At 33.7% G+C, this 121,896-nt stretch overlaps 4 protein-coding genes across 11 annotated transcripts; 2 read left to right on the top strand and 2 right to left on the bottom strand.

The window, feature by feature from the left end:
- Positions 1-430: 430 nt before the first annotated feature.
- LOC124362754 (ceramide-1-phosphate transfer protein) lies at positions 431-25,083 on the bottom strand. Its single transcript, XM_046817516.1, has 4 exons — positions 24,796-25,083; positions 18,944-19,155; positions 6,237-6,412; positions 431-5,401 (listed from the first exon to the last, which is right to left on the bottom strand). Exons 1-4 carry the CDS (start codon positions 24,969-24,971, stop codon positions 5,279-5,281), a joined length of 687 nt encoding a protein of 228 aa, XP_046673472.1. The 5' UTR covers positions 24,972-25,083; the 3' UTR covers positions 431-5,278.
- Positions 25,084-32,171: 7,088 nt separating this feature from the next.
- Positions 32,172-54,950, top strand: LOC124362753 (UPF0415 protein C7orf25 homolog). Of its 6 annotated transcripts, XM_046817511.1 has the most exons (9): positions 32,917-33,204; positions 34,177-34,405; positions 36,151-36,339; positions 40,604-40,844; positions 44,972-45,066; positions 49,489-49,670; positions 52,768-52,931; positions 53,448-53,704; positions 54,810-54,950. In XM_046817511.1, the coding sequence occupies exons 3-9, from the start codon at positions 36,181-36,183 to the stop codon at positions 54,882-54,884; spliced, it is 1,173 nt and encodes a 390-aa protein (XP_046673467.1). In that variant the 5' UTR covers positions 32,917-33,204; positions 34,177-34,405; positions 36,151-36,180; the 3' UTR covers positions 54,885-54,950. The 6 variants fall into 6 exon arrangements, with proteins under 6 accessions (XP_046673468.1, XP_046673471.1, XP_046673467.1 ...); XM_046817512.1 differs by lacking the exons at positions 32,917-33,204; positions 34,177-34,405 and adding an exon at positions 32,172-32,326; XM_046817509.1 differs by lacking the exon at positions 34,177-34,405 and having other exon boundaries at positions 32,918-33,204.
- Positions 54,951-57,716: 2,766 nt separating this feature from the next.
- LOC124362752 lies at positions 57,717-77,783 on the bottom strand. 3 transcript variants are annotated; one of them, XM_046817506.1, is made up of 7 exons: positions 76,765-77,772; positions 69,993-70,016; positions 66,846-67,054; positions 64,230-64,375; positions 63,786-63,945; positions 62,528-62,725; positions 57,717-58,838 (listed from the first exon to the last, which is right to left on the bottom strand). In XM_046817506.1, the coding sequence occupies exons 1-7, from the start codon at positions 77,280-77,282 to the stop codon at positions 58,339-58,341; spliced, it is 1,755 nt and encodes a 584-aa protein (XP_046673462.1). In that variant the 5' UTR covers positions 77,283-77,772; the 3' UTR covers positions 57,717-58,338. The 3 variants fall into 3 exon arrangements, with proteins under 3 accessions (XP_046673462.1, XP_046673463.1, XP_046673464.1); XM_046817508.1 differs by having other exon boundaries at positions 58,590-58,838; positions 62,532-62,725; positions 76,765-77,783; XM_046817507.1 differs by lacking the exon at positions 69,993-70,016 and having other exon boundaries at positions 76,765-77,770.
- An 8,658-nt stretch (positions 77,784-86,441) lies between these two features.
- Positions 86,442-90,110, top strand: LOC124363588 (golgin subfamily A member 6-like protein 6). Its single transcript, XM_046818845.1, has 3 exons — positions 86,442-86,531; positions 88,478-88,846; positions 89,361-90,110. The coding sequence occupies exons 1-3, from the start codon at positions 86,442-86,444 to the stop codon at positions 90,108-90,110; spliced, it is 1,209 nt and encodes a 402-aa protein (XP_046674801.1).
- The last annotated feature ends 31,786 nt before the right edge of the window (positions 90,111-121,896 follow it).

Raw genomic sequence — 121,896 nt, 5'->3', positions numbered from 1 at the left:
AGACTTATTATATTTTCAAATAATTTATTGTCAACAATATACCACAATCATAAACCAATTAAACATGAAAAAATTTGTTAAAAATAGTGTAAAATTTCTGACTTTTGAGAACAAAGTATTGAGCAAAATTTCCTAATTGTCCAATTTATCTACTGTAAGATTGGACTCAATTTCATAACTTGTTCAATTGTGCTTTACCTAGGCATTGACAGTAGAAAGTGCTAAGAGTAAGGTACCTGTTTTCATTCCCATAAGCTCTAACAGATCTGAGCTTACTAATAATTGCTGTGGTGTACATCTCTGTTAGCTTGATGACCTGACAATATGTACACAGACAAGAATAGACAATAGACAAGTAAATATTTTGTTCAAAAAGTCCCTCCAAAGTCCAGAAGTACATAATTTAAGTAGGTAATAACACAAAATGCAATTTTAGGTCAATATTAAAATTTATTTCCAGCGGAATGTTAACCATTAAAAACACAATCATCACAGAATATAATTATAATATACAACGTTAATAATACTTTAACTGGTACCGAGTGACTAAACAATTACATGGTCCACTTTCTTTCAAAAACTAATCTAAATTAACTCTAATTTCACTATTGATAACTCTTATAGGAACACTGACAATGTCATGTGCTATGCAACAGGATTTCCCTGGGTTTTAACATCGTCAGTTGATCTCCAGAGGGTGAAACCAAATACTAAGCAGAGTGTATTAGTTATATAAAAGTTTTAGTTGAACACATTGATTCACAAATGGAAAAATGAGCTTACCAATTGAGCTAGATTTATTTCCACGTTCATTTTATATGATATTGTTTAAAACATTACTGTAACACAATAAATAAAATATAAGCAGTATGATAGGTTTTTTATTTAAAGATAATTTAATTTCAAACTCAATCTAGCCTTTCAAACAATTCCTTACAAGAAAAAATATAAAAATGTATTATTATATGTTTTTGAAAATTTTATACGCAATAAAAGCATTGGAAATTGGGAATGAACTGCATTGCAGGATAATGCCACAAAGAAACACTACATGGTTAAACTACATTTATATAGGTTATTTATAAAGAGTAAATTGTAAATAAAGTTTCTGCATCATCAGTACACAAAAATAAATAAGTTTGGTAACAATTTTCATAAATATTTACATTTAAAAATGTGAAATGTATACGATAGTCTATAAAGGAAAACTGAAATATTGCACTTATAAAACCTTATTTATTTAGAATAAATGAATTAGAGTTGTATAGTTGAACTCTTATAACATACAAAACACATATTCCACATAAAATACAGAAGAATACACTCAAACTATGCTGATCTTGGTAAAATTGTTTTATTTTGAATAAAACAGATCCATCATTAACATCCATGTCCTCATCACTTTCACTTAGATTATGAAGAATTATATTTTCGTCCTTTTTATTGTCTACAGTATCAAAATCAATCGCAGTTCAAAAAGAAGTTTTCATAATATTACTTGTAAATTCATCAAAATTTGGATCGTCTGGATTAGCCATTATAACAAACAACTACGCAGTAAAAAACAAACTGAAACACAATGAGAATAACAACAGTTTGCTTCAAAACTGATGAAAACTTTGTTTACCAACTAGTGATGGGCATTATTCAATGTAACAGAATAAAAAACAGTATTTCAGCGGCAACAGTAATCCCTGCAACATGTTGCAACAAACTCTCTCTGATTTTGGTACACAATAAATTCATTGGTTTCATAGCCGGCAATAGTAAATTTGACTCTTAAACTCTTCAGTTGTTATTTGAGCAATGGGGTTCAGCTGTTAATAAGCAGAGTTGTGGGGTGACCGTTATTATTTAATTGCCATAATGTTATCCACATCTGGACAACAGCAGCTTGTTTATGTTTTATAAAGCCCTAGAGTACACAAGCCCAAGTATATTTAATACACAAAATACATTGTGTGTTCCATAGCTGTGCTAAGTTATTATGTGTGCAATGTTTATACATATATAATTAAAAAACTTGTTTTTTTCTTACTAATTTAATTATTCTGATACAGACTGTGTTAAACCATATTATTAGTTTTTAATTGTATTATTAACTCTCATCAATGATAAAATTATATGATTAATTAATTGTTCATACAATAAACACCACAGTTAAAGTTTTGTAATATTTTGCAATGTTTTATTGGTTCAATAAAAATGCGTGTTCAAAATTATAATCACAAAAAATGTAATGAATAATGTTAGATTAATTCTTTAAAGGTTGTTCTTAATTATAACAAGGGATGTTTTGAATTGTCTAAAAATAAATTATAGTAAATACGCAGATGTAATGACAAAGTTTGAATACATTATGATGCTAACAAGATAGCTGAATAATAGTCCGATTTTTTTTATATTTCAATAATGTTCTATGTGCAGCAGCTACAGAAAAACATTGTTCAAAGAACATTATGCAACGGAAAGACGGATGACGGCTTAGCAACAGTCAATCGGCAATAGTTGCTGCAACTTGTTGGTTGGCACAATAACGTCGCAGCACGTTGCCGCTAAGCAGGGACAATTTTCATCTCTATTACCAAAACATTTGCAATTTAGCAGCTGAATAAAATGAATGTGCTTACTGTCACAGGCTATATGAGAAATGGCTTTCAAGACGACTGTCAATCATTACATGTATCAACACCGATGATAAAATACTTTGTCTAATCCTGACAGTCGAAAGGAACATCGACCTGCTCTCTTAGGGATGTTTTGAGAACCATTGGCCATTTCAAAAGTAATAAAATGTACAAATTTTTGTATTTATTTACACTATTTGCATTTAAAGCATCGGCAGTTCCGCATTTTTAGGCACTAGCTGCATTGGAAGGGTTACATTTCTATAGGTAAACCGCTTACAAAAAGACATTGAGCGATTTTAGTTCATGCAGAATCCCCACCTATCCGAGGATCCTTAGCACTGCTCGGCACTCGCCCACTTACTCTATCCCCTGACCTGGCCACTGCCACTTAGTGGCTAATCTCACACCAAAACGCAGCTTCCCTGAATACGTCTATGGCTACATTAGTCTGTTCAATTAATATTTTACGCTTGAATAGGCCTACACTCAAAAATACAATATACTAATAGAATAGGTAAGTTGCTGCAGTGTAAACAAAATGGTGCAAGCGAGACACAACCCACATAGCTGACAAATCAGATACAAGGAGATGCTTGTCCCACTCCCCACCAATGGAGGAGGCCCCCTCCTCAGTATGGCTGCTCAGATATTAGCTTGTGCACAGGTTTCTTTGTGAGTGGTTTATCTATAGCATTATTAACAGTAAAAGTTACTGACACAATTCAAGAATATTTGCATTAACTTTTAGTAACACTTTGGAGTCCAGAGCAGAGATATAACTATGATGGTGACAGTAAAATCAATAAAAATGCTAATGTTCTTTAACCTATTTAAATTTATAACTAAAAATTGAATCTGTAATTATTCATGAATGCATGAAAGCTTTTCACACCATGTCTATAACAAAAATTTTGTTAAGGAGATGGATAGCTATAACTCCGGTGTCCTGCAAGAGGATAATATTGTTAGAATTGTTATATACTTGTGCACACTAGTTAAAAGTGTAGTTCACTTAACAAAATTTATTTCTTACAATTCAACACTTTTAGTGCCTGTGTCCGTATATACTGACGTTCACGGTAAAAGTTCTACTGTGATAATTTGTTGTATGTATTATAAAATTTGTTGCTATATAAACAACCTACCTATGAAAGAACCAAATTGCAAGAAAAAGATTTTTATAGCAATTTTGTAAGATTAATTATACGTTTAGTTTAAAATTCAGTATCACAACACAATAAAGTGCAAATCTAGTTTTCTAAAAACAAAATAACTTTTAGAGTTTTTAGAATATTAGTCAAAACTTTATAAGTTTATGTTCTATTTCAATTGATATCATGTTTTATAGAAAAATAATTTTTCCAACATTTTATTTATCATGTAATTTTTTGAATTTTTAAAATTAAATTACATTTAAATATAAGATTTGTTAATTATTTTGCATTGTACTTAACATTTTCATTTCTAAATAATTTTTAAATTTTTAAGTGTTCACTTATTCAGAACTCAGTAATAGTGTGTGTATTTTATAAACTGTGTTTAGGAATCTCATGAGTTGAGATTGGGCCTATGAGAAAAAGTAGGTTTACATAAAAAAGTAGTATTATCTTTACAATTTTATGGATACTAAAATACTTTATGTTGCATGTTAACAATTTTAGTTGTTTAAAATAGTAGTATCAGTTATTCTGAGTAAATATTTGTTTATTATGCATGTACAAACACATTTTGTAAGTACTACTTGTGTGCTTTATATAATAAAAAAAACAGTGTATGCATATTTTATGTTTTTAATTAAACAATGTATCTGTAAAGAAAAAATTAAAGAGCTCATCTAAAATTGTTTTGATTTTATGGATGTTTTAGTCTAATGTCAGAAAATCATTGAAATAGGCTCAGCATTTTTCATCAGAACCTTGAGATAAAATCTGGCATTTTTTTGACAAACTTTTTATTGGCTCCGACATTAAAAAGGTTAAACCTTCAAAGTTTAGTTTACAATAAATAAGTGAATATATAACAAAACATCTTAGTGAAGTTGACAGGCAACTATGGTGACATATCAGAGGACAAATGATGGTAGGTGTTTCTACATATTTCTCCAATGCTTCAGACAATGGTCAATGGCTTTATTTTCAAAGAGAAACATGAATGATTGGACACTTACTTCAGAGCCCAGGCTTGACCAGTGCTGCATCTAGTCCTTTAATTTTAAACAAGATAAACTTGACTGGTTAATTAATCACTCTTATTAATCAATAAATGAGTATCTGTTTTTGAATTCTAATTAATTTATTCCAATTGTGTGATGCAGTCTTGTTAACTGTATTTGTTTAGTTTAGTCAATGTTTTAAGTAATGTAATGTTTAACTTTCAAATTACATAGTAGTATACAAACAAGACAACTTTAGATCCAGTATGAATACAAAACAAACTGATTTAAAATATAATTGTAATACTATTTGGCATTTCTTTATTTCAGTACAGTTTAAAAACCTGTAACTAACTTACAAAAACTTTGTGGTAAAATATAACAATAGAATTCATTGATCCAGTAAATATAGTAATAAACCAACTATAAAATTTAACACAATAGTATATCATTACCTAAATAAAACTATTTATCACAGCCACGTCCATGTGAGCAACTAAGGTAAATTAAGAAGATCCTTCTCCTTGAAGTAAAGTTCCGTTCGATTGTAGACCTCGTTTGTAGAAAGTAACATGTCAGGCAGAGCACTCAAAGCAGACTGTGTGTTTTTCCCACATACCTGGAATGTCACTTGTTTTAGACACACACATACAGACTGTACAATGACTAGAAGTAAATATGAAACTGGTAGCTGGGTGAAGACCTTTTATCCAACAATAATAACTTAATCTAGGTGAAGGGTTATATCAGTATAACAATTTTCGTTGTCAAAATCTCTACTCTGTCTACGTAATATTGATTTTTAAAAATACCCAACATTTTCAAAGAGTTCTAGATTGTACATATTGTGCATTAAACAACCAGTAGTGTCCATTAATGTGCTGTCGTAAACAGTTGGTAAAACCAAAGTAGATGTAATACTGTATTGAATATTGGAGTGTGTCGGATTTTAAAATGAGTATTTTGTAAACAAATATGTTATATGCTACTTTGGAAATAGAAACATGTTCACTTATGAAGATATATAGTTGAATATCTTTCTAAAAATAAACTTACTACTATAAAATAAAACTATCATTTTTTTAAGTACTCGAGCCAGAAGAGTTATTACAAGCCGGTGCACCCACAGATCTAAAAAGGAAAAATTGAAAACTTGAATATGCTAGCAATTGTGAGGAAACAGTGACACACTGGTGGGATCTACAAGAGTGCGGGGTGCCTGCGTAAATCTCTTGGTACATGCACATTGCACAGGTCACTGCAAGCATTTTTTACCTTTCTAACCTCTTACTAGTTGTTGTCTCTGTGGTCTAAAACACTAGCCATCCTGTATATCTCATGCACATGTGAAAGCTTTAACCAAGTCTTGCAGTGTTGGTAGTGAATGTGTTAAAATAATCAATGTACTAAAACTACTGTCTTACTTCAAAATAGATATAAATATATGGACTTACTCTTTCAAGCAAGACATCTCTTGTTGGCAAAACGAACATTGCCAGATGGGCTCCTTTCCTGATCAACCATGAATGGTATTTTCCTAATGTCTCATCGTAAACTTCTTGTCCTATAGTATTTGTCTTGTCCCCAGGCTGTAACTCTCCGATTCTTTTTAAGAACTGCCTTAGAAAGTCTGAAATCATACGTTTATTAATGATTATTTGGCAAAAAATCGTTTGGAAATTTATAAAACAAGTACTTGGATAAATATATGTAAAATGTATAACATTATATCAATATGCAGACAATATAGCTGTAACAAGTACAGCCTACTATGTTTTTATGCATAGAAATTGAGAAATACTTTTAAAGAGATAGGCTGATTTAAATACTAAATATGAATTAACTAGACGTTGCCCATGGCTTTGCACACAATTTCCTATTGAATAATTGGTATGTCATCAGGAAGATCCTTTTTAAATGGCATAATACGAGTAAACACTCCTGAAATAAGTGATGGTCACTGAAGATATTCCAATCTCGTGATCCATTTCAGAATAATAGGACTTTGTTTTGGGGTCCTGAAGTCGGATAGTGAAACATTTTCAGAATAGGTAAATACTCAAATTTCTCTGCAACACTCCATAATATTTCAATACTTTCCACAATTTCAGTAACAACTGAGTTATTTTAGGCCTGCATGATAATGATAATAATTTTCATTCTGTGTGAGATCTATTTGTATAAATATTACTAATTATATTAAATGGTCTATATTATTTTAATACTAACGGTCAAAAGATTCAAAAGTTAAACAAAATTGTGACTGACTCTTATTTCTGGATTTTTGGGTGTAAGAACAGTTCTGGTTCAAATAAATTATATTTCAGATGTCATAGTAGACTTTGTCTTGTTGTCACGATAAAAAAAATATACATGTAGATATGAAAAACCAATGTCATGTAGGTTGTCTTTGAAAAACATGATAAACATTTGTGTCAAATTTTACTTTTCTACAATATCAGAGAGTTGGAAAAACAAAATATAGTACTACTACAACTTCTAACCCCATTTCAATCCCTATGAGATCTGCATGAAAATCTTTTCTTTTTTTCTGTTAGGACACGAGACACATGTATGTCAAATTTCATAGTTGTAGGTCATTTAGAAGTTGTAAAACAAAATGTAGTTGTAGGGCTTGCAAACCCATATAGGCGTTTGATCTTCATGAAATATCTTTTATGTGTCTGGTGAGATCATAAGACGTGTATGTTAATCTTTCTAGGAGATTGAAAAGTTGAAAAAGGCTATCAGTAAAATCAATGCTGACCTACACCACGTGCCAACTTGGTCAATCCAAAATGGTCTCAGGCTCAATATAAGCAAATACATAGTCCTGTATATCACTCCACAAAATCTGTTACAGACCCTTAGTGAAAATGGGGTGGCAGTGATGCTCGAGAGAGGAAGTTGGCAGAATCCAAAAGCTGTAAACCTCAGCTATCACGTTCATTATCAACCTCTGAGACGGGTTGATCATATCTCTCCTTTCCGGGATGCTGTACAGTTACTTCCCGTGGAGACAGTGTGCAGGCTGCTGACGTGTTGCATGGTTCTCAAATTTAGAGAACCACATTATCTTAGCAAGAAACTTGTATCAGGGGGAGAGGGTCTCTCAACAAAGCACCTGCCAAGATGGAAGATTTCACTTCCTGAAAGTAGGTTTGAAGTTGGAAGAAGAGGCTTCTATTATTTTCGTCCTGCCATTTGCAATGGTCTACCCGAATATATTACAAGTGTTGTATCTTGTTTGTCTTTTAAAGATAAGATGAAGGAGTTTTTAATCAATACCAACTAGTTTGTGATTACTGAGCTGTGATTTGGTTAGAACAGGGTAGCGCAGAGAAACTGAGAAATTTTGAAATAATTATAATAAACCAATGAATTGTACAAACAGCTTTTTAATGCTTAAAATGTGTTAGGCAAGAGTGGAAACTACATGAAAAATGTTTGAAATAACAATAAAGCTAAAGTCACTTTTGAAAAATAACATCAGTTAAGTGCTGTCCATTGCGCCTAACACATTCATTCAATCGAAAACTTATCATTGTGTGACACTTATCAGTGCTGCCATTGACAGATTGGCAGTATGTGAGGTGGCTCTATCCTGTTGAAACCAGATTTTCTGAATGTCAATATCTGGAAAAGCATGAAGCCTTGGAGCAAAATATGTCTCTAGCATATGACTGAATGTAACGTTCAGATATGACAGTTACAGTGGAACCATTACCATCCTCAAAGGAGTAATTATCCCTCGACAAGACACTGCACACCATACAGTAACTTTAAGGTGTGTAACGGACATTGATGAAGTTCACCGGGATTTCTGCGAGCCCAGTAACGCATGTTCTGCTTATTGACATGCCCATTTAAATGAAAGTGGGCCTCATTAGACATCCAAAGATTTTCAAGGAAATTTGCGTCCTCATTGATTTTAGTCAGTAGCTGTTCACAAAATTGTAAGCTAATTCACCGTCACTTGGTTTTAAAGCTTGAACAATCTGAAGCTGGTAAGGATGAAACTGCAGGCCGTGCAATTTTCTTTGCACACTCCGATGTCAAGTCGCAATGATGAGGCGATTTTTTGTACAGAACGACACGGACTGCTTTGCACTGTGACTCGCACTGCATCAACATTTTATGGGGTTCGAACAGTCACTATACGCCCAGGAGGTTTTTTCTTTAAGGCCGAACCAGTCTCTTCAAAATTCCGAACCCATGATGATATGGCATGTGAAGAAGGAACTCGACCGCGGGGAGGAATATCATAATGGCGTCGGAACACTTGTTGTGCAGCTGTAACACTGTCGCTATTTTTGTAATACGCTCTCATAGCAACGGCACGCTCTGCACCACTCCATAGCTCCATCTGAACTAAATGGCCATTATTACTTGGCATCATAACTTCCGTCCCCCACTCCTACGAGACTTGTAGGTGTACCAACAACGACTTCAAAATTTCCCATTTCTCTGCGCCACCCTGTATTTAGTGTTGACCTGAGTTGATTTGAAAAACAGTTGTATGTTGAAATACAATCATGAATAACAGCATTTTTATTCATTATTTATTTAATCTACACTGGATACAGCAAAACCAATATGTCACTAATACTGAGGATCTGTTTTCTCAACTTCTTGTCCTAAGAGAAAAATTGTTTTAACTTTCTATAGGCGCCATCTTGAAAGCTTAAAAGTTGTTGGGATATCATACAATATGTAAAAATAATAATTAGAGTGAAAATTGGTTCTAATATTAGTCAAAAAGGTCTTAGTATAGTAGTTATTTAAAAACTTTTGAGATATAATAAATTGTGTAAGAACACACTATGATTAATCGAGGCAGAATCAATCCTTTTCCAAATTTTGTACGGCCTATAATATTGATAATTAGATTATTTAATATTAGTCAAAAAGGTCACTATGCATCTATGTTGGAAATAATTGAGTAAAAAGTGTTGGGTGTATATATAGCAAACATCTTGAAACCTTCAATTGTAAGTGGTTCACAAACATACTAGCTTAAGGCATGAAGATCATCTTTATTAAATTTTCTAGTGTTCAAATTAAAATATTTACAATAACAAAATACATAAATCATTTATCAAATAAAAATACATAAAACAAAGAAGATTAACACAACTACCAACTCTACAAACTTTAAGACTTAAAACATAATACAATTAAAAATATTATCCAGAAAATGTCAAATAAATAAATTTTACAGTTATGTTATAGTTATATAATAGTTCTATACAGTAGTTTTTATCTACATTAAATCTCATTGAGTTTGCCTTATCGTATTTTTATGGATTACAGTAAGAGCATCATTATTGTTAAGACAATTAGAGGAATCATAATAGAGCCATTCTATTTCAACATCATCTAAAATCACTTGAGACAAGTGACTATTGCCATGTCTTTGTTCATATGAGTTATTGTTGGCCAGAAAGAAAAGAAAATAAATAAATAAGACTTTTACTTCGAAGAGATTTAAAAAACATGATCGTTTACTAAACAAATCAGGTCAAACAATTTACCCAATAAAATTACACCTAATGTTTTTAAAAACTTCAGATTTATTTAAATCTTGAAAGCACATATAACTGCCATAACCTAGTACATCCGGTACTTATCTTATAATTGTGGAAAATGTTCATATAATCCTTTTAATCCTGTTTAGCCTATCCATTCATCAGGTTTACTATTGTTGTAAGTTAAGTTAGCTATAATAAAATGTTCATTCAATTTGTTATTTGTAAAATAAAGTAAATATAATTATTTAATTAGGTTTTTTCACCTACTTTATAATTACTTGACTATGGATGTATCCATAAGAAATGTTGATCTTGTTCGAAGTCAGTTGTGTCAAAACTATGTTCCACAGGTCAAATCTAGCCTGTGAGAGGATTTCCACTGGTCCACGGCCAGTCAGTAAAAATTAATTTTGGTCAATAGCAAAGTGAAGATGAATTTTAGTACTGTGAGTGAGATTATTGTACTAGGTAGTCCGAGAACTTTTACTTATCTTTTACATAATATTTCTGAAAGTATATCTTATTATATTATTAAACTATTAAATTATATTTTATTGAAATTCGGCTTTGGATAAATGCTCAAACCTTACAAATATAAGCCTTCTTGGGATTAATTTCTCACGCTATTTTTAACAAGCTTTCGAGTCACAACAATATGGTAAGAAATAACACCAAGCTTTACTGGCTCTCTCTCAATATAAGTTTCCATTTTGTGTTAATGTAAACTAAACACTTCTTCTACATCTTTTATCTACATCTTTATAGAAAAAATGTTGATGGTCAGAGCTGTGAATTTAATTATAATTGGAATGTGGTTATAAAAAAAAAATATCGCTTTGTAAAAAAAATTATGTCTGTTGAAATCTTATAAATAAAATTTAATTGCAAAATGTGTTGCTACATCCTAAAGAACGGATAGATAAATTTGGCTAATTTTTAGTGTAAATGTTTGTTTTAATTCGAGGAAGGTTTATTAGAAAAAAAGATAAGAAAATTTACCCGGAATATTTTGGCGTTCAGAAAAAAATTGTAATATTTATATTTTATAGTCCAATTTATTGACACTAAACAACTGTTAACACTTTCAGCTGAAGCTCGTCAAAGAGGCTGACACATTCGTTTACGTTTAAATTCTAGAACATTGCTGTATTAGTAATGTTTTGGAGAGCAAATATAAGGTTAATATCTAAATTTACTTCTGACTGTACCACTTATGAATTTAAAACAACTAATTCATCGAATATACTATTTTAACACTGTTATAAACAGCAACGTAATGAACAAAGATGTGAATGTTTTCATGACAATTTTACAGTGACTCAAGGAAAAACAGAGGAATGAACACAAACATGCCTCAATGAGCCATTCTTTCCCAGATTACAGTCCAAAAAAATCGAGAGTGAACATGAAGCCTTATCATTGTGATGTAAGTTACAAGTAGAGGAAAAGTGCTGCGAAGATTTTTTGTACTACATCAAGCTATTGAAAAATTCATGATTTAACAGGCCAGCCTGTAGAAGAGCATTCTGATGTCATTGGCTTTGGAAGCCTGCTATTTGCAGTACATCTTATCACTCATCTTATTTATTGAACTTGTAACTTCTAAGCAAAGAATCATTTGCAAACTATGTCTTCTAACATGTGAAGGTTTTTAGAACAAAACTTGCTTTTTTTTTAAAATCAGTCGGAAAAGACAATGAGACCATTTTTAAACTTTCAAGAAGTTTGCTAGTGAAATTCCTGTGATATTCCCATTGCATTATGCAGTGATACCAATGTGAAATTAAGATAGGATTTTCTAACTCACTTTGCTGATGTTGATCAGCAGCAGAAATGATAAAGCTGTTTCAAAATACTAAAAAGTTTAAATTGAAAACTCACCTTCAGAACTTTAAATTGAACTTTCTGCAAATAAAAACTTTAAAAAGTACTACAACGAATGCTACAAGAATCTTGTGAACCTACCTAGACATCTTCTAGTTTATAGGTAGCTTTGAAAATGTATTTTGTACCATAGTTTTAATAATTACTTGGATTTATAGTTAATGCGCAAATCGTGACACATCCATGTTTTTATATTTTTCATTACTGGCCTTTAAGTTAAAGAAAAGCAAATGGATAATATACTCTTCCTCTTATACCAGAACCATATATCCGTATATATATTTCTTGATCGATGAAAACATCAAAATTACTTCAGCACCAAAAATTAATCTAAGTTGGATTCCAAAACCAACATATGTGACCATTTTCTTGGTGAGCGTAATTCAATTGTAGAACTGTAAATAAATTATACCGGGAATGATTTTAAACAACTGGAACATACTCATATTGACCGTAGTAACTTTTAATTTGTACAATATACTTTCATCATTGGGACAAAAAGGCAAACTGTAATTATAATACTTGAAATGTATTAGACCGGAGATGGATTAAAAGTGCTGGTAGTAGACGCTTTTTGACCCATTGAGGTCAGGAATGAGGTCTTGAAAACCAAAATATGTATATATTTATAGATCAAGTATATAAATTAAATCACAAGTGAATTTAATCAGCTGATTCTTTTTCACCGCAGTCATTTTTAGGCCGTACACAAGTTATCCTATTTTCTTCATCGGAACAAAGAAGAAAACCAAACTATGTTATTAGAAAAATCTTAGATTGAAAGTAAATTTCAAGAGCCAAAAGAAGACGCTTTATGGTCGATGTTGGTTTTCGTTGGTATATATTTTCTTGAGCAAGACACAAGGCAAACTCTACAATGGTACTGGAAATATCTTAGACAGAAAGTGGATTTAATAATTAGACAGAATTTGATTCTTTATAACCAAATTAGTTCATCGAGACTTATCTAATAACCCTGCAGCGATCACACCTTATCAATTAGATACCAGGGAGTGAAATGCCACCATTTTTGTTTATCCCGACTATCAGCAATGTTAACCTGTATGTGAGTTCCCCTCATCACCACCTACATCTCAGTAATGAATATAGTTTTCATGAGTTAACCCACAATAAGATCCTTTGTATTTAACAGATACAGTGCGACCAACCCCATAGTTATTGTGTTTGTATCTTCTAGATACAGTGCGAATTTTAGTGTTAGGTTTATTTTAGTATTAATAGTGTAGTTTTTTACATTTTAATGTTGTGTTATGGCTAGTAACTGCTTTAATTTTTGATTTGGAGTGTGAAGAGGACATTACACATTAGAATGAGATATTGTTCAATGACAGTGAAGGTAATAGTGTAAATCTAAATGAATTTGGTATCAAATCTGACACTGACGGTGAAGATAATGTTGAAGAACGCTGTGAGGATTCTGAAAGTGAGCAGAGTGGTGATGAAGAAGACATTCAAAAAGAACACAATATTCCTGTTATTGAAGTAGAAGTTAGGCTGATGAACAACAGCCGCTACAGCCATTACCCCAGCCTCAACAGGTACATCCAAATGAACGTTTATATGTAGTTGCTAAGTGTGGAAGAGATAGATTCCTAAAATGGTACTTATTGCCTCGCCCACAAAATCAGAGAACATTGGCTCGAAGTATAATAAAGCATCTTCCAGGTGCTATTGGACCTGCGAAGCAAAGTAAAACTCCCCTAGAATGCTGAAGAAATCTTTTACAGAGGCAATGCTACAGTCAATTGTTAGGTTCACAAAACCAGTACATTTAGAGTATTCGGGATAGGTTTGCATGAGTCCATGATGCAAAGCCCACGGACATGATTGAATTGAAAGCATGTATTGCGGAGTTAACCATTTTAACAGGCAAAGTTTGGAGGAAATTTGGGCCACAGATGGCTCTTGTATAGAATAGTTTAGAATGAAATGAGTCTGAAGACGCTTTAAGTTCTTGATTTGGTGTGTTAGATTTGATGACCTGACTACAAGACCTGTCCGCAAAGAAAGTGATAACTTAGCAGCAATAAGGGAGATATTTTGAGATCTTGTAAGCAACTGCAAAAGATCATATTCATTAAGTGAAAATGTTACCCTTGATGAGAAGTTAACAATACACTCCATCAAAACCCATTAGTGTAGTATATGTATATGCCTTTTTTTTACTTCCCAGGGAGGTGTTAACCCAGTAGTCTGGTGGTTTGTGTGTTTAAATGAGCAGGCATTGGTCTCGGTAAGTTACCAAGAGCTTTTTTACGTAAATTTGTGTTAATAATTTATTGTTTTAAATAGCGGTTAATAAAATTATACGTCTAAGATAATGGTTTTACGAACTGCATTTGACATGATTAATGGCAACTTTTTTTAACTGCCCGGACAGTAACAAAAGTTAAGATGGTAAATTATTAACTTTTTTCACATACAGCAATTCTAAAATTGCATACTGAAACACAGAAAACTTGTACTTATTTTGTACATACATTTTGTCTTAATCGGATCTTAAGTTTCCGAGTCTTAATTTTGAAAGTTGCAGTTTGGTTGCGATTTCTAGTTTGCTTTATATGTTTAAATAAAGAAATATATAAGCTAACTTTTAATTTAACTCCTGTTATAGCTCTGCTATTTACAGTACTAAGAAGAATTTTTGGACCAGTTCAAGAAGGAGACATATGGCGGATCAGGAAGAACAGAGAACTAAGAGAAATATACCAAGATCCCGATGTGATTGCACTGATCAGGAGTAAAAGAATGAGATGGATGGGCCATGTTGCCCGTAGGGGAGAAAATAAAATGATAAAGAAGGTGTGGCGAGGGGAACCAGAGGGAGTGAGGCCATTGGGCAGACCTAGAATGCGATGGAGAGATCAGGTGGAGAAGGATTTAAGAACGATTGGCGCTACACTGGAAGTGGCTCAAGATAGAAGAAGTTGGAGAGACATTGTTGGCGAGGTCAAAAACCATCTGGGTTTCGAGTGGCCACAGGAGTAAGAGTAAGTATAGCTCTGCTATTTAGTCTGTGATTAATGTTTAAAGGTATCTATACTTTTTGATTCTCGAGTAATGTTATTCACGCAGAAACTGACAAAACTACGCAAAAACAGTTGTGATATGACACGACTCAACCTTCTATATTTTTGCCACCCGGGGTAAACGAACCTCCTTGTTCTCCTCCAGCTGCGGCTCTTTTTGTATCCTTAGTATTCACTACTTTTTAAAAGATATGAAATCTATCTGTACACCTGATAGAGTTCCAGTATATTCTCTTACTTCCCAATCCCTTTCACTAATCATCTTATTCCCTTGGTTCTGTCCAGAAATTGAATTAATTTTTATAGATCTAATCAGTATATTGTCCCTGACTAGTGTAAAACGAACGTAAAGGCCCTGGCATAAAAATTGCAATTACTATCTGGTGTATTGCATTGATTCCATTTTCAATGGTATAACTCACTGAGATCGCTTGTTTCCTTAAATTTTAGTCACGGAATAACTGGTTTCTTATTCATGTTAATACCTCGTCTCTCCAGTTTTGATCTTTTTTATACATATATAAAACTAAAAACCACAAAAAATGCTCAATAGAAGATTTTTTTCTACACCAATAGTGGTGCCAATAAGGCCTATGTAATAAAAAATATTTCCTTTATAATTTTGTAACATTCAATGATTTTTTGTAGATGACACAATTATTTGTCTTTCTGCTAACAAGTGACAAATAGAAAGAAAACTAATACATTTTCATGTTTGAAAATGAAAGTCATCTAGTTATTAATAAATATTTCTTTGAATGTAAATTATTTTACAATATCAATTCTAAAGCCAATAGTTATCGATAATACTAGTTGATAATATTCCTAAAAAAAGCATAGGATTTACAACCTATATTTAGTCAGTAACATAACAAATAGTATTAAATTTGTTGGAAACTGCAGAAACAGTGCCAGTCTTAAATTGTGGGTCAGAGATCTGTAGTGCACAAATTTTCTGTACAAGACCAAGATTTTGCCAGTACACAAGGTCGGTTCAAGGAAAAAAGTACGAAATAATGGTAAAATAATTGTCTGTTTACCACTCGGCAGCTGACATCCCCGACCATAAAACCAGCAGACATACTGGCATTAATTGATACAGACATAGAAAACACAAACTTGGAAATAAAATAATATTGAAAAATTACACTATTTTGTTGCTATACGTTTTTAAATAGTTTTTTATACACAAAAACTACAAAACATGTTTTAGTTAACAGTGATTTTCCTACTATCGATCAAATTATCTACAAATAGATGCAGTAGACTTGTGACGATGCACCAAAACAAATATAGAACATTTGAATAACTGTATAGCCAAAATATTATTCAGTTAATCTACAGTGAATAAAACTTTGCGTAACTCTTTTATATATCTAAATCTTTTATATAAGAAATACAACAAAATCACGTGTTAGCAATGGTAATTTGCACACTACTGATCAGCTGTCATCCACGAATAGACTTATTTAGATTCGACATCAAGGTATGACACATCACTAGTCATAATACTGCAAAATCTTTACTTTCCAACCATATTTTAAAGAATCCTGTTGGCATCGGAATCAAGTGAAAAGAGCCATAGTATTGAATATCACCTAGTAAAAATTCCAAAAGAGATATTTATACAAATTCACTCATAATCCATGCTTTTCCAAGTTTTCATGTCAGTGGCAGCCCTAGTTACAATCACGCAAAAGTATTGTGGCTCTGAATATATATCATATCTGACTAATATACGAAGAATGATCAGAAAGTTATCTGTTAAGAAACTTAACAAAGTGTGAATAATTCACGATCTGTAAAATAAGTATGAACCAGTAGCGGACAGTAACTTCCATAGTTAGCCCCAGAATGCAAGCATAATTAACGTAATCAATTACTTGCAAGAATAGAATCATGCCATCACGATAATAAAGCTACAAAGTAAATAAATACAAAAAATACTGTGGTTTAAGTCAAATGAGTTTTTTTAGATTGTAGTCATGGATTATGAAACGACATGGTGTAAGGTTCATCATACACATAATGATTTGTTTCCAACAGTTTGAATAGTCCAACCTATCATTCATGCAGGATACTCGTTCAGTTAATTAGTTGATCAGAGAAATGATGGGATTTCCACCAGCCGTTGTCCAAGCAATGCTGCTCTGACAATGAAAACTGACATATGTAAGGAATTCGACCGGAAGGCTATCTGGAGAATGGGGATAGTAGTTCAGTCAAGGTTTGGATATGACCATGATATCAGAATATAACTTCACTTTCTTCATTTTAACCAATGTAATCTGACAACCAATCTAATCACATATTAGGAGCAATCGTTTACAGGCCAAAATCGATCAGCCGACTTAAATTGTCTGAAGTATTGATGTGTGTATAGGGACTTAACGTGACATAGGGGTAGAACTAACCAAAATAAACTCCACCACACTAGAGGAAGCAAAATTCAATCAAAATTTTGTTCAAAATTGGTTGACTGCTAATGAATTGGTTGTAAATGAAGAAAAAACTTCCACAGTTCTTTTTGGAATTAAAGAAAAATCTGGCCCGGCTGATAGTCTTCCAAAATTTCTGGGATTCACTTTGGATCCCACACTTAATTGGTCACCGCATATAATTGGCCTCAAAAAGAAACTGAGCAGCAGTATTTATGCTCTGAAGCGTTTGTGTGGTGAGTTGGATCAGGATGGCCTCCGCCAAGCTTATTGTGGCCTGTTCCAGTGTCATATGATGTATGGGTTGATAGCATGGGGTAGCTCTGTCCATGCTCAAGATGTATTTCTTGTTCAAAAAAAAGCAATTCGTACTATAGCAGGAGTTGGCAGGTTTGAACACTGTAGAAATTTATTTAAAGATCTTGGATTACTAACCTTGTTCTCATTGTATATTCTCCAATGTCTGATTTATGTACGGAAAAATAGAGACAGGGTTCAACATAGAGGTAAGATCCATGCATATGAGACTAGATTTAAGCATTATGTCGACATGCCTCAAACTAGACTCCATAAGAGTGATAAGAGCCCATTGATTATGTCTAGTAATGCCTTAATAAAATTCCTCTAGAGATAAGACTGCTTAACAATGCTAGTTTTAAGATAAGAGTTGAGGAATTTTTGTTAAAAAATGCTTTTTACTCTATCCAGGAGTTCATGAATGGATAGTGGACAATCTTAGACTTTAAGATATAACTGTGAGTATAAGTATGATAAAATTTGTGACTTGCCTATGTATTTTTGTATGAAATATTTATGTGGCCAATAAATGATTTTGATTCTGATTCAACCTTGGATTAAATGGCATCAACTGGGGCTCGTGAACACATCGTTGATCACACATTGTAATAACTACGTACTGTCTACTAACTCTGTAAACAATTCGGTAATATCCCAGACCATTGGAGTCTTTACAGCTTGCACAGATCTTCATTCACAGTTTCACCAATCATGTTAAGTACCATACAATATTTGGATACATCAACTCCTGAAGCAGGATATATAAAATTATATCTTAATTTCATAAGTTCTTAGAGACAGAAAAACTACAGTACATTTTTCCAGGTTTTATTGGGAGATCATTCTTAACTTATCCGGTCAGGTGGCTATCCTGATCTTGCAATGTAATCATGAGAAAGCTGCTGTAAGAGGTAATAAAGCAACCACTAATTCACATGAATTAAATTCACAAAGTACTCACCCAAACCTCTATGAAGTCGTAACAGAGTTCGACTTCCAGAAATATAGGAACTGTCTTTCAACATTCCCTTGTCTATTTCAAACTGAACCATTCTTTTCATGGTTGAAAAGTTGTTTGATTTATTTGCAGTGCGTACTTGTTCTAAGGCTTCCATCTTACTGCTTATTTCTGAACCAACAAACCCAAATACTGAACCCATCAGCTGGCAAAATCTGAAACGTAAACAAAATTTCTTATAGCTTATCTAGAGTTTTTTATTGATTATAAAATTTTATATTGATTGTTAAAATACAATAAAGTATCAACAACAATAGATTACCATACAAAATTGGTATTCTATTAAAAAATAATATCCTCAGAGTCGCCAGAATCACTTACAGTTTCCAGATTCAGAAATATCAAGAGACAATTAGGTTAAATTAGCTAGTAACTGGGAAATTTAAGCAACTTCAATCTAATGTAAGCTTGGAAAAACTTATGACTGATTATTGCATTGAATAATTTCGTTTTCCCTCTTTAATTTGGCTGGTCTGACTGACACTTGCTCATCAGCCTAAATTCCTATGATAGTGCACGTCTTTTAATGGCATAACAGAAATCTTTTTAACATATTCGATGCTATGTGTCATGAAATCATGGCATCGGTGGCCTTCGTCACTGACCAGTATGATTTGATCTCACGGCATCTGGCAATATGAAACAATATTGCTTCAGTTTAGTGGTGCGTGATTGAAAGATGTTTAAGTTTTTGAATTGTCAATTTTTTCAGAGTACCTATACCATCCAGACAGATTGGAAGGCTCTTACAAAACATAAAGTATAAATAAATAAATTGACAATGCAGGTCAGCCTAAACAGAAAAAGCCATACCTATAAAGTGAAAACTGCCACACATCCATCTGTTCTAAGTAAGAAGATTAAGACTGGTGGTCACAAATTCCTCAAGAGAATAGAAAAACCTTACTTATAAGCCAGCGTGACAATTGAGCTGCACGTAGTTAAGTTCTGAACTCTTGTAGCGGTTTGCAAATATTTATGACTGGCTATTGTTTTCTATAACCTGGAAGAAGGTATAATAATATCCTGCGCCCTTCGAGTATTATAGTCATGGACCTCTTGATAAGCTAAATTGACCAAAATTCTCAACGCCTTTCTTTGCCATGTGCACACCTGGCTAGCACCCTTACCATGTACCAAGAACATTGCAGCATATTAGAAAGTGACCTGTGAAATTCGCTTAAGTAAGAAATAAGCATCATATCTTCACCGACACAAGATTTAAATTTTCTTTGTAGGAGGACCTACACCTTGTTTATCTCTTGGGTCAACACACGTATTCCTCCCCTAAATTAGTCTGTTTGTCTACAGTTTTGTTTTGTGATAATTATTGGTATTATATCATTCATAGCCCTATTAGAAGGGTAAAAAGTGATTCCGAAGAGTCAGAAGACAGCCAATCATCTTGCCAAGTGTACACCATAGACCTCTCACTTTTTGTGATTTGATTATTTTGTGTTTGGCCATTTTCGTCACATGTTATTAAATAACCAAACTAGCATGTGATCGGAGTACCAAATACATGTTATAATTTTAAATATTGTGGTAGCATGCTGGGCTGGTAAGTTCCGGCTTTGAATTCCGGGGCACTAAGCACTGTAGTATCAATCTTCATTTAAATTAAATTAGGCTAATGTCAATTATACAAATGTAATGAATCCAGGCTACAGTGAAAGTAACTGTAATTTTCAACCGCTTAGCTTAAATTAAAATAATGATTGCAATAATAGTTAATTACTAATTGTTAAACATTTAGGGTTAAAGAATAAATAGCTTGATTAATTAAAAAAAAAGGTCTGTTCAGCAGGAATTTTTCTCATAAAGAGGTTGAACAACGTGTCAGTTCTGAAAATTCTGACTCCTATCTTTTGAATAGTCACATGAGTTCATCTTTGAGCAGCTGACTAACCAATTAATTGTTAAATCTCAATTATTGAAATTTGATACTGCTTTGATTAGTAAGCCAATCAATTTAGTCAATCTTAACAAGATTTGCCTAGAAAAAAACAGCTTTCCTTTGTAGGCCGACTGTTACATGATTGACCATCTCAGATTGGATATAGGGGTGGAGAGGGAATCATCTACCAGACCGGCCCCAGCCATTCTCTATGCTCTGGCCAGTCAATGCTCTTTTTAATGTGTTATTATATGTGCCTGTGTTGCATTCCACTATAATCAATGAATGCCTTGAGCAAAGAGTCTGCATTAAGTTTTGTCAGATACTTGACTATTCTGCTTCAAAGACAATATTTGATGTATTGATTTGATATTTGATGAATGATGTTATTTTTATGATGTTTATTCTATGATGAGTATTTCTTATGATGTTTATTCCTTGTTCTCATTTCAAACTACGTTCGGTAATGTAATAAAAATTTAGAAGTTAGTTGTACAATTTGGATTGTAATATTGTACATATATTTGGGAAATAAAAAAATCATTTCATTCATTCATTTAAGCTGACTCACAAAGCTTTTAGTCAAGAGTCTATGAATGATTGTGTGTGTCTATAGTCTCAGATAAAAAGAGTGGCTGTAACAAATATTTCACACAAATAATCAAGTTCACACAAATAATCAAGTAAATACAACGCAATCTCACAAAACACTAACGGACAAAAACCTATTTGAGGAACCTTCTATTTTGTTGACCTGGGTCAACAACAAACAAACACTTGTTGACCAAGTACTAAAAGTTCAGTTATCTCAATGAAAATTGGAAAAAACAAATATTACTAAATTTTCTACACCAAACGTAAATTTGAAGTTGGTAGGACAAGGTATTATAATATAACTATATTATAATACCTTGGTTGAAAATTACAGTTACTTTCACTGTAGCCTGGATTCATTAAATTTGTATAATTGACATTAGCCTAATTTAATTTAAATGAAGATTGATACTACAGTGCTTAGTGCCCCGGAATTCAAAGCCGGAACTTACCAGCCCAGCATGCTACCACAATATTTAAAATTATGACATGTATTTGGTACTCCGTTCATTGAGATATCTCAATTCCTACTACCTAGTCCACATGTTTTCGTCAGTTGTTGACCAGGTGGTATAAGGTAACATAAGGTGATATGCATAATTAGAAACAACTATGTCTGATTGATTTCAAATTTTCAGACGGTCTAGAAAATCTTGTTCTAAGTTTCATTGAGATATCTAAATTTTTGTATCTAGTCAACAGGCTATCGCCGGTTGTTGACTAAGATCAACAAAATAGTCCGATCCCCTAGTAACCCATTGCCAGTATAGAAACATTGGATTGCAGCTGTCAGTAAAACATTTTGAAATATTAATATTATGCAATAACTTCAGTGATAAACCTTTCATGTTCGTAGACTTAAAATTCCCCCTTCCATCATGAGCTCAATTTCTACATGGCAGCCCATATAATGAAATAAAAATAATCTTTATTCATACGTTGCATATTCATATACAAAGAATGGTGTCAATGTTAGATATGCCTCTCTAATAAAAGTTAGTTTAGCATAGTAGTGCTCTTACAATTAAAATTTACAATTATATACAACAAATTTCACCTGGTTCACATAAATTTGCATAAATAGTAATAGCCTAACTTAATTTCAATAAACATTGAATCATAAATGTGTGTATGTGTATATATATATGTAAATGGGTCTTTCATAATTCAAAAGTTATACTTTAGCTCTGGAATGATCTGTAAAGTACTAATTTTCATGATTCAAGCAAATTTTAGAACAAGTAGATCAATTGTGCTATTCTTGATACGTACACATCTTGATACTCGATAAAATAGGTATTTTTTCAGATTTTATATTTTGAAGCACATTTGGTGAAAAATATAACATATATTATATATACTTATATATACATATACTATATATAGTATATTATAGTATATGTATATATAGGCTAAGTGTATATAATATATTTTATATTTTTCACCAAATGTGCTTCAAAATATAAAATCTGAAAAAATACCTATTTTATCGAGTATCAAGATGTGTACGTATCAAGAATAGCACAATTGATCTACTTGTTCTAAAATTTGCTTGAATCATGAAAATTAGTACTTTACAGATCATTCCAGAGCTAAAGTATAACTTTTGAATTATGAAAGACCCATTTACATAGCCACAAATGTATGTATAAAAATATGTTGTCTGTATAGATGTATAAAACAAACTATAGCCTAGTTTATAGCAAATGAAATAAAAATTGTAAATAAATATTGAAGAATATGTTTTAAACTTCAAATTATGTAGCACAATGAAAGAAAGTGGTATACTTCTGTTTTAGTACAACATCAACACCCACATCATTCATTAAACAACTCGAACTGACTAAAGTTGTTGCATCGAGTGATGCAACAATCTACTAAATACTTGCTTTTGAAACCTGTCATGATGACTGGTCACTGATAACGATTACAAAGGTAATCAATATTACATACAGACCATAGGCTTAAATAACATTACTGAAAAATGTTTTATATGTACAAATAAAATAAGATTTGTTTTCTGACATTTTTGTTTGTTTGTGGTTATCCACATAAAGTCATAATTTCAGAAATCTGCTATATTAAAATATAAATCCTCTTACATAAAAACACTCAATTCCCCACAGTTGCTCCAAAATTAGAACTTTTAAGTGATGGTACTTTAAGTTTTTACAATAAATAATAACTCATATATATTTTTATGTAAATTTACTGAATTTTGTCAATGCAACTGTCAACTGCTGTAAATCTTGACTTTTAAGACATCATTGAAGTTTTTCTTGTACAATTTATAGCCAAATAAGGACAGTTAGCTATGTACAATATCCAAACAAAAGTTTAAAAGGGTATGGTACAATAAGCGAACCCGGTTTTTTTATATCGAAGAATGTAATCACTGATGCCTAATATTTGCATCTCAAATCCTAGACTATCAATCGATATAAAAGTATCTATAGTCTTCAATAACAATCATATGTTTTAAATTAAAATATAAATTTAATTTAAACCACCATATTTGCTCGTCTCACAATTACAGTTGTTTCTTTCCACAAATTTCACATAATGGGTTTTTCGGTAAAAGTCCAACATGTTGAAGCCACGAAAAACATGTCTTATCATCTTTTAAAGCAATGCCGTGTAGTTTGTTTTAATTGACTGGCATTTTTAATAATCAAATGTTACTTATATAAAATTGAAATATTACCCTACGTGTATTATTTTAAAGTGTTTACAGCTGTTGATATAGCTTATTTTAAGTTAATTGTTCAAAATAATTAATCAGTATCGATTGCTTATATCGATGGTTATGACTAAGTGATATCGTTTGCCAATTTCGATATAAAAAACCGGGTCCGCTTACCATACCCTACCCGTTTAAAATCTAGCCTTTTCCTTCATATAAATGATATATTAGAGTATTATGTAGTCAAACATAAAAATCATGAGTTAAAATAAAATAGAACACGATTGTCATAAATGGTTACTGGTTCTATACTTAAAAGGGGTTTTATTATTTAGAATTATTGGGCTAAAGCATGTATTATCCACAAATTTACCCATTTTGTAAACATGTTTACAACTCAATCTTCCCAATTATAAAACGGATTACATGGGGCTATATAATTGGTTCTCTATTATTATCAAAGTATGTATTATGATGTATAGGCTAAATTTGAATAGAGTATATACTTTTAGATATATGACACAGCAAGCCTGGTTATGTATTTTAAAACAGTTTATGTTGCAAAATAGGGCTAATAACTGTCAGTTTAAGTGTTAAAAGTCGTATTTTAGAACAACTTACTTTTGTAATTCTCTGTAAGCATTTACATAGGTATCCAATTCTATGTCTCCATCATCAATAAGACAAGCAGCAAAATTGTCATGAACACTTCTGAAATCGAAGAAATGTTCACTGGTTTGTACAGAAGTAATTTCACCATTAATTTCAGATTGGTGTAATTCCTTTTTCTGAGCCATTATAATGGAAAAACACTTCAAACTCAATTAAAATATAAATTAAAGTACAACTAAAATGGGTCTTCAATGCCGTGTTGCTGCTGCCGTTGAGCTGCAGTATAATAAGTAGCCACTACGACAATCGAACCAACTATCGATTAGAAATATCTAAACTATCGAATATGAATACATTTGACCTAAAAATAGTCATAATATTTGACCACCGTGAAGTTAGCGTCACTTTATCATCCAGACAGTCTAGTGCATCAATGTTGCAGTCATCAATCTGAAGGCGTTAACAAAAATTCAAAAACTGAGATATATTGTATAATACTAATTATAAAAACGATCTTTCACAAAATCAACACAGTTTTTTGTATTTATTACTTTCCACAAAGGTTTCCCATTAAATGTGTCATAAATAAAGATCCCAAATATAATAAGTAAACCGTAGGAATGTATCGTAAAATGGACGTTCTCTAATAAAAGCCACTCCTGAGATTAAAACAAACAAGTGCCCGCAATGAAACTTTGTACACAGATGCTCTGTAAGCTGAACTTTAATATACCAACGTCAAAAATGTTGTGTCGGCCGTCAGAGGTCCTATCGTCTAATTTAAATGCACCGTTAGACGGACATTCTCGTATAAAAGTCACTCCTGAGACTAAGCCAAACAAGTGCCCGCAATGAAACTTTGTACACAAATGCTCTGTAAGCAGAAATTTAATATACCAGCGTCAAAAAGGTGTTGTCGGCCGTCAGAGGTCCTATCGTCTAAATTAAATGCACCGTTGGACGGGCGTTCTCAAATAAAAGTCACTCCTGAGACTTAACCAAACAAGTGCCCGCAATGAAACTTTGTACACAGGTGCTCAATAACCTGAATGTTAATATACCAACGTCAAAAATGTGGTGTCGGCCAGCTAGAGGTCTGGTACCAATTTTATTCAATTGTTCAGTTCAATTTGCATAATATACATTAAATTTTACATCCTGGGTAACGCCCAAAATAATTTAATAGGGCTCCCTTTTAACGGTGGCACTGAAGTCTGGGCGAAATCTTTCACCCTGTATAGCTCGCTAACTAAGCGTTTCTGGACCTATGTTTATATGAACTTTTTTCATTATTTTCACCGTAAGAACAAGTCCTGACAGTTTCTCCGTTTCTTCATGGGACACCCTGTATGTAAATCATTAGTTCTTTGACCTTACGAGTATAAAATTATTCATTGCATTACTGTAATAAATACATAAAATGTAGGAGAAATCTTATCAAATAAGTTATTTTTTGATGATTTTTTGCAGTTAACATAAAATACTATATTTATACTGCGTGCTGAATGCTTGCATGTGAATACTTATGTGATATACGAAGTTTATTTTTTCTAGTAGCGTTCTGTTAAGTAGTAAAATCAGGTTGGTAGGCCTCGACCTACATTAAAAGCTGATGGAGTTTTTGCTCCTTAAACTTTAAACTTTATTTCCTATTTAAGTGACTTCATTTATAAATTGGTCAAGCTAAAAATAATAACAACATAATCATTGACATAAAATAGGTACTAAAATATTCCATCAAAACTTAAGGGGCATAGGGAACAAATGTGCGGAGGTCGAGACTGTGTTGCATGCAGAAGAAGTCGACATTTTGTGTGCTAGCGAGCACTGGCTAACAAGTGACGGGGCATCAAACTTCTCACTACAAGAGTACAAACTCGTAACATCGTTCAGCAGATCTGAATCTTTTCGGGGAAGATCTGCAATATTTTTGCGTGATGACTTTCTCTGGAAAATAAAAACTCGCGACGATCTAATGCAGCACAGTACCGAGCTCATCTTAGAAATTTCAGCCATCACTTTACCAGAACTCAAAATCACAGTGGTCAGCATTTACAGGTCCCCAGCAAGCTCTCTTAGCTCTTTTTCGACCATCTTTCTGTTTTTTAGCAAAACTAAACAACGAAACAAATAGTGTTATCCTGGCTGGCGACTTCAATGTCGACATTCTCGTTCAGTCTCGCGACTCTGCACTTTTCTTGGATCTTCTTCACGGTCACAGTCTTCTTCCAACAGTTCGTGGTATAACCAGATTTTCTCCCAGTGGTGGGTCGTGTTTGGACAATATCTTCACAGACCTTCCTCCTAAAGATTTTTCTTCGGACATAACATCAACTTGTTTATAATTTCATTCAAATATCAAAAACGTTTCCAAATAAAAAGAAACATCAAAATAAAACCATTCTTACTCGCAACTCCAGTTTGAATAACAAGAATACATTTCATCAGTATCTTTGCAATAAAAACTGGAGCAGTATATACCAAGAAAATTCAGTTGATTCTATGTTTTCAAAATTTTCAGACACTGTCATCAAATTTTTCAATCTTTCTTTCCCTATTAAGAAGAAAACCGTGCCAGCTTCTAGAAGACCGAAGTGGATCACCGAAACAGTTCTGGAAAGCAGAAGAAGACTGCAAGATGCTTACTTCCTGCAGCTGAGAGGTCCACCAGAGCTGCGAGCCCATTATAATCGTCTGAAGCAAGAACATCAACACTTCTGAGGGAATCCAAATCTAGACACGCCCAAGAGTATATTTCCCAAAGCCGAAACCCAGGAAAGGCAACCTGGGACATCATCAACAGTTGTCGACCAGGAAAAAAACAATCAGCTAACAAGGAGTTTGAACTCGAGGCTGAAGGTAAACTTCTCAAAAATCCAGTTGAAATTGCAAATGTTCTTAATAATTCTTTTATTAATGTTTCAGAAAAACTCAAAGTCAATGTACCAGATAATTCTGGCCCTTATCCACCAACAGCACCATTAACCACTATCTTAGACACTTTCTTCTTTTTCGACATCACCATACCCGAAACATTAAAAGCTATCAAAGCCTTGAAAAACAGCACATCAAAAGATTTTTTCAACTTATCAGCCCCTTTTCTTAAAGACTTCGTGGTAGGTTTGGCTCCGATTTTAACCTATCTCTTTAACTCATCAATTTCAGAAGGAACATTCCCTACCGATCTAAAGATAACCAAAATTGTTCCTATACCCAAATCAAAAAATACCTGTGATGTATCTTCTTTCCGACCAATAGCCATCACCCTGGTTATCTCCAAAGTTGTTTTAAAAAAATTGTACACAATAGAATGTTCCACTTTCTAAAGAAACACAAAATTTTATCTCCTTTTCAATATGGCTTTCAACCACAGATAAACAGTGAAGTAGCCATTGCTGCAGTGATTAAAAGGATCCTTTCATCTCTCGACGTCTGTGAGAGGGCTCTAGGCTTGTTCTGTGACCTTAGTAAGGCCTTTGATGTAGTTGATCATCAAATGTTACTTTCCAAATTGCAAAAATACAATTTCCGAGGTGTTACTTTGGATTGGTTCAAAAGTTACTTGCAAGGTCGTATCCAATATGTCCAAATCCATGATAACGGCAATCAGTGTTCTTCCGAATTTTCTATCGTCAAGACAGGTGTACCTCAGGGCTCGATTCTTGGTCCCCTTCTATTTTCTTTTTCATTAATGATCTTCCAGATAAAATCCTTCTAAATGAAAATAACAATGTCTGTCTCACAATATCTCCTTTTGCAGATGATACTAGCCTGATTTTCAGCAACAAAAATTCAGATTTCCTTTCCAACCAGTTCTCTGAAGTCTGAAGTGTCATCCTCGCTCTCTCATGGGTTCACAGTAAATAAGCTTTTTCTTAACACGTCAAAAACACAGGTTATCGAGTTACAATCTCAAAAAAGCTTACATCTTCCGAACATATACTCAATAAACAATCAAAATGTCGGTAATTGTTTCAGTTATAAATTTCTAGGAGTTCATATAGATTTCTTCATGAAATGGCAAACTCATATAGAATCCTTGTCCAAACAGATCAACTCATCAATCTTTGCTCTGAGGTGTCTTTCAATATTATCCTCTCTGGAAGCTCTAACCACGGCTTACTTCGGCTTGGTCGAATAAAGGCTAAGATATGGTCTTATTTTCTGGGGGTTCTCGACCTTCCAAAATTTTAATAGAATTTTCATCTTACAAAAGAGAGCTTTGAGAGTTGTTTGGGGAGTGAGACCAGGCGAAGGCTGTAGAGAGCTGTTTCTTTCAAAGAAAATTTTCACGCTAACCAATCTTTTGATTTACCACTCATCAATTTTTGTTTTCAAAAACCGCAATCCTTTCCCTCTAGCTCGACATGAGCACTTTACCCGATACAAAGGTAAATTAATATCCGACAGATTCAAACTTAGTCTGTTCAAAAATTCCATTTTTTACTACGGTCCAAAGATTTTTAATTGGTTGCCTATAGAAAACCAGGTTAAAAACTCAGAAAATTTAAAATTCTTCAAATCGGAATTAAAACGAATTTTGAATGAGACAGCTTTCTACAGCCTTGGGGAGGCGATAGGCCCAATAGGGTTGTGAGGCCAGCAAGTCCATTTTAATTTTAATTTACTGTTACAGTTGTTCATTCACATTATCTGAATTCAAATTAGAGTATTTTGTAATCACACGTATGAATTTTTTGTAATCGACTTGTACAAAAAACATTATGTTCAATTGTAAGGATAAATTCTTTGTCTTTGTCTTTGTCAATGATATGAGCGAGTTAGCTCATTTGACATTCCTTTCAAAAAGTTGAATAATTTTATATTGTTTTGTCTGCATACTTTGAAACCGAAATGGAAAATGTTAGAAAATAGTCGCTATATTTTATTTTAAAGACAAATAAAGTTTAGGTAGACAGCGGTCAGTGTATATCTTATAAATTTGTATTTACAGTTTTTAATTTAGGGATGGCTGGAGACAGTGACATCACCTGTGGCCGCAAGTATGAATTGAAAACGGTGCAACACACTGAGAGTTCCTAAACAGAGAAATACTCTGATGTCGGTAGTACATGAATCTGTGTGAGAGTTTTGATTAAACAGAGACACACGTTAAAGCTTACACTATCCCTTAAAAGTTGGTAAGTCCCTTATATGTTTATAAGTCTCGATTTAGCGATCAGAAGTTCACAGGAAGTATTGGTAATGCCGAAATTATTAGATTACTTTAAAACGGTACTTTGCATTGAGATTTTGTTTAGTTAGAACTCTTAATGCTGTGAGTTTACAATTATACTGTTTCTGGCTATTTAATTTCGAGATGTAGGCATGACTCGGATCGTGTGCACGTGTATGGCTGGATTGGGCAGGTAGGAGACACAATTGGTTCTCAAGCATTTAGAAACGTAGATGAGTTTTCTGCCCATACATTGTACACAATCATATGAATTACTATAGCCTGTAGCACTAATTAAACAACAGTGTGTCTTTGGCAATTTTGCTGTACGTTTTTTAAGTTAAAATTAATAGTTGAATTGGTTGAGCCCCACAATTATATTTTTTGAGCAACCATGCCCTGCCTCAAAAATTAAGACATATTTTATTTTATTTTATATACACTTAGAATTCTCCATTAATTTCACAAACTTTGTAAAATGATCTACATACAAAAATTAACAAAACGGCTTCTCCAACTTATTATCAGTACATCTGAAGGTTTATTGTTAATATAATAAAATGTCAATTTGAGTGTTTTACACAATTTTAACTCGTCTCTTGAAATAATTGTGGAATTATTAAAAGTATTGTATTAGACGAACAAATCATCTGTAGAAGTTAGTGTAGTCCGATCAAGAACAACCTGTATAACAGTTCGGTATAAGCAAATTTGAAGCTAAAACAGGTTGAAGTTAAATTGAAAGGAATCTATTTTTATTGCAACCCCATGAAATTAAAAATCTAACAAATACTATAGATGTCGAAATACATTTGATAACATAATAAGAACAAAATAAAAAAAGATAATTTTATCTAACTACAATTGACGTGGCGGCCGGAACAAGAGCATTTGGTCACAAAGGTCACTTAAATAGTTTGAATTTAACCAATTTAATAACCATGAGCAAAAATTACAAAGTTAGAGCTGTTTAAACCAAGTGATGTTGAAGGTCCCTTATGCAGAGAGCGTTATTCCTCAATAAAATAAATTAATGGCGATTTCATACACAATTTCAAGCAAATATGTCCTTTTGTCTTTGAGATATCGTTGGACAGAGACGGAAAATGAAGTTTTTCAGCCTCTGAAGTGAACATCGGTAAAGCTCTGCCAATAATTAACATTCACATTCAAGACGTTACACACAAAAAACATGAGAAAACACGAATCCTAAAAAGCAGTACAGCGTACACCATATCCGATGGGTCGATATTGTGGTTGGAAAGGGGTAAGCTAATGGAGCGACAATGGCTAAGATAAACGACGCGAGGGAGCCCTTCTAGTCTTTTGTCCCGAACTTACAGCCCTGTCAGTGCTATACCATATTATTTATCCCAGCCAGAAATAATATCATGTTTCATTACGTGGTCTCGATTCGCGCCTCTTCTATAACAGTCCGCCCCATTAGGCTGTTATCGTCAACGTTATTATAAGGAAATTCCAATAGAGTGACACACTCCTACTAGTATTGAGCTTTTATATATCATACACAAGGTAGAAGTATGGCACACTACCTGCCGTAACGGGCTTAGCTGAGATTGCATGGAAATTTTCAAATCTATGGTTTGTTTCATTCTTGAATGACGCATCATAGAACTTATTCTTGTATAAATAAAGTTTCATGCAAAATTTAAAGACTACATATGAAATATTTCTCATTATATCTTGCCAAATTATACATTCAAATTTTGTACAATAAATTTGGCTTTATATCAGTGTTTAAATAATAAAAGTTTACACGCTAACATACTATAAAATGATGTTTTGTATGTTGGGATAGTTAGACTACATGTGTTAATAAGTAACATATTTAAATCTCTTATGAGTGCATTGCATTTGTCTACAAATTTATATTCTCTGCTACTTTATCATTGGCATTATAGGTATATATATTATTTTACTTTTTCCATGCAATCATAACTCAATTTACTGATAAGCACCTTTTTCTAATAACTTTTGCAATAACACTGAGACAATTAGGTAACTATTTGGAGGTGATAACAGTATTAAGAAAATTGCAGACGAATCAAAACAAATATGTGTATTCATTAAACACTGACTTATTTTCAAAATCACCCAAAAAGGTACTTTTAAGTTTTATGGATAAAATCTAAAGTCTGCTTTTAGCAATGCAGAAGAAAAAATAAGTAAAAAGAGCACAAGAACTAAACACAAAAAAGAACAATTAAATTATAATTGAAATGTACAACTTTTATATTTGGCAAGGCAACCACAAATAAAAAGGGAACCAAGCAACATCATGTTTTTATTTTTCGAGCCGGTCATAACGACAAACCAGAAAAAAAAACATTTAAATTGGCATAAGTAAGAGGAATTTTTTTTAAATGTTATTTTACACCATTATGTCTAAATTGCACAATGGGAGTGGATGAAACATTGGAGCATCTAATCTTTCAGTGTCCAAAATATACGCATGAAAGAAATAACTATCTCCAAAAAAACAAAAAATCATTAGTGAGACATTTTCCAAGAATCTAAACTATGTAATCAGCACAGAAAAGTATGAAATGTATAATGAAATCAACAATTTTTTAAAAGCAATCAAACGAAAACTTTAAATATAAAAACAAAGTCCATCTATACACAGACACAATACATAGATGTCATTCCAATCCTGGGCTCTTCTTTCCTGGGCCTACCTTTTTTCGGGATAGGACATTGCCTGATCGGCCCCTGGCAGAGAAGAGATTCCTACACCTTCCCTTCCTGATACCTATCTACTTACAAAATCCTTAGAATATCCTAGCTTTATTGTAACTAACATAAATACTACAAAACATATTACCACTGTACATTATTGTTGTAACTAACGAATCTAAATGTTTTTTTTTCAGATTACCAAACCGAAGACTGATGTAAAATTTTTAAATTTCATGTAAGAACTACCTACAAACGACGGACAACCACAAAAGTGAACATCGGGGCCTCATGGATTTTTAATCCAGGCCGCCACAAAAAGGTGGCAAAAGAAAAAGAAAAAAAAGAGGAATTTTTTAGGTTAACTTTATTATTATTTGACAAGTTTAGTTTATCTAGAATAACTTTAGAGTGCAAACAAATTTTATTAATATTGAGTTAAGCATAATTTATTGATAAAATAATATAAAAAGTAATAATGTATTGTCAGTAAAGGGTATTATATTAACTATCTCCACTATCCTCTGGATATTGCCATAGACTAAGTATGTCTATTTTGTTACATTTTTAGTCATTAGAGCTGGATTATATATTATACCTAAATGTAGTATCTAGATTAACTATGTTTAGTCCAGTATAGTAGAGTGTAAATATGACAGTTATGTTTGAATAATAACTAACCAATTTATCAATAGATAGAATTTCTAAATACTAGATTATGAGACACTGCCCCAAGTTATTAAAACAATTTTTCAAGTGTTATCTCATGGGAATTAATTTGTAATAAACCTAGTTTGTTATAAACCTCTCAGAGTTCCTTAGTTTAATAGTGTCTATAAGAAAACATATTACTGTTGATAAGCCATGTAACTAAGGGGTTTGAAGGAGATAGAATCCCTCAAAAGCCCAAAACAATGTATGGCTGCAGTGATGCAGTAGGGTAAGCGGCCACTATCATAATTGAATTATGGAATCAAATTATCGATTAGAAATACCTAAACTATTAAATACAAAAATATTGTATGATTAGAGAATTTACAATTATTTATTTCTACTTTCCATTCATGACAGTTATGGAAAGTAAAAAAATCAGTGTGGCACTTGGACAGTAAACATCTTATCGCTTGGGACCATCAACGATGATTTCCTGACACTTAATTTCCATGTTCCTTATTTTCTAAGGTTTGTCTGACTGTCATACTAAAACATGAAAGAAATTAAAGTTGACCCAAAATTGTTCAGAATTATGCACTTATGCAGACCTCATAAATTAGAACCTTTATACAAATTCTCAAACCTAGTTTAAACTTGTCTGTACATTTCCTCCCAAATTATGCCAATATCCGTCCTTAGATGAACTTCTGTTATTCTCAATAGTAATGTGCTTGACAAGAGCAATTTCATAATTTTTAAAAACTAAATGCAACCATTATTTCATATTTGTTGTAGTCCATACCAGTCATCCAATAATACATTAGTTAACACAAAGTAAGAGTACACCACACGTTGTGTTACAGGCCTTGCTGAGATCGCTTGCATGATTTCAAGTCTATAGCTAATTTCATTTTCAAGATGTCCTGTGAACAGATAGGCAGGCAGACAATCACCCAGACAAGAAATTTTATATCCCCCGGCAGATCAAAGAGAAATTGCTACAGCCAAACTCCATGGTTGGACAAGCATCATCATAGAAATCATTCTTCATTATGTAGGAGTGAAGTTTGATGCAAAATTTAAAGTTTACAGGTGAAATCTTGTATGAGATATCTTTCCATATATTATATTCACAGTCTTGTACAATGAGTTTGGTTTCCTAGCAGTGTTTTTAACCCTTAAGAGGTTGTGCCTAGAATTGTTATACACCAGGTCGCGTGGAGTACAAAAGACAGTAATGAATATTTTTGTCTGTTAACTTTTAATTCAATTTTCTGTACGATAATGTTGAGTAGACTTAGATTAGGTATATATATTCTAATCTAATAAAGTTTTAGTTAATGTTTTAAAACGTATTAAGCCTTGTTTTTTAAATTTTATAAATAAGTAGTTTTACATACAAAAATATGAATTATTGTGGAGATTGTACTCCATACGACCTATGAAGTGTTAAATAATAAAAGCTTGGTGAAGTAGGGAGTGTACTACAACACAAGAGTGTACCGAAATAAAATATTGTCACCAACTTTTACATTGACTTTCAACTCTATAATATTTTATTTTACTCTATGATTAAAAGGCTAAACTCAGTCACTTAAAGATGATGGTGTATGAGTTGGAGTAGTTCAGCTACATTGTTAACATGTCACATGTTAAAATCTCAGCTTGTTGCTGTTTGAAATCATTGTGACTTGCACCTGTAGGTGTACCTGTATGTGAGGTGCACAGTAATGTATGCCTCAAATGTTTAATTTATTTTAGTAGGTTATTCTTTTATTGAATTATTATGAAGTTTGTACATTGAATGGTGTGATTTAAATATGAAATAAAACTAATAATAAATTAAAATATAAAACTGACTAATTTATTTGAAAACACAGAATTAAACTAAAATCGATAGTAAAATGAAAACCACCAATACTCAAAATTTATTAAAACTTTAAAAAAAGCCTTATCCATGAGGAAATATTTTAGTTGTGCCTACTTTAATAGGCCTCTATTTTTGTTTCCTTGTGTAATATATTATAGAAAATCATTTCCATTTATTTGCCATAGAACTTAAGGTGGTGAAGGTTTTGGCCATCATTCTGATGTCTCATATTGTATATGGGAACTTCATAGAGTTAAAGTAAACTATCAATTCTAAATTTCATGGATGACTTAGTTTCATAAATACATATATGCCTTACATTGTCATCATACATAATTTTACAAAATGTTCTTTAACTGAGATGGTTGGTTTTAGTTTTTAAATGTTGCTCTTGTTTGTATTTTATGATTGAATCTAAATGTCCGTTTGTAGTGGTGTCGTATTCTGAAATGCCAAAAGACAATGCAATGAATGTAAGAAGAATATATAGTTTTCAGAATAAAAATACATATACTGTATTTGTACTGCAAATATTTTATAATCTACTTAAAGCATAAAAGCCATGAGCTGCTTTAGGAAGATTGTTCTTAGTTATATGATCTATCCTAAATAGGGACATATGCTCCCCAATATTGATGGGGAGCAGCATCTTGTGTTTCTCTAGCAGTTCAGTATGTCTGCCATTCTTTTTAGCCTTCTTGTTTACTGTTTGTCAATCGTTTGGCACACAGAGGCAAGGCAAATGGGGCAAATCACAAATTGCAAGCAACAAGATGAATACATCAGAGCATGCAATATTGCAGAGAATTGGAGAAATAGTGGAAAAATCCTCTAGGCAGAGTAAACATAAATTTCATGTCAAGAGCCAGATAAATTCAATAATTGTAATGAATACTTTACTGCCTAGTTCATATGTTAATATGTGTGCAGGACTTACATAATTTTAGTGTTTCATATTTTGTTAAAGGAGTCCAAGGAATATTCCAAAACAACAGTCATGGATGAGGATTTAAATGAAATGATATCAAGGTATAAGACACACATCTCTAATGGAGAAAGCTTATTGGAGAAATTAGCAGAAAACAATTACAGTAATGTCAGAGGAATCCATAAGATGAAGAGGAAAATAAAAAAAGATCTTGAGTTCTTATCAGAGGTAAAAATTACATAACTACATAGTCTGCCAAATGAAGTATATATTTGTTTATTAAAAATTAAAATTTTCAAATATTTACATTTACTTTTAAAGAAGTAATTACTGTAGTAGAAACATCAACAATATTTTGTTAACCGTAGGACTGCTCAGCAACTCTTTTTGAGTTCCTCTAGGTTCACTCTATAGTGCCCAGTGACTTATATATAGTTGTTGTGTCATCTTCGCTTCTTTGGTATATTAAACAGGTCTTTAACTCCAACGAATATTGTATCTACGTGTTCCCAATTAATTAAACTAACCCAAATAGGTACAATATTGAAATTTCCAATAAACCTCATTACGACTTTAGCAAATTATAAAGTTCATAATTAGGAAATAATTCTGTGATGTTTCAGCAAATCTCCAGATCCCTGATACAAAACAATCACATTAACTCTCGGATATCGGAAATTGTCTGCGAGGTGGGTCCCAAAATAGCTGACAGAACAGCACAAGTTGAATTGAGTGCAGAGCTCCAAAGAGTTTTTGGAACGCTACAAACTCGAAGGCGATTATTTTCTCTACTATATTGTTCTTCTTCTTCTATGGGGTGGCCTACTGCCATGCACTTAAGCCTCAAGGGCCTTTTGCGCATCCCGGAAGCACACCATGACACCTACCAGTCTATGATTTCAGCAGTTCCACAAACCTCTGAAAACAACCTATCAGGTCTTCCTGGGAAAATTCAAATTGTCCAAACTAACAAAGATGGAATACCGCTCCCTTACTATTGTAAGACAATCAAAGAGCAAGTGTTCGGCAGTTTCATCCTGCTCATCACACATTCTACCGAGCGGATCCTCCTGAAGGATGCCAACCAACTCTGTGAAGATGCTTCCTCAGATGACCATGTCCCGTGTTCAGACCTATAACCCGAGAAGACATTGATCTACTTAGTGTGAGAAGGTCAGAAGCCACTCTGGAGGAAGGCGACTGTAGTAGCATTCTACTCATTCTGGGATGTAACCTCCACCTTTTCTCATGTTCAGTGCGAACCCATTTCGAGACAGCCCCAAGGATTCACACCTTGGAATACCAAAGAATGGTGGAGGGCTTGTCATAATTGATGCTGAGCCCTGGTTGACTAGGGCTTCAGTTCTTTCATTCCCAGAGATCCCCTTATAACCAGGAACCCAACAAACAGTCACATTGTTGATTCTGGCAAGGGAAGAAACGACTTGATAGCAATCCCAGACAAGTTTGGATTTGAACACACAAGAGTCCAGCGCTACCAGTGCTGCCTGACTATCCATGAAAATATTGGTCGTCTTACTCATATAACATAGATAAAGATTCTCACGAGCACATTCCATAATGGCTGTGACTCTGCCTGAAAAACTGTAGGATAAGGATCCATAGAGACCACCAGCTCCCTGCATGGTCTCACCCCCACAATTCCAGTGCCTGTGCCGCTTTTTGTTTTATAGATGTCTGTAAACCATTCAAGTTCCGCTGGTGGAAGAGGTTTCCTTTCTTCCAACCAATCGTCCCTAGGAGGTATCTATCCTAGAGGGTTTGTCAGAGGAAAATTTTTGTGGCATCTGATCATGTGCAGAGCATCCTCCTGAATCAGGATGCTAATTCTACAGTGCCCACTGCTGCAGACCAACCAGATTCCCGCTTGCTGAAGACATTAGGCACTCCTCCTGGCCATAGCCTGAATGAAAATGTCCAGAGGGTGTGGTTGAGCCAACAGTCTAGAGCTGCACCCGGCGCACTAGGAAAAGCCCCAGTGATAGCAAGGCAAGTCATCCTTTGGATGCCAGCCAGACAAGCTACCGCCACCTTGGCCTCCATTTTTGGCCACCAGACAACAGCCCCATACATTAGTGCAGATCTGACTACGGAATCATTAAGCCAGTACAAAAGCCTCGGCTTAACTCTCCAAGACCCACTTATCATGCGTCTGCATTAAATTAAAGACCATTTCCCCCTGGAGATAACCCTTTCTAGATAAGGTCTCCAGTTTAGAACCCTATCTAGGATCACGCCCAGGTACTTCACCTTGGACTTCAACTCAATGGAAGAATCTCTGAGTAGAAATGGACCAATACCCTCCATCTGATGCCTCCTGGTAAAGGTAACCACAGCAGCCTTGGTGGGGTTGGGGTTGACAGTAAGGCCCACCCCATCACACCAGTTTCCCACCATGTTTATAGCAGCATTGGTTAGTTCCATGACTGTTGTGTTGAACTTGCCACTCAGAAGAATCACAATATCATCTGCGTAGCCCTGTGCAAAGACACCGCTACTGTTCAAAGACATTAACAAGTCGTCCACAACTAGGTTCCACAGGAGGGGAGAAAGGACGCCGCCCTGTGGACAGCCCCTCGTAGTCCTTGCACTGACACTTATTCAATCACATATCTGACCATCAATACCACGTCTGGAGAACACATTGATAATTGCCTGAGTGCCCGTATTGTGAAAGGCTCCTTCGATGTCCAAAAAGACACCTATGGCTACCTCTTTTGCTGCCAGTGTCTTCTTAATCCTGCATACCAATTGAAAAAGGGCCGAGTCACATGACCTTCATGGAGTGTAGGCATGCTGATTTGGATGTAGATATCGCTCCAAAAGAGATCCCTCCCAAACAAACCTAGCAACCATCTCCATGGTTTTTAGAAGAAAGGAGGACAGACATATTGGCCTGAAAGACTTGGGTCGTTCCAGGCTAGACCTCCCCTGCTTTGGTATAAACACTACATTGGACTCTCTCCAGGATAGTGGAATGTACCTGAGAGCCACGGAGGCTCTGAACACTCTGCACAGCTAGAGAAGGGAATATCCAGCCCCCGCTGCAAGCAAACCGATCTCACCACGTCTCCCCAGGAGCTTTATAGGGACTAAAAGAGTTAATCACCCACTCGATCCTTCTGAAGGTTATGACACAGTGCGCCAGACTCCATTGCAAATGAGTGGCACGCCCCGTAGGTCTCCCTTCAATGCCGAGTGGTTGATCATTGTTATGAACAATACAGTCCGGAAAGTGTGTTCCCATCATAACTTTTAAAACTCTCTCCGGTTCAGTAATGTATATACCCCACAGAGACCAGGTTTCAGAATACAAAATTCTAGACAGAGAAAAAAAGTCAATTTATTTTACAAGCTAATTTTAGACGAAAGAGCAAACTCAAAATATTACTTAATACTGGTTAACGTCACCACACATTGTTCTCACAAGTAGCAGTTAACTTTTATTCTGAAGTATTTGATTGAAAGTGATGATGGATTCACCATTAAAAAAATCAAACTATAATAAATGTATCTCTTTGACCTGATAAAGTATATTTTCCAAATTCACTAATACATCCTATTAGCGAAAATCACTCCTACAACACTACAAATAGTGACTGCAATAATTCCTCAGAGTAGGTTAAGTAAGACCTTTAACTGCCATTCTGTAACTGCACTGAAGGACGGTATACATCCACTTTTACCTATAGTACAGGTGTATCACTGGAAAAGGTTTCTTAATAAATATTATTCATGGCTGTTGGACAACCAATTTTACTCACTGGAGGAGTTTTTCCAGATGGAGCATATTTTATTTTGATGTTGTATTTTTGTTTATAAGTTTATTTATTGAATTTTTAATTTATGACATTAATTTATACTTAGACTTACATTTTAGTTAACCTAGAACTTGGCTGTCAATGAGAGCTGTAAAAACTGTGTCAATGACAGTAAAATGATTTTTTTTTATTAAATAGAGAATTGTAAGTTTTGTCGAATGCAGAAAAAGACCAGTCAGGATATTGCCAATGAAATAATTCATGAGCCAGAAAAATATTATATTCCTCTAAAATATTGCAGAGGTCAAGGTTTTGACAATGGAGCCAATGTGTTAGGTATTTATAAGGGAATTTCTGTTGTGTTTTGTTGTATTAACACTTATGTCACATATTAACTGTGCTGCTCACAGTTCAAATCTATGTGTAGTTAATGCAGCCAAGTGTAAAGATGCAATCACCTTTTTTGTATAATGCAACAACTTGTATTTTTTGTTAAACCATCTCAAAGATCAGAGATTCTTAAAAAGAAGATTCATTGTTCCCTTCATAAACTTTCTAACACGAGATTCTCAGCAAGCAAGGCTCTTTGCAGAAAACTTACCAGTTATAAAACTCTTACTCAGTTTACTGTCTTAAAATCTACCCAATTATAGTTGATAAAGTAGAAAGTGATTTGTCCTTAATAATTCTTTTGAATTTCCTTTTTTCAGACATTACAAAGCAACAATATGAAAAAAGAACATCTGTTGTGTTCAAATCTACATTTTTATAAAGCAGTATTACAAGAAGCTGTAAATTGGCCTGAATGTGAAGCAGTTTTTGAGACCTTTTTATACAAAACATCCGATAACTGTCAAAAGCGATTGACAGTTGATGTTGTGTCTCACAAAGGCCATCAATGGATCAAAGTCATCGCCCGAAATCCTATTGCACTACACCAAATTTATAAAGGTATTGGCATTATTATTTTTATATTAAATATAAAGTACATTTCTCATTTATTTTGTTATTGTTTGGAGGTAATGGTAACATAGATTAAAATATATATGTGCCCTTTTGCTTACATTCATATTATAAGGTTTAGGTCAGATTGAACAGTGCTTATGTTATGTTTTTATAAACAGAGTTTTATAAACAGACTATTAAAATTAGGATATTTTGAGACAGTCAATCAAACTGAACATGAATTTCTTTTAAAAACATTTGGGTTGAAAAAGTAATAATATTTTCACACGACCCCTCGTGTCCAGAAAGTGGGTGCAACCTCTCACTTAGTAATTATGTATTAATAAAAATAGTGGTTTCTGTTTTTGCGTAATTTAATCAGACAGAAACAACTAAACTGGTTGAGCTAAAAATGTTTGTATTGTCCAATTAATATATAGTTTTATATTGGTATTAATGTAAATTATTAAATAACAAAACTTTTGATATATGATAATTTATACAGGGTGTTTGAAAAGTATGGGTACGGCTTAATATTTTAAAAACCATAGGAGATAACATCTATAAACTTTGCACAGTGTCATATGGCTATGTAAACTATTTTTTTCTTGGTATTACCATGACATACCAACCATGGGGGGACGGCCCACAGAGGAAAACATGGAAATCTTAAATTGAAGCATGGGTCGAGTGATACCTCATTTGAAAGAGCTCACTTAGTAGAGTTGAATTCCGCAAACCGCATCTCAAAAGGTTTATCCAATCAGAAATGGCGGGTTGTTTTAGGTACACATTTCTGCGCTGCCATTTCTGACTGGATCGTCGTATTCTGATGCGGTTGGCGGCGTTTCACTACTACCAATGTGTTTTCACTGACTTTTTTTAATTAGCAAATTATGTCATAAATTTATAACACAATAAATAAAACTAAAAAAACACACGGTAAAAATACTATTTTTATTGTGTGTTTTTTAGTTTTATTTATTGTGTTATAAATTTATGACATAATTTGCTAATTAAAAAAAGTCAGTGAAAACACATTGGTTAGTAGAGTGAAACGCCGCCAACCGCATCAGAATACGACGATCCAGTCAGAAATGGCAGCGCATAATGTACTTCACAATGTGTACCTAAAACAACCCGCCATTTCTGATTGGATAAACCTTTTGAGATGCGGTTTGCGGAATTCAACTCTACTAAGTGAGCTCTTTCAAATGAGGTATCACTCGACCCATGCTTCAATTTAAGATTTCCATGTTTTCCTCTGTGGGCCGTCCCCCCATGGTTGGTATGTCATGGTAATACCAAGAAAAAATAGTTTACATAGCCATATGACACTGTGCAAAGTTTATAGATGTTATCTCCTATGGTTTTTAAAATATTAAGCCGTACCCATACTTTTCAAACACCTTGTATATATATTATTAGATATAAAAATGTTTTATGTTTTATATATATATATATATATATATATATATATATATATATATATATATATGACTTGCTTGGTTTTTTTCATCTGATGTTTATTCTATATTATAATCAAAATATTAGTTGTTAGTTTGAAGTTTGTTTTTGACAATGGAAGGATTGTGAAGGAAACAGAATTTTTCCTAACATTTTTCATCGTTCAGTGATACAAAAAATCAGTAACCACTACGTTTCGAGATCTGCAATCTGATCTCTTCTTCAGGTAAATAACTAACCTAACACATAATTACAAACTAGGTTAAAATAAACAAATCATACCAGAGCGTTGTGACACGTGTAAGTCAGGAATCACAACTACCATGCTGTGTGTCAACATCACTAACTCTAAAACATGCTAAACACAACAATAAAAAACTAAACACAACACTAATTATTAAACTGAACTACAGAATATACAATACAATAGGTCTGCATTTGTTAACCAACCACCATGTTGTGAACCCCTTGTAAATTCCTGTTTCCTTCATTAGTTGTTGGTTCCCAAGCAATGATGCTTTGCCTTTCCGCTTTCCATACCATCTAACGTGAGGTTCAAAGCATTAAGTGTAATTTGTTCTTGGTGGTATGATTACGGATGACTGGGGTTGCATGACAGGGATCTGGCTTACATTCAGAACACTTGCGTGCCTTCCAAAGATACTGAATTTATTTCAAAAGTAATAATAACTGGTGTACGTGATAGCCTAGGCGATACTGATAAATTTTTATTTTTCTAAAGAAAATTTTTATTTTGTATTTAATCAGAGGGATTGTGTTTTCTCTTATTGATAAAACACCCTGAGTTGGGGGAAAAAATTCAAAACTTTAGTCCATTATTAACTTTTAGGGCAATCCAGTACATGGATACATAGGAAATGCATAGCAGTTACAAATTATATGACTAACCTTTTAAAATATTTTCAATAAATTATCTTGTGAATTTCTGTTTACTATCGTGGTGTGGCACCTGGTGATCAGGTCGACGCTCACCACCTGGGTATTGTCAGAGGTGGTGAACAACAGGACCGTACTTCATCCTGTGTTCATCAGCTTATATGACAACTCATCCCTGTGGACAGGGATGTGGAGTCCTTGACCAGCACCAACACCAGCTCATAATGAATTTAGGAGTTCGCAAACCATGGGTAAAATGATCAAGAAATAGTCCTTAACAGTAGGGGAAATAGCATAAACACAGAGTAACGGCAAGAAACATGATAGCGGCATGGGAAACTGTGTAAACTGCTGGAAACGTACCAAGAGCATTAGCTTCATGTACTCAACTTTAAAATACTTAGAAATAAATTGCAATAACATAATGTAATGTTTACAATCTAGATATTACTTAAATTTAAGGGCACTTTTAATATCTATTTATGGGTACTGAGTTAAACTCTGTTGTAAATTGTATTGGATGGTTGATAAAACTTAATGTGTATAGTGGTTGACATTAAGTACAAGATGCTGTACCCATAGTAATAATTAGGTAAGAATGGTGACGAAACTTAAATTCTTATAATAGACCTTAAAGAAAACAGTGTGACTTACTATTCGAGGAAAACGAAATTCCAGCAAATACTATTACCGTAATATGAAAATGCTAAAACTCTTGGAACTATGAATGGGGAACCAGCTGAGGTTGAGGTAACCACAGACTATCTATATCAGACTAACTAACCCAGAGATCCTGCTTACTGACAGAACACTTTGTGTTCCTACCGTAAATAGCCACCTGGACTTTGCTGAAGTAGATTAATATTCCACCTGGTCGATTTTATTATGCCAGCAGGATGTTAGAATTGTTATATTTCTTAACAAAGAATTATTAGCATTTCTGAAGCAAGCACGATTTCAATTTAAATTTACATATAGGCTAAAAAGGATATTGCTTAACCTCATGTGTTCAACATATAACTATTTTCAGCCACATTTCAACTTCAAGGTTGAGTAGGAAATTTGGTTTGATCCACAAAGTCCTTGACAGCCAACAATATGAACCAATAGAAAACTTGGAAATCTAAGGTGGGGAGCTGAAACCATCGGGGGGGGGGGGGGCTTCAGGACCTGAGCGGATCTATCCGGAGTATAAAAGCCCCGGAGAGCCCAAAAACTCTCTCTCAGATTATCTCTAAGAGTCTCTTGCACATATCTTTTGCCTTCCTTTAATGATTTAATATCTTTAACTGTTTTACCACGAATTCGGACTTTGGAGACAATTGGTGTCAATCCCATCATATAGCTGTCATAGTACTTGGCTTGCTGAGTGGTAAGTCCTATCTGGTGACTGACTTTTAAACTCACTTGTCTCACTCCAAATTCCAAATTTTAGCCAAAATTGTAAACTAAATTAAAATAAAGAATATCTGTTTCCATGTTTATCAACTAATAACATAGTGTAAATGAAGTATCATCCATAATAAAGATTGCTTATTTTATTTGCCATCCTGACACTAGAAAGAGTACTTAAGATAAGATTCCTGGCTGCTCCACAGCTATATATTTTGTTCTAGGTTTTTTTTAAATAAAAGAATTATTAAGAATAATTAAAAAGAGTAGTATAAAGTAAATTTATTCTTGCTAATTCATTTCATATTTAACAATATAGTTGACAATATTTGGTATGTTTTTTATACAACATTATTTTAAGCACTCTGTTTCTGTAGAAGGAGATACTTTTGGTCGAAGGTCTATTATGGATCAAGCAACATCTTACATAGAAGCTGCAGGTCAAAATTTATATTTATACAACCCTCCGAAGGTAAATCAAATTTCATTTATATCTTTATATTTAATAAATTTATGAAACCAATCAATGAATTTAATTTATTTATGTTCAAGTGAATCTAGCCATTTTGCTTAGTTGATTTATTATGGTAGAGTTGTGTATACACACTATAGTGTGTTCCAAATTTTATGCACACCAAAGGGATCTTTGAAACTATAAGAGATTCTGCAAAGATTAAATGGCAAAGTTGTGCGTAATAACAAGATCAACATATCAATGTGGTTACATTAATTCATTCACTGCGCTCAAAATCTGTTTTAGGTCAAAATGTTCAAACTTCCACAGCACTCTCATTAGTACCGACAATAGAATGTTCATTATTTGAAATATGCTTAAAATTTCTTCTAGTTTTTTAATATTATAATGGTAAATTTTTCAAGACCAGCAAACAAAATTTATAGACTTCGTCATTTAAAAAATTCAACAATCCATTTTTAAAAAAGGAGTTTTTTTACTGATTTCCAAAATGTCTATATATATATATATATATATATATATATATTAGTTTAACACACACACACACACGTGCGCGTGCGCTTCCTTTCAAAATTAAAGCAAGCAATATGTAATTTAAACTTAAATTAAGAAATGCAGAAGACTCATTAGTGCCAAAGCCTTCAAATACGAGGGCCATCCGGAAAGTAGTACCCGTTTGTGAAATAAAGACACAGAAGTAAATATTAACAAATATAAACATTTTTATTGAAAAGAGCATACCTTAAACTACTTCTCCACATAATCTTCAAGCAAATTTAAGCATTTGTCATAACGTGTGACGAGTTTTTGTATTCCAGCGTCATATTCCTCCGCCGCCAGCCGATTGAAATACGTAATCACGCCTTCTTTAAGTTCTTCATCGCTGTCAAATCTTTTTCCCGCCAAAAAACTCTTTAAGTTTTGTAAAGAGATGAAAATCTGAAGGGGCCAAGTCCGGCCTATACGGTGGATGGTCGAAAATTTCCCAATTGAATTGCTGCAGAAGTTGTGTTATCCCCGCTGCATGAGGCCTGGCATTGTCATGGAGGAGAATGACGCCATCAGACAATAGACCTCTCCGTTGATTTTGTATTGCCCGCCGTAATTTCTTTAATGTTTCACAATACGCATTAGCGTTAATAGTGTCTCCACGGGCCATAAAATCAATAAGCAGTACACCACGTCGATCCCAGAAAATGGTTGCCATAAGTTTCCTGGTGGACAGAACAGTCTTGAATTTTTTTGGTTTCTTTGGTGAATGAGTATGATGCCACTCCATTGACTGTCGTTTACTCTCAGGTGAAGCATAACAAACCCACGTTTCATCACCAGTAACTATGCGATTCAAGAACGAGTCTGCTTCATCAGAATAACGTTCCAAAAATGTGAATGCAGCAGCCATACGCTTGGTTTTGTGCTCATCTGTAAGCATGCGAGGGACCCACCTTGCACAAATTTTTGAATAATGCAGATGGTCTTTGACAATTTCATGAACAATTGTTCGAGAAACATTAGGGAAATGTTCACAGATGTCATCAATTGTGACGCGCCGATCGTTCCTCACGAATTCGTCTACTGACCTCAGCAGTTGATCTGTAATGACAGATGGTCTCCCTGAACGCTCATCGTCGTGTGTGTTCCCCCTCCCCAAGTTGAAATTACGACACCAGCGCCGAACAGATGACTCTTCCATCACATTGTCTCCATACACTTCCTTTAATTGGCGATGAATATCACAAGGTCGAACGTTTCATGCGTTGAGAAATTTTATTACAGCCCTCACTTCACAACTGGCGGCATTTCAATTTTTTTAAACATTATGAACTGCCACAGAAACAACACAGGCAATGCTAGCGTCACAGAACTTGTAACAGAGAAGGCAGACAAGCCACTGAAGCGATCTGACCTTGACTGGCGGCTACTCGCGTCGTCAGCGCCTCACGCGGCGGAAACGGGTACTACTTTCCGGATGGCCCTCGTACTTTCTTCACAAAGACTTTTATTTTTTTAGCACCAAAACTTTTTAATCTGTTACCGCAGAATATAAAGAGTCAATATTCAATTAATATTTTTCTAAAACAGCTTAAAAAGTGGCTATTGTGTATGAAGGATATTGAAGAAGTACTTTTTAAAATTAATGTTTAAAATGAGATTGTTTCCTTTCCTTGTAATCTATTTCCAATAATGATAATAATGCATCATCTAATTTATGTTCTAGTTATGTTCATTATGTTCTCCATGTTTATTTGTTTCATTTTTTAAATTTAGGCTTAGTTGATTATTTTATGTATAGTTAAGATTTTTGTATTAATTTAGTAGTGTTTTTCACGAACTTCATTTAGAGTAAATATAAATAAGTTTTGCTAAAAATATTAGTGTACTGTTTGTAAAGCTGCTAGTTTTCTGTTAATTTTATGATATTATTACTCCAAACAGGCTTTGCCTTGGAGTTTTTTCTCTTTATTTCTCAGAGTGATGTATAATGTAATAGTAGTTGTAGTTGCATACGTATGTATTGTTTATGTGTGTAAGTAATTGTAATGTTTTTTTGGTTAGTCTGTACAATTTTATAAAATTCGTATATATATGGTGGGGTTATTTTACCTTTATCAACATTATTGTTGCAGATAAATGTTTTGAATTGTTCACTGTAAAAGTTTTAAACACCTAATAAAGGCTCACCAGAATAAGACCAGTTAGTGTGGTGATCTTAACCAGTCTAACCCTACCAACCTTCCACCTAAATCCCCATTCTGCTTTTCCTATCTAACATTAAGTGAATTTTCATTCATAAACAAACATTGCCAGTATGGGTAATGGGTACAAACGAAATATTGTGCCAGTATGGTTCATAGAAAGACAATTAGTTTGGAGAAATGTTATTTCTATAGTAATAATTTTTGTACAAAAGTACAACACAGTTTTAAATTTATACCAGTTAGTAAAATTGTGATCAATCAAATAATGAATAGTATCACAACAAAATCCTCAGGTATTGTGGACTTTCTTTCCAAATAGTGAAAATGATGTGTTAATGTCTTATAGGAGTTATAACTCATTTGGTCAACTTATTGTGTATGTCAGGTTTGCTTTCATACAGCTTGGAATCATTGCATTATCACACCCATACCCAAACTAAAAATATCCTCACTTGGTATCCCACTTAAGGGCTATGTAAGTATTAGCATCAGTTTCCAAAATTCTGGAGAAGTTGATCAATTAATGGTCTTTATTAAAGCTAAAATATTCTTCCTCAAAATCAACCTGGTTTTAGGAAGTTTTCAGCACTACATCGGCTTTATTGAACAATAGACGTTTTCAGTTTTGTATTATTTAATTCTCAATTTCAGTTCAACTATCTTGTTTCCCTTTACTTGGCCCCTTTAAAACAATGATTTTTTGATAGTAAAATATTCTATTTACTAATACTTTCTCTTTCATGCAGTTTTGATAGTTTTCTCCTCTTTATTGTCAACAACGTTGTCCTCATTACTAAGGTCAAAATATAAATCATTTCCGACAGTTGGTTAATAAGGTTTTTAAGTAAGACTATCAATATTCATTAGTGTTAATCCCGGACCTACAAGTATTTAAACTGCTTTCTTTACCCAGTGCTTCTTACCACTAAAAAACTTTAAAGGATTAAAAAATTTATTTAGTTGGAAACTTTGAATTACTTTGCCTCAATATTTTATTTGCTTTCCTGTTGGTTGAAGATGTCTGCTTGATAAATCAAATGTACTATTACAAAGATTGAACTTAGTCCTTCTTATCACACTTAGAAGTATTTAGAGACAATATCACATCACTAGTTGTAAAATTATGCAAATAAATATTAAGTCTGTCATTGTTTTGGCTCTATCTCACTTAGTATTTGAAGATCTGGTCTTAACAATTTGTCTACACAATATTCAGCCAACCAGAATATATCCAGATGATATGATGCGCATGCTCTACATTCAGTACTTTTGTTCGCACAGTATAAAAGGTTGAGTTACTTCAATTTAGTTTCTTTCTGCATGTGTCATTAAATTATATTATTAAAAAAAAGGATTCCACATGAGGGTGAACAGATGATCCTGACAGATCAATATCCATTTATATGTTCACTCTAAACACTTGTTACAACAAACTCAATAACCTGACCAAAAATCTGTTCCTTATCACTTTAATTAACAATCAAATCATGTTTGTAAATTCAGAACCAGTCTTAAAACTCTCCAAAGGTATGAACATTCTGCTTTGTTGATCATCATGGGTATGCAGTGTGAAAAACTAAACCTTATTACTGATTACATTATTTTGTTTATCATGTACTACTTTTTAACAACATATGAATTTCAATATTTAATTAAAATTAAAATCCTGTACTTACTAGTGACAGAAGTATACTTTTTTAATTGAAAATTTTGTTTTCAGGTAGTTTTTTCATTTGTTAATGGAGTTCCTGAAGAGATGAAGGCCTTTTTAGAAAGGTTTGGGATTTTAGTTGAAGGTAAAGTCATTTCAGTTGAAGATGTTTCAATAAGTGATTCATCCACAGGTTCAGATTGCAGTGGTGATGTTAATTTTACAAGCGTTCCTGTTCATGATCAACAAGAGTAAGTAATTATATATTAGTGTGAGCAAAATATACATTTATGACAGTAGGAAAGATAAACAGAGTGATAGTAAATCTCTCTTAGTACCAGAGGAATTGTATTTCATTTTGGTTTAACAAATCTATAATGTGATTGTTGAGTTTAGCTCCAGTTCATCTTCCTCTTAGTGCAGCATCTGAAATCTGACGCTGTCACAGACTTGTCTCCTGTAGTCTTAGAGTCATGTTCTTCTAAAGTGATCCAAAAAAAGTCAGTGGCAAAGAAGCTCAAAATTAAGTTTACATAATTTTGACATCAGATAAATCTAGACTACAAAATCATACTAGTCTCATAAGTTGCACAATTGAGTGCCCTACGATGTTTTAGACATGATCCCAGGCACGGTAGAACAACTGAGTTTTCTACACATAACATAGCGATGGTGGGAAGGGTTGATTCAATGTGAATGTCGTGTTTAGATCCAGTTCACCTTCTTAGTGCTTGGTCTAAAATATCGTAGTGCACCCAATTGTGCATCTGATAAGACAATGAGAATACATTTTCACCTAGATTACACTACATTTTGTAGATTTCAAAACAATGTAAAGCGTTCATTTTTAGTTTCTTTGCCATCGACTTTTTTTATCTTTTCAGGAAAACATGACTCTAGATTCCAGTAGTCAATTCTATGACAACGTTAGATTCCAGATGCTGCACCAAGAGGAAGGTGAACTGGAGTTAAACTCAACATTCACGTTGAATCAACCCTTCTCACCGTAGCTACATTATGAGTAGAAATTTATAATGTACAATACATTATTCTGGAACTAATACACTAGGGACATCATTGTCTCTATATGTGCTTATCTGAAGTACACTAGAAAAATGATGTATTTTTTATAATCCAGTTGTTATTGGTCATCTATTTTAAAACAGCAAGTTACTCAAATAAAAACTTGTATGAATTGTTTTATACATTACGGCAACAAGAAATTCATACTGTCAGACTGCAAATTGCTTCTAGTGAGTCTCTGTGACAGTGAGTAAGTCATAAGTGACTACTGCTAGAAGCCAGACTGTTGTCGGCCATAACTATATTTCTGTGCAGACACTGAGACCTTGACTGACAATGCATTCATTACACATGCAACCTTCCCCTCTTCCAATTACTTTCTAACATTGTATTTGAGTGTTGATTTTTTTTAAACATTGTTATAAAACAATTTGTAAATAAATTTAATTATATACTGTTACATTTTACGAATAAATATTTGTATGTTTTATTTTGTAAATATTTCTACATAACAAAGTTATACTTAGTCCCATGTATTCTATTATGCTATTAGCCTTGCTCGCTATTGGGAATTGATTACATTCCAAAGTTATAAATAGTGAATATTGATCCTTGCTGTAGCCGCATACATGTGTGTGATGCTGCAGTTTCTCTATACCAGAAGTAAGTTTTTAAAGATTATCTAAAATTTAGAGTACCTATCCAAAATATGCCTTACCCTATCAACTTTGGTTAGTTCCGTCTTAATATATAAAGTATTTTGAAATGAGATAAGCATACAAGGCTCACAATAGACAGTTAAGATTCCTTGACCCGAACCAGTCTTGACCACAATCATAATTGTGTCCATGGTGGTTGTAACCCCACTATTGTTACAAATATTAAAGTTGTATTTTAATTTGTGTTAAACTGAAAATATGCTTGTAGTTGAACCATGTTTCATCATTCAGTTTAATTTATATTTGTTATGATGTTTAAACTGTAACAGCTGACAAACAGTACAACACAAGACACACACTTAGTATGATGAGTCCATCTGTAACCTGTAGGGGTAGGTAAATATAATACAGCCAGCTAGTGTCGCTTCCACACTCCTGCACTTTGAGCGAGAGATAACGAATAATTACAATGAATGCCTACTGATCATCTGTTTGAATAGTTAATTTGGAATAGCCCTAACATCAATTTCCTTGTTGACTCTTTTCGTGTATTAGTGACTTTTGTTGATAATGAGTACCAATAGTGGTAGTAGTAAAGAAAAAATTAAAGTACAACACCTTTTGTTTGCTGATTATAGCACATTAAAATCTGGCTTAAAGTGATTAAATATAATCTAACATGTTTGAACTGTAACACTTCTTGGTATTGTTTCTACCAAAATTGTCTAACATTAAAAAAATTGTTATTAAAACATATTTCTATAGTTGACTTACTTATTAAAAATAAAATAAACTTTTGAAATATCAGAACCTACGCAATAATCCATTTCATTGATTTGATAACATATTTTCAAAGTCATAAAATAAGAATAATATGATTTCAGAAGACTGTCAAATTTGCAAATTGTAATATTATTAGTGTTTAAACATATTTTAGGGGAGTGCCTCAGAATCCAGCTTGACTGGGAGGTACAGAAAATGTCCAGATTCCACAGTAATGGCAACTCCCCCAATAGGTCATTCTAGATCCACTTATACACAGTACAGTACAGTACAGTAGTTGTAGTTTTGTCCTGAATGGGACTTAAGACACACGGACCAGGCAAGATGTCATCCGAAAGGGTTCCGGCCTGGGTCTTTCGTGGCCCGTAGGGGGTTTAGTGGGTAGTCCGCAAGGGAGTCCCACACTCTGTGCGCAAATGCATTCCCCCTACGTAAAAAAAAATAATACAGTAGTTGTGATTAGGTAAACCACTGTAGAGTTCTCTTACTTGTTTAATTTTATGTTTACTGGAGTATTGAAACTCTATTTTTTTTCTTTAATATTCAAATATGATAGGTCTTTAGTACTATATTCTATAAATAATCAAATACAGAACTTTTGATGGTTTAGATTTTAAGCCAGTAGAATTTTAAAATCCATGTGAATATCTGTACAACGCATCTAATTCAAATTCAAAACACTTTATTCATATAATTTATACAATTACATTTAAAATTATACTAATAAAGAATGGCATCAATTATATTTTATTTAAAATATTTTAATATTTTGATCAATTCTTCAAATGATACAGTATCTTCAAAATGTATTTTTTATCTTTTATATAATATGTATTATATATTTTATATATAATGTTTATGTATTTTGTTTAATTTTATCCAGCAATCCTTCAAGGTACAATCTGTGTGTCACAACAATGATAGCCTATGTGTCGTCATTGACCAATGGTGGGTGCAATAAAGAATTCAATGAGCCTTTATTGAATCAACAAGCAGAGTGGGAAAGAGCTCGACCAGTAAAGCCATTTCTTGATAATTTATTTTCAGGTAAACGGCATTCTGACACATGTACAAAAAATGCACTTTTCATTTTATCTATATATTAGGTATGTTATTGTTTCTCTTAAATGTAATAAACATCCTGAAAGTTCAAAGTATATTTTTTCTCCAGTTTACATGTCTAAAATGCAGGACACTTCCATTTAGATTGGAGGGGAGAGTATTATAGTAAATATATATTATTATAAAATTAAGTTGTTATATTTTAAGAATGCATTCAATTTGATTCAGAAAGTAAACAAATTTTTTTTGAACCTTTTTTATTCGTTTATTAGAAGACTGAGATGGAATCTTCTAATTCAAGAAAATGGTTTATATTAGCATTTGACTTCCATGCTGTAGTTTTAATTATGCCTAAAACCATCCAACTTATATTAAGATGGAAGTGTGTAGTTTTCTTCATATACTTTAATTATTTTAATATATTTGATACTTTGTGAATCATTATTTTGTCCAATTTAATATTATATATATTGTGTATTGCACAAACATAACATTTTTCAGGGAAGGATCTGCTCTGTTGTGCAACAGCTGTAGAAGACTTTAAAAGTATAGTTAATATTGTTGGAGGAGAGGAAGAGAAAGGCAGAGCTGCTGAATTGTTGTCCCGCATCACTGTGGTTCCTGATCTTCCTTTTACAGGCTTGAGGCCAACAGGAAAAATAAAGGAAAGATCTCTTTTGATATTTGGCACTGGACATGCACATAAAGCTGTCACTGTCACTGCAAACAAGGGTTTTGTGCAAGCAGCAAAGCAAAAGGTGTGTTAGCATGGCTTCAGGTGAAAAGTTTTTGAATAGCACAATTCAAACAAATAGTTATAGTATACAAATTCAGCAAAATATGTGATTTCACGTAGTATTTTAATGTATTATAATCTAATGTGGTTATAACCTCACCAATGGTTCATGAGTCAATTGGTATATCAATCAAAGATACATTCAGACATAATTCAACTCCCGATTTCAAGAGTCAAGTCTGTAATAACACTTCTTTCATTCTTTAATAATTTTAGGTAATCGTGCACTGCAGACCATTATTTTCTAATAGAATCAAAATGGTTTTAAGGGATGTCTGAAGTGCCAGTTATCAGAAGAAAAATTAGTTCTCTGGAGTCCCTCAGTGATTGATATTGGGACTAATCTTTTAATACTTCTTGTAAATGACACCTCTAGAAGTAGAAGTCATGTAAGTTTATGTGTAGTTAATACATTTTTAATAGTTTCACCAATTTTGGTATTGCCAACAGACAGAAAACCAAAGTGACTAATTTTTTATATTTGTTCTTCTAATACAATTGTTCAGCCAAACTTTCTCCTGGGAGACAGAAGTTAGGCCGAGCTCAACAGTTAGCTTTTTTTAGATTGACTATTGATTACACATCCTTCTTCTTTAAGTCATATTGATTTGGTTGCCAGGAGAATCAGTAGTGGTCTGCTAATACTTCATAGACTGGCTGACTATGCGGATAGACAGGTCCCGCCTGCAGCATATTGTGCATGTATGATAACTGCACATAGACAATGCAGTTAATGCATGTCCATGAATCATTATAGCCAATACCAGAAATATAACGTACTGCTTTTTTTTGTATTAATACAATTTTATTAATGTTCTTTTTTTCATAATAATGAAATGTTTGAGAATTTATTTTATTTTAACATTATTGAGATATAGCATATTAATTTACTTTGACCATCACCTGTGAACAATGGTTTTTTTTTGGCAAATCAAAAAACTGAATCAGAGTCATAGTGTGTGAATTAAGAAATAAATGTGGGGTGAGAGATGTTGTGCTATATTTTGACACTATTTATCATGATTTCTTTTAAATGCCAGTGTAAAACAATTTGTTTTGTTTGGCAGGGAGCAAGATTTGCTGTGGTCATACACGAGTCTCGAGCCTTGTCAGAGTGTAAAGAGCACCAACAATGTAGTTGACTATTATGTTTGTTCATAATACTTTTCTAATCTTGTTGTTTTAAATATAACTTTGTGATCGATTAATGGTATAGTTTTGCTTTAATTCCACCCATAGAGTTTTCAATTTATTAAAAATATCCTCTGCATTAAATATTGAGTTAAAAATCTTAATTACCCATATTCAACCTATGCCGTCTCAATATCTCTAGATGTTGCAAACGTAGCAAAATATTTTACATTACCAGAGTAAGTTAAAAACTTCTTTTTAGGTAAAAAGTTGATTTAATATAGCAGACAATTTTAACACTAAATTTATTCATTTTGATGTTAAAATTCATGATTTATAAACAATTTTTATATGAAAATTTCCGGCATTACGTTATTGTCACAAGAATTTTGTGTAACATATTGATGAAGCTTCCATTTGCTGAAAATGATTCATTATGAATGATATTGAGAATTATCATAAAGCAATTTTGACTGAAATCTCAATTAAGTTTATTAATGATACATTTGATATTCTACTTTATGCTATGAAATGATGAACAAATTTGTTGTACTAAGTGAAATTTGAAAGCAAGAACCTCAATTTGTAATTTCTCCGGTCAAAAATTATCATCTTAATTACCCTGGTTGGAAGATAAGGGATAATAGTGCTGAGGCTTGTGTTGGAGCTTAACTTGAAGATAGAATGAATCTCTAATTACATAAATTTGATTAAATAGCACAGACACTTGAAAAAACACATTAATTTTCAAATATGGAGGGTTCCTCAAACGAGAAGGATGCAAAAAATATTATCGAACAAAAATGTCTTACTTTGACCAAAATACACCCTAGAATTTGTCACATAAGTTCTAACACATGTATGTTGTGGGTGGGTCCAACATACCAACTGATCAATTAATTTTGGTGTGTTACTGTTAGTCATAACAGACACTACATGCAACATTTAAAAAGTACAAATATATTTACTATGTATACAAAGTTAAATATATACCACTCTTGGGTCAGCATGAGAGGTTCCGCTATCATCCCACAGCAGACAACATCCTGGCCTGGAGAGCGATTGGTTATCGACTGATGGTTAGTTACCATTTTCAATTTCGATATAGAGGTTGTAGAGGTGGAGTTCCAAACCAAATTTCAACCCCATAAGTTAACTCATGTCAGTTTAATTAATTTAATTTTCAAATACTTCGCGCAAAATTCGTCTGAAAGTTTTGTTTATGCAACTGTCATACAAGACAGAAATTTGCTTTTGTCATCAGCTGATATGGTTTGTTTTTAAATATATGAATACATTGAGTACCCTAGATTTGGGGAATAATAACTTTTTTGTAATAGTTCTATATAAATCTCTACACAAGCAGACGCAAACTGAGTTCATTTTGGTCTGCAATATCATGAAAATAAATCAAAACTACATTGATTTTTAGACGCCAGAAGGTATCCCCTCTGTTTAAAGGACAATATCCTAAGATAATGAAAAGAACTTGTTTAAGTATATACAAGTGTTTATTATATAAAACAGTAAATTGTAAGTTATCACACCGTTATCCAAATTACTATGTTCCAAATTTCAAGACTCTAGGTCTTTGCAAAGTTATTTTAAAATTGTTAAAATACTTTTACTTGATAGGCAGACAAGAAAATGAGTTTGAACCTTTTGAACTACCATGCTTCATCTATCCCATTTGTCATCAATACATCAATAATTCCAGTCAATATAATACAGTAAAAAGGTTATTCACTGTTATCAAAATGACATTGCAAATTAAGTTAACAGCTTTGTATGAAACCAATAGATCGAACAAAAAAACTTCCATCACAATACGTTGACAAATCATGTGATTAATGAAGAGTCATATGATTAATCTTCATAATGTTCTTTTATGTTTTTCTCACTGCCAACATGACCTATAACTGTTGTAACCAGAGTAAATGTTTAGTAAGACCATAATCAAAGCTCCCGATTGAATATTGTTTACCATTTTCAATAACATCTAGAGGTAGAGAGTATCAGACCTATTTTCAACCCACTAGGTCAAGACGTTTTTCAGTTATCGTGCGGAAGATAAACAAATATTAGTTTTCATTCATCAACTGGCAGCAGAGAACATTCATATCTTAAACCACACTGTGTAATGATCTGTGAAGCAGCATCATCCCTTCTGTTATAAATGATCTTATTATAATCGTTTGTCAGAATTTTATGAATATTGTCAAATTTTTTGAAATAATCTGGTTAATTTGTATAACAAGTGAGCTGTGTACTAAGCAAATGGTTGGCAGTTTTTGTATTGTATGAGTATTATCTTAGTGTATTAAATAAAAGAAGTCAATTAATGAATACAATCATTTATAAGGTGAATTATAAATTTAGGCTGGACTGAACAATTTTAAATTTGTAAACTATCAATTAATCTTGTAAGTGTTTGAGCACTGTGAAACCATGATTTAATGTATATAATTTTAGTAATTAAACACATTCTACCATTGCCATGACTATCTTCAAAGTTTCCCGGTGTTCTCTGTGTTGAAATATTGCTTACACAATTAAAATCTTGAAATATTACAGCTTTGCATTGGTGAGCTATTTTCATTCAAAAGATTCTAAACTGAAATATTAATTAAGTGTCAAATCTTTTAATCTGAAGATGGAACATCTAAAAGATAGTCATAATTTTATGTATTTAATGTATTTAATGCAATACAATTAAATCATTCTAATTATTTAATCATTTGTTATATTACAAAATTGAATTCCTTTATTACAAATTCTAAGCGTATTTTCATTCTTATACTCCGAGATGATTAAAAAATAGGGGAAAAAATACAGTATTTAATAGGAGAGTATTATTTTATTTTCAATACATACGTAATTTACACAAAATATACAAATACTATGTTTATTAATACAAAAGAATAAAATAAATCTATAGTAAGTACATTCTAACTTTGTTGTTACTAAAGAAAGTCTTAGTGTGAAGGACATGATGTGTTGATATAAACAAACACAAACTTATTCTAACTTAAATACTGTTACATGCTATACTTGTCTAATATTTACATTTTTTACAGTCACATAGAATGATAAAGCTAAATATCATGTTTCAAGAATTTTTTTCAATATGTAGTATAAATTTATATTTTTTATTATTAATAAATTCCATTTGGATTGGTGTGGTATTGTAATAGAAACACAAGCTAAGAAAAATAAATATAAATAAGCTTAATGATTGAAATCCAATTCTATTACATCATAATGTAATAGTTACACAAATGTTACAGTCATATAGTGCACAAAAATTATTTAATAGAACATAGGAAAAGCATAATTACAAGTTTGACCATCAGTTTAAAAATGTATAATGTCTGAAATAGACAACTCAGTTAAGATGTGACTATATTTTGATATACAACTATTTTATAAATACTGCTTTGAGATTGTTTGGTATGGAAATATAGATTACCTTTTCTTCTCATTTTCGTCATGATTCTGCGATTTCATTATCACTTTTTGAACGATTATGTGCTTTCTCAACTGGTGGCCTTCCAGATCATCGGCCCACGTTATCTCTTCAATGGAATCTCCGTCGTCTCTCCTGATGGTCTCCAGGTGTCTGTGGGGAGGTGTGTTATATCTCTCGGGCTTGTGATTGTGGTGACGAATTTTGTGATTCTCGGCCTCGCCGATTGCCTGTAGGGGGATACTCGGTGCTGTTACATTTGTCGGCTGGTACTCCCTGTGACTCGCTTTTATATCTGGTTTCTTAATCACGGTGTCAGAATTTACTTTGTGGTAATAAACTGCTCCCGGCTTCTCAGACTCGGGGAACTCCATCGTGCAAAGATCGATCATTGGAAACAGAAGTGTGTCAAGATGAAGGGTCTGTCCAAGTGTATGATTGGTGTTATTAGCGGAGAGGGCACGAGCAACCAGGAATCCGGGGATTGGTCTGCTTGTGGCTGCACACAAAATGCATCTCTTTAGTATCAGGCAGTTTATTAGTTTTTATTAAAACACTACTCTTAATGGGCAATGGATAACACATGTCCTTAAGTAGGTTTAGAATCATTAATCAAATATTAAAATTTTGATATTATAAATTAAATTTTATATTTGCCATAAGTAATTGAAATTATTTGTATTGCTTGCAAATATGCACTCAACAACTAACTCTGTGTAACCAATAATTATAGAATAACATTGGATTGAATTTAAATCCAGTTTTACTCTTTTTGCATCAGAGAAATGATTTTTTTTCAAAACACATTTTATTATAGCAATACAAAAACAAAAAGATTATAGAAGAATAAATAATGAGCTGGTGACATCAGAATCATGTAGGAAAGCGATAATGGCAAAAAATCTAGTGAATGTAAATCTGTTGTTTCGATAATTACTGCTACAATGGATTTAAGTGGCCGAGTCTGTCTCTAGCCCTTAGCCAACTGTAATGGCAACTTTCAACTGCTGGAGACAAATTAAACTCAGTAACATTTGGATGTATGGAATATAATTAACATATAACAAAAGTCCTGGTTGCCAAATGATTTTCTGTGTCCATCATTTTTATTTTCAGTGATGGAGGATTATAAGGTTTATTCTGACTTGGGAAGAGTGGACAAAGTTTGATAAGACTTTTATAAAAGAATTTGTCCTGGGAATGTTGAAATTGATCTGAAGTCTAAGTTTATTATAATCTGAATATAATTTAACGCACTTCAGAGGATAATCATATGTCCTTGCTGTAAGATTTGAAAAGAGAATCGTCACTAACACAGATGTGATATGTTCAAAGTTAATAAATTCATAATTCCCGTAAAATAAATTAAAATCTTTATATCTTGTGTACAACTTTTGAATTAAATTATTAAACCAAATGTTCATTGTAGATAATGCTATAAAACATTTAGTTACTTGTTGGCGTAATTTATAAACCACTTAAACCAATTTTGGGTTTCTTATGTTAATGCATCTGTTTTTGATCCATGAATAGTTAGTTATGTTAAGCGTCATAAATAAGTATAAGAAAAAAGGAAAAGATATACAACATATTGCTTAGTTGTGAAGAATGCAAGTAATACCTAGTAGCAGTAGCCTGTTCTATGCTTTTGGCGTTGCCAGTGCAGTAAAATGATTTTATGTACTTTTGAATACATTATGGATCTGAATTTACAATCAATTTATGTGATTATAAGTTGTTCAGTAATTTGTTTTTAACAAAATAAATTTTGGGGAAGCATTATTCAAATATAAAATAATCTTTGGGAAGAATGATATGTTGTGGTTTTTTACAGGCATGTAGGTTGGAAAACTATTAAGGAGAAGTAAAGAGTTTGGCAGTGTTTATGTTTAGTTCAGATGTCAAGTATTTTCTTTTTTTTACTTAAAATGATTGTTACTTCATTAATTTTGTTCTAAAGCAATATTTAATCCTTCATAATGTTTTGTGTATGATTAAACAGTGTTCTAGTATTTGTATTCTAATGTATTTAAGCTGAATTGTTTGATTATTTACTTATACAAATGATTTACTTGCTTTAACTGATCATTTACTTAGACAAATGTATTACTTGCTTTAACAATTCTTTAATTATGATTATTTGACATCATTTGAAGTGATTCAAATAATCTTTAGACAAGAAACCATATAGCAATTGTGTATTTAAGATTTTTCACCCAGTTTAGAGTTGTTCAATGTTTTAAAATACATATAAAACATTTAAAATAAAATAAAAGAAGGCACTATTTAATGATTGTCCACCATGTTATTCTCGAAACAGACTTGCATATTAATACAACATATATATAGGCAACATACAAAAGCATAGTAAGGCATATAATGTCATATACTAGGAAAATGTTAAATGTAAGTTGATAGAATAAAGATCCAACAAATTTTATAATGAGTGAATGATGTATAATGATGTCACGTATGTGATGGAAATTCTCTTTTACAAAGAAATGAGCAGTCATGAAGTCAGCAAATGAGTGAAGACTGGAAATGTTTTTTTTTTATGTTTACTGAGAGTCCAAAACATATATTAATATTAAAACATGATTGCTGTTTATACTCGTAGTTAATAAATATAATGTTATAAAGCAATAATTTAGATATTGTACTGAACTATACTATTTCATACAAAGCTATCACTCACATTGATTAAAACTGTAGCTTTAAGTACCTCAATTATAGCATCACACCAATATACTAATCTATATTATACATTTAAATATATAATATTTATTAAATATATAAATATTAATGTAAACTGAACAAAACTTTGTTGCTGTTTTAACTTTTTAAGAGAGAAAGAAAATAGTTTTGTTAGTTTTCCTAGGTTTTTTTTCTGTGAAAAAAAAAAAAAAACAGTTGCAAAAGCAATGTCTTAGTCAGAATTTTTGTTAGAAGACATCCATCTCTCCTAGATTGTCCTATGTATCTTCATGAGCTTTGGGTTTGCAGACAAGAATTAAGAGAGATATAAAATTTCTTGTGCATAACATAGCTACAGTGAGAAGGGCATGTCAATGTTAACTTTAGCTCCAGTTGACCTTCCTTAACGTCTAAAACTTGGTTCCTCCACCGTTTTTAGAGATTTTGTCTAAAACATTGTAGTGTACTTAATAGTGCACCTGATGAGAATGAGAATACCTCTTCAACTAGATTACACTATGTTTTGTATTCTAGGTGTCTGATGTCAAAACGATCTAAAGAGTTCATTTTGAGCTTCTTCAACACAGATTGTTTTGGTACTCTTTGGACAAACAAGACTCCAGATTCTAGGAGTCAATTTCATGAGAGTGTCAGATTCAGACTACAAACTAAGAGGAAGGTGAACTGAGCTAAACTCAACATTCCATTAAGAAAGTTACTTTTTATAATAGTAATAAAAAGTGCTCAAACCAAAGCAAGACTTTCAGAATTTAAATTATACTCTCTTAAATCTTTCGAATTCCCTTTAGGAATATATTACTTCTGTAATTTGTTTCAAAAAAGTTTTAGTTGAATAACAATTCTTAAAGATAAATGTTTATTCATAGAATTTTGTACAGTTATGAATAGTTTAAGCTTTTATTAGAAATTTACTAAAATGTGATGGCTGAATTTTTGTATAGAATAATATGTATGTAATACAAAAATCTCCTTGCTAATTTTAGAATGGATTTATATTTCCAAATGATTATTACAGATTTATAGACATGTTATAAGTTTGTATTTTTGACTAGTATCAAAATAAAATATTCTCTTTAAAAATTGAGAGCAGGAGGCAACAAAGAAATTTTAAGAGTACCCATCTATTATTATATAATCTACAATTTAAAATCTTGATGAGGCAAGTTTAATAATGTAACCTGTTAAATTTCTTGTATTTCTAATCTAATTTCTTTTTTGTTACAAATTGGCAATGGAATTAAATGAGAATTTCTAAATCAGATGGCATAGAACGAGTTTAAAGCAAATATTTTATCTTGAGGTACAAGAAAGCTACAATTCAGAAATTTGATAATACTGTGTTCGCACAAAATTCCATGCAAGAAATCTATAGAGAAACACTCAAGGGTTTGTGTGCAAGCTGTTAGACTCTAGTGGTATGTTAAACTCTCTCCAATTGTGTTTGGCGATCGTTTGGGTTTGCTCACTACTCACATGCCTCTTGGGAGCAGTTCATGGGGGCAAAGTATTTGTCGGAGGGCAGGAGAGCACCGTCCTCATCCTCCACCTCTACTGCCAACCCAAAGTTGCGGCCGTTGTCTCTCCATGCCTTCACAGCTCCTCGGATGTTCCACTCCGTCCACAATTCCCCATTAACAGATAGCATCTGGCTGTCCAGCAGTTTCCTCTTCACTGTAAACACATTATTACTTAGCACATTTCACTCACTAATGTTTCAATCACCTTACAAAATAAGTAGCTTAAAGTTTGGAAAAGGTGGGTCCTAATGCACTTGAGAATATTGAGGAATTCATTCTTCTATGTTGACAGTATCGTTTTAATTCTTCATCCATGTACTCTACCCTAGGTACCACTTTATACTGAATTGATGTATTACAACTTATCTTTTTATTCTTAATTATGCTGCTCCACATTAGAGTAAGTTGGTGGTTTTAGAATACTGTTAAAAAGTAAGTGCACATTTCTTAAAAAAAGTGTATTTACTAAATTTCATTTAAAAAACTACACCACTTTTCTCAGGCTACTACTACTCATAGTCATCACAAGTCCTATCCCTATGAATTACCTACAAGCAGAATGCTTTAGCTTATCAAGAGTAATTATTTTGATTATAAATCACTTTGTTTCCAATTTTCTATCACAGATAGACTCAACATCACTTGAGTCAAAAGCTTCATTAGAGTTATCAACAGAACAGTATTAGTCCAAATGTAAGATTATCATGCTAAGATTTTCTTGAAAGTCCTCATAAATGATTACAAGGATACAGGACAGAATAATCTAAGTCACCCATTCATTGAATATCTCTTAAATGGCTGAAAGAAATTCAGATACTGGCATTTGTGGAAGTACTCTGGCAGTTGTATTAGAACCCAGTGAAAGAACACCAAGTCTTTTAAACTAAAGTGGAAATTGTTTCATTATTATTGGTAATAGTAGCTCTTACTTCAAATATTCCATAACAAACCTTTCCCTCTAACACACACAGGGTCACCAGTTATGTCAGAATGAAATTAACATCGTAAGTAATTAAGTCAAATAAATACACTTTTTGGTCTTCAAAGAGGTAAAAAGACCAATAGCAGTGTCTGTAATTTACTTCCAGTTATCAATTATCTATCTACCTGATTTAAGTAATGGTGTCAAGAAATTTTATTTTTGTAAGTAAAGAAAACAAAGTTTTTTAGAAGCAAGAGATACATTAGATTCCTGTTGTAATCTACGGCCTTACCTCTGTGTTTCTTCAGAGAGCGAGTGTACCAGTAGATAGAGACTCTGATCATTTTGTCCTCCCCAAAGACGGGATAACGTTGCTTGGCCAAGCCATCCTCACTGGGTGAGTCTTCTGAGTCTGCGGGGGGACATATTTCTGTTGACGATGTTGTATTACCCTACAAGAAAAGTTGATTTTTAATGCAAAATGTACATCAGGAGATTCAAACTTTTTGTTTTCCCCTCCAAAAGAGATAATAAGACATTTACTTATTTTATGACCAAATGTCTTCTCAATTGTTAATTATCTTATGTTGAAATAAGCTAAACATTAAAATTTTCAGTACTCTATTTAATGCGTAAAATATATGTTTTTATTATATTTTGTTTATAATATTTTTGTCTATTTGTGTTAGCTACAGAATGGATCAAAATTTTTTATCATATGTTTAAAAATGTTTACCTGAGAAAGTTTATAAAGACGAAGCTTAGCTGCAACAATATTCACTTGAGTGCCTTGTAAAGTGTTTGGGTACGACAAATCAAACAGTAGATTCATCGCTTGTTTGTCATTCCAGAGTTCTGCGTCTGTATTCCGAGGAATATCACCTTAAACACATACATTGTTCATTATTATCGTAATATTGGTACTTATTTTTATGGTATGTAGGATTAGGAATGTCAAGACTATCTTTGGTTAAAGAAGAAATGTCTTTCTGGAAACTGGATTTCAACAGTCTATCAATAAAGTTATGACCAGAAACTCTCTAGTTTAGAGTACGTAAATTTCTAGAGTTTCTGTTAATGCCATCTTCCATGTGACTACAATTGATCTCACTACTTGATGAAAAACAGTTGATCTTAGGATGCATCAAGATCACACATCAAGAATGTCCCATATACCTAATGCACAAATCTACCTACATCGCCTAAATTGTAAAATCTTTAAAATATGCTAGCCGATGTTGCTACTTTCAGCGAGAAAGTAGCTAAAAGTCACTTTAGATTTTCCAACATTTGTTATGTTTAAAAACATATATATATATATATGATTTTTAGAACTAGAATATTGTCCATGAGCAAAGCACAGCAAGTGCTTACAATACTCAAAACGCCTCAAGAAATACTTGCCGAAGCCATCCAGGTCTTTTCTCCTGGCTTGCCAACTGTCATACAAGATCATCAAACAGAAAATATCAAATTGTTTGCAGAAGTATTGTTGGTACAAATGTTACTATATTTTGGTTGACCTTCCTAATTGTTCAACTTATAAAGACCTCTGAATAGTTAACTTAATTGGCAAAGTTCCAGACTTAAAGTTTCATCAAATTTTGAGTAAAACCTATTATAAAATTAAAAAACAAATCAAGTAATTTGTAGAGAGGAATCGTATGTTCACAGCTTGCTTAAACCTGTTGCATTAATTAACTTGGGCTCTGGAGAACTGTAAATGGTCAGAATTGTAACCATTATAGGTTTAATAGCCAGATCAACAAGAGAAAACTGCTCTGATAGTTTATATTTTTATAATAGGCCGAGGGCCTCTCCAGACGCGGCCGGTGGGCGAGCTAGGGTTCATCACTCATCCAGAGCAACTCTGGACCCGACAGCGCCTTCTTGTCATTGTGTTACCTCTTTCGTTACTGTACGTTCTGCTCGATCCAGCGTTACTCCTTTTTATCGGTTTGTTGAAGGTGGTTGGATCCAGTATCCATGTTGTTTTAAGTGGCTGAACTTTTGAGCATTAATCAAGGCCAGTCACTTGCCTTGATTGTAGTAAACGCTAGTAGTATTTGTAGCATTTCATTGTAGTAAAATATGACTATATTAGATTCATAATTATAACTGTCGCATTAATTATTACTTTGTATTATAATACGTGATCAGTGCGAAGTTTGGTCATTGCTGTCACATAATTTTGTTGGACATCATAGCCGCCCATCGCATTTATTTGCCGGGACCAAAATTATACTAGTTTGAATTATACTGGAAATTGGTGTATCACAACAGTTTTAGACTAAGTTGGAGTAGTATAAACAAATGAACTAGTGTTTAACCTCTCAACTGGATAGTAGCATTGTTCACACGGCTAATGTTTAGTACCGAACAGTATGACTAATATTAACAATAACAATAACATTAGGATAGTATTCAAATTAAATAATAAATTACATAAATTTGTTTTGGAATTGTCACTAAAATTACTATTATTACTACAGCATTGTACATATAAGAGAGTTACAAACAAACGTGTTTAACAATAAATGGAAACTTCAGAATCTTGTATAACAATAGCGTTGGTAATAAACATATCCTAACCCCCCATGGATGTATCATAGTTGGAAATACAACAAGAAGTGGTTAAATAACAATATAATTGAAGTTTTCCTGTTAATTTTTGTAAAGCAAATGTGATATTACTACGTCTATGACGAAACGTCCTTAATTAGGTCAATTCCTTTTGAATTAATCAATGGCAAGTGCACTATTGTGTTTTAATAGAATAAGAAAAACAATACTGATAATTTCATGAATTAAAAATAAATAAATATTTGCATATATATATATATATATATATATATATATATATATATATATATATATATATAATATATACAATTAATACAGTTCTTCTCAGAATGTTGGCTTACAACGTGGTCCAATGGTGCAGATTGACTACTCCTGGTTGGGTATTTGAAATATAAAATTTGAAAAATGGTACAAAATAGTAAAATTTCCTAAAATACCTAATGAGACATTTATTTTGCAAGTTTTTTAAGGGAAGTTCTGATATAGATGTAGTAGTTTATACTTATAATTTTTAACCTAATTTTTTCTCTTAGATATTCAAATTAATATCAAACAGTGTTATAACTTCATATTTTATAACATCACATCCCCATTCAAATTTTTATATGATAGCTCCCTATTACATCTCTGCCTCTTAATTGGTGCATCGGTTATATTCGCCTTGAAACGTGTCGGGTAATGAGTATAAGTACAATTAATAACAATACTCTGATAACACTTCATAATTGTCAAATATGAGCAAGAGTAAATGTATAGTCTGCCAACTTACAAGAGGGGTAGAAGCTCTGAATCTTCTCAGTGTAGACGTCTCCAGGAGTAAAGGAGTTCTGAGGTTTCATCTTCTCGGCGATAGCGCGGAGCAGGTCCTGCTGAGGCTGGGACGCAGTGGCGTTGCCGCTGAATGAAGGAGGGGTGCCCACTGGCCACAGGATGTTCATGATCTGGTTCTTTATCGTGGCCAATCGCATCTCCTTCAACCTTCACAGAAACATCTCCTGTAAGCTGTGCTCGAATGTTGCTTTCTATAATTTAAGTTTTGTTGTAGCCCTTCATGATGAAACTGATTTGTTGTTCTGTCAAGGTTTAGGACAGTAAAATTGAAATATCACTTTACAAGGCACAAAGATACATCGTTTTATCCATTCTTTGCAGAGCAAGATACTATAAAACTTTCTACTTGAATTCTACTGAATTAGCCTGATCTATACTAATTGTCCTCTGTTGTTAGACTATTTATAGTAGTTGTGACCTGCAGAGAGGATTACTAAATTAAACATCATCACAAGATTTTTTAAAACTATTTTTTAATTTTCCACAGATAGTTTTTTAAGGTCTTATACGATACAGACCCTAAACGATCTAGATTGTCTGCTTATTTTGGCTATAAGGACTGACATTTATTATGCAAAAGCCCAAAATGCGTTATTTTGCTTATTTAAATATGACCGATACCGTGCATTAATGCATACTCAGACCAAATTGGCCTTGCAAGCTAAATGTCTTTCCTGAACAATCGATTAAAACAGATACTCCTAGTTTTGTTCATTGTTGCTCTTTGTGTTCATTACAATTGCAATCCAACCTCCACGTAAGCGGAGGAGCAGGTTCAGAGGAAAGACGGCAATCCACGTATTTGTTTGGTCTACAAACGAGAATGTTTATGCGTCTAGACTAGGCTCGGGTTATGTCTGCTGCTGACACGACTGATGGTGGATTCAAATAAAACAAGAATTAAGAGCCAATCACGTCAAGAGTAGAAGAAACTAGCCCAGTCAGCGACCAACAGCCCGGCCCGTCTGTCTTTTCATTAACTATGACGTAGACATGGTCATGGAGGCTTATAAACGGCATTGAAGCTTCTTCTCCATTCTGTGATATATTGGTGGACTCTTGTGATAAGTTGGTTGGAATTCTGTGGTTGTGCGAACACAATCACAACAGAGATGGCAAACTCGTGAGTGTGCCTATATAACTAAATCATCCATCGTGATTTCTCATGCAATTGGTTTCTCCCTGAGTTGTAGCAGCTCAGAGAAACAATATAAAGAAAATCATCTGTTACAGGTTACTCTATCGTTTCGTTCGTATGAATTCAACCTTGGATTTCTGGATTACATCCTAAAAATTGGGGAAATTATTTTTATGATGGGTATATAGAGTTACGTAGGCTTTAAATTTAAAACATAACTTATATAGTATTTTTTTATAGTTTACCAATATTATTTATTGAAGATCTAGTGAAATGTATAGATAAAAACAACTCTGAAATAAACCTAAAATATAAGATTTTATTTTTATGAAACTTCCGAACTCTTGCCTACTCTCCGTCTGTCTCCAGTTGCAAAGTTGAATCCGTACCCATTCACCACTTCGTGTTGTTTGGAAGTCTAATATATAATTTTATTGTTTCCCAATCTGAATTAGGGTTCTACGATTTGATTAGAAACATTATTTGACGACCACACACAGATCACAATACACATTATTTATCCACATACTGTATTAAGTATATTAGTTAAGTAATCAAAAGGAACTCCATTGCGTTGTTACTTTGTAATAAAAGACTATAACTACCAACTCCATTTCATTAAAGGTAATTAAAACAAACTCAGAGTTAATTTTAGTGAATCGTAGCATTTAAACACACAGTTGGTTGTCATTAGAATATTATAGTCTTGCATTATCATTAAAACATACAGCAATAAACGTTAAATAATACGGCACATTAGTTATTAGAAATATTAATTTTTTCATGCACATTCTAAATTATTTACAAGTATTTCGATTTTTGTTAAGATTCTTCTTAACATCAAACGTGGTCGACCAAACCACTAATCTGAATTGAAATTGATATACTACGTCTTTTATAGTACCGTATAGTAAACACAAACAGTATTGCGGTTTCCGACTATTTACTGAAATTATTTATCGTATCTAATTAGATATTTGAATGGAAGAGAGCGTGAGGATTGAAAACGCTTCAGTTTATTGAACTGTTAATTTAGAAAAAGTGATTTCTACGAACTGGACACTTGTTAGATGGTAGGTATTTCATGATTTGTTGTTGATACAACAGGGTATTTGAACAAGAGTAAGGAAGGACGGGTAGCCAAGGACGTGTCTGGTAGAAGGAGAAGGGGAAGGGGATGTCTGGCCACTCCATGTGATTTAGACATAAGCGTGCCAGACAGTACGTGACCTATTTAGTGCCTCGTCTGTCTGTCTGTGAGTCAGACCTGGTCCCGAGCAGTCTAGCGTCTACCGCACCTTCAGGCACGTGCCTCGTCTGCAAATCGTCCACAACAAATTCCTCCAAGACTCCAAACAAAAATGTTGTGCAGATTCTGGTTATAAAGGCAGTGTAACATTTTATATTTGGAAAAATAAGATCCAAATATATTATAACATTGGAATTACACTGGGCCGTATTTTGTACGTAATACAATTGTTAATAAAGTTTTAAACTTTTAGTTCCAATACGACACATCCCTGGTGCGTTTTCTTAGAGCATCTAATAAGGGCTATTATTTTTCATCTTGTGTATCTTGGATACTGAATTTAACATAGTTAAACCTCTTTGATTACAGTATATTTGCGATAGTTAAAATTTTAATGCAAAGCTAAGCACGCAATCCTAGGCTAGTAAGTCTGCTTATTTGTGGACGATGGATGTGTTTGATGGAAATTTCTCATTTTTTATACGTGCAAATAACTTTTCTAAAAATCTATACCAGTGAGATAGCACACACTTTAGTAGTATACCTGTTGGGGAAAGGGTGACCGGGTACCCCCAAAGTGGTTAGCAAAAATTATATGTGGATGTTAAAAGTGGCGTATTTTTGTTATTGCAACGCACTGCGCAATAAAAACTGCAAATCATGCTCATGCGCACACACTTCATTTCCAAATGCCTTACCTCTCCAAAGTGATATTGAAAACACTGAAAGCAATTGAGTAAAATTAAAGTTGGAAAACATATTTGAACAATTATCCACACAATTACCTTAAAACTAAAATGTTTTATTTTTATGGAACCAAGTTATAAATGTACTATACTGTTATATTTTGTTTTGTACATTATAATACCACAACAATATTGTCTTAACGCATATGGGTATACTTACTCCCACTTACTCTTCCCACTTTAAGTTCTAAAAACTGATATTAATGATGAAAGAACAGAATGTGCTCATTTTATTTTAAGCGTTCTTTACATTTTTTTATTCCAAATTGTTGGGTTGTATATTTCTCTTTTCTACTAGACCCAATACTTCAAATACATCAGCCAATGGTTTGAGTAAAGAAACAAGTGTACTAGACACATAGGGTAGTGATGTAAGTTTGGCCGACCTGCAAACATCATTGTCCGTATTCCCATTAATCTTTTCTTTAGACCCAAAAAAGTCCGGATTAATGCGTAGTCTAGACGCAGACATGTGGAGGGCAGGCCGCAGGTCACACGCGGGTTGTTGGCCCTCGGTTTTTGGCAGTCGGGACCGGAAGTGCCAAAACGCGACCGACGTCTGCTCGTCTGTCTGTCTGCGTGTCTCGTCTGCGTTTTTTTCGCAGCCGGTTCCACCCATGTGCGATACCAGCCGCTCTACCCATAGATCCAATTCTGCGAACATCGTATCTTGCCACTACGTGCTGCCTACTGTATCCGCACAGACACAAGACAACAGAACCCTTCTCCTCACAACTGGACAGAATCAGTTTTCCAGAAAGTTTTCCTTGGTTAGTTTTGCCAGAAAAAAATTGAAACTCATGGAATTAATGGGAAACAGCTTAACTGACGACAGAATTCATCGAGTGGGTCAACAAGATATAATAACGAGTAGAGATTTTTACCGACTTTTACGCCATTATCTTAAATCTGGTTAATGAGCGTAAGTGTAATTTCAATTAAATATTTCTACTGAATTACACGATTTAATATGTATTTTTACAAATGTCTGTTATTTGATGTGTCATTAATTTGTCCTCAATTAAAAACAACAACAATGCAAATTTACGCAAAAACGTTGTCTCACGCGACCAGACAAACGCAATAGCCTAATAAGCCCTAATTTAAGTGTTAAGTCAGACATAAGGTGGGCCGTGGCTAGAGCTATCAACAATTTAACACGTATAAACTGGAATAAGCAAGGTCTCAGTCTAGTGCGAAGATGGGCCGATTGTTTAGTCTGCCTTACAATGTATTTATCCTTCGATATTTTAGGATCAGTTTGTGGTGGCTCGGATCCAGACGTCTCTCACCTGTTTGTTTTCCTGCTTGGGAGAGACGTGCTTCTGCTCGTTTACACGCGATCATTATCTTATTTTAAGCTCAACCTGCCAGGACGAGTTTAGAACCAGTAATTAATTCACGTCGTCACTGCATTTATCGAAGACAAATGAAAATACTCATAGCGGAATATTGTTCAAGATTCATTTCCATTTATTTCTTTTTACGCATTATTTAATATAATTAATTTATTAGACTGATGGGTTAGCCATAAAACACATTTAATTCTCTAAAAAGTCCAACTTTTATAATTTATTCTAGTTGAGTGATGATGACGATAACAGCATTGTGGAAGATTTCGTATAACCTAGGTTTCCCGTTCCCCCCGCCCCATAAGTGTTTACTCCCAGTTCCACTTTTTCTTTGGATCTACTTCTAAATATTAACGGATTAAAACTTCAGAACAATTAAAAACAAATAAGATTTTTTCCTGTTTTCATGGATTAAGAAAATAAGAAATATATCATAGTACTTAGTCCTATAAGGACCTTCGCTCTTGCGGAATGACATAATATTCAGGATGGGTAAGATTGGGGGTGTAGGCCGCATCCTGTCCAGATCCACGAGGAAGAAAAGGTATTACAAAAGTACCGAAAGGTGAAACTTTATACTCTAAATCAGGGTCTTTATATTTGGTTTAGCTGCGCTTATACGCTTATTCTTTGTAATGCCAGTAACATAAATGAAAACAAACGGAAAAAGATCAATGAAAGGGTTGCAGTAAATGTTGCAAATATTGTACGACTCCTTTCGGACACGTGAAAGATTGTCACCCACTCAAGTGGTCACGTGACCTGCACCCCTTAGCTCTAAAAGTCACCTCGGCACGTGTCTTCGTCTGGCAAGTCTGTGACCCCTAAAGAGCCTAAAGTCCAAACGTACCGAGTTGACCCAAGTTATCGTAAACGACAAAAATGTGATTTTATAATAAAATCTAATATAACGAATTAATTAGTGCATACTGAATTAATAAGGTCAAATTTTGTGTCAAACATTCGTTACTTTTGCGTGTTCGTTTATTAACTTTGCTATAGTTATTTTTATAAAGTATATAATTTTATTGCTTCAACAAGTGAGTTACTTCTTTACGAGTAACCAATAAGAACGTATAAAACAACTTCACGACCGTCATGGATTATAAGTGCAAGTGTGAGAAAACTTAGCGGCCAGAATCTCTTGGTCCCCGAGGAAGGAACCGGGCACGATGACTAGCCAATGTTTTGCTATCGCGGTTGTAGTAGGCCACACGTAAACTGACACCTCTGGCAGAGCCGCTCAGCTGAGACGAATGGGCCAGGCAGGAAAAATACGTCGTACAGACACTGGCCCCAGGCCGTCCATTCACTGACAAGGATTGATGATCAAATTCCTCTCAAAATTCGTTCTCAACTTCTCCAGTTTACTGTGGGAAACATCGCACGCGCTTTTGCTCTGTTAGATGGCAGTGCTTAGTGGTTTGGAAGTGTATTCATAACTGATGACAAATTTTAACTTTAAGAGCGGGCTGTAGTAGAGCGACCTTATGTTTCCCCCATAAGAACAATGTTAAACTCGTGCAGTCCTACGGCCTTAATTGTATACATTCATAATCTCGGATAGCTGTGATAAAATGTTTTTAATGGCCAAGGCCCAATGGCAACCAAAGTGGCAACCTCTGCTTGAGAGAGACGTGCTTCTGCTCGTTTACACGCGATTATTATCTTATTTTAACCTCAACCTGGCAGGACGAGTTTAGACCTAGTAATTAATTCACGTCGCCATTGCATTTATCGAAGACAAATGAAAATACTCATAGCGGGATATTGTTCAAGACTAATTTCCATTTATTTCTTTTTACGCATTATTTAATATAATTAATTTATTAGACTGATAGGTTAGCCCTTATTCAAAAGTACGTTTTTTATAATTATTCTAGTTGAGTGATGACGATAACAGCATTGTGGGAGATTTCGTACAACCTAGGTTTCCCGTTCCCCCTACCCCATAAGTGTTTACTCCCAGTTCCACTTCTTCTTTGGATCTACTTATAAATATTAACAGATAAAACTTCAGAAAAATTAAAATCAATTATGACTTCTCCTGTTCATAGAATAAGAAAATAAGAAACATCTCATAGTACTTAGTCCTATAAGGACCTTTGCTCTTCTGGAGTGACATGATATTCAATGGTAACCAAAGTGTGAACATGCGAAAATCATTGAAGATTAATCTACAAAGTAAGGATAAATAAATTACATTATAGACGTAGTAACCTCAAAAAGGGTCCAATACATGTGATATCCAGTGATTTAAGGCTGTTATAAACCTTTATTTATATTTAGTTGATATAAGTTCGTAAATTTAAACCTAACACAGTTGTAAGTTTTCTACTTTGTTTTCTAATTATAATGCACTGAAGCTATCTACTCCCCCTCTACGTTTGTTGCATGAGATGCCAAATAGAATGGGATAATTATAACATACATGCAAGTGCTAATTCTTGTCAATTATTGTCTGCATTAAATTAAGCACCTCTTGATGTTCCTTAAAGTCTAAATTTACAAAGTAATGCATTTATTTTTGAGCAGCAATGAAAAGCGTACGTTCCTTTAACCGAAAAGCGTTTTTCGAATCACACGATAACCTAGCTATAACGCTCACACGCACTGCAAACGGCTTCCCGGCTTGTGTTATCGCGGTATTATTATACTGATCCTTTGTATCCAGTAACACATCACTCTTAACTATTGAAATGTTAGTTTCAACAATTGATTTAAAATAGCCGTTTCTGGCAAATTGGAAAAGCATGGACGCCTTACGTTGGCATTTATATATTTGACTAAATATACTGATTGTTTTATTTCCTATTGTGAATTGTATAAACTGTGCATTATAAACTGGTATGTAGCTTCGAGAACTTAACGGGCGAGTTAAGCATGTTTAAGCGACACGACTGTTACGCAGTTTTTGTTCCACATTACAATGTTTTACTGGCGCTGCACTGTACGCATTTATACACAGGAGATAATGGTACTGTACTGTAAATATACTGTAAGAAAAAAATGAAAACTTCGCAGTCTTTTTACTTTAAAAACCAACTTCAGTTAGTATAAGTGTTTTTACGAAGACCGCTCTCTCAGTCATAAACATTATTAGTATTTTAGGCATGTACTATAATGTCTCCTTGGCGATTTATTAAAGTGAAAATATGGTAGTTTTAAATTCGATTTTTTTCAACAGAACATACATTATTGTTGAATTACCTGTATATATAATTATAATCATGTGTGGATACGTATAACCGTGTATTTAAAGTATAAACTTATAAAATATGTATTTAAAACCTAATTTATTTTGAAGTGGATACACTGGAGTCGAACGAACCCATTTATATCTTTATTTAAGCCCAGTCGATTACTTTGTAGCCTATTAAAATCCGTGTCTGAGTTGGAATTCCAAGCTGGTACCCTTAAAGTATGGATATAGGGCATTTCATTTCATTAATATAATAAATTTAAAAATGAAAAGCATCGATATAAATTTAATCGTGTGGAATGCGACAAAATTATATAAATGTATATACTGATTTGCTATTTCCACATTCTACAAGTATTACACGTTTTAAACCCAATTACCTCTCAAATAATTAAAACAACTGCGCTTAGGGTGTTTGATGTAGCTATGGGAATCCCGGAATCAGAGTTTAAGGTCTCTTAGTTTTTGTAAAATACGTAAATATGTGCATTCGCCATCCGAAAATGAAAAGAACAACACTACCTTGTAAATATAATTTGTAAAAGATTAAATTCAAATGTGAGTTGCAACCGAAGACAGTTTTGCTTGAGAATAGGTACTCGTAAAATATCTGCTTATACAAAACAGTTACCAAATATCTCTTCCGCATGATCACCTGGAAGGCGAGTTATACCTCATTCCTTATTTGTAAAGCATCATAACCATAAGAAATGCAACTTGCATGCCGAATTTCCTATCCAAGAACAGTAGTAATAAAAACAAGGGAACTAACCCAGCAACATCAACACCAGCTGCACTGAAACGCTCTACGAGTGTGTACATGCTCTACATAACTACACACAAATAATAACGTATCATATTTAACAATGTAGTTAAAATATCAAAATCATGTTTTGCTTGGGTAAGCTAATTATTTATATTGGTAGTCTATAGTGTATATTTTATGTAAATATGCTGAAGAAAATTTTTAATACTGTTTTAGTTACCGGTACCGAAAACCACTTATTGTAAAATATTAAAATTAGAGCCCCTTTAATTTTCTTACGTTAATAAAATATATATTTATTTAAATAAGGCCATGATTGAACAATCTTAGATGTATACTGTACAGGCAAGAAAACTTACGAAATTATAAAAAATAAATAACATTATGTGTATATAAATATTAAACCATTTACTAGACATATGTAGAAGTTACATACTATTTTCTTAAACCCAACTAAAGTAACTAGAATAGCTGCTGTCAAATTATCGGACTTCATACATTGCAGAAAATGCTTACTGTGAAAGAATAATTGTTAGAATTTGTTTCAAATGGTCTTTTTATAGAGTAAGGTCCTTATATACTATTTCGTATAGAAGAGTGTGTATATATATATATATATATATAGATATATATAATATATATATATATATATATATATATATATATATATATATATATATATATATATATAATATATTTCGGTGGAATATTTTAGGAAGATATCAGAATAGCTTGCATCTCTAGGTGAACGTGCAAAGAAGACAATATAGATATACATTGAATACGTCGATAAAGTACTAACCAGTAGAGTCTAAACTAATCGGAAAAAATGATTGAGACTTGTCGTTTCTTGTGGTAAAGATGTTTTTTTTTCATCGACATTTAAAATATAGTTCTATCTCCAAACACAGGCAATGGTAAAATATTAGAATAATCTATTTAAAATGTGCATGTAAATTAATTGATGTATTCAATTACATTATCTTTTAAAGTTACGAATAAATGTTGTAGAACAACATAACTGAGTTGAAAAGGTTTTACATAAACATTAGCTTTAGCATTGATTTGTTTAGAAAGATCTAAAGCTTCTCAGAAAATTTCCATTTAATATAATTTTCAATATAATAGTTTGTAATTAGAATAATTACTTCCATGTATTTTTATACTAGAGTTTTTACTGTTTATCTTACAAGTTTAAATATTTAAAATTAAGAACGATTATAGAGAATAATATAATAAACAATTTAAGATTATAAACAATTATAGAGAATAATATAATAACAAATATATTATCATTGACAGGTGACATCGCTATTCAAGTATAGTGTGCTGTCAAATAAATGCAATAATTCTTACACGAATCAATGATAAATTTGAGGATATCAACAAAGGAATATTACTTACTTTTCTCTATTGTCTCTGTTTATCTTCTGAAGCTGGGGGTAGAGCGGCTCCTCCACAGTATCCGTGGAGTTGTAGGGCAAGGAAGCAGAAGTGTTGATGTTGTCCAGGATGAGCAACTCCCCACGATAACCGGCCAAGTCCTCGGCGCCGTCGTCCCCTTGGAGTTCCTGCGGGCTGTCCTCCACCAGGTCCTCCATGGGCATGTCCCCCTGGGGCAGTTCGTCCTGCACCTCCAGGCGGCCTTCTAGCAGCCGGAGTTCGTCCTCCGTCAACCCCTTCAGCACTTCCAACAGCGCTACGTTCAGGTTCCTACTCTGTCGGAAGGACTTGGAGATCTCCATGAGCTTCTTGTCTTCGTCCGATGCGGGGTCCTTGTCCCAACGGCGGTCGTGGCCAGGGCCCAACTCCGAGGAGACGCGAAGAGCCTGAGGGCGAGAGTGGACGGGGGTAGTCTCCAGAGCGAGGGCGAGCACCAGCAGCCCGAGGATGCGGTAGGGTGTTCTCGTGTTCCGGGTCATGTCGCAGTCACACGCGCGAGAGTATCAATGGTAGTGAGTCTAGCGCCCGCTGCGCGCCGGCCGGGGAGGGGAGACGCTCGCTCAGGGAGGGAGATTTTTCTGTCTAATCAATTAGTGTTGACAGACTCCAATCTCTGTTTACACCTGCGAGTATCGCGTTTATCGTAGCACAATTTCGACCGTGATAATTCAGTGTTTTATCCAAGATAAAACGAGCCGAGCTGAACGATAAAAGATATGAATGGACGAGATAACGTGTGAATGTTAAAGTCACGAAATACTGTTTGTGACTCGTAAACCCTTGAACTTCCCAAAGTCAAGATGAACCAAAAGCCTGCTGTCGATAGAATAACCGGGCTCGCCGCCGACGTCGGTATTTATGCCCCCCTCCAGCCGGGGCAAAAGATTTTTGATTGGACCGTGTTTTCGGCAGAAAGAGCGCAGTAGAAGATCGGACGGGAGCATGCATAAAAGATACACACTCGTGGTGTGGAGCTCGCCAATCAATTCTTCTAATAGAGCGAAGAAGGAATTATTTTAATGTATTCAGGAGAGTAGAAGTAGAAGTAGAGGTAGAGGTAGAGGAGGAGAGGCGAGGTGAGGCTGTCTAGACAGGGGCAGGGGCAGGCTAGACGTGAGCTACTCAACTATTCCCCTCACAGCTGTTCAGGCTACTCACCTGTCACAAATATACCACAAAAAATCCGACTTGTCAATCTTTATTATGTCACTCGCTACATCGTTTAATAATCTACTAAACCAAGTATTAAAGTTAAAAACAATACAAATTGATCACAAAATTTCATTGTTCCCAATTATCAAACAGGCTTTCAGAAACATTTACGTGTCTTCCTAGTTGGTTAATTACACAGCACAGTATATTATTTACACGTCAGAGCTTCGTCTAGAATAAAAGCAGTCGACAACATAACGTTCTCCACCCTCTTGAATCTGACTTGTTGCAGCGCGAACCTCTTGAATGTAAAACTTTACCTATCGGACGTTAAACTAAACGTTAGTGAATACTATAGATATAATATCGATTATAATAATTCTATAACAATAGCCTGGGAAAAGATTGGCATAAAACATTTTACCTACCATAAACCGAGTTTATAGACCTATAATATATACCTGTACAATATAGACAATTTGTGATATTTGTGAATTTTGGATTGTAGCCTATACAACTGAATTTTATTGTTAGTGGGAACATTTGTTTCAAAATCCCAGAATTCAAAAGGACTCTTGGAGGATGCCCGTTCATGTGAGCTTGTGTGTGTCAGTCGTGACCAAGTACCCAAATTATTTTTTTAGAAATCCAAATTTAAGTTCACGGCATAAATTTGTTGAAAAAATAGAAACGACGTCATAATTCACTAATGGTAAAAAGTAAAGGTATGTTTGAAGTCTGTACCCATAGTTGTTTAAACCTTTTAACAGGGCCTACCACAAAAGATCAGGTTCATAGGCCTACATCACTAGCTAGGATACATAGTTGCAAATAACTTTATATGAAAGAAACAAGATTTTTCCGGACATTTGCCATCGTTCAGTGAAACAAGAAAACAGTAACACTACGTTTCGAGATCTGCAATCTGATCTCTTCTTCAGGTAAAGAACTAACCTAATACATATAACCTAACTTTATATGTATTATAAAAAGACCAAATTTAATAAAAATGACGTAACTTTAATCAACTCCATTATATTAGTGTGCTGTACTCCTGAAATTTGCACAGTTATAAGAACAAACTTGAAAAATACTTACATATATATTTATTAGTTTTAGTTAACTCAAATCCCACATTACATTTTGAGGTTACAAAATATTATGTGTTAGCAACAAATATAAAGACGATTAAAAAGTAAAGACGGCACTTGCTGCGCACAATATTTACAATGTGTATTTTGTAAATATTATAGATATTAAGCAATTCCTGATCAGAAAGTACAGTATAGTCCAATTAGTTCCGGCATTTTAAAGTACTTGAATGTACGAATTGATCATAACCCGTACAAACTTCAGACAAAACGTGTCACTTCAAATCTAAAAACTGCACACAGACTCAGAATGAAACTCAAAAATTTAAATTACGCGATTTGGCATAATGTAAAAAATACAAGGCATAAATGGTTGATACATAATACTATTTCTACTAATTATGTTGTCATTGAGCGACCTGAACAATGTTTATAAACAATCAAGGAACCTACTATACAATTTTTAAAATGCCTAAGAAACAATACAGAACTTACAATAGAAAGCTACCAAAGAGGTTATTATTATTGAGATGATGGGGTATGACAGTTTTTACATGTTAGAAGTTTTTTGTAATAAGCCTTGTAATAAGTAATAAATATCTCTCCTCAAAATTTAAAAATGCTTTCAGACATGAGTGCAAAACTTCGGAATTATGGTGCACGTGCCATATACATTAGAACACAAGTATTTATGCGTATTATTTTATTATGTAGTATTATTTTATGCGTATTTTAGATAAATTTAGGTTGCGTTCGGCTAATGTAATAATTCATCATAGACTTTGTAACAAAATGTATCCAACGATGTGCTAGCAATGTTTTACAACGATTTTTATTCATCTTAGTAAAATAAGTTGTAATAAATAATACCTAATTAATCCATTAAAACAAAAAAATACCACGGGCCCATGTTAAAGACTGTCACATAGAACGGTGATACACAAAATACTTGAAGAAAAGGAATTGGCGTCTATTGCCACAGATTCAGTTTTTAATCGCCAAAGTATTAAAAGTTATGTCACAGACTCTCATATAGAAAGAAAGACTTATGCTTCAAGTTGCAAGTCGGTAGGAGTTTTCTATGGAGAGTTATCGGACAGACGCTGAAACGGAAAGAAAGACTTATGCTTCAATTTGCAAGTCGCTAGGAGTTTTCTATGGAGAGTTATCGGACAGACGCTGAAACGGAAAGAAAGTCTTGTGCTTCAAGTTGCAAGTCGCTAGGAGTTGTCTATGGAGAGTTATCGGACAGACGCGACGCTGAAACGGAAAGAAAGACTTATGCTTCAAGTTGCAAGTCGGTAGGAGTTTTCTATGGAGAGTTATCGGACAGACGTTGAAACGGAAAGGAATACTTATGCTTCAAGTTGCAAGTCGCTAAGGCCTTTCTATGGAGAGTTATCGCACGAAGTTATTCCCGATGAAGAAAAAGTATTTATGTACATAAACAGGTCTGAGAAGCATACTTCTGAAAAAAAGACAATGAGATAGGTTTTATACAGTCTTTAAATTTTTAGTTAAAGTTAGATAATACTTTATATTTGATACCTGTATTAGAGCACACTTACCAAGCCCGTATACACGTGATATTTACTAAAAAGGACAGTTAAAAGTATATTTTTACTAAAACTTTAATTTTATCACCTGCATATTCTCTTACTTTATGCTTAACAGCAGTAGCATAAAGGTTGAAATAAGAAGTGTTGTTACCATCAAGTGCACTCTATGATTTCACGCTACAAATGAAAATAAATTGAAAACAGTTGTTATATTAATTAAACTTACGCCTCTGCTGTCATAAAACAATGTATACACAGAACAGTTGATAAAATATTAATTTGTTTCCTCTAATACAACTTTAGAAAACAAGATAGTATTTTTCGCAACTTTTGAGACCAATGGGACATAGCCCGAAGGGATTTTCGAAATAAGAATAGGCTTATATTTTTAGCAGGAACCTTGAGAATGTTCATGTAAAATTGAATAATTGTAATGCCCTGTACAATTGCTTAATAGTTTACGCTTGAAAGTGCAACAAACAAACAAAGTCACTTTCGCATTTATAGTGTCATAAAACATCTGTTTACGAGTACATTAACATTGCATAAAATATTCATTGTGCAGTGCTTGATCAGTAACGCAATATAGATAGCTAATACTGAGTTAATATCTAACTTTTACTTCAGATTGCACCAGTGATGAATTAAACACATCTAATGTACATATTATTTAAACATTGTTATAAAACCAACCTTACTGAACAAAGCTGTGAATGTTGGTATTCACACATAGGGTATTACAAACTGGTGGGCTTCCTTGGACATTGTGGTGTGGCATTTAAACACTGGCTTAAGGAATAACAGAGAAAATAAAACTAATATGCCTCGACGATCCATTGTTTCCCAGATGCGAAGAACGACAAGACCACAACGCAAGATCTTATAAGTGAGTATTTTGGAAAGTTTTATGAACTTTATAACAATTATCCTCTTATACCGGAAGTGGACAGGAGGCAGGTAGGATTTCACTCCATACCGTAATAGTATTTCTTACTACTACGTATGTATGTATAATGATTTTATAGTGAAAAAAGGTAAACTCAATTATCACACTTGAAATACCTTAGACCGAAAGTAGATTTCCGAGAGCTACATACGTACGTAGTTGTTTGAGCGGGACAACAGGGCAAACGCAACTGTGACACCGCAACTGATTTTATACGGTCGGAAATAGACACCTGTAAATGGAAGTAGGCTTCTCAGACCATACACATACATATATGGTATGTACATATTTTCTCTTCGGTGGGACGACAATGCAAACTGTACTATGGTACAGGGAGTCTCTTAGACAGGAAGTGTATGACAAGGCTTGAAGTAAACGCTTTTTGGCCGGAGAAGGTTCTGAGACCTATATATTTGTATTTTTGATTGGGATAGGAAGACAGATCTAACTGTGGGTTTGGAAATATAATTATAATTAATTCGAAAAGAAAAACCCTTAAAGGTTCAAAACATGATATAAGATTCATTACAGCTCTTAAACATCAACACTGAAATAATATATACCTGATGTATACCTCTTTTGAAAAATGTCATTGGGCTCCATTTTATTACATCATAAGTACTGAGTATTATACAAATAACAAATGGCGTGTGAAGCGCTGAACTTGGTAACGGGTGGAGCTATTCTAAGTCCGAGAAAAGTTTTAACGGAGAGTATATTAAGAAAAGTTTCGCAGAATATTACAGAATTAGGAAAAAATATGATAATATTTAATAACAATCAGAATTTAACTAACTGTAAACAGCGCTGGTGACAATTTTGACCGAAGTTTACCTAAGTTTGAGAAACATTTATTTACATTATAATTGAAGAAAATATTTAGTATATAGTAAGTGCTTGATCATTAGTGTAATACTGATTGCAAGAACAAAATCACTATCTAATTATTACTAAAGATTGCAGTGACGAAATTAAATCATCTAATGTATTATAAATAGTATTTAAGCACTGCTATAAAACCCACCTTAATGAACAAAGCCGTGAAACTTTTCCTATAAGTTACTCGAAACTGGTTGGCTTATTTTAAATTGTGTATGAAATTGTTACTGCGGCTTAAAAAACACAGGAAATAAACATATCTTCACGAGCCTTTCTTTCCCAAAATATAACGCGAAAAAATCAGTACTCGAATCACACAAAATGTATTATAAACAATTATTTAAAAATGTTTAATGAACTTAGGATGAGAACACATGTGACAAATGTAGATGTTTTTGATCGAAGTAGGTCTTAAAAACCAATATATGAATATTTGTTTCTTTTTCAGGGCAACAGGCAAACTCAACTGTGAATCTAAACGGTTTATCGATAAAATGGTCATAGGCATGTAGGGTTTCTCAGTTTTGTGTATGTAAATATACTTTTTTATCTGTAAAATAAAGCAAAATTAATTTGACTAGAAATATCTTAGACAGGAAGAAAATGATAAGGGCCAAAAGTAGATGCTTTTTGACGGTACTAGGTTTTAGAGTAAAAAAAACATTTTTATACGAATATATTTTCTTGGTCGGAGCATTAAGGCAACTAAGGGGCTAGAAATGTAATTTGTTCGAACCCATGCATGCATGCCCCGTACACGCACAAAACGTGCAGTATGAACGCACAAAACGTGCAGTACGAAGGAGTAAAAGTGTTATTTAAATTTATAATCTTTCACCCATGGACACTGAAACAATAAATACTTACTTCTGTTTGAAAAATATTACAAAGCTCCATGTTATTACATCATACGTAGTATCACTACGAAAGCTACGCCCTTCAATTTTGAAAATTGAGTAACTGCTGGTTAAAGAAAAAAACCAAGAAATGTGATTTGATTGATAGAGTCTCACACGACCTGGTGATACTTCTAGCGGTTGGGCTCTAATTTGAAAGGCAGAATGTCTAGACGAAGACAAGGATAACGTTTCTTCGAATCGGTTCATCAACTTTCCTCTTCTGGGACAGATAGCGCCTTGCCAAGTGGAACATTTATAATAATAAAAAATCGTATAGCTTATTTAAATTGCAATAACAAATCAAAATACATTATCATAAAAATAGTAAATTATCAAATGTATTACACCGTTAGAAAGAACGCTTAGTGGATATTTAAATTCAGTAAACGGATTAATTTGGATTGTTAATATAGCATGAACCGCGTGATATGTTTTACATGGTACTGTACAATTTCAATATGGCGCAGCGTAACAATGCAAAGTCAAGCGGAAGCCGGGACGCAAACAGCAGAAATAAGCTGGAACCTCGTAGTTTCCAAACGTTTTCCTTATTTCCCTTTCCATGTATTTCTCCGCAATGTAACGTTCTTTTGAAACTCCAAAATCCAGAAGTAAACATATAGGGAATAAACACACCTTCTCCAAAGGTGGACGCAGGGCCTGGAAAAAGATTTGTTTTCTTTAAATTTGACATCGGGCAAAGTCAGACTGCTTAAAGTAATGATTCTGCACTTAGCCGTCTGCTGTACTAGATCCTGAGTTCTGAAACGTTCGTTTCCACAAACCAGAGAAGATCGCCAGTTGAAGAATAAAGGATAAAGCACATATTAAAAAAAGCAAGCGATTGAATAAAAACAAAACCACAATGAAGCAAAATTAAATTAGTGATACCAGAATACTCTGCTCTACAACATGATCACGCTGTAAGCTTAGTTCGCTTGCTAATTCAAATACAATTTAAGATTGTAATGAGTTATTGGAATACCACTGAACTTCGATAGGTCGAATAGTTTGATAACCACAATCAAGATATAACAATGCAAATACTAATCAAAATATTGTCAAGGAAGCAACCAGATCTAAGAAAGTTAAATACAGGGATATAACAGAAACTTGAATTACGTTCCACTGCTTAAGGAAAGACATCTAGACGAGTGATGGATCTTATCATCAAGAAAATCTTTAAAAAATCATCGAACTCCAAAAGAAGAGCAAACCACGCTTGCAATGACCTGTTGAACATGGTATGATGATTAATTCACAAATGACGTGTACCTCGATTCAACATGGTATTGGAGGGATTAGTAAGATAATTTTACACTTTCGCTCTATGTAAAACAATCTACTATAATTCAAGATATCACTACTTAAGCGAATGTCTTTTTAAGTAAGAGTGATTTGAATCTAAATCATAGGATCAGAAAGAAATATCTACTGATCACAGAAGCAACAGGAATACCAATCTCCCATGACGGAAATTAATCAGGAACTCTTACTTTATCTATATTAGCATTGCAGGTTATGGCTTTAACTGCATTTTGAGACATGTACAAAACTGCATTGTTCCATGATGACATCTAGTTACACAGATTAATGCAGTAACACCTGACTATATTAACACACCATCAATGGTTATTAGCTCTTCTGCTCAGAGAATAATCCGCCAAAATCCCTATTACATTCCTGTAAACTAAATAAATGCCAGCTATTTTTTTGGTGCAGCTGACGTTTAAGCTTTTATTGCACTTTTGCAACATTTAAGAGTATAAAGCGAAAATTATTTGCTTGTAGGTTTTGATATTACTTTCTATTCTCCTTATGGAATTACATATGTCTTAGTTGTTTTGTTAATTATCAGCCTAGTTCTAGTATATGGGTTTTAGGTTAATACATAATACATGCGAATATTAGCAAGAATGTTATAAGCCAACGACTATTCTTCGTTTAAGTTGCTAAGTATTCGGAATATTATCCACAGTATTTAAGATACCCTTCCTCAAGTCAGGTAAAATAGAATTTGTCCTATTTCACAAGTAATTGTGGGTGTTCAAAGTAGTACCGGTATGTGATCTTGAAATCAGGCTTAGGGGAATACATCTGTAGATAAGAATGTGAGATGGGAACGACATCTTTGTATATATATAATAAAACAGGTTAATCTTAGTTTGTAGTGTTTTATTTACAAACTGTAATTTTTTTTAATTACGCTTAATTAAAAATGTGATTCCCTTAAGTAGCAACACATTAATAAACATATCATCCCCTGAAGTATAAACTTATAACTTACGTACGTGAAGTATTCACGTATACAAACTTGTACTGTAAACTTCATCCTTATTCTTCACCACTTTTACTTGAGCCTGTAAGGCCACAAATTTCTCAGAATCTCTATTTTAAATTTCTATAACTGTAACTCCTTGTAGAATAGAATTTTCTTCCCAATTTCAGGAAAAAAATCTTACCGAACTATGCCTAAGTTTTGTATAAATAATCTTAACTAAATACCGATAGTACCGTCCCTGGTGTGATTATTGCCTACGGTGTTGAAGCATGCTGGACTCCCGTGTGCCTAACTGCCGAAAGCATGCGTGTAGTTGCCGTGAAGAGTTTATCCACACGTAGTGCCCCAGAGAAACACCCTGGGCATGCAAACCGCCAGCCTTGACTCACTGACTGTACAGTACAACAGCCCAACATTGTGAATGGGTTATTGCCTCCGGTGTTGAAGCATGCTGACTCCCGTGTGCCTAACTGCCGAAGCATGCGTGTAGTTGCCGTGAAGAGTTTATCCACACGTAGTGCCCCAGAGAACACCCTGGGCAGGCAAACCGCCAGCCTTGACTCACTGACTGTACAGTACAACAGCCCACATTGTGAATGGGTTATTGCCTCCGGTGTTGAAGCATGCTGACTCCCGTGTGCCTAACTGCCGAAGCATGCGTGTAGTTTGCCGTGAAGAGTTTATCCACACGTAGTGCCCCAGAGAACACCTGGGCAGGCAAACCGCCAGCCTTGACTCACTGACTGTACAGTACAACAGCCCACATTGTGAAATGGGTTATTGCCTCCGGTGTTGAAGCATGCTGACTCCCGTGTGCCTAACTGCCGAAGCATGCGTGTAGTTGCCGTGAAGAGTTTATCCACACGTAGTGCCCCAGAGAACACCCTGGGCAGGCAAACCGCCAGCCTTGACTCACTGACTGTACAGTACAACAGCCCACATTGTGAATGGGTTATTGCTACGGCGTATGACGTTGCGCAAAGTCCATTCAACCAGCCGTGCTCTGTGCAGCGCGCCGCGGCATGACACAACACACGGCCAATGGCAGGTTGTCCAGTAGCGTAACTACGATTTTCAGATAGGGGGTTTATCCGGGATTTGAGTGTGTTAACAAACTTGGCAAAACCCCACAATTTATTGTGAGTTACGTATTGCCAGGTTTATTGTTTACTTGCTGTAGCGTGGATTAATTTTTACATATTAGAGGCCACAGAATTTTAGAGGGGGGCTGTAGCCCCCATAACCTTCCCCCTTGAATACGCCATTGAGGTTGTTCACCCTCATCTGTTGACCAAGTAAACCAATTCGGTGATCAACTCGGCAGATGATATTGTTGCTTGTCTGTACGCACTTATATAACTGTTTTTCTTGTGTAATATGTACATGTGAACAGAATGAAATTCATGGAACCTAAAAGATTGCGGCAAAAATGGTTGTTAATACTGCCAGCTAAGTTTTTCGGTTCACTTCGCGATGAAACACTGTTGACACAATTACATTCTTTACTGTTTGTATTGGCATAATAAAACGTTATCCAAAGTCTGATTTTAGAAGTTTCTCAATTACTTCTTGATTTCTTTCAGACAATATGGAAAGAATTAGAAACAACATAATCAGATTGTTGATTCATGGGACTACCGTCCATTCATCTAGCGTATGGTTCTGACGTTATAACCTGGGTCCGACTACTTGTATGAGGGCGCAGATCATTCTAATTTGGAGGTACAGTAGTACCAACTTATTTTTATCATTAAAAGATATCTTTAAGATTTTCAAAGTGACCTTTTTAATCAAAACGAGAATACTTACCAATGTAACGACTCAAGGCCGAGGCCCAGGGGGGGCGGGTTACTGTTGATGTTAAGTTGGGTTTTCATAATATCAAGATTTCAAAACTAACCAACACTCCCCTCCCCCCAATTTGTTTTCTAGTTACGGCCTTGCTGAACGACGCAATGACACAAATGTTATAATTGTTTTGTGAAAAATAATTCCACTTCACTGAGAATTGTCGAAAAAACTGATAGAAGGTAACGAAAATCTTCAGAAGGGCCTGTCGTGTCTTTAATAACGTACACATAGTCTATATACCCTCGCCTTCAATACCTGACAATATCAGGCGTCTCTCATCACAGTTGAACGACCGCTTTCACGCTTCATAGTAGGCCTAGTCTTTTATACGTACACAATAAAGACAACACTGCAAAAAGTCGTTTATCCACCTGTGATAACAAAAATTACACATATTTATATGATGTCTTCCCAGGGTTAACTTTGCTGTCTTTGGATCTTTTGACTCCGGAATTCCTGGATCCAGAGGAGCCTAAGTACCATATCTCTATGACCTTTCTCAGAGCACAGAGAGCTTCATAGAGTTATCACACATACATAAAACTTGTGTACTTTGACACTTCTAGTATAGTGTTTTATTATTATTATAACCCGATACTATATAACAACATTATATTTACATTTGAATTTGACTTTTACTGATTATGGCAAAACACTACACGTTTCGTAAATTATAAAATAATAATTTAAGAAATAAATAAATTATAAAATTCATTATTATTGCATAATTTAAGAAATGAGTAGTTTGCTATAATCACTGAAAGTCTAAATCAAAAGTAAATATTTTGTTATTATTATACTATCGGGCTATTATAATATTGAAGCACTATATTGGAGATATCAAAGTACATAACCTTTATGCCAGTGTTATCTCAAAATACTAAAAATATAACACAGTTTAAAACAAAGAATTCTACTAGTAAATTGTGTGACAAATATTATTTTTAGTAGACTAGGCGTCTCCTTGTCCCTGATTTAAAGCCTGACAGGCTGCAAACGAGTAATTACTATCTCAGATTGTTAAAGCACTATCTAGTTTTGACAGAGTACAGGAGAAGCTACAGAAGTACCTAAAGAAAAACGTGTTGCTGTGGGAGCAGCTACAGAAGTACCTACAGAACAACTTGTTACTGTGGGAGCAGCTACAGAAGTACCTTCAGCAGAACTTATTACAGTGGGAGCAGCCACAGAAGTACCTGCAGAAGAACGTGTTACTGTGGGAGCACCTACAGAAGTACCTACAGAACAACTTGTTACTGTGGGAGCAGCTACAGAAGTACCTACAGAACAATTTGTTACTGTGGGAGCAGCTACAGAAGTATCTACAGAAGAACTTGTTACTGTGGGAAGCAGCTACAGAAGTACCTGCAGAAGAACTTGTTACTGTGGGAGCAGCTACATAAGTACCTACAGAACAACTTGTTACTGTGGGGGTAGCTACAGAAGTACCTACAGAACAACTTGTTACTGTGGGAGCAGCTACAGAAGTACCTGCAGAAGAACTTGTTACTGTGGGAGCAGCTACATAAGTACTTACAGAACAACTTGTTACTGTGGGAGCAGCTACAGAAGTACCTTCAGCAGAACTTGTTACAGTGGGAGCAGCTACATAAGTACCTACAGAAGAACGTGTTACTGTGGGAGCACCTACAGAAGTACCTACAGAACAACTTGTTACTGTGGGAGCAGCTACAGAAGTACCTGCACAAGAACTTGTTACTGTGGGAGCAGCTACAGAAGTATCTACAGAAGAACTTGTTACTGTGGGAGCAGCTACAGAAGTACCTGCACAAGAACTTGTTACTGTGGGAGCAGCTACAGAAGTACCTGCAGAAGAACTTGTTACTGTGGGAGCAGCTACATAAGTACCTACAGAACAACTTGTTACTGTGGGAGTAGCTACAGAAGTACCTACAGAACAACTTGTTACTGTGGGAGCAGCTACAGAAGTATCTACAGAAGAACTTGTTACTGTGGGAGCAGCTACAGAAGTACCTGCAGAAGAACTTGTTACTGTGGGAGCAGCTACATAAGTACTTACAGAACAACTTGTTACTGTGGGAGCAGCTACAGAAGTACCTTCAGCAGAACTTGTTACAGTGGGAGCAGCCACAGAAGTACCTACAGAAGAACGTGTTACTGTGGGACCACCTACAGAAGTACCTACAGAATAACTTGTTACTGTGGGAGCAGCTACAGAAGTACCTGCAGAAGAACTTGTTACTGTGGGAGCAGCTACATAAGTACCTACAGAACAACTTGTTACTGTGGGAGCAGCTACAGAAGTATCTACAGAAGAACTTGTTACTGTGGGAGCAGCTATATAAGTACCTACAGAACAACTTGTTACTGTGGGAGCAGCTACAGAAGTACCTTCAGAAGAATGTGTTACTGTGGGAGCAGCAGCTACAGAAGTACCTGCAGAAGAACTTGTTACTGTGGGAGCAGCTAGAGATGTACCTACAGAAGAATGTGTTACTGTGGGAGCAGCTACAGAAGTACCTGCAGAAGAATGTGTTACTGTGGGAGCAGCCACAGAAGTACCTACAGAAGAATGTGTTACTGTGGGAGCAGCTACAGAAGTACCTGCAGAAGAACTTGTTACTGTGGGAGCAGCTAGAGATGTACCTACAGAAGACAAAAGATTAGAGTAGTTTTACGAATTCCTCTCATCAACAGAATTCGGTACTAATTGACAATATAAATTCTCGATTAAGAATGACTTTTATTTTATGGGATGTATTGGTTTGAGCACTGATTATAAACCGAATTTGCCTATTAAATAAAAAAAAAACTATACTGGTTAATTTTATTTAGGGAAGCGAAGAATGTAGAATGCGCGAGATTGTACAATTTTAGCAAAAGATGCCAAGTTCATTGGTTTTTTGCATAGCCCTACTAGTGGCCCTCTGTTGGTTTGAAATTCCGCGAATACTAAAAGTATTTTCGGAGTCCATGAACTCGCAGGAATCCCGATTGGGACCACCTAGAAATCTGACCAAGTGAGGTGTTATGGGTTTACTTATTTGAAATTTGGAGTCATCTGCAAATGACCTATCGGTTACATGCATGTTACTAATTAATAGTGTTTTTATATTTTAATAAGCGATTCATTTAAACACTTAAAGAATTCATTTTTTATAAATTTAAAAAAATGGGAAAGCACTTTGGCAGTTATTACATGCTAGGAGTGACTTTTCCAGGTTTGGAGTTTAAAGGGTATTTATTTATTTTTTTAAATGACGCGTTTATAGTACAAGGTAGATGGGCGTGCACAGGGCGTGTTATGGAATTAAACCAAACGTCAGACCCGTAAACAAATGTTAAATCAGCGTCTGTTAATAATTTACAGACCATTAACGTAACAGCTTGTAGTCTCTTAATGTAGTTGTCTGGCGGTGATATAACTACTATTAATGAGTTTTCCATTTGTTTTTAAGATTTTAGCTACACAGAAAACAATCCGGTAAAACAATAATCCTTTCCACACCTCTTCATTTCGACCATTTCACGATGTGCTACAAAAGTTAAACATCCACAGAAACATACGTAGTTTGTGAGTTAATAGACAATATTTTACTACCAGTAGTGCATGATGATAACCTCCGAGTGTTACACTAGAATGTGCTGTAGCAAACCCAGGATGGACAGGTTCATTCAAGAATGTTACTGTATGTTTTATAACACACAGGGGAGTTAAAATATAGTGGATTACTGTAGCCGAATTTAGTTTTGAAAATTCGCAAACAATGTTTGTCTGCAAGGCTACTCCCAGCAATAGCTGAACTCGGCAACAAAAGAGCTCATGGTCTAGCCGGTCATAAACTGGTAGCCATTCTGAAGCGCAGGACACGGCAATGAACCGTCAGTTCCAGTTGAATGTCCTATCCTAGACTAGACTAGACTCGCCCACGTGTCTAGGTCTAGGCAGACACACTCCGCCTACTGACCTAAACCATGTCCTAGTAGTCACACCTTCGTCTAGCCACATGCAAGCGTAGCCACAATGTCGAGACATCGCGGCAAGCAAGGGAAACATTTCTCCATAAGTATAATTAAATAAGACATTAAGCTTAGTCGATTCTCGTCGACATCTCTTCTGACAGTTTAATCCATTAATTACTTATTATTATTTTGTTCTAGTTTTCTTCTTTATTCATACTAATCGGTTTTTTTTATATTACTCAGCAAGTAAACACTCGTTTTATTAACATTAATAAGGACTCGTTATTGCTTAAACTTGTTTCGGTTTTGACCTTGGTTTCAATGGGATGACACCAGCTCCGGGTTTTGTTGATCTGATTGTCTTAACAAAACCTGCAATCAAATGAGCCATTTCTAATATTAATAGTAGCGACTATACATCTATTCCTCATTCCATTTCCCCTTCTCCTGTACAGGACTCCTGTGCAGGAGCTGGCCGTGGGTGCCTTCAGAATACTCCCTACGCATTCCATGGCAAATGAAAGGGAATTCAGAATCTTCTATGGGTTCCGGATTCTTTATTTGTTGCCAGAGGTATTCCCTATAAACTCTGGTCCTTATAAAGCTTTGTCTTATTTTCCTTCTATTTGATCTCTCTCCCATTTTACAAACATTTATGTAAAAAAATATAAAAATAGTATAAAAGCACAAAAAGTCCCCCTCCTATTTTTCTCCGTGAGAGGTTAACGCCTCAGAAGAATATTCTCCTGTACTTACAAGGTAGCTACGAAGCTGTAGTCCTAGGAATATCAAGTGGTGCCGTTAAAACGAGAATTTTGCTCATTAAAAACACGAAAACGAATTGAGAATCCGGATATCCCATGGCAATGTCCATGGAGAATGACCTCAATCCGAACTCAGCCCCTACTTGGTGGTATTTGGGACCTCCCCCTGACCTTGGGGTTTATTGATGTCCGAGGGGATGACGAGAGATTAGAGGTGGACACCCTGAGAAATATCAAAACGCTGGCTTCCCTCTCAAAATGAACTATGCACAATAAAGTTATAAGCAAAATTTTATTAACACTATCCATAGGAAAAGTTAGTTACTATTTTCTCTAATATTTGCAATAAACCTCTGTATTGCGTTCTCTGTACCCGTTCTCGAGAGACGCAATTCTAATAAATCTACACACTCAATTATACCGAAAGGATAACAGAATTGGTCATCGTTATGTCCGCTTTAACTGCATGATTATAGTATTAAAGACACCTAAAGAAGAGGAATATAACAATTATATAAATTCAGCGCTTTTTGTAACATATGATAGTATCAATCGTTCAAAATCTTGTTATATGTTCACGTCTTAATACACAAAAAGTGTTTTTTTCACGCTATATCGTGTAAAGCTAACAGCATTTTCAAAGCAAAGTTTTGCTAAAATCACAGTTTATTGTCATCAATTTATGTAAAATTCCAAAAGTTGATTGTGCTATCTTTTTCCAGAGATTTCATTGTGGTATATAAACAGACAAGATAGAAGTACGCCACACGACATTACAGGCTTTGATGAAGTTGCATTCAAAACATGCAGACCAACAATCATACAGAAAAGAAATTTTTACACCCCCTCCCTCGGTAGACAAGAGAGAAATTATTATATCAGTCCTACTGAGTGATAGTCTTCAGTAACGCTCAGCCAAATTCTATGCTTGGAAATACACCATCATAAATTTCATTTTTGTATATATAACAATGCAGTTTCATCTACAGGTTACATCTTACTCAAGCTAACTTGCCACATATTACATGTACAGCTTTGTTCACTGAGATAGGCTTCATAGCAGTTTTAAAATAATAAAAGATACGGTGAGGTAGGATGGTTACTACATAGCAAAAGTGCGCTGAAATCAGATCCACCGACTTTTAACATTGGCTTTCCACTCTATTCTTTTTTATATTTTTCTGTGCAAACATGTCGTATAATAAATATTATCTCTCTGTACTCAGTTTGTTTACAAATGTATTTACTCTGCTATTTTCTCGTTTCCATTATGGTAACTCATGTAAAAATATTAGCTAACGCTCAGTCGAATCCCACAGAGAGGTATGCGCCATTATTGAACTGAGTGTTGCTCATATAGAATTGATATAATGTGCCGACACACAAACAGAAATAAGATTGTTCCTGCCCCTCGATTAATAAGCTTCGCTAAGGCTCAGCCTATTGAAATATCCAGTTTTTTAATAATTATTATGTAGTACAGAGGATACGGTTTTTAATTCTTGTTTATACCTATCCAGTTAAGTTTGAAATATAAGCCTAATGCTGTACGAATATTACTGAGAAATTGTTTACTGTTAAATGCAATGTCAAATCAATATTCGGTTACTGTATGTAAGCAGCTCCAAACAGAGTTCTCCTACACGTCAAACTATATATTTTATGTCTTGAATTTAAAACTAGTTAACTATAGTTTACAATTACTATAAGTAACTAGTCCAATCGTAATGGAAGTTTTGAACTTTACTATTGAAATGGTAACTCCCGATAAGTAGTATCTTCTTCTTAAAACTTGATAGGCCTATGTACTTTAAGTCACTTTATGAACTCAGAATAATAGTTACCTATCGGTTTTGAACTTGTTAGATTTGCATTATGAACCGTAAAACACATCGTACTCGTGGCCATCTTTCTTAAGATTTTTCCAAACAAATGTTTTGTATAGCTTTGAAATGTGAACTATATCCTATAGCAGCACAACTCAATCATACTGTGGGAGCTCAAATTTACCCGTCCGTGTTGATGAGTTAGGTCTATTATTTAGTATTGATCTTCTATTGTAATTATGCTCGGCAATCCACCCACTCTTTTTTTAACTATTAGGTCTAATTTGTTTGATTGGATTAGGTTAGTAGAGAATTTCTCTTGTAGACATATAATAAGTATGTTGTCTATATCAAGAACAATTTCAAGTGTCTTGGCAGAACCTGGACAGTTTTTAACAAACACCTAGCAAGTAATTGTTCTGTACTTAGACCGTGCACGATGACATTTCAAAGCTTAAGATTTATCATCAAGTTTTAGAAATTGCAGAGAAGCTTATCAATCCGGGAAAGGATTGGATGAAGGGGAGCTGCCATTCTACCATAGCTGGAATTCATGCTCGTTTTTGCCATGAAACATTGACAGTTTCCTCACCTACGGTTCTGCTGAAAACAAGTGGCTCTATACGGAAAGAGACATTCTGCATCCTCAGTTACTAAATATTTGTGCGATATGCTCCTAACGCAAACGTCTACCTGGCTTATCAGCAACTAAATGAAGAGACTACTAACCTATCAGTGCAGGAATGGTTGGAAGGTAGACAAAAAACCGGTAAACTGAGACTGGACAGAGGCGGTACGTTAACCTTCACAACAATATTTTATCTTAATAAAATGAAATTGCATTGCCAATAAGGTTTTTCACAGACATAATCAAATTGTCTTTGCCTTGGGTAGTTGTTGGATCGTTTAAAACATAAATGAGTAATCTAATAGTTTTCATCACACATTTATACGATTTAATTCATCATCGGAGCCTTTTTTTCAATACTGATCGTACTATTTTTCATTTTCGCTGTGATATAGACTATACAGTTTTGCTGAAAACCTTAACCTTATCCATTTTAAAATCCGTTTTTTGCCATTTTGCATGTCTTAGGTGCCAGAAATGCTCTAAAGGAAAATTTATAGCAATATTGTTTACCATCAGGAACTATTATTTAAATTTTGAATTTGAAATTACAATATGAGACACAATAGGGCGAGGCCATGTGCGTTCTCAACATTTGCCAAATATAGCAACAGTAAACAACGTTCACGTGGCAAGCAGGGTGAAGAATGGTGTGTCAGGAGGTGTCCTTCCTTGGTAGAGAAACCCAGTCAACTGACTGATGGGGTCAGGGTGTTCTTTGTTTACAATGTATCCTTGCAGCGAAACTGCGCCTCATATTAGGAAGATTTCACTCTTTTTGAGGTTACCTGTCAGGGGGTTGATATTACTGCGTCACTGAATGTTTCGTAGTTTCGTCTGCTCATACTGATACGAAACGTATTTTGGCAGCGAAGGAAAGGTGTTTTTATTATTTAGGGAGGTGGAAGATCGTTATAGATTACTACTGGAGTCAGTGAGGTGCCCGCCCGAGAAGACAATAATTTCTATGTTTGAAGTTTATTTTTGACGATGGAAGGATTGTGAAGAAAACAAGATTTTTCCGGACATTTGCCGTCGTTCAGTGAAACAAAAAAAAATCAGTAACACTACGTTTCGAGATCTGCAATCTGATCTCTTCTTCAGGTAAATGACTAACCTAATACATAATTACAAACTGGGTTAAAAGAAACAAATCATACCAAAGCGATGTGGCACGCTTAAGTCAGGAGTCACGACCACCATGTTGTGTGTCAACTTCACTAACTCTAAAACATGCACTTAATAACGTGTTTATTTTAACCTAGTTTGTAATTATGTATTAGGTTAGTTATTTACCTGAAGAATAGATCAGATTGCAGATCTCAAAACGTAGTGTTACTGATTTTTTGTTTCACTCAACGATGGCAAATGTCCGGAAAAATCCTGTTTCTTTCAATAATTTATAGTTCTTACACCACCTCAAAACCAAGAAAAAGACCAAGAATAGAGTAACAAACGCAGACAAGAAAAGCAGCTAACACCGATAACACAACCATCACCACAAAAAACCAAACTTACAATTTGTACTTTGTTTTATATTTATTATTGACAGGGGAGCATTTTAAAATTTACAATAGACATAGGCTTTGGCGAGTTCATCGCTATACTTTGATGATTAAAAACATTTATTTGGGTGCTGGACCTTATTTCTTAGGATTTTTTGACACCCGAAGAAGAGGATGGATTCCAATCCGAGAGACTTAGCGTTAATGTTTTGTAACATACGGCGATGAAAATGAATGTCTGAAATCATGATATACAATTTATGTGTATTTATGCGTTCTTAGGCAATTTGGAATTTGTGTTTCAGTGTTTTATGTAATAATGTCGATGTTTGTGGTGTGGGATCCTGTTGTATGGAATGCTGGTAAAGTGGCCGTTCAATGCAACTAGTGTCTTGTGGCCCGCCAAATATTATGTGGTACACATTTCGAGTTAATCTGGTGATTTTGAAATCAGAAAAATAACAGGCGAAAACCGAAACATGAAAGTAGATACGCATTTTACACGGATAAGGATATCCGCTTTAGTTTCAGAGACATCTTATGCCACCTGCGAGTAAGAACAAAGAATAGTTTAAATTTAAAGTATAATTTTGAACAGTAAATGAAGTAATCTTGAGCGTAATCTTTTTAATAATTACCGGTTACCAATTGGTGCCCGGGAGTAAATGGTTGAACCATCTGAACCCAGCATTATATCAGGATGCTTAACTATTTTAATTTAAGAAATTTTGATTTGAAACTCTAGCTATAAATACAGTATACGTATATAATTTTCCAATTAAAAATGGTGACATACTTTTTAGGTTTGAAAAATATGTTTTATGTTAATTAAATTCATAGTAGAAGATAAAATATGTAACAATTTTAAAGTATGTACAAGACTTATACTTGGGGGATTAACATTTTTTTACTATTTTATTGCCTGAAAATTTATATTTTAAATTAAATATGATTTAAACAATTACATTTTGAAAATTCTCAACGAAATTTTTATCTTCGGTAGATTACAAAGATTACCCAAATTTTATTTGGGTTTGATTACAAAGTGTCTAAAACTTTCATCTACAAGTATAAATGCAAGTAATTCTACGTGGAGGAACAAAAATGTTGTCTACTTTTTATATATTCAGTGAATTTATATGAAATAGTTCTTAACGTAAAACATTTTCCAAACACAAAAAATCAATTACACAACCTAAATCTATAATTTACATCCAAAGTAATCTTCCTAATTTTAACGGGATTCATACATTTTTTTATAATTCTTGTTTTCATTATAAGGTTAGGTTTTCAAACGAGTGGTAGGGTCTGCATAATGCCTTAATAATTACCACCATAAATACATTTATTCGACGACCATTATATTATTTGTTCAACTGGTTTTAAATATTTATTGCCGTAGCTGGTAAAAGTAATCAAATTTAATAAATATTAACCCAAAACGCATTTTATAAATAAAAACCGGAGCTAGATCTCACACACTCGGCTACGAGGGCAATCTCATTGGCTCATCTCTCCTAATGGTTTAATAATAATTATATAAATAACAAAGGTTTGTTTATTTTTTTACAAAATGGTTACTGAGACTTCCAGATAATCGTTCATTATAATAAAATTTGATTTATGATATTTTAGTAGGAATTGTACAATGTGATAATAAATACTAGTAGAAATATAATAAATACTAATGTTATTATTTTCCATGAGCTTGTATATAAGAATTGTGTGGCCAACTGGCTAAAATAAGAAAAATACCTTACATGGTATAATTTAAATAATCCTTAGTAGAATAAAATTATTGATATAGTAAAACATTGATTAAAGATGATTTGAGTTCACTAGTGAATAATTTCCTAATATAATTTGGAAGTCTGTTAAAAAAACTTGTTCCTGTGTAATGTGTGTATTATTATTTTATGAATTTTCAAATGGAAATGTTTTCCATTGCTTGTGTTATGCTAATGGTTGATAGATTATTCTTCAAGTATAAAAATGTTTATTTTACAAAAACTAAAGATTTAAGTTTGTTTAAATGTGCTCAAAACAAATAAAGATAAAAGATATGTTTCTTTTATAAATATGTAAGTACTTAAAAGGTAGAAGTGAGCAGTATAGAGGGTCCATGAATAGCCTATGAAGTGTACATTACAAGTTTGTGGACTTTCGTTACAGTTACCGATCTTCGCAATGCGCAGTTCAGATTGCTTAATTCTATTGCAGTCTTTCTCTAGAAAAATGATCAACTTGATTTCTTATAAATGGTCTATCGGAGTCCTCAACTGTATGACTCGTCGATAAATACGTGTACGGCACGTTCCGTACATTAACGACCATGTACGATAGATATACTGTACACGCAAGCAGCCAAGAACAATACTTAATATCACCGTGGAGTGTTTAGTTTGTCAAATAAAGATTACAATTCCTAGTACCCCCAGTTTTAGTAATGCAGCATTCCGACGCATAGATTCCAATAATGACTGTCCACGAATCCGTGAGTCAGCCAAATAGCGAGCAAATCACTCGTAAGGAATTCTGGGAATGTAAACACGAGAGGAAATTCACCGTAGATTGAACACTACACAGATGAATGGATGTCCGGTCCGCCTGTACCACGCTGCCCAGCACGTTCGCTATCAGCCAATCAAAATAAGTTGACATTCCTCCGAGATTGGACAATTTAGGACTTCATTTGCATGAATATTAGTCGATCAATCTTACACAGATGTCTGCTCGGCGAGTCTGGCGGTGCGACTGTGCGTGCCTGATCAGAGTCCACTTCTGTCTAGACTCCAGAGTGTGAACCATCGGCTTCGGCAGGGTTATCATAGGGTTTCTTGGCTGAAAACATTTGATGAGGGGTTTTGCGCGGATATAAGTAGAACATATTTTTCTACCCACAGCATTACCCGTCTTAAATATTATTGGAAATAAGAGTTTAAAGAGTGGAATTTGCCCGACACTTTAATTATCTTGGTTCCATGTCCTGAACGAAATGTAAAATACTTGACTAACATTTTTAATTAAACTTTACACGAAAAAATAAAACAAATCAAGATGGATATATTGGATTTTTGAATTTTAACATGGCTACAATAATATCAATGTTATAACTCACCGTGTTAATAATCCACTAATGTAAGAGTAATAGTAAACACAGATTTGAATTTTGGAAATTATCTCTGACACATAAAATGTGTTTTTGTGTGTGTTTTTTTTTTTTTTTTTTTTTTTTTTTTTTTTTTTTTTTTTTTTTTTTTTTTTAGGCAAAAGAACGCAATAACAGAAAGTTTATAGTAATTTCGCTGTTGTGGAGTAAATATTTCGGTTGTTTTTTCAGAGAGAGGTAATTGAATGTAAGAAAGTTGTATACACACCCCTAAACATGGTGTTTTGTGTGGTTGAAATTTGGCTCTTTTTTTACAAAATTTCATGATTATCTTTAAAAAGCTGTATTAAAATAAAATACATTTTAGCAGAAATGTAAAAAGACTAAGATAGTTATTATGTGTATTTCTAGTATTTAAACGTCTTATTACCAAGGAAAAGTAAAACAATTTAGATAGATTTTCAGTTTTTTGAATTACTGAAAATTGGAGTTTGATATTTTGCACTGAGAAGCAATATCTATATATATATATATATATATATATATATATATATATATATAATGTAATTCGGTTGGATTCACAGTACAGTTATCTAAATTGTAAGGCTTATAGGTATTGTCATGGTATGGTATTGTATGGATATAGGTATAATCATGGTCATGGTATTGTCTTCAATAACTCAGATAAATTATATTCTGACGGTAAAAATATGTATGGATTTTAAAGAATAATTTCTATGCAACACTCCGCGTATTTGTTTGAACAGGTCCCACGATTTCAGTAACACTTGAACTATTATTAGATCAATGTAGAGGAACTCCAAAGTCGAAGTTCATAGCTTTCTCAGTGAAATCACTTGTGACCTAATACGATGGAATTACTTATATATCACACTTCAGGTACCCATTTTTCAGTTTTCACGATTTAGAGGACCAGAGATTAAGCAAATTTGCGAGGTGTTGGTCTTCTAGTTCAAATTAGTTATATTTCCAACGGAAAATTGGAGTTTGATGTTTTGCACTGAGAAGCAATATCTATAGGCCTACATATAATGTAATTTGGTTGGATTCACAGTACAGTTATCTAAATTGTATGGCTATAGGTATTGTTATGAAAATTAAAAACTAAAATCAGTATCAATGATACTATCACATTTAACTATTAAATTCTGACAGTTGTCATCCATATGTAAAGATGATATAGTAAACTTTTTGCTTTCAATCCATGTTCGCTATATCATACTATTTCCTCGGTTCTGTCTCGGAATTATATAAATATTTATATACCTTATCAGTATAGAATACCTCATCAATGAGAAATGGATGTGATGTTCCTGAAACTACTGTCTGTCATAAAAATGCATTTAGTGTTCCGTGTATTGTTTTGTGATTCCACTTGCTATAATCACAGACACGGATCGAATGATTTGTTCAAAATCAAGCTAATGGACTGTCCCTCCGTGTTTGGTCCTTCAGCTACTTTAAATATGCCGTCCCACAATGTCTAAGGAAACGAAATTCAATACCTTACATGTACACATTCCCAGTTTAGTTCATTCATTAAGACCCAAAATAAATTACAATTGTTGCCACAACGTTGAGGTAAGATGTGTTTTTATTTTTTCTATGCTTTCACTCTATAAATGTAAACAAATTGAAAACAGTTATTAAATTAATTAAACATGAACATGTTGTCGCATTATAATGTTTACACAGAATAGTTGATTACATTTAACAGCCTCTTTCAATTCATATAACACAACTTTAGAGACCAAGATAGGACTTTTGCTGCTTTAAATACCAGTGGGGCGTAGCCCGGAGGGATTGTTTAAATAGGAAATTGGAATAAAATTCACACCCTGGGCGCTAAGAAATGTTCATGTAAAATTTCGGTAACTGTGGCATAGTTTATGCGTGAAAGCAAAAGGAACAAACAAAGGCACTATCGCATTTATAATATTAGGATTAGGATGTATAGAGAAGAGTAAATAACATGAAACAGGCATAGAGCACATAACTACAAATTTTGTTTGTTAAAGATTATCGCAGAAAGAAAACATGGAAGCATCTGATAAAAGGTATGCTTAGTCATTAGTTTCATAAATGTTTTGCGTAGATAAGATAAGTTGCGTGGTTTGAGATATAGGCGGTACACATGTGCCAACAACACTTCCTACTTTTTCTAGGTACAAATAACTTTTTAAAACACTCGATTAATATTAACATTATTGAATACCAAACAACTATTCTCCCTTACATTTTCATGCAGATTTATTTATCTCTGGTAGGCATTTTTATGTCATTTAAGATACCTCGATTTACCTATACGAAATTCTGCATAACAGAATTAACATTTTCTAATAGGTATCTACATGCAATACAGTTTCATATTTCATAAAAATGGAATAGGCGTGTAAAGAATATTTTAGCACAAATACCACAAGATTATAGTTCCATTATTTATCAGCACGTACTTTCATATACTTCCAGCATGATACCATGAACATCAAGATTATTGGACTATAATTAATCTATCTAAGGTAGATTTCACTTCCTTATAAAAAAAAGCTCAAAATAATTTTAACTATATCAATTTCCTTGCATTGCCCTGAAAGGACGCTATTGCAGAACTCGTTCTGTTGGGCACAGGTCAATAAAATAGCCAGATAATAAAATTAAAATTTTTACTAACAATATTAATTTGTTCAGTAATTGTCTTAACTGTACATTTAAAAGCATATTAAGTACGCAGTACTTGGTCAGTACTGTATTGCAGATATGAAAGGTAAAGTTACCATCTAAAATTTACTATAAATTTAAAGACCATTATAAAACCCATCTCAATTGTCTTTTGACAGAAGTAAGCTTCTCAGACCTGTTTATTTTATCAGGAAATATGGCATAACCAACTATCGAACAAAAGATACTAAGATCGAAGTAAATTACAATGGCCGAAACCATACACTTTTTAGCAAATTTTCTTGATCGTGGCAACACGGGATACTCAACATTGGCGTCGGAAATATAGTTCACTCGATCCAGAAGTGTTCATACATGAGCAAAGCCTACGAAAGTGCTCGTGAAGCTGCGGGTAACATTATACTTTAGAATGGAATTGCTAGGTTAATGAAATATTTTTGGATTGAGGTAAAAATTTTTTGAAATGTGGAATTGTATAATTGCATATTTAAAATTGGATATGATCTTCGACTTATATTGCGTCTTCAAAGCTATGAAAAATGGATACTACGACAAAATTACGCTTTGAAACGACGATATGTTCCATTCCCACTGTTTTAAAATGTTGAAGAGCAAATGATGATCTCAGAAACTACTCAACTCAATTCCGTGAAACGTCCTACACTACTGCAGTGTTCCGTATTGGAATCAGTTATGAGCGTTTCGCTCACGAATAGCTTTAAGTTTTCCAAGAGCAACTACTGAAGTCTCAGGAATTACTCAACTAAATTGCATTAAAATTTAAATTCTTGTTTTCTTGATAGTCTCTATAAAAACTATTTTATCTCATTTCATGATGTAATATTGGCCTTTAAATTTAGAACATGGTGATTCGAAAGTGATACCTGGTAGGGAACATCCCACTGACCACTTATCCAATGCACGTTTGGGATGCTATCAGAAAGGGTTGCCCTTGTTGCAGTGCTAGAAAATGCGCGTGAAACCGTGGTTTTGGGAATCTTCTTTATTCCCATCAATGTTTCTGACTGTGAGGTGAATTTCTATTTTATATTTGTGTTTGAGTTGAATTTAGTTTGTACTTGATGACACAAATGTACTGTATAGACTTCATTGTATGACGATATTGTTTGACCTTCGTAGTTGTTCAAAAACAAGGATTATTTTTTCTTTCTATTAATGTACAACAGAAACAACATGACCACAACATAATTATTTACCAATTATTACCTCATACACAGCGTGAAACAAAGAATTTACTTAGAATGTGCATTGAAAATTACAATGATGACTGTACGTACGATATTGATGCCTACAGCTTTGTGACCAACTGTTGGCATTAGTCAGATTATGGCGCGGATAGCGTATGTACGAGAAGAATGAATGTGGGGATTGCTATTTAAAAAGGAAAAAATAAAGAAAAAGTACTAAATTGACTTGAGAGGGATGAGAATCCAGAGTAGAAAGCGTCCTAGTTATATAGATCGTATTCATCAGACTAGGCTTGAGAACATTATCTCTATATGTAAAAAGCAAACGCTTCACTCACTCACTCATTCAGTTAATCACTAGTTCTCCAACTTCCCGATATCACAGAAAGTTGAAATTTGGCACACGTATGCCTCGTGACAAATAGGAAAACTAAAGCATTTTCATAAAAGTAAACTTCTATAAGAGTTGAAATAGGGTTGCAAATTCTAGATGGACTTTATTTTGTTTTTCAGCTTCTCGATGTCCTTGACCGATGAAAATTGACACACACGTCACTTACGCTCTAAACAGAAATAATAACACATGTTTTATAAAGATCCGCCAAGTATAGGGGTTGAAATGGGTATGTAATACCTACAATAAATATATAATTGCTTTTACAACTTCCACATATCCTAGATAGATGAAATTTCACACAAATATTCCTCATGTCTTACAAAAAATATAAAAGGATTTTATGATAATCAAACCCTTATAAGAGTTGAAAAAGGGTTGCAACTCATAGAAATCCTATATATATATATATATATATATATATATATAGGATTACATATATATATATATATATATAAATACAAAATAATTGAATCGGAAAAAGTAAGCGCTCTGTGGTGTAATGGTAGCACATTCACCCGGCAAGTGAGAGATCCGGGTTCGACTCCCGGCGGAGCAAGTACTTTTTGTGATTCAATGTTTATTGAAATTATATATATATATATATATATATATATATATATATATATATATATATATATATATATATATATATATTGCCATCGACTTCCTGATGGATTAGTAGGATGAAATGTGAAATATACGTGGTACCTCTGAACATACAATGTACAGATTTATCATAAAAAACAACTATACCATAGGTCCTGAAATAGGGTTGCAGTCCCTGGAAGAACTATACTTAGTTTTTCAACTTCCTGCTGTCATGGTGCAAGCGTGCACATTTGACACATGTTCATTATGCCCTCGACAGACTACAGAAGTAAACTATACGTGAAGTAGATTACAATGGCCGGAAGTAAACGCTTTTTGACTGAAGGAAACTTTTCAGGACTATGTATGAATATATTTACTTGATCGAGGCGACAACGCAAACGTTTCTACGACACCAAAAATTCATTAGACTGGAAGTTGGTTAAAAGATGCCTTTTGGCTGAAGATAGTTCCTCTAACCCACGTTATGCTCTTAATCGGGGCATCAATCTAAATGCTACTTCAGCATCAAGAATATCATACATGTAGACGTTTTTTGACTGACGTATTTCATATCTACATATGTGAATTTTTATCATTCCAACAAAAGTCTTCTATGACGTCTGAAATATAATTCATTCAAACCAGAACACTATGCGCATAAAACAAGAGCTAATCAATTTTGTTTTGTTTAACTTTTCAACTTTTTTACCATGAACCCTGAAATACTATACGTCATAAGTATATCTACTTCCAATCCAAAACTAAAACTATCATGGATAACTTGTGCATCATACATATCAAACTTCATCATTACACTGGCCAAATAATTCAGTTACTACTGAAATCGTTGGAGCTATTAACTCAAATATTATGCAATATTGGAGATAAATTTGTGTATTTAATTAGTACTCGTAAAAACCGATACTCTCAGAATTTAGTACACAAAAAAATTACTCTTTAAACTTAAGTTAAATTATTATAAAATGGATCAAGATATTAAAATATCTTCCAGTGGCCATCACTTAATTCACATGTCTTTATAATGCCCATTAAAAAGGGCATGCCTAAAGACGTACTTTTTATTTACAGTAATTCGTGTGCAAAACCGAGGGTAACTTGGTATAAATAGCCTATCAGCATTAGTGTTGGCGTGATAAAACACCTTGCTTTTTTGCACACGAATTTACATAATATTTATAAGTTTGTTTATATATATATATATATATAATATATATAATATATATAGTTTGTTTATATATTATATAAACAAACTTATAAATATAAAATTCCTTCATATTTTTTATAAAGCAAGGTGTTTTATCACGCCAACACTAAGAATGTTGCTCATATATAATATAGTACATTTTGGGTTAATTACCTATATATTTTACGTTGCCGAGTGGATAACACCAGAATTATGCTAATGATTTCAATAATAGGTATCAGTAGAGAAATAATGATATCTACAAGATGAGTATTAGTGGAAATTTCCTTCATCATGTAGATCAGAGTCGAACGCTACAGAGTGCATTCAGCTCAGATAATATGCAAGTCAATTCAGTACAATCTCGTTTTCTCAGAACCAGATGTGGATAACCTCTGACACCTTTAATTATGCCGTCCATCAGAGAGAGGACATGTAATTTTGTTGTTCTCAGTACGCAAATCCAGTCTTTCAACCTTTCCATTCCCTGCCCATGCATGGGTCTCTCGGCGGCCAACAGTACACGGCCAACCTCTACACGTTCTAACGTGTTAACACTTTCAAATACGTTTGCCGAGAGGATTAAAACCAATAATGTTAAATAATTATTTATTACGTAAAACGGTTTCTTTATTTCTACTCACTCCCGTAACAAGTTATAACGGATGTATGCTTCATCTCACTTAGCTTTTAATAAGGCTATTATTAATCATTGTATGGTCGTGGGACTTTTTAGGGTTTATAATATTATTTGTTAAATCTCTCAGGAATTACGGTAGTTATCAGATCATCTATGATTATGTATTACATGAAAGGTGTTATCTTGAGGGATGTTTGATGATAATCATCAATATGGTCGGTACGTGATTTCCAGAGGTATTACTATATAAAAAGTAATATAACTCTCTAATAGTATCCAAAAAATAAAAAGAATTGTTTTACTGGTGGAAATTCCTTTTATCAGTTAAACGGCATAGAAAGTGTTACAATTTAGGAGAAATAAAACAACCAAGGTTGTTATTTAAGTTATTAAACTTATTTCTCAATATTTGCATATGATAAAAAGTGAGTTTTGGAAGTAATTTACAATTTGTGGTTTATGGTTAGAACATGTCAAGAATTGCTGCCTACCTATCCTAACTTGCTATCCATATACTTTCAAAAATGTTGAATAGTGAATAGAATGCTGTAAGTTGTTTATCAATAATATAATTCCCGCCTTAACAAATAAAACTGCTACAGTTACAAAAACCCATCATGAGTTTTAAATTGGCTACCAGTTTCAAGAAAAACAGAAGCAATTTCGGAAGTACCAATCCAGAAGTCTATTTAAAAATTTTAACTGCTTGTTATCTCTATTTACATTAGGAGAACATGGGGTAAAATGACAAAAAGCCTAATTTGTATATTTCGTAATCAAAAAGTAAGTTACAATAACTGAATAATCTTTTCCATGAATTTGATTGTATTCAAAACATATAAGACGATGAGATAAAAAATATTTACAATCATAAAATTTTCCCTTCATATTCATCGTAATAGATCCTTTTTAAAGTCCTTGTCCATTGAAAGGCGGAAAAGGAAGGGGAGCGACAGCTCTGAGTTACCTCAAGACCGTTTCAGACATGCGCATGCGTAAATTGTTTACATCCAAGTTTGTAGATTAGCATGCCTTGACCCAAGCAAAATTTTGACTTTAAAATCATTTCTTGAAATATATGTGAGCCCTGCCAGACGACCAGACGGCGGCTGGAGATTTCGGCCATATTTTAACCCCACTTGTGCAACTACGTCTGCCTCTTTAATGAAGGAACGTATCCTCTTTGATAGATCTCCTCACTGTTACGAGACGTAGTTCATAACTACAGCTAAAATGTAGTAAACTACTCCAGATGTTCAGCTGAACATTTGTCATCTTAATGGGCCATAACAACTAAAAAACGAAGTTTCAGCTGGTATCAAGTGTCTTTACAATATTTTAAACGTTGTTAAAATAATTATGCAATTTTTCGGATGTGTGCAAACATATTGATGTAATACATATCATAGTGATATAATTGTATAATTAAAAGTAATGGGAACTAAAATACAATTGGAATAAATTTTAATACAGTTAGAAATCCCTTCGCTATTGTGGGCTGGTCAACTTGGGTGGAAAAGGGAGATAAAAAACCTGTTCGACAGCACCTCAATCAAACTGTCGGTACTTGTAGATAAGAGTGAAGGAAATTAAAAAAAACAAAAATAAACCAAATTTAAGGTTGTAAATTAGAGGTATTCGTGGGGATTTATTATATACATGATACATGTATGCTCTCTCTCTCTCTCTCTCTCTCTCTCTCTCTCTCTCTCTCTCTCTCTCTCTCTCTCTCTCTCTCTCTCTATTATAATGTATAGAGATAATTCCCACAAGTACACTATTAATTACGTGAACACCCATACAGTAAACAACAGAAATATGGCATATTAAGTGTTTCTAACAGACGTCGCTGAGGTTGAATGAACATTTCAAATCTATACATACATTTTACTATGTTACTTGTTAATATAACAGGCTTCGAATCGGTTTATTTATTCTGCGCGTTTATAAATGCCATCATAAAACTATGTTCTCTAACACTCGAACTATGTAGGTACCGCTAATACTCTGCTAAAAAATTACCTATTAAATGTTCACGTACCCTACTAGCTCATTCAATGCTGAGGAGAATACAATTAACGAAAATAAAGTAATGGGAATTGAGTAAAAACTAAATAATACAAATGAATCAGTTGTCGTTCGGTGTGTTATAGGTATTAAAAATATGTTCCTCACACATCGAAATATTTGGTGATTAAGTAATGGAATATATTCAGTCAGTTCCTAACCGTCTTAAATTTGAATTTTATTAAAAAAGCAGCCATATTAGAAGCAATGAAATATATTCCCTTCAAAATATAAGAAAACTCAACACGAAGAGCTCTTTGGCAAATACAACAGTAACTATTCAGCAAAAGTGGTACATATACCAAAATCACACAACTAATAACTGTTTCCATAAAAATATAAATAGAATAATTCTTCTATGAGTTAAAACTAAAATTTTTTGGAAATAAATAATTGAAGATAAATGCGTATAGCACATGTGGACATCGTTTGCTGAATTAAGCAAAACGATACTATACATTATGAAGAATTCTCTTTAAAATGAAATCCTTTAAAAACCATACAGAATCAATAATTCAAAATCAGTTCTACAATAATCATTAAAGATGTGGGTTTGATTCGTATTCCTAGACTTTGATTTTCTGTTTGGGTGAGCAAAATTATCATTTAATGAATTAGAATGTAAACGAGCTCAAGCGTTTAAAATACCTGTCTACCTGTGTAAGATTGGAATTAGTTATAAAACTGATCTCTGTTTAGCAGTTCGCGCAGCTCATTAAATTATGTTCAGAGGAATTAAGTTATAAAATAACATTCAATACAGATAAACTTGAATGGAAGTCTAAAATAATTAAACATGAACAGATTTGGTTTTTAGTACCGTATATTATTAATTGATTTGAACAATATTACTCGTACATAACAAATGTAAACACTAACAACTTAGTTGTAAATATAATGCAGTTATTAAAATAAAAACAGAAGTAGCAGTTGTATTTAAAGAAATATATTATTTTCTAAGACTAGCTTTATTGCTCATAAATAGGTAAAACATTTGAACTTTATGAATGACTAACACTAACCCGCGGCTTCGTCCGTAATTTCTGTGAAACATTCCGTGTATTTTTTGAATAACTCTCATGATTTCTGTAATACTGAGTAATAACTATTTTACATCAAATTAGAGGAACTTCAAATTCGAAGTTTATAGTTCTCTTAGTGAAAAACTTGTAATGTAATATGATAGAGGGTCCTATGATATTTCAAAGTGGAATTAGTCATATATCGTGCGTCAGGTACCCATTTTATAGTGTTCATAATTATTAAGAGAGTCATAAGATAAGCAAAAGTGTGAGTAAATCTTATTTCAGGTTTTGGACTTCTAGTTCAAAAATTAATTATATTTCCAAAGCAAAATTGAAGTTTGCTATTTTGCCCCCAGAAAATCTATATATCAGTTTGTAATCATTTTGGATTCAAAACAGTATACTGTTTTAAATGTTATGGATATTGAAATGATATTGTTATTGAAAATTGAAAACTAAAATCTACTTCATTAATACTAAAACATTTCAATATTTACCTTATGACAGTGGCCATTCATAGGCAATGTAATGATAATACATGATACAGTAGGGTTCTTGCTTCCCAATCCATGTTCGCTTCGATATATCATACTATTACTTGGTCCATTCTAGGAATTATATCAGTATTTATATACCTAATCAGTATCGTATACATCACCAGAGAGAAATAGATGTGATGTCACTGTGACGTTTTTCTGTCATATCAATACCATTTAGTGTCTCACCTAAGGTGTTAAAATAAGATGTGTTGTTACTTTTGTTATGCTTACACTCTATAAATGTAAACAAATTGAAAATATTGGTAAAAATAATTAAACTTATGATCATGCTGTCATAATACAATGTTTACACATGAGGTTTAACTGGCTCTTTGAATTCACATTAAAAAACCTTATAGACCAAGATGGGGTTTTTGTTGCTTTAAAGACCAGTGGGGCGTTGCCCGTAAGAATTTATGAAATAAGAATAGGCTTATTTTTATCTTAGAGACCCTAGAAATGTCCATGTAAAACTTTTAGAAAAATTTGTTGAATAGTTTATACGTGAAAGCAAAACAATCAAAGGCACTTTCGCATTTATAATATTATTAGGATGTCGCTGATTCCTATTTATTTAAGATCCTACATTTGATTTGAGGTTGAACGACTTAGGTGCAATGCTGGTCTCTATTGAAAACTTCCTCCTACTAGGTGCAATCTTTCTGAACTCAGGCTGTATCATTGGAAAATATTATACAGTCAAAATGTAACCATCGGATACTTATCCTAGAATCGTGTGACGTTACGTTACATAAGACAGTGCAGTGCGACACTGTAAATTTTGAACATCTCGGAAATTTAAAAAACTGGCAGAAATACTATAGTATACTGTAGACACAAATAGTTTCTGTGAGCAAATAAGCTCTAAAATCTCAAGGACTTTATTTTGTCCTAGTGTCTGTTAGGTAAGGTGAACTTCGATGCACTAGTCAAAATAAGTGTATTTAATCCAGAATATGTTTTCAAATACCAGCAGCATAAATAGACAAAAAGGTGAATAATGATAAAAGTAGAAAAGATGGAAATGCTGGTACGCAGAACAGTGTTTATAGTCTAATATGACCAATTTCCCAAGGGGAAGAGATTGATCTGTTGAAGAATGGAAACAAGAATGTCTGACTAATTCTTCGCGTAGCCCTTGCAGCTCTGACCATTTCATGTTTTTAGAAGTTTAAGAACTCTTAGAGAATCGTGATTCCTCGGACCATCCGAAAAAGACAGGCCAAAACTTATCAGGAATGCACTCACAGTCGACAAAGTCCAGGGCCATATTATCGTGCACGATAACAACACTATGCTATATACCTCGGCGTTTTTCTGAAACAGTGGTAACCATAATATTTCAATAGTCGATCTTTTTCTCAGCATAAGAACCAGTCAATAAAGGAACTCAGTTTTATGATCCTGAGTGCTAAAGATGGCAAAAGATCATTAGCTAACAATTGATAATCAAAAAGGAAGTAGTAAACAGTTTTTTTCTTTCCCATTTCATAACATACAAGAAAGGATATCCATTTTTCTATCGACATGCATGGGTTTTGATTAGGCCACTATCCGAGATAATAAACTCACGAGAAAAGATAATATGAAACCCTACGGAAAGGTGAGTGAAGAACAAGTCATCTTTAAGCTCGGATTCATTTTCGATTTTCTGGTCTATTCATCGTAGTTTGATGTTTTAATATTTAGATATTTTGATATTTAGAAAACTGGAGTGCAGAGACCCATATATGCACCACCAGCTTCCTATAGAGCCGCACTTCCGCACTTCAGCAACCAAGGCAGTTGTCTCAGTGAAGTCACTTATTATGACTCAAGGCAATAACATGTTTGATGAACAAGAATATTATTTCTACAAGAAATGTGTCAATAAAAATCAAAATGTCATTTTCAAATACTGTATTATATGGCACAACGATATTTCTGTCATTTCAATACAAAACACGCCATTCCTCAATTTATGGCATTAATAATTAAATATACTCTATAGGCGTTGCAAGTGCGTGTCTTTATCTTCAACAGAAAATCTACTCGTATATACAAATAATCCACTTTGATATCTGCTTGTAATGCGTTGAGTACTGATCAAGAAACTTGCATTAAGGAAAGTAATCTTAAAGGCCCTTTGACTTGATATTAAATAAAATGATCCAATATAAAACCGATTGTATCACTTTAAGACAACACTCTAAAGCAGCAAATGGAATAACAACACTCTGGGATGAGAATACTGCACATCCCGAGCAGTCTTCTTATCATAAAAATGAACTCTTTTACTAGGCCTATATTTTAACTTTATAAGTTCAACATGTTCTCAAGATATTGCACGGAGAAGCAACAAAAACAACTTTTCGACCGTGCAGACAGTGCAGTAACGCTCTGATAGGGGAGGATTGGCTGCTATAGTGGAGCAACAGGAACAATTCATTGTGCTGTAAAGCTTTTCATGTGTTGTTTACTTTATTGGTTAATCCAGTTTTTGGGAAAACATATTTATAGATACTCGTATGAACCCGAATTTCAGTTTTATTTCATCTTTTAATCCAAGCTTACGCTTATCGTTCAAGGTAAAAGTAAATTGTTTTCATCATACTTAGTGAAACACAGATATTTTTGATAATAGTCAAGCTTACCTGGAAATTTCTTTAAATAGCTATGGCAAATCCGTAAACCGTTGCCTACTTAGGCCTACATAGTACTTTAAGCGGCTTCTTAATCGTTCTGCTACAATTTAGGATTACGTGTTAGTACGAGTTGGAACCCACACTATTCTCAGTTTCCTACCAATACTCTATTGGTATAAACCATGAACTCAAGAACTCAATCCCAGTCAAGCTTTAAGCTGACAACAGAGGTTTATACCTTCACACCTGTTTGGATATCTTATCCCTGTATCACAAAAATGTACACATATAATTGTAACTATAAGGACAAAATTTAAGATGCAGTTAGTTGTATCAGCTTTAATTTTTTAAAGGTGCAATTTTCTATAGGACGATTCCCGACTTGAGATATAGGCAAAACCTTCAAAAAAGGGAACTTTGAACCTCCCCCATCTCCACCTCATCAGCACTGTTAAGCACTTTTATAGTATGTTGTCCTACCGGGTACCTGAACAACGTCTCATGGTTGTTTATTGCGCTCATTAACTTTATTTGGAATCCTTCGTAGACTGGGCTAAAAATTGAAGAATAAAACAGGACAATTAGAAAACAAACTAAGTAGCCTACAATCTTATGGATATGTAATTTGAACATATGACATTAAAATTGCTATTCGCGAAATATCCAAATAGAGATTTCATCTATAGACTTAAATTTGGCATGAAACTTCATTTACACATAGTCAAGAATGAACTGTTCATCCATGGGATTCGGATGAGTGTCACTGAAGCGTTATTAGCCTTGCACAATTTTTATTTTGTATACCGGAAGAATGTAAAATATATTTTCTCCATGATTGGTTGCCTATCTATCAGTGGGGACATCTGAAGAATGGCATAAACTTTATATAGTCTATTACTAAACATTGTGCATGCAATCTCAGAGGAGCATGTTACGCCTGGTACCCCTGCGTTGTTTCGGTAGTGAAATAATAGCTTATAGATTTTGTAATTTTTGGCAACTTGTATCCTTGGCAAGAACAAATTTTCCCAACGTGTTAGCAAAGACTTTGACAATTAGGGATGAAAATCATATTAAAGCTATTCACACGACAGTTTGTAACGATTTCTAGTCGTGAAAGAGGAATCAATGTAACAATGGTAGGTTACACTACAATGGCTTTCTGCGTCCATCAATACTTATTTTTGATAGACAACGTATGGGAAATGTCTTGAAACGGAAAGTGGAAGCTGTACTGGGAAGTCTAGTTCTCATAACTGAAACGGGTGTCATTAAGCGAGCTACTTCTCGAATGGTCAAAACAATTTATAGCCACAGTTAACCCATTTATTTTTAAACAGTTATTTTAGTACTGGATGTGCATATCATACTAACTTAGAGGCCTTTTTGTGGCTACAAAGGGGGAAGTTATTGTACTGCTATTGGCCAGGCCACACAACTCGTCGCTCACCATCTTTAGACAAAATCATTTCAAGGCTTCTATTACGAAGCTGTATACAAATATAATGAGTCCAGAGATTACAGTGATATGCATTGCTTTATCAAATGTATCAAAATATCGTGTCGGTGTACCTGCACAGCTAAATCATCAACAATTACGTCATATGTTTTACACACACCAACCTTATTGAAACAATTTCGTCCGTTCCTAAGCTTAGAAAAGGTGATAAAACAACTTCCTTATCTCAATATTCTCATCTCTATTTTAACTCAAAAGTCGTGAAAGCTAACTTACCTAGAACCCTTATATGGCAGCCTTATAATGAGCTAGACATGATAAGAGGGTTGTAAGCGACTCAAGCCAAAGTGTAAATTCGAGTAAGTATAGTCTAAGGGGTAATGTAAGCTTACAGGAATCTGAAAAGCTCACAACCAAAATATCCATAGTAAGTAATCTCGAGTACAAGAAAGAGGCTAGAAGATGCTGCTGACGCATCAAAATTGTACTGTTGCTAGTCCTAGAAAAATGTGTATATATTTTTGTATAACAAAGAAGAAACGTCTCAAGGTTTTGGTATGAAGTTTTTACAAATAATGCAAACTGTAACTTAAAACTACATTCATATTTGCTACTACTTCAAATACTTTCATATTTGACTATTTGTCGCTGTTAAGAAAGCACATAGAATATGACACGATATGGGCAACTATTCCGTAAATATGAAAGTAAATTTAATAAAGAACTCTTTCGCATTAGAAATTCGTCATCTCTGAAAATGGTCTTGATATCTAGTTATTAAATTCAAAATATATTATTTTGATTCCGCCAGCTTTAATGTTTAATTATACCGGTCGATAAATGTTGTTTATGCATGCATGGAGATTGAGCAACTTCTGTTTACAACCTAAATGCATAGGTAACTTGTTGACACCGACCACAACGAGGCAAAAGGGCAAAGGCCCGGTCATCTCGTCAGCAAACGGCAGCTGCTGAGGTGGAGGCTGCCACTTTGCTGATGCACATCACCGTCATTTCCTCTCCCTTCTCATCTGTCGCTGAGCCAGCCACATCCCGGAACTGACAGCATCCAAAATTTGGTCCTCAGTTCTTGACCCTCACCAAGTCTGTTGACCTGTAGTAGGTACAGGTCACCCTGCTGGCCTCTTTGGCCTCGTCCATTCACACTTCAGCGTAGACGTCATAGGAACTTTTCTGCGCATCAGCTTCTCTGCGTCTGGCTATTGGCTTTAGATAAATTTACAGATTGGAACATAAATAATATATTCAACATTGTTGAAGCAGAAAAACATTTTAAATTGCATTATTGAAATAGTTTTGAGGACATTTCATATTTTTAGTTGGTGTACTGTACCCTGCGCACTCGATCATACAATAGTCTCCAATTAGTAACAAATTGGAAATCACTTGGTTAATGGATTTAGCCATATGAATTTTCCTTAATATGTACAGATGAAATCTCACATGGATTTCTACAGAGTTTATTCTGTTATACATGGATGTATAGATACTTAAAGCATGAAGTTTGATTGACGTGTATTTCAACTAAGGGTGTTTAGGACGTGTTTTAGCCTAGAGCGAGCACCCCCATAGTCAAAATTAATTTCACTCAAGTACTATCTATGATACTACTATCAATATACGAGTATTTGTATTCGCTTAATGTCCGGTTACTATAACGGGATCTCTAAAGTTATATACATGATTTTTATAGCTGTGGACATATCGGATTGGTTTTGTCAGCATCAGTCATTCCCGAAAATAACATCACTACTATAGTTTGTTTCTGTAAAGAAGATTCCTGACGGAGCCAGGCCCCGGCGACCTCTCTCACACGCTAAACATATCACTTCATACGTCTACCACATTAAAATATAATATATATAAAGACGTGGTTTTCTGTTTAAAATTTAAGCTTTCTCCACTATAACTCATCATAATTCCAAAAGTAACGACAGTAAAACATTTCTTATACAGCATTTATTGTATTTCTCTTGGAGAACGACATACCAAAAGTTGAGGTTTCTAAATTAATAATTAAAGACGTATATAAATATTAAATAACTCTCTTTTATATAGTTCTTCAAGAGAAATACAATAAATGCTGCATATTAATATTTCTACTGTAATTATTTTTGGAATAATGATGAGTTTTAAGTGAAGAAAGCTTACATTTAAAAAAAAGCGTAAATATATATATATATATATATATATATATATATATATATATATATATATATATATATATATAGGACAATTAATGTGTTATTAATAGTAATAAGTGACATTTTTTACTTTACAAATAGATGGAAGAAATAAAATACCCAAGAAAGCTACCGCGATAGTTATCGTGAGGTTTATTTTGGCCCAGTGTAGGAAGAGTTTTTATACTGATGCTTATAACTGGTAAAGAACTCTTCAAAAAACCAATAACTCACTTTCCAAACATGATATAAGCTGAGATAAATGTATTGAATTGTTACTGAGATATTTATTGTTGGCAGCGGTGTTTTGAAGTCAGGCTGTAAAACAGGATTATTAGGACGGTTGCCCAAGAATAAAATTTTTAAAATTTTATTGATTTATCCACAGGGAGACTCTTGCAGCCAAAAACCCATCTACAATCCTTAAAAATATTTTTGACACAGTTTAAAAAATAACGATCTTCACACAATACAATACCGGTCCCTCCAATCCTGTCCATTTGTGGCCATGCAGAGTAATCACATTTAGATTTTGGCGCGTGCTGAGATACAACGAATGCTTCGGAGAAAGGTTCTTGAGAAATCTTGAGCCAGTGATCATGTTCAAGTGTTTCTCACAGAACCAAACTGTTTGAATCGATACTTAGGTTCTGATTAGCTTTGCTTGGCAGGATACTTTACATATATAATTGAGTGCTAAATGCACTAAATTTGGGTCTACTAGGCTACATACAGAGTCGAAGTCAAGATCGCAGCAATAATAACAAAATTTAAATATAAGCTATAGGCAGGCCGAAGAGCTGAATTTAATTCTATGTGAAACTTCCTTAATTTGTACGGTACTCTGGAGGCTGTTGAAAACAGTTGTCTAAAAGAGTGAAAACTAAAGAATTGGTGTATATAAGACCTTAGCAACTTCACTTAGAGAATATTTTCCTGCTCCAGAAACTTATAACAGACATATTAGAACTTCATCCTTCAGTGCAAGCTACAGAGACTAAAGAAGCAGAGGAAAGAAATGTTACTGATTTTACCAGTTAATGGTATTCTCTCTGACAAATGCTTTTAATAAAGACAGACTATTACATTTCTAGTTAACCGTGCAAAAGATCACAAAGACTTTTCCATGAAATATATAATACCTTTTTTACAAGCTATACACGTGAACAGCCTTTCTGAACAGTTTGTTATGTGAAGGATAAATATAAAATTGCTTCAACGCTCATGATGACTTGCAATTAAATTAATGTCTACAATATTCGTACCTTGTTGAAGATACTTTAGAGATCAGCGAAATATTTTACATATATTCCACTTTCCTCACTGAAAGAAATAATAATATATTATAGTATTTGTCATTTCAGCTGTTTCGCAATCAAATATATTAATGCTAGCAGTTACCTATGGCTTCGCAGGCGTTTTCCTGCTCAACAACAGGGACACTATTGACATAATTCTTTTTATATTAACATTCTAAACACTCTTCAGATAAGTGATAGTGACTCAAAGATATTCTAACCTCCCAAATTGAAAAAAAAAAAAAAAAAAAAAAAAAAAAAAAAAAAAAAAAAAAAAAAAAAAACAGTGTTCTGGGACCCTAAAGTTTAAGAGTGAAACAGTTTTATATGTGCCAGTGAAATAATTAGAATTTCCCTTTAACATTCCATGATAATTGATTGAATTACTCTGACTTGTTTAATAGCGATTGAACTATTTTAGGTCAGTGTAGAGGAATCTTAAGCCGAAGGCATTAGAAATTAATGCTATAAGGAATAATAAATTGGGTTCTTTATAGTGTAGGAATGGAAGTATATTCATCTTATGTACATAGTATGTTAGAATCCATAGTTAACAGCTTAAGATGATAGAAGAATTGCCAATAGTTCTTTTTTTAAACTTTGCGCATGTACGAGTATGAGCACTTATGGTCCGAAAGAATGATATTTTCGACGCCTTGGTTGAGTTTGCCATGCTGTCACGATCATGAAAATATCCCAAAAAGTTTATACTTATAGCCATTGTAATTTAATCCAGTCTTAGGAATTTCTGGCGCCACAGTTGAGTTTACTTTGTTGTGCTGATCAATTAAACCCATACATACTAAGAAGCCTAGCTCCGACAAAAAAAAAAACAAAAACAAAAATAAAATAAAAAAACAAATATAAAAACTTAGTTGGGTTTTATATAAGTCTTATATAGCAAAGATCTAGTCTTGTAAGCGTAAATTACCTTACGAATATTATACATGAATGGATAGATACATAAAGCTTGGAAATTGTGTGAAATTTATTTTTTAACTTAGGATATTCCTGACATGTTTCCAGCCTAGAGCGAGCACCCCATAACCAGAACTATTTTCACACAACTACCATATACGTGTTTTAAATCCATATAATTTTGTATGAAGCAGTTATTAACAGTTAAAACTAAAAACCAGAGACAGATACGGTTTCCCATGCAACAAGTGCTATGCTAATTGAAAAATATATAGGATTAAATATGAATTGATATACATATTCTCTATACCAAAATGTTAGACAACCTCTGTAACCTTAGGAAGGGGAGTTCCAGAATCAAAGCCGTTTTCTGTATAACTATTCTAGACATATATTGATAGGTAATGTATTCCTTAGATGAAAGAGGAGTGAGCCTCTAGAATTTTACACACTTTATAATGTACAGCTTGGCTTAACGCAAAACCAATAATTAAGTAAGTTCAAATCAGTGACTCGAAGTGCCCAAAGCCAGAATGTTTCTGGAGGATGCAGGTTTACCAAAAGATCTCAAGGATTGAAACCGCTAACGAGCGAATATTCCTAGCAATCAGGTGTTCTCATATGAAACCCATAAACTAAAATATCTAGAAGCCAGAAACTTCGAGGAATAGATGTCTCTAATTGACTTAGATCTCTCAGTTTTCCTGAGGCTAATACTTTCAAAATCTCTACAGCCTGGAAATCTCTTAGAAATCAGACTCTTTCAGCGATTGAAATTTTGAAAACTGACAATTCCTACCTAGAGACCAAATGTTGTCAAAGAGTGATAGCTATAGAGAACAAATGCTACTAGAGATCTTGCAGAAGCAGATTGTGGCAAGCTGTCCCCTACGACTAATTTTATTTACTAACGACAAGAAACCGAGAAAGCTATTGCACCTAATCCTAACAGAAAATTTGCATTGCTTGGAAGCTCTGGAGAGTGGCAGGGTCTTCAGAATGGGTATTACTGCATGCCATGGTACATCTACCATGAAGAAGGATAGTGGTCACAACCTTGGTCATGTTAGCCTGTAAGAAAGGCATATCTTTATTCCTGCCTTTTCCAGTCAATCAGGTTAGGCGATAGTACGAGTACTTATTCATGTTTAGGTTTACAAAATCCTTTGATACTATGAGAACTCCACCCACTCCAAAATTAATTAAAATAGACCTATCGATCAACATCATTGTATACAGTGTTATATGTGAGGATCGAATGTTTCAATATGATTATAAAAATGACTTTTTATCCAAATCAGTTTTAACGTGGAATATCTAGAAATTGGACAGAGATAAGACCTCTAAAATGTCCTAAAATATAAGCGAGGGGTTGGTATAGTTGGACGTCCCCTCAAGGATGGTGATTGCTGATATTGTCAGTACTTTATTTGATAAAATGTATTTTTAATTCCGAAACACAATTATTTTACATTCAGTACTATAAATATGAATATGAGAATTACTTGTACGATTGAATGATTAAAATACTATTTCATACTGTTATAGAATACTTAATGTTCCTGCACCCAACTATCGTGGTACTCTCCCGCGTAAGGGTCACCACTCACCACGTGGTCCCCAGCTGGACTTCTGGCAGGGCTGGCAACAACCAGTACCAACATTCCCAGCGCTCTTGCTGTACGTATTTCAGTCCAGAATGTCACGGTCACTTACAATGTCCTTCGAGTATTTAGGGAACGAACTCGCGATTGGCAGTTTTGCTATAGCTCTCAATATTGAGGCACATTTTGAAGTAATTTTGTAACTATAACATTAAATAAACATTACGAATACATATTTATAAGTATTGTTTAATATGAATTTAATCTGTGTAATTTCAGTTTGTAAAAATTACAAATTCGTTGCATCCACTCTTTACAGAGGAATGGGTCGACCATACTACATAGAACTGATTTATGAACTTTAAAATTATGTTGCGTAATCATACGTCAACATACTTAGAAAAGAAAGCTTTATAAATTAAAAAATGTCAAATCATATAAAATGCAATGATTTCATAATATTACTGCTCTTACAAAAATCAGAAGTTTTATACGCAATTCAAAGCAAATTTCAGTGAATACACGTTTAAATTATTATTTGCTTTCAGAATTCCTCAAGTTATTTCTTCCTTTGTTTACTAACAAACCAATTTGATTCAATCGGGCTACAAAGGTAATAATTCCAACCTGTCAGATGTCAATTACAATGTTTCGTCAGGTTCTCAAGAGGTTGTGGTATAGAAAAGACTTTGAATTTTGTTTAGTAGTTTCAATTTTAATCGATTCATAATATTTTAATGACTGCTACTTAATTATTGTCGCAATATACATTTCTTCGGAAAGTGACTGTGAAATATTCTAAGTCCACTGGATTCTTGATTCATGCATTTGTCGAGAATAAAACACTAAATATTACAGCGTTGGTGGTTTTAATACACACTTAGAAGAAGATTCATCGATAGATACGTTATTCACTAACTTACTACACTCAGATAGCTTGCACATTGTAAATAGACTTCCAACAAGGAAGATAGCCTGCCTTGACAATGCAGCGACTATTCTTGATGCTTGGGACTATACTATGCCTGTGATAGAACTGCTGATTTTAGATAATACTGTAGATATGTTGTATCATACATATGATATGCCTTTAAGATAGTATGTTGGAATTGAATACACCTAGCGTAGGTTTGCAGTTTCACTTTAGCATGGAAATTACACATTTAAACCGATAGTCGTAATGAAATCGTAATTTTAGTTCATAAATTTGTGTAAGAATTTTAGCAAAAAGCCTTGGCTATGGCTCAGTTAAACAGAAGATTTGGTGGAGAAAAGGGATGATACCTGATACCTTTGTTTTTTTTCTTAATGGACACAGTAAATTGAACGATCTCATTAATATTATTGTATTTATTCTTCTATCCGTTTCACAATTGAAGTGGAAGTTCAAAAAAGCTTCCTTTTTTGGGTGTGTGTCTATTAAGGGATAGGGATATCTTTGACTACGGGTTTTCGTAAGAAAACACACAGGAGAATATTTAAACTATCAATGTGTGCCCTGTGATTGATCCGGACAGTTTTAATAGTGTCTTTATTGAATATTCAAATATAATATCAGTCAATCCTTAACAGGAAGAATATCGTGGTTAATATTCCTGCCTCAAGTGGACTGGCAGACCACATATTCATGTCTAAATGTCTTGTTCACGATAAAATGAACAAAAATAAACAAGTCAAACATATAATTATAGTAAGGAATTTTAAATAATATAGGAATTTAAGATTTTTATGTTACCTTCTTCGCGTGTGATGCCGTAAGAGCCGTCAATCTTCTGAGTTTTTGAGAGGTCAAAAGTATTAAGATAGTGGACTAATTTGGATTCAACACATTCTTCAAGTGAAAGCATTCCTTCATTGGAAAGCATTTCATGTGGAGGCGATGAACTTATTTAATGAACTGCCAATAACGATCTGGGGTTTAACAATGGAAAAGTTTTGGACCGCAGTTCATGATAAGCAGTTTTAGCAAATATAATGCACTGGCGCAATCTATACGGCTGTGCTACTCGTCAAGGATGAAGTATAAGTAAAAAGTGAGTAATGGTCTTAAGGGGAGCACGAGTGTTGTATCTTTCCCATGTTAATTTTGCATATTTTGAGCACAGCTTTCTCAGACACCATTAAATATAGTTGAACCAAATTTTTACCAGGTATTCTAGACATGAATGATAAAGAACACT

Source organism: Homalodisca vitripennis, chromosome 5, assembly GCF_021130785.1.
Source record: "Homalodisca vitripennis isolate AUS2020 chromosome 5, UT_GWSS_2.1, whole genome shotgun sequence".
Classification (NCBI taxonomy): Eukaryota; Metazoa; Arthropoda; class Insecta; order Hemiptera; family Cicadellidae; genus Homalodisca; species Homalodisca vitripennis.
Note: the sequence above shows the minus strand (reverse complement) of the source record. Positions and strands in the feature narration are given on the sequence as shown.

Excerpts from the sequence above, each read along its gene's own strand:
- LOC124363588 (XM_046818845.1), top strand. The coding sequence starts at position 86,442 with ATGCGTGTAGTTGCCGTGAAGAGTTTATCCACACGTAGTGCCCCAGAG. Across the intron at positions 86,532-88,477 it reads CCAGCCTTGACTCACTGACT|ATTGTTAAAGCACTATCTAG; the intron begins GTACAGTACAAC and ends TTACTATCTCAG. Across the intron at positions 88,847-89,360 it reads CTGCAGAAGAACTTGTTACT|CTACAGAAGTACCTACAGAA; the intron begins GTGGGAGCAGCT and ends CTGTGGGAGTAG.
- LOC124362753 (XM_046817512.1), top strand. The coding sequence starts at position 36,181 with ATGGATGAGGATTTAAATGAAATGATATCAAGGTATAAGACACACATC. Across the intron at positions 36,340-40,603 it reads ATCTTGAGTTCTTATCAGAG|ACATTACAAAGCAACAATAT; the intron begins GTAAAAATTACA and ends TCCTTTTTTCAG. Across the intron at positions 45,067-49,488 it reads ATTTATACAACCCTCCGAAG|GTAGTTTTTTCATTTGTTAA; the intron begins GTAAATCAAATT and ends TTTTGTTTTCAG.
- LOC124362752 (XM_046817506.1), bottom strand. The coding sequence starts at position 77,282 with ATGACCCGGAACACGAGAACACCCTACCGCATCCTCGGGCTGCTGGTG. Across the intron at positions 70,017-76,764 it reads AACAGAGACAATAGAGAAAA|TGTTTTCAATATCACTTTGG; the intron begins GTAAGTAATATT and ends AATTGCTTTCAG. Across the intron at positions 64,376-66,845 it reads TCAGAGCTTCTACCCCTCTT|GTGATATTCCTCGGAATACA; the intron begins GTAAGTTGGCAG and ends TATGTGTTTAAG.
- LOC124362754 (XM_046817516.1), bottom strand. The coding sequence starts at position 24,971 with ATGGCTCAGAAAAAGGAATTACACCAATCTGAAATTAATGGTGAAATT. Across the intron at positions 19,156-24,795 it reads GCTTACAGAGAATTACAAAA|ATTTTGCCAGCTGATGGGTT; the intron begins GTAAGTTGTTCT and ends TTTACGTTTCAG. Across the intron at positions 6,413-18,943 it reads ACGACTTCATAGAGGTTTGG|ACTTTCTAAGGCAGTTCTTA; the intron begins GTGAGTACTTTG and ends GTATGATTTCAG.